Source organism: Cryptomeria japonica, chromosome 4, assembly GCF_030272615.1.
Source record: "Cryptomeria japonica chromosome 4, Sugi_1.0, whole genome shotgun sequence".
Lineage (NCBI taxonomy): Eukaryota > Viridiplantae > Streptophyta > Pinopsida > Cupressales > Cupressaceae > Cryptomeria > Cryptomeria japonica.
This window is the reverse complement of record NC_081408.1, coordinates 41569768-41713946: the sequence shown is the minus strand read 5'-3', so window position 1 is coordinate 41713946 and position 144179 is coordinate 41569768.

Genomic DNA, 144179 nt, shown 5'->3' with positions numbered 1-144179 from the left:
ACGATCCATAGTGCTCTATTTTCATCATTGAGCTTTAAAATGTTGGAAGAGAATACAAGCATCTTGACATAATGATTCAAGATGACCTGAGTATTCCTTTCATGGATTTTAATATAGCAAGTTAATACAAATGACTTGATATAAGGGTCAAGTTGACCAGAGTATTACTTGTGGAACAGACAAGGATTATCTCCGTTCATGCATGACTTGGATCATCCTCCTCGATCTTAGGCTGATCATATCCTGAGACAAGTGCATACCGTACTAAGAGATAAAAACCTTTATTCAGTTTGGATGAGGTAGGAGGAACCAAGGGAAGAGCATTGTACCTGAAAACAAACAGTATAGACATAAAGAATAAAGAATATGGATCCTTGGTAATGGTTCATGTTCATATGGTCGAGGTATACGCTGTAGTCAGCAAGCCGTAATGATCTATGACTGCATTTGGCATAAGATCACGTAGCTTGGTGAACTTCCCACGTAGACACCATTAGTACATGCCCCAGAACTTCATCAGAATAATGCACAAACGATACAAAATAATGCTGAAAGGTCCCAATACAGATAAACGAATGATTGTACTCACAAATCAACCAAGTATTTGATAGCTTAATATAATTTTCTTGTCAAAGAAAACATCATCTTGTCTTTATTTTTGGTAAGGAAGGATGCATCCTTGTTGAAGACAGTTTTCAGTGTTGATGTTGATTGTGTGGTTGATTGATAAGTGGTCATTTTGTGAGTATTTTGTCAATGTTTGTTTTGGTATCTACATGGATGAGTATGTACAAGGTGTTGCCATGTTTTTGTGTGATTTTTTGATGTTTTTGGATTTTGTATTGTTTTGAATGTTTTTGGTATTTTGTTGAGACATTTTCAAATGTTTTTGGTATTTTGATGATTGTTTGAATGAAGAACTTAATGAATCATAAGACAATGTAGAATCCACTTCCATCAATAGGTTAAGGGCATTGCCCCCAGTTTAGACATGACTATGAAAAAAGCGGGATGCAAGATGTATGGAGTACTATCATAATTGCAGATGAATAACAAGTCATGGTTTTGGATGGATGGATGTATGTATGAAGTAGATGTGACCGCAACAAGTCTGAAAGACAATGGATCCATAGCCTTTACGAGTGGCACCTGTTTTCTAGGTTTTCACCATCGTACTTACCCAAGGTGTCACCAGAGTGGTTGTTCACCATTTGGATGCATGATTTTTCTTTACTTTTTTGAATGTTTTTTGTATTTTCTTCAGGACATTTTTCTGAATGTTTTTGGTATTTTTTGGTATGCAAGGGAGCCTGATGCTCTGTACAGCTTAGGTATAAAACCGTTTTAGGTGCATGCTATTGATTGGATCTGCAAGCGGTTCTCCTTCTGATGTAGCCAACTGATATGCCCCGGACCCAAACACAGCAGTGACAACATATGGGCCCAGCCAGTTTGATTCAAACTTGCCCTGATGTTCTCTATTTGGTTGGTTGCGAGGATTCTCTCGTAGAACAAGATCACCTACCTCAAAGGTATGAGATCTAACTCGGTGATTATAGCTTCTGCTCATGCACTGTTGATAGGCTTTGACGTGATTCTATGCAGCTTGTCGCTTCTCATCAAGTAACTCTAAGTCCTAAAGGTGTGAGACTCTGTAAGCTTCATCATCTATCAGATTATGCAAGGAAACCCATAGTGATGGTATCTCGACCTCAATAGGTAGAATAGCTTTAGCACCATAGACCAATGAGTAGGGAGTTGTGCCTATAGGGGTTCAAATGCTGGTTTGATATGCCCATAGTGTTGGATTTAATTGAACATACCAATCACGACCGGCATCATTGACTGTCTTCTTGAGGATTCTTAATATGTTTTTATTTGATGCTTTGGCCTGACCATTGCCTTGTGGGTAATAGGGGGTGGAAAAGCGGTGTTGGATGTGAAATTTCTCACAAAGTTCACGAACATCCTGATTTTTGAAAGGAAGACCGTTATCTGTGATGATGGACATGGGTACACCATACTGGCAGATCATGTAGTTGAGGATGAATGAGGCGATCTGCTTGTCGATGACTTGGGTAAGTGGAACAACTTTGATCCACTTTGTGAAATACTCGGTGGCGGTAATAATGAATTTATGGCCGTTGGATGAAGATGGATGGATTTTACCCACAAGGTCAAGGCCCCATTGACAAAAAGGCCATGGTGTTGTGATTGGTTGCAGTTCCTAGGCTGGTGCATGTATTAGGTCGCCATGAACTTGACATTTCTTGCATTTTCTAACAAAGTAGTAGGAATCTTTTTCCATAGATGGCCAATAGTATCCATTGCGCAGGAGTTTCTTGGCTAGTGACGGACCATTCGAGTGAGTCCCGCAAATTCCTTCATGGACTTCTTCCAAAGCCTTTGTTATCTCACCTTGTTCCAGACATCGAAGGAGAGTACCATCAAGACTACGTCGGTATAGGGTTTCAGCAATAATGGTATATCGAGCAGTTTGGCAAATAAAGGTTTTACGTTGGTTATTTGATTGGTTGGGAGGAAGGGTGTGATCGCAGAGATAGGTGTAGAATTCACCGTACCATGGGGATTCAGGACTGACAAGGCAACATATCATTTCAAATTCAGGGATATCATAAGCGGGAATCCAAAGCTGTTCTACCAAGAACTCATAGCATGTTGAATTTTGTGGAAGATCTAGGAGAGATGCGATGGTAGCCATAGCGTCAGCAGCTCGATTCTGATCTCTTGGTATCTGCTCAAAAGTGATAGTAGTAAATGATGCCTTTAGAGTATCCACCATTTGCTTATATGGCATGAGTTTATCATCCTTGGTCTGATATTCATCTATTGCTTGTCGAATGACCAGTTGGGAGTCGCCATATACTTGCAATTCTTGTAATTTCCATTGTACGGCTAGCCTGAGTCCTGTGATCAAGGCCTCATACTCTGCTATGTCGTTAGTGCATGGAAATGTGAGCTTGTAAGACTTTGAGATGCTATCACCTTGAGGTGTGATAAACAGAATGCCTGCCCCCGAGCCATGCCTAGTGTACGAACCATCAAAGTATAGTTTCCATGGTTGTGTTGTTGTAATCATAAATATCTCTTCATCTAGAAAATTGGAAATGAGAGGATGATCGCCTATGAGAGGTGCATCAGCCAACTGATCTGCAATAACTTGACCTTTGATAGCTTTATGGTCCACGTACTCGATGTCAAATTCACTCAGAATCATCACCCATTTGGCCAAGCAACTTGTCAGTGCTGCTTTGCTAAGTAAATACTTGAGTGGATCAATCTTTGCAATGAGTTGTATTTTGTGTGTTAATAGATAGTGCCTCAGTTTAGTGGCTGCTAAGATTACTACTAGGCAAGCTCGCTCAATAAGTGTGTAATTGAGTTCATAGCCCACCAGTGTGCGAGAGATGTAGTAAACAGCACACTCTTTTCCTTTTGCATTATGTTGTGCCAGTAGTACACCCAATGCTGTACTTGTTGCTGAGATATAGAGTAACAACGGTCTACTTGGATCTGGTGGCATCAGCAATGGTGGATTCATGAGATAGTCTTTAAGCCTCTGAAATGCTTGTTGGCATCGGGCATCCCACTAAAAGCAGATGTTCTTGTGCAGCAGGTGTGTGAATGGGTGACACTTATCAGCCAATTGTGCAATGAATCTTCAGATGGATTGAAGTCACCCTTGTAATGTCCTTAGCTGACTGATATTCTTTGGTGGTGGCATGTCCATGATTGCTTTTACCTTTGCTGGGTCGACCTCAATACCTTTTCTTGAGATTATGTATCCTAGAAGCTTCCCAGAGGTTACTCCAAAGATAGATTTCTTTGGGTTGAGTTGAACATGGTATTGTTCTATTCTATCAAAGATATTATCTAAGATGTGGAGATGCCCTTCTCTGGTGAGTGATTTTGCTAGAGATGCCCTTCTCTAGTGAGTGATTTTGCTAGTAAGTCATCCACATAATCTTCCATCATAGTATGCATCATGTCATGGAAGATGGTGGTCATTGCTCTTTGATAGGTTGCTCCTGCATTCTTTAGACCAAAAGGCATTACATTCCAGCAATATGTGCCCCATGGACATGTGAAGGCTGTCTTATGTTGATCTTCTGGTGCGATCTTTATTTGATTATATCCTGAAAAGCCATCCATCAGTGAAAGCATGGCATGTCCTGCTGTCAGATCCACTATGATGTCGATATTTGGAAGGGGGAAGTCATCCTTAGGACAGGCCTTATTTAGATCTCTGAAGTCAGTACAAATGCGGATGCCCCCTTTTGGTTTGCCGACAGGCACAATATTGGAGATCTATTCTACATAATCAATTGGTCTAATGAAACCAACATCTAGGAGTTTCTTGAGTTCTGTTTTGACTAGCACTGCAATCTGAGGATGCATCTTACAAAGCTTCTGCTTGACAGGTTTGGCTCCTTCTGCTATGGTAAGGTGATGCATGACTAAATTAGGATCAAGCCTAGGCATGTCTACATATGACAATGCAAAGTTGATCTGACGCTTCTGGAAGAATTCTATAAACTTAGGCTATTCTTCTGGAGTGAGAAGAGATGCCAGATGTATGAGATGAGGATCTTTAGGAGTCCCCACATTGTACTCTTTGGTTTCTTCAAAGAGAATCGTTGATCGTTCCTGTTGTGCATTAGCAGGGAGAATGTCAAACCATTCATCCTTAGGCGCCTCAAAGAGGTTTTCATCGTTGGATATGCTCTTTCTCTTTACTTTTGTCGGATCAAACAGTGCCACAGTGTGGTTTTTACTGGAAGATCCATGTTTTATTGTTATATTTTTGCAACTGAAAGGTTTGGCATCCGCCCCGAAGTATGTTGCGCTATTAAGTTCGATGGCAAATCCAACTTTGTGATCTCTACTTGGTAGGTTATCCCTTAATTCCAAAAAGTCAATGATAGCCTCATTGTTTTGGAAGAAGTCAAGACATGGGGGATTTGGTTGGTTCCACTCGATGAGTTCAGGATGGATAATGGGCATTACTTCATCGATTAGGTTAAGTGTGTTAGATGTATCGGTGAGGGTTAAGACATTATGGTGAAGGTCGTTGATGGTACTCTCGCTGTCAAAATCAGGCATAGGATGAGAAGGAGGGTCTGTGGAAGATGTTTCCAGCTCAGGAACCCAAGAGGTCTTTATCTGTGCTTCTCCGTAAACAGGGATGTCTTTTCTTTATGGAGGTGGTGATGTGTCTTCCTCATCTGAAGTGTTAAGCTATACAGAATCAAATTCCCACTCATGTGAGTCGGTCTCTGAGTCACTTTCCAGCATCCGATTACTATACCATATTGGGATGTCTTTTGAGTTAAATACTGCAGGTGTGATTGGTTGATGTACCTTTGTAGTGGTCGATGTTGCAGGAAGGTTGATGGGGATTAAAGGATTTGGTACAGGGAGTATCGGTAATATTGACTCTGTGGCTTCTATTGGTACTACCGGTGCGATGGATGCTGTTGCAGGTTCTGATACAGTTGCTACTGCTAATGGTGCTGCTGATGGGATTACTAGTTCGATTGGTGGGATGATTGACATTGGTGATAGTTGTGTTGGGGTTTTGAGCCTCACTGGGGCAGTGGGGATGGTGCTTGATGCCGCTTTGATAATGAAAGGTGTCCTTTTTGTCGTAGGCAGACAAAATGGTTTGCTGGGTTTTCCTTCGAATTTGAGTTTAGGAAAGATCTCTTTTTCAAAGCCTAGGCCTGTATTACCTTTGGGCTTTAATTCTGGCAGTAGAGGTTCATGTCGTCCTTGTTTGCAATATCCTAAAGCACTCTAACCATCATACCCCATTCTTTGCATAATGAGGAGACCTTTTCCATACTGATCCATAGGAAGTTTAACTTGCGGTATATCAGTGGTGATGGGATCTTTATAGATCCAGTCCGCTAAGTCCTCATCTTGGGTTTCTTCTTCTTGACTCTTTCCAAGGATGAAAGGTGTCAAAGCACATGCTGGCATGATTAGTGGTTGCTGGAGTAGCTGCTATGGTTTACCATGTGTTCTAGGGGAAATGGGCATTTGTCCCACACAAAAGAGTTGACTCAAGTTGTATTCCCCAGGACCTTCCTCTGCTATTTTCATTTTAAGCTTTTCTTGCTTTGGTATAGTGGTGTTCAAACTGGCAAGAGAGGAAAGACTTATATATGATGTGGACGAAATGGCTTCTCTATTATTAGGAATGGTAATCTCTAGTTGATGGCTGATATTATGGCAATATGCAAAGGGATTTGCATCGCCCAGGATTGTGATCTCTACACCGTTATGTGGGAACTTGATACATTGATGGTAGGTAGATGGAATGGCTTGCATGGCATGTATCCAATGTCTTCCTAACAATAGATTGTATGGTAGAGGAAGGTCTAGAACCTAACAAATGATGTGCTTTACCACAGGGCCCACTCGGATTGGTAGTACCATAGCTCCTTTGGATGAACGCTTTGCATCATCATAGGCTTTGATTGTGATCTTCTTATGAGGATCCATTGATTCTATTGCATATCCCAATGTTGTGACCAACTGTAGTGTACAAATATTCAGGCCTGCTCCATTATTGATCAAGACTCGCTTGATCCTATGCTGGTTGATAAATCCTTCGATGTGGAGTGAGGTGTTATGAGGTTGCTGGAAGGAAGAGTTGTCACTTTCGGAAAAAGTGAGACAAGGTGATGACATTAAACTTCCAACCATGGCTTGAAATTGGTCTGTATTCAGATTTGCAGGGACTGACGCCTCTTGGAGTGCTTTATCCAAGATAGTTTTATGAGAGGGTGATAGGCGCAATAGCTCTAATATGGATATAAGCACAGGCATTTTATCTAATTGTTCCACAAGATTGTACTGCTTTGGGATGGAGGTGGTGCCTTGTGGAGCTGCCTTTATGGTGACCTTGCCACGTCATGTAACAACATTGCAATTTGAGTTGGGATTTTTGAAGGTTATGGTTGCAACTTGTTCACTGGCATCATATAGATGATTTATAGTGTAATTATATGTAGCCTACGTATAATCTATGGTATCAGTGCCTCACCTGGAAGTGGAAGGACCCCTTTGATCTTGTGATGGAAGTGGATTTTTGAACATTAGATGATCATTATTTGTTGTTTTTGGGTCATGTCCTTCAATTTCAATTTCTCCTCGGTCAATAAGATCCTGAATGAGATCTTTCAATTGGTGACAATTACTTGTCTTTTGTCCTCTCCCTTGATGGAATTCACAGTGTTTAGTATCTCTCCACCATGCCAGTTTGACCTGAGGCTCATAGTTTGATAGTTTAGGTAGAGTGACCAAATTTTGAGAAATGAGTTGTCGCAATACTGTTTCAATGGGTTCCCCTAAGGGAGTGTATGTTCATTTCTATTTTTGCTGACAAGGTCTTGGTTCATCATGAGATGTGATGCGACCTTGATTGGAAGGAACATTTGTGTTATTTTGAGGTGGAGGATTCTATCCTGCAAACCAAACTATAGGTTGTGCATTTTGGATAGTTCGGGCATCCACAGACGATATTCTTGTTTTTATTCCAGAAGTTTGGTTTATCGCTATTGAAACGTGGGAGAGGACCATCTTTTGGTTCATTAAAGATTTTGATGAGTACTTTCTTGATAAGTGCCCTTTCACATTTCAAACCCTTGGTGATCATATCATTAAAAGAGTCTATGTCTTTGACATCCAAGTGAAATTCCATTTCTTCATTTAAGTTGGAAATGAATATTTCCACTATTTCTCATTCAGGTAACTGAAGAGAATGTCTGCTAGACATTTGGTGCCATCGTTGTAGGAATACTGAGAATAGTTCACCTGGTTTTTGTTTGGTGTTGCACAGATCAGCCATGGTAATGTCGCATTCAATGTTATGAGAGTAATGAGCTAGAAACTTCTGGATGAGTTCCTCAAATGTTCTAATGCCACTTGGTACTCAAGAAAACTATGATGTGGTTGTTCCTCCCAAGCTTTAGGGAAAAAGGCGCATTAGATAGGTGTCTTCATATGCCACTTCGAGGCAAGCGGAATGAAATTCTCTGACATGATCACGGGGATCCCCCTTTCCTCTATATTTTTCAAATTTGGGTGTTTCAAATCCTCGGGGAAAGGGTGGCATATAAAGATTCCTATCAAAAGGATAGGGATAGATGTCATTGAGTGAGAATTGGTTAGTTTTGACACCACTATGAAGTTGGTGGGCGAGATTCTTGACTTGTTGCCGCAACATCTCCATTTCAGTTGGAGGAGGAGGTGGTGGGTTACCTCAAGGAATGTTATATCTGATGGGATCTCTACCTCTTTCCTCTTCATGGTGACTTTGTCTTTCTGATGCTTGTCTTAATTGGGCAAGATCGAAGTCAGAGGGGAGTTTGGCTCCTTCTTGAGCGAGTTTTAAGAAGTGAGCATCCGCATTGCTCCTGAGTATTTCATCAAACAGTCTGTTAAAGAGAGGGTTATGCTGAGCCCTTTCTATTGTTGCAGGAGTAGGAGTACTTGGGTTTTCGTCATTTGCATTTCCTCCAAGTGCTTCTTGAAATTCATTGAGATTTTCCTCTTCTTCTTCTATTTCTATTTCTCGTTGCCTTGATTGAGATCGGGTTTGAGCCATTTTGTTTATGAGTCTTTGTTGAAGTTGAGTAAAAATGATGATGAGTTTTTGATGAAATGAGAGATTGATGATTGATGAATTGTGTTGCATGTGGATCTCTAGCACTTTTAAGGTAGATGTAACCGAAATTCCTTTTTTTTGAATTGCTTGCTTGTTTGATAAGATTTGGATGTGATAAGGTGTAGAGAAATCTGAGATGTGTTATAGATTGAACTACCTAGTAATGAGAGGATTTACTCATGAACTAGTTTTAACCTGCGTAGATGTGTCTCTTAGGATGAGCTTATCCTAGATGTAGAAACAATCTAAAAAGTGATGCGAACTGTTTGATTCAAGCAATATCTAAAAAGAGAACTTGGAGCAAGAACCTCTTAATGTTTTGAGACTTGGAACGGATTGAGGATGAAGTGATGATGTATGAATAAGATGATGGATGAAAATGTTTTCAACTTGAATAAAAACTTTGTGTCACAAATGGGACAAACTCTACCTCTTCCCTTTAAGGTGTTGGTGGTATTTCTCGCGCTGTGTTATAGGTGATACCAATGTTTGGGAAAAAGTTGGGATTAATCTTACCTCCTTGGTTTTTGTGATAACTCAGAGCTCTATATTGCATAAAAGCTCTATGGTTTAATGATTCTGAATCAAATTCGTTTGTTTTGCCTTGAAGGTAGAGACGCATGTGACGCAGAAAAACTCTATGGGAGACAAAGATTTGTCTATTGATATAGAAGAATTTCCTCCTTTTGATCAAAGCCTTTGAGCTTAATGGTCTTCTTTTCAAGTTGATATTCTGATGACGCTTCTTCTTTCGCAGGATGTGAAGAATGGTCATAAAATTTTGACTTTTTGTTGTTTGCAGTTTTTTTGTTTTTGATGTGTTTGTTTGTTTTGAAAGATGTTGGATGAATACTTTGTTTTTGGGATTGATTTTCTGATTTAATTTTTCTTTGACAAGAAAACAAAGCAAGCACACAAACACAAGAATGTTGCCCTCAAAGGCACAAATGAGTATGGGTCTAGATCAACCCAATCCTTGGACTTGTATATGACCCTTGCTTTAGATGTATTTTAAGGTGTATTTCCAAAGCCTGAAGTCGGCTCAATTTGCACTTGGTCTTTAAAATGAACACACTTCAAACACTTTTTATCCCTAAGGTCAAATGGCCAGTTGTGATAAATTTAGCCCACATCTTGATATTTCTTCGACTTTGGTACTACATACCTTATGAATCCCGCCATGGTAGGTAAGGATGTGATATACTAAGTCTTGCACGAGCATAACAAATAGATGATCCCTATGATGGGGGAGTCACCACTTTTATCAAGCCACAAGTGACTTTTCAAAAAGCTATGTTTCTACTCGAGGAAATATGTATGGTGAGTATCTTGGGAGCAAAACCATCTATGCTCTTGCACTAAATTATATCGCAAATATTCTCAATCAATAGAATGGGTGGGATACTACTTAAAGGTGTTTAGTCATGTTCGATGTTTTTGGACATAAGTTCATTTTGCAGTGAATCACTTAAGAGCCTTGTAACTAGTGGTGGGGCCCATTTGTCCTTTCAGCCAGTTACACTGTAGGAACAGCTATACCCAAGGCTACAGCTTTCGCTCTCATCTGATTTCTATAGCGGCTCGAAGGATTTACCGCTCGAAGTCGTTCCCAAGAGTATCGATCCCTTGGCAGGCCTCTCTTAAAAAGATAAAATTTGAGTGTTACTAACACTTTTCTCTTGCACCTAGGACCACGAAAGCCAAGGGAGAGGATAGTGTGTGTTAGAGGTAGGACCACTCGACTCACTTTTTGCACAAGTGTGCCAAGCACGAAAGACAATTGTTCTTTTTAATCCACCATTGCAATGTGATCTAACTATTTGGAGATGTTGCTCCAACAGCCATGGTGTTCTTTTTAACTTCAAAGGCAATGTGTTTTGTAATCTAGAATTTGGAAATCCTGGTCAACTTAATGAAAAACACGTTTGCTTGAAGTAAAATTTGTTTGCAAAATCAAAACAAATGGATTGTGTATTTTATGTACACCAAAATTGGAAGTGTGGATTGTAAATCTTTTTAGTTTGATGCAAGGAAATCAAATTTGTTTGTTGATTTTAAGCACCAAAAGACAAGTTATCCTAACTAGAAAGCAATGAAATTTTGTTTTTTTCAAGTTTTTTTCAAGTTTTAATGCACCAAAAGACAAGTTTGTGATTTTTAATGGTGAGTTTTAACCTGCAAAAACAACAAATTGTTAGTAAAATTGATGTCCAATGGGGGGCTTCCACAAGCCTAAAATTTCCACTTTTTTGGTTACAAGGTGATTTTTATGACATTCTGTTACAATAACGCTAGTCTGTGTTTGAATAGAAGCGCTATTTAACACAAAAGCGCTGAAAGAATGGGAAAGCCAGAGAGGCAAAAGTGCTGAAAGATTGCAATAGCACCAAAATAATGACAAACATGCCAAAACAAGTCCAAAAGCGCTAAAATTTGGACAATAGCGCTATTGTAAGAATAATAGCGCTAACAACATAAGTGTCGATAGCGCTAGAACGTGTTCAATAGCACCAAAGCGCAACCTGTGTGACACTTTCAACATTCAGACATGTTAGTTTGCTTAAAAAAAATGATATTTTTGGTGTTTCGATTCACATCGGGTTCACCAAATGATGCCCTGCAAAGTGGACAAGGTTAGTCTAAGATAAACAAAACAAGACACACAAGAACATCGTTAGTGTTATTCAATCAAAAACTAATCTAAATAGGCATATCAAGAGAGACACTAAAATCATGCTAATAAATCTAACTAATGAAACAAAGATAATGAGGCATCTCCAAATGCCTCTTAGCATGCTCTTAGCTCCTTCTCCCTTGTTCCTCTCCTCTCCAAGTTCCAAAATAGTGTAGCTCTCAGCAGCTTTTTGCACTATGGATGCTTATGGAGGATTGAGATTGAAATATTGCTCTAAATGTTAATAAAGAAGCTAATATTAAGCTATTGATACTAAAATGATTGATTTTATCAAAAATGACAAGATATTAGTTAATTATGCTAAAATGCTCTCTTAAAATGCCTATAGGTTAAATGCATACAAGTTTTGAGGATCTGGATTATGAAGAAATGGGCTCTATTTATAGGAAAAATGGAGCAATGGATGGTTGAGATTGAGAAATCTCAACAAGGGTCAGGATTGAATGATTTCAAATCCATGTGAGGGCTTTCAACCCAATCCCAAGATGACAAGTGTCAATGTGAGATAGGTTGAGAGGGGAGGGAATAAGCATTAAATGTTTGATATGACTTTGGGATTTAGAGTCAAGGTTAGTTGAATGAATAAACTCTTTATTCAAAGAATAAAGCTTTTATCCAATGGATAAACTCTTGTGCAAATGTGAAATGGAGGAATATGGTCAAAACAATAAATGTTTGGGGGGACAAGTTTGAAATAACCATAAATGGTTATGTAAGAGCCATAAATGGTCATGTAAGAGCCATTAGTGGTCTTGAAAGACTTTGGGGGTTAATTTGTTGAACACACAAAGCATTAAATGCTTTTCAAAGACTTTGGAGTCTTTGAGAAGTGACTCCATTTTGCTTAGGAATGTGACAATAATTAGGAGATGGATTAGGCTAATTAGGAAGGGGTTAGAAGAATCTAGAAAGGGGATTAGATTTTGCAAGTGGATTTGGTGGGTGAGGGAAAATAGGATTTTATTTAAAATAAAAATTCATTTATTTCAATAAATGTGTGCAAGTTGCATTTGTAGGAAAATGCAAGTGGGGTGGGGATAATGATTTAAATAAATGTTTTATTTAATTTATTTAAAAGAGGAAAAAGGGATTTTAATTAAATAAATAGATTTTATTTATTTAATTGATTTGTATTTGGTTTAATGAATTAATTAAAATATATTGAATAATTTATTTAATTAATAGAAGAATATTTGGAGATGAATTAATTAAATATTAATTTAATTAACTGATGGCTAGTGGATTTTTAATCAAATAAATAGCGAATCTTTATTTAGTTAAGCTGGGCAGATTTGTGTGACTACAATTATCATTGATAATAACAAATTATATCTACTAAACATAAAATAAAATAAACACACATGTACTCGAGGCATCTCTTCTTCTTCCTCATCTTAAGGTATACTGGGTGTAGTCAACAAGGATGCGAAGCCAAGAATTCTCTTAACATATACACAACAAGTATATGAAACTATCAATCTATGTACAAATGTGTATAATCACTATAAGTTATTTAAACTATTCATTCAATCATATTTTCATTCAATTACCTTTCCCTTGTCTCCAACTGCACTACCAGTTCCTAAATCACACAACCCCACACTTGTGTTGCTTGTGCCCTACAAGAATAAAATAAGATATACATCAAAGTTACCACATAATCTAATTAATACCAATATAAATTATGAGCATGTATGTACAATAAAATACAAACAACTAGGTGCAATAATACATGTATCATCAAGCTATCAAGGCCAAATGAAATGGTCATCAAGGTAACCTCTTGGATCTATGTCAACTCCTCCTCGGTCATGAACTGTTAAATAGACCATGTAAATAAAAATTAGTCCTTAATATTATCTATATTATAAATATTCATTTAAAATATAGAATGAACTGTGAAAATACAAATCTTACCACTACATCATTAATGTATGATGAAGGTTCCTCCTTACCTCTAGCATGCGCGGACTCCCCAGGATATCCTCCAGTCTATGTCATAACATCTGGTGCATCGTGCATCTCATGCACTATTAGGATTAATGATAGTCCCAAAGAAACTATGGGGTGAATCAGTATCTAACCAGTTGATAGAATATTTGACCTTATTAAGTATTTTGCATTCCAAAACAGTGTACTAGTAAATAAGAATTAATGCAGTGAATAGGAACAATAAAGACAACATAGAAAGAACACCATAACACAAGATTTTTAAGGAGGAAACCCAGTGTGGGAAAAACCTCGGTAGGATTTGTGACCCACAATATTTACTCACTAGCCAATGAATGGATATTACTTGCAATGTGGTGTCTGCACATGCAGGAAGGCCAACTGCCTAGAGCCCACTGCTCAAATACAAAATGGAAGTCTCACTTACTTACAAAATGGATTATGAGAATCCAATAAAATGTACTACTACAATTCAGCATCTTCTATGTCAGGTTCAGTACTAGTTTAAGCTCATACTATAGCCATAACCTTATACAAAATTTCTCTTAATATTCGCTTATCACTTCTACTTTATCCATCATCTATCCATGTATGTATATTCAAATGATTTACAAGAACTCATACTTATATATGAGTCTAATACAATATGCCATATCGGCTTTACAAAAGATATTTATAATTAAATACAATAAACAAAAGTTTGTTCCTGTCGGCTGGGGTGTCAGTAAACATTATTGTCGATGTCGGTGAAGTGTCTATTAGTGCCTGAAGGTTTCCAAAAATTTGTCATCAATGACAACACCTTCAATTCTCATTAGTGTGTATAATTCCAACAATCTCTCCCTTTGGCATTGATGGCAACACTCATGAGAAAAATCCAAAAATCTGTTCCAAAATGAAGTCCAAAAATTTTACCAAAAATGTGTGCTCCCCCTGAGCAGATGATATCCTCTAATAGTCATTTTTCTCTACCCACTACTCCCCCTTTGACATCAATGACAAAGGTTGTCAAAAATTCCCAAATGAGTGCAAAATTTCAACTTGAACTTTGTAACCGGTTGGTTACAATATGGAAAATGTCAGCCAAAACCAAGTTTAAACTCTATATAAATCTCTTACTGTCCTTCATGGTTGCCTCAGTTCTCTGGATTGTACTGGTGAGATGATACATATGTTCCTCCAATGACTTTTATCCTTGAATCAATGCCTCAGAGATCTCTTTCCTCAGAGAGATAAGGCTGTCTAATTTTGGACTGAGTTTGTACTTAAGCTCTCTAGCATTTGTCTTGATCCTTGCTTTCTCTTTCTCTAGCTTCTCCAATTTTTCCTCAAATCCTGCTATCTCTTGTTCAATAACTGATATAGGTTCAAATGAACCAATGATATTATCAACTATATCATCTATCTCCTTTTGAACTTTGCTTATTTCCTTATCAATGTCCACTGTTAACAGATTTGTCTTGCATGTATCCCTGTAAAGTTCTTTATACTCCAAAATTGTTGTGTTCAGTGCCAATAAAAGTGTGTTAATGTGTTTCGTGCACTTGTTTATTGTTTCCTCAAAGAATTTTTCTTTTTCCTTTTCCATTTTCTCTTTGAATGTTTCCTCATTTATTTGATCAATTGTCAATATATTCCCAGCAATATATTTAGACAATGTGTCTAACCGACTTAAGTAATCCTTTACATTATCTAAATTAGATTTTGGTGCAATCATTTTAAGAATAAGAATAGTATCATCAATTGCCTTATAGGCCAATGCATTACAATTAGTTATTTTCTTTATTGAGTCCAGAAGTACTTCTATCACATTAGTAGGTCTGACTTCGCTCAATGAAGCAACAAATGTTTGACCAACTACCTTAACTATCTCAGTGCATGCAGTTTTAGCAACCAATTTGCTTGTATCGACCTCTGGTGGATCAGTTTGAGTTTTCATTTCTACTAGCAATGTTTTCCGTTTCCCAGTGATTGCCAGTTGCACTACCTCAATGTTTACCTATGAATCTGTCAGTTTCTATGTTTGTTTCTTTGTGATATCTACTACCAGTTTCTCTGTCACTATTTCTACAGATTTCTCAATGCTTGCATCAATATTACCAGTAACCATTTCACTGTCTAAAGGTTCCACTCAATTCTCTGCTTTCTCTTCTTTCTTTCTTTGTATCCCAACCTCAATATTATCTGATGGTTGCTCAGTAGCAATATCTTTCTCTACCTTTGTGCTATCCTTGTCCACTACAATGTTCACTTCCTGAGTATCAATGTTCATTGTGTATAGAATTTCTGACTCAGGGTTAGTTTCCTCATGTGTTGTCTTTGTATTTTTAGTAGCCGGTATATCCTTATCCTATACCGGTGGAGTAACCAAAGGTGGTGGTAGATTGTCAGTTACTTTTATGTTTGGTAAACCACCTACTTTACCTTTCCCCTTGTCTCTGTCCTTCTGATAAACTTTGAAAGTTTTCTTTGGTCTGTTTAATTCTTCATGTTTTTCTTTCTCTATACAGAAGTTATCCCACTTGTCTGTTGTTTCCTTTGCAATTTCATTTACTCTACCAGCCATTAGGCTTACATGTCGGTGTCCACTAGCAAAAATTGTTCTGTTAGCTTCACTAATTAGTTCATCAATTTCCTCTACAAAGTTAACCAGATGTACAACTAGGAGTTTTTCAATCTTGAGTTTCTTATCAAACTCCACAATTGCAATCCTCTTAGCATCAAACCTCCTATATAATTCACTTGGCAAATCATCTACAACTTGAATTAATACTTTCTTGTATGTGTCAAGATGTAGAATTATGCTATTCTCAATACTTTCCTTTTCTGCATTAGTGAATGTATTATACAGTTTTCTAATATTAGCCAAGTTGTCATCATCATTTATTTCACTTAATAAGTTATCCAATGGTGCTATAACCTATTTTTATTTCTTCTTAGGTGTCAATTTCTTTATTGGTGGTCTCACTGCCTGTTGCTTTTTCCTTGTCTTCTTGCATGTAGGAGAGGGTACCAGTGAGGGTTTTCTCTTCCTATCAACTCTCTTAAACTCAACAAGTATTTCACTCTTAGATGATGTACCAACCGGTGAGAGGTGTGCCTCCGGTTTTAATCCTTCTAAGTCACTTTCCTTAATTCCATTTATGTTCATAATACTTTCTTTTATTTCCTTTACTTGTTTGGTTGCACTTCTTATATATTTTTCGCTTTTCTTTCTTTGTTTCAATGTTTGTACACCACTTTCTATTATTTCTACATTTCAAAAAACCTTTTCTTCTAGTTCTATAGGTGCTTCTAATAGGGCTTTAGCATAAGTTTCAATTATATTTACATCTGCCTCATACCCCATTTCAGTTACCCATACAGTTCTAGGAAGAACTGCCTCCATCCAGATTTCATCCTTTTTTATCACAAAACATATTTCTTTTTCATATTTGTCTACAATACTTTGTGGTACTCTCTCTCTTGTTTTCATTTTTACTTGGAAGGTTTTTAAATACTCGGTGATATTGTTTTCCTTATTAGTGCCCATACCGGTGAATATTTCTAGCAATTGTTTGCCTATCGGTATATCATATCCAAAGTCTTTCTTTCCAATACCAGAAACTTCTTTTGTGAAATATAACATAAGACATACCAGAAGATTGCCAAAATGAAAGTTTCTTTCTTATCTCCTTTTATCTTTTTTAGATTATCTATCAGTTCATATTTTAGCCACTCACATACATCTATTTTTGCATCATTATTGACCATATAATAAGCACTTTTAATACAAAGATTGGAAACTGAGTTAAGTCGGTTTGCATGTGTGGTTTTTTAGCCTAAAATCATGCTTATGAATCTGACATTTACATTCCTTGACATCATTTACTCTCAAGGATCTGCTATCATAAGTTTCTCCTGTTAAGGTCATGACTGTGTTATTTGGTACCTTCTTAGTCTTATCTAGCCTGCTGCCAGTGGAGGGCAATCTTGTCACTACCCTAATTTCTTCCTTGGTGATTTTGCAAACAGAATCTAGCCAAAGGAATTCTCCATGAACCCTGCTAAGGACAATCCTCACTACCTCCATAGGAAATTCAAGGATGTCCAAGATCTCCACAAAACCTAAAGTTTCAATTACCTTGTGCTCAGGTTTTACATTTCCATTTTCATCACAGACAACAGTTTTAAACATTTTCAATACTACCTCAAAACCTAATTCTTCAATATTGCAGTGAATGTAAAATCTAGGGTCTTCAGCATAAGCAACACCTTTTGGAATTTTTGAAAAAGCACCTATGGAATCATCTTCTTTCCCTATCTTGGGAATGATCTTAAAAATGGGCCTAGGGTGTTTTACAACTTCTACAACAGTAGGGTTTGCAATAAATTTTGGAGTAGAGGAGGAAGCCATTGATAAATACCTTAAGTTGCCTGATATAGGTTTGAGTGCTTGAAATAAATTGCTTCACTTCTTCTCTTTGGATGCCTTCACTCAGATTTTTGCACTCTCTGAAAGTTTGAATGCTCAGTGAATTGAAAAAGAGGGAAAAATAATGATTTATAATGTATTTTCTTCCAACAACCACATTAAATGCTCGTCAGTTACGTGAAACTTAACACATCTTTTGGTAGAGAAGAATTCCATCTTCTCACCATTAACTGAGGGTAAACTTGCATGATTTTCAACTTGTTGCATTACCCCCAAAGGGTTACTTTTCAGTTGGATGAAGAATCTCCTGTCGGTGGAGCAATACTTTGTTCTAGCGGTGAAGGAATACTCTCATCAACATTTTGATCTCTCTTTTTAATCCACTATTTTGAAAATTCTTTCTTTACCTCATCTACCTTCTCTTTGCCTTTCATACTGGGTCCTTTATTATTTGTCGATGAAGTCTTACTTCTACAAAATTTTGCAATATGTCCAATCTTGTTACAAGCATAACAAGTCATATTGTTCTTTTGAATAGCCTTTCCATATCCTATGCCAATTTGTGTTCTGCATTGATTAGATAAGTGCCCAAATCTTCCACAAACATAACATCTCACATTCACTCTCCAGTTTTTTAAATTATGACCAATTTTGTTGCATTTGGAACATTGACTGGTGGGTGCATTAATGTTCTGATTGTTTCTAGATCTACATTGATTTTCTCTATGGCCATACTTGTTACAGTTAAAGCATTTCCCATTAAATTTGTAAGAATTAGGTTGTCTTACCGGTTTATTGTGATCATGATTGTTTGCAGTACCAAAAATTTCACCAACTTCAAATCCAAGTCCATTAGGATCTCCATTAGATTTCTGACTTTTCAGCATATCATCAAGTTCTTCTAAACTTTTCTTGAATTTCTCTTTATGTTGATTTGCAGTAGCCAACTCATTTTCTAAAATTCCCTTCTATCTCATAAGTTCAGTTTTATCATGTTGCATATGAATCAGATCTATCTTCAACATATCATTTTCATGACCGAGTCTTAGATTTTCATTTCCAGCATCATTGAGTCTCCTAGTCAAGTCATCTTCATTCTTCTTTATATCTTCAATGTCTTTACAAAACCTCATAGTCATGTCTTGCATTTAATTCCTCATAGTATTGTTTTCTTGCCTCAATTTGTTCACAAGATCATTAAGAGTTTCCTTTTTATCATCATCACTTTGCATCTTCTCATGAAGTTATTTTCTTTTATTTCTAGCAATAGTAAGATTCTCCTGAAGTCCTTGAATGAATTCATGTGCAATCCTCAGATCATCTTCAAGTTTGATATTCTTCAATTTCTCTACATCATAGTCCGCAAGAGCTCCTTCTAATTGTTTTCTTAAGTTCTCCATCTGTAGTGGTGTAAGAATCTTCCTCAAGTTGTTAGGCTTTTGAAAATAGAGGACCGGGCTCTGATGCCAATTATTAGGATTAATGATATCCCCAAAGATACTGAGAGGAGGGGGTGAATCAGTATCTAATCGGTTGACAGAATATTTGACCTTATTAAGTATTTTGCATTCCAAAATAGTGTACCGATAAATAAGAATTAATGCAGTGAATAGGAACAATAAAGACAACCTACAAAGCACACCATAACACAAGATTTTTAACGAGGAAACCCGGTGCAGGAAAAAACTCGGTGGGATTTGTGACCCACAATATTCACTCACTGGCCAATGAATGGATGTTACTTACAATGTGGTCCCTGCACATGCAGGAAGGCCAACTACCTAGAGCTCACTGCTCAAATAAAAAATGGAAGTTTCACTTACTTACAAAATGGATTATGAGAATCCAATAAAATGTACTTCTACAATTCAGCATCTGCTATGCTAGGTTCAGTACTAGTTTAAGCTCATACTATAACCATAACCCTATACAAAATATGCCTTAATATTCTCTTATCACTTCTACCTTATCCATCATCTATCCATGTATGTATATTCAAATGATTTACAAGAACTCATACTTATATACGAGTCTAATACAATATGCCATGTTGGCTTTACAAAAGATATTTACAATTAAGTACAATAAACAAAAGTTTTTTCCTATCGGCTGGGGTGCCAGTAAACATTATTGTCACTGCTAGTGAAGTGTCTACTAGTGCCAGTGCCTATGTCTTCCAGTGCTTGAAGGTTTCCAAAAAGTTACCATCAATGACAACACTTTGAATTCTCATTAGAGTGTATAATGCCAACATGAACCTCATAATCTGCACTGTGCGCAGGAGGATCAACATGTTGTCCAACTAGACCCAAGCATATGTGCCCACACATGACACAACTATGGGGCACACAAATGTGTGGAGCCGAGGAGGACGTGTCAGTGCCACTACATGCACTGCTACCATCAAAAGTAGGTTGAGCTACTGACCCAGCCTGAGAAACCAAAAGGATACTCAAAGAGTGAATAGCCGATATGGTATGTGATGTCACCCCACAAATGATATCTGGATGCTACACTCGAGGTGGGGGATCAATAGGAGGAGGGGGGCATATGGGCCCTAGACTACTCTGACTGCGCTAGGTCTATTTTGGAGCATACCTAAACCCACACCCTAGAAAGGTTGGATGTCAAAGTAGTTCACATGTTTTCCTAAAACAAACTTAGCATACAATTCTTTTATGATGTAGAAGGGGACATCAAGATTGTTGCTAGGTGGTTTGTTGAAAACCATCCACCAACGATCCCAAAAGTTTTTCACAATACCATCATTTGTGAACCATTTAATAGAAAGTTTTGTTTTTTGGGGGTCTACAGGTTGACCAGTGCGAGGATTCACAAACAATGTGGTGATAGCAGCTTTGGATATCTCAAGATCCTTGATCTCCTTATAGGACAAGCCATCTACATATTGTTCCCTCATAGAATCTCACCACAAAAGAGCGGCATTGTGCTCCTCTATGTTGGTTTCCATACTCTTTATGATCGACGTGAGGGGATCAAACATTGGGTTTAGGTGAGGGATCAAATGATAGACATCTGCAATCCCCCTCAATTGGTTCAAATTTTGTGCAATTAAATCCTGAATTGAAGGTGGTTTGGCAAAGGAGGGTTTGGTTGTTGCGGTTGTACTTGATCAATGTTTTCACTGTTATACCCCATTTTTAACCTAATTGAATGTAAACAATTGAATTTAGTTAACAAATTTGAACAATTTTGTATTTGATTTAGAAAAACCTAGTTTTCATGAAAAAAACACATATTTTCAATGAAAAAACAAATAAACATTTAAAAAAATACAAAAATTGAATGAAAATGATTGAAAACAATAAAAATCCTACCTTTTAATGTATTTTTTAGCAAATTTGGGTCCAATAACCGGATATTGGGTCCAACTGGATATTGGATTCCAAAAATATCACTCAACCCGTGGGTTAAAAATAACTCACGGGCTGTCACAATCTAATTATATTGTCTTAGAAAATCGAATATCTGATTTTTATACTTAAATTATTTTATTTTATTATATATAGTACATAATATTATATTATAATATAATAATATATTATATAATACGTATTATATAAAATATTATTATATTATAATATAATATTATGTACTATATATAATAAAAGATATTATTATATTATATAATATAATATAATATTCTATAATCTAATATTATACTATATATTATTATATTATATAATATAATATAATATAATCTAATATTATACTATATATTATTATATTATATAATATAATATAATATTCTATAATCTAATGTTATATTATATATTATATATTATATAATATACAATATATTATTATATTATATTATATTATATTATATTATATTATATTATATTATATTATATTATATTATATTATATTATATTATATTATATTATATTATATTATATTATATTATATTATATTATATTATATTATATTATATTATATTGTATATTATATAATATGTAATATATAATATATTATTATATTACATTATATATTATATAATTTAAAATTACCTATAAAAATCGGATATCCGATTTTATCCGATATCCGATTTTCTTAGGTGTTTACCATGTCAAGGTGTACTAACACCCAAGCCAAGCAAAAAGTTAACACGCATTTTCGCATTTTTAGACGAGTGGAGAAGGTTATTTTTTTCACATCGCCACTTTTTGGCCCCCCATGATCCTGCACTAACCCAATGCAAAAGGGTAATTGCATCAAAAATTTCATTTTTGAAATGGTCCCTTTTGAGAAATTAAGGGAGTCTAGACATGTCTTTCCTCTTAAATCTCAGCCAGCTACTTGTAATTTGACTCAAGCACCATTCTCTTCGGTCAAAAAAATAATCCCACTCAGATTCTATGGACATAATCACAAATTTTTCTCACATTTAGGAAGCTTGAGCACTTGGGACATAGCTTTGCCATCAATTTTGGCACATAATAAATCACTGGAAGCTCAAATTTAATGGGACTTAGGGTGGTAATGGTTTGGCATGAGAAACAATTGATTTAGGACAATCAATTAATTTTGATTTACAAATCAATGTTTTTTCAAAGAGCTCTCCAAAAGGCTATTGTTTTTTCAAACTGAAAAAGATGTAGTGAATAATTATAGCAAGGAATTTATTTTAGCATAGCATAGACTTCCTAGAACTTTACAACATGGAAACAATGGTAAAAGATAAGTGTAATGGCCTATGAACTTTTCAACCACCTCTTTAACACTAGAATAAGACTTGTGCTTTCTTGAATGTTGGAAGAGATCCTAAAGACATTGGAGGTAATGGGTGTTGAATTTCTATTTTCATCCCTATTTCTTGGATCCTATATCTACTCAAATCACAATTTCCACCCCCCTTTATACTTGCCAAGTTTTGAAACTTCTCATAACAATTCTAAAATTCTCTCTTTCTCATAAATTTCAATTACTCCTCCAAATAACTCTACATAACCTTAGTTGCATGATTATAGGACATTGCAAGAAGGCTTGAAGATAACAAAAATATCATAGAAGGCATATGAGAAGTTCTATGCTAGGAAATGATACATCTCATCATCATTAAGAGCACCTTTATGCTTGTATTTCAAGCATATTCAAACATCTTCACTCTCAATATCACTCTTTCACAAATCTCTCAAGTCTACTATGTGTGCTTATTTATAGGATTTCTATCCTCTTTGTACGAACTAAATCTATCCTTAACTGCCTTCTTTATCGAGAGCCTTTCATTCCATTCTATGACCTTATTTTGAAATCAGCGAGATGTCATGCATGTCCTTAGGGGACTATCATTTTATCATCCACATTGTTACTGATTCAAGATTGTCTAAACTATTGTTTGACACAAGAATATTCTATGAATTGGATATGCATATATCAAAGATCAAATAGTTTTAAAGTGTTTACTATATTTGTTTAATATAGGATCCAAGAAATAAGGATGAAAATATAAATTCAACCCTGACTCACTGTCATAGAGAGTCGCCAATGCTTCTGGTTGACTATCCATAATTTTACCATGACTCTTTCACTATCTCTATGGACTATCCATCCTCAACAAGAATCTTCACCTTTATTATTAAGCCAACTCTAATTATTATTAGCATGATGGGCATGTACTTATTCTTTTATTTTTAAGAGGCCTACCATTTATTATGGTGCTATCTTCTTAAGGTATATGATTTATGCTTGTTATGACTCTTTCTTTAGTTTGCCATCATAATTTACTATTCTTCAGTATTCTTCAATAATGCATCTCAGTCATTTCACAAAAGAATTGGATAATAATCTAAACAATGAAAGTATATTTTTCTTAACAAAACTAGTTCTAAAATTGCTCATGAAATAAATTGTATTTGTTTCTATTTTTTTGTCGCTATTGATTTATACCTTGTGTCATTTCTTGACTCCAAATAGTATTGTATACGATGGACAAAGTATTCACATGTGCTTTCTAAGGTGTAGAGTAATACAATATCCACTTTGCCATCCTTTTCTCAACATCAACATACAAACCAAATTTCTACGATGGATTCAACTTATTCAGAGGTACATATAATTTTTGAATCTTGAATATCTATTGGCATTTTAATTTATCCACATACCTGTGATCAGTTAATTTGCACCAAATTGTTAATTGTAGTTAAGGATATGTTTATCTAAAAATATAATTTGTATAAAAAGCTAATTGCACGTTTGCTTTTTTATTTTTATCTAGCATTCATGTTTCAAAGACCTCAATATAAAGAGGTAATTTGTAATGAAATCTTTGCCTTGGATCATTCGATCATTGATACTTGATCAAGTGATCAAGAAGTGTTTTTTATTGAGTTTTGAATGAATATAAAGTTTTATCTTCTTTTTGAAGTAAATTCAATTTGTGTCTATTGTTTATTTTCTTAATTTGGTATCAAAGCCATGTTCTAGAAATTATCTAGGTTAAATTGTTGAAGATGTGGAAAGATCCAAGGAGATCCAACTAGTAAGAAGGAAGGTCAATGAGATGAGAAGATTGTCATTTTCAAGATGAATATTTTCTACCATGATTGAAGTCATAGGAACGCTGGAAATAAAACAAGGATGATTTGTATGTTGAAGGTTATTGTAATGGGAGCGTTTTGCCACTAGTCTAAGTGTGCAATTTAAAGACAACCATAGGTGTTGAAGAATGAAACCAACACATCAAATGAAGATGAAAAGGTAATCCATATCTTCATAGGAGGAGATTGAAGTCAAAGGGATTTGCAGTCCAACAATAGAAGGAAGCAAGGTTTTGAATAACCTCATGTCTAAGAAGATCCAATGAGCATAGTAAAGTTTGGAATCACCTATGAATGGTGAAGCCCTCAATTTGTGAGGAAGCCCAATCATGGTCTTTGAAGAGGCTATAGTGTTTTTGGTCAAGAAAAGGAGAGAAGCCTTCTATGAGAGGAGAGAAGATCACAAGTTTTGTGAAAATTGGAGAAATTATTTTAAAAGCCACTGATATGCAATCGTGTGAAGAAGTCAGGTCAAAGTCTTAGAAAAGAAGAAGATAAAAGTCAAGAATGTGTAGTATAAATAGAGATATTTACATGATGGATCATGGTAGGACTTGAGCCCATTGAATCCGGATGAAGATACAAGTGTTCTTTGTGTTAAATCGATTAGCAGTTAAAACTAAAGGGTAGAATGTTGACATTTTAATTTCCCCAGATGCATGTTATCAACTATAGTTCATTGCATGAGATAAAAATAGAATATTCGTAATTTCTTCCACTTGCATTAGAAGAACTCTAGTTTTCAAGAGCTAAAATAAGAGTTCTAAAAATAAAATTTACACCAAATTGTTAACTGTGATTAAGGATAATTTTTAAAAAAGTATAATTTGCATAAAAAGTTAACTGCAGATTTGCTTTTTTATTTTTAATTGGCATTCATGTGCCAAAGACCTCTATATAGAGAAGTAAATTGTAGTGAAATCTTTGTCTTTGATCATTCGATAATTGATCCTTGATCACGTGATCAAGAAGTGTTTTGTATTCAATTTTGAATGAATATAAAGTTTTATCTTTTTTTTGAAACAATTCAACTTTGTGTCTATTTTTTATTTTCTTCAATATCTACTATGGATTTTTAGAGAAATAAATGATTCGAGTGTTTTTTGTGGTAAATTAAGGCTCAAAAATTAGTCAGAGATTTGGGTGATAAATGAGAAAAAATTATGGACTTATTCATCAACATGAAATTCAAATTCCTTTTCCTTTTTAATGGAAAATGCATGGAGATAGCATGTTAAAGGACTCTAAAATACACCACCAATCCTCTATTAATGGTAGCATAAAAAAAATGGCATTGCTAAAAACTTGTATTCAATAGAACATTGAGGATTCAACTAAGAATTTTGCAGAGGATGGGGTAACCCATGTAATGTAGCCAGTCTTTCTGCTTTCCTTGGGCTAGTGGACCCATAGATTTGAATAGAAATAGTGTTCAACACCCCTTACCTATTAAAATACAACTCTATAGTTGTCAATTAGTCTTCCTCTTTTCCCAAGAAAGGTGTCAAAGAGTTACAACTATGTCTTCTTGATTATAGACCAACCAATATACATTAGATTACAACAAAGGGGCAACCAGTCTTGATAAGCCCATGACTGCATACTACACAAAAAATTCATAATACTAGTTTATATAGATCTTCCCCACCACGGTCACCAAAAATCTATTGGTTAACAAATTTATCACCTAAATCTATATTCTCACACCCACAAAGGTGACAAATGTAACCACAATTGAACCAGTCTAAACAAACTATCTACTGACTGATTCTCTGCTTATTTTACAAGGTGGCAATTACCTTCAAATGATATTCAATGCATAAAGAGCTAACCAAAATGATTTTAACCAAAAGTAAAATAAGGAAAGATCTTTTAACTAGAAAGATTTGTAAAGACATGCATAAAATACAACACTTTTTAGATTTTTAGGATTTTGAATCAACTAGATCACCACAAAATATCATTCACAGATAATAGCTTGCAACAACTGAAAACTGAAATCATTCACCATCTCAAACATAAATTCATCCACTGATAACCATTCAAAAGAACAAAAATCATCCAGACATCATAATTCAAAGATTACAAATACCTAAAAGCCACCAACCACTTTTCTATATTCAAAATAGTAAACAAAAATATGCTTAAAGAAGTTTTTTTTCTCTTCCGAGTAAAACAAAGTTTGACCAAATGATTACAAATAAAACTAAGTATAGCTATTTAAAACATTTAGAGAAATGGTTTCTTGAAGAAAACCATAATTTTCAAATAATTATTTTAGGCTTCCAAGACAATAATCAAGAAAAGCAATAAAACAGTAAAAAATATGAAACTGCCCCCACCTATTCAACTTCTGATTCATTATCACCAATGATCTCCACCTCCTATTCAACATCTAGCACTTCTTGGGCCTTAAGACTTTATCTGTACTCCCGATACCTGTTCATGATCAGTTCCAAGCCTGAGTCCTCTGGTACTGTTGTGATGTGCAGTTTCATTCTCCATTTTGAAATTAACCCATCCGTAGTGGCTATGATTTTGTGCATTTCATCCATCTCAGTCTTAAAGGTAGTGGTATGCATTTGCAAGTGACACAATCCCTTAAAGTATTCCAAAGAAATATTTTAAGGGTCTATGATGTTCTTCTAATTATTACTCTTGAACTGGCCCATCATCTCACGAAGTTCTCGTATATTTTCCGTAATGTTGTCCATAAGGTCAACATCTAGAGCACCACGATTATTCTTTGTTTTCAACATGTCATTCGAGTAGAATTTTAGGGCATCATCAATGTAATTGATATAATCATAGTAGATCCTCTTTTACCATTCCAAAGCTTCCCACCAGGTAACATCAACTCCTTAGGAGGTTCTACCAATGTTTTTATCATTAGAATGGCAGGGTTCAATGATGTGTGCTTTGTAACCTCCTTTGAAAGAAGAAATATGCTCCCATGGTGTTTCTTGACCTATTGTATCTTAGCTAACAATTCTTTTCTTGTATTCCAAATGTTCACATACAACAATTTGAACTTAGTGATGTAAGTGACACCAATTCTACACATTTAATCTATCCATTCAATGACAACTTTAACATATCCTAAATTACCTTGGATCTTTTTCACAATATCTGGATTAAGTCCTTGCACATGTGAACTTTAAGCCTCTGTAGTAGTAGGATTTATAATAGATGAAATGAAATCCTTCAATGATTGCACTTGGGCTTGTAGCTCCAGTTCTTTTTCTTCTATTCTTGGACCCTTTTAATCAATGCATGGACTGAAAAGTTAGCATGGTAGACATCCCCTTCTAAAGTAGAAGACCTTCCATATCAACATGACTGATCTTATAATTCTTTTCCATTATGTCACTTGCATTCATATATTTAATAGGGTCAACAATTTATAGGAGTTGATGACCAGATACATAATCAAAAATCACCTGAGACATTCGCCTAGCCTTTTTAGGCTTGCGATAACTTTGCACCTGCAGTGAAACTGTATCTATATCACTGGAAATAGGGTTGTACACTTTTCTTTTCTTCTCTAACTTTGTCTTCAGGAATGATGGAGAGGTTTTTTCAAGTCTTGACTCTTTATTTTTAGTATGCAGGAAAAGTGGTGCAATGAAACAAAATTTACGAAATCATGACTAGTCCACACACCAATGGGACTCTTGGTGCAAGTTATGGAGCTATATGGAATAGCTCAACTTCCCAATGGATTTTCCATTATTCTCTATCTCACAAGACCCCTTAAGCCAATGCTTTTTCTCTCAAATCACTGAGCAAAGTGACTTAGGGATGACAATCATGAGAATGAGGGATATTTCGATCAATCTAACATGAATGCAATCCTAATGTGCATGATATTAATGAAAAGCTGAACTAAACTAGCATGCATATTATGATAAGATGAAAGGATTAGTAACAAGACTATCCTAGCATATCACACTAGTCTACCATGATTATAAATAAAGATTTTATGATTATTTCTATCAAAGAGAGGCTAAATGATAGATAAAGATGATTTAGATGCTTAGTAAAATGTCTATAAGTTTGATGATAAAGACTTGGATATGAAATGGAGGAATGAGGGCTATATTTATAGGAAAAACATGGCAATGAAGGGTCAATATTGGATGATCCTATCAAGGGTCAAGATTGAAAGTTATCAATCCATGTTTACCATTCTCATCAATGAAATGGTGACAATTGTCAACAAGAAACTACTTAAGAGGAGATGTAAGAAGCATGAAATGCTTGAGAAGACCTCATGGTTATCCTAGAAGGTAAGGGTTAAGGTTGGGTTAAGATTACCCATTAGACAAAGCTTTTACCCAAGGGGTAAACTCTTGTGCAAGGGTTAAGGAGATAACCAAGCGTAAAGCCATGAATGCTTGATGAGACCCTTGGGTTAGATGAAGGTTGAGTTAGGCAAAATGTCTCTAACCATGCTACAAGGGTTAGTTAACCATTAATGGTTTGGAAGACTTTGGAGACAAATTTGTAAGATTCCTTCCAAATTTGGGGGAACTCAGCAAGTTAGCTTGTTGAAGGCATAAAGGCTTTAATGCCTTTGAAAGACTTTCCTCCAAATTTGAGAAGTGACATCCTCAAATTTAGGGAAAGGGTATAATTGAAGGGTTTAGGCTAATTGATTAGGATTAGATGGATTCTAGAAGAATCTAGAAAGAGGGTTAGGAGGCAAGTGGGAGATGTAGGAGAATGCAAGTGGATGGAGGGTAATTTTAATTAAAATAAATTGCTTTATTTCAACAAAATAGATGCAAGTGGGGGATTTAAATAAATTATATTTATTTATTTGAAGTGAACAATTTAATTAAATGTAAATTTAATTAAAAGGAGAGAGAAGGGATTTAATTAAATAAAATGATTTATTTAATTGAATGACATGAAAGGCTTAGGTGAATTTAAATAGATAAATTGAATAATTTATTTAATAAAATAGAAGAATGTGGATGATTTAATTAAAATTTAGATTTAACTAAAATAGAGGAATGAGAATAAAATGAACATTAAATATTCATTTAGGAAAGTGGTCATTTTTATACATCTACATTAACAATACTCGGGGTATTTTGCACAAGAGAGGGGGGAATTTCAAGAAAATTAGAGAAAGAATGATCATCAATTATCTATTTATAAATACCTTTAGAATCAACAAAGGGTGATTTTCCTTTGGGTGGCACAATTTGATCATCCCGCTCATAGATTGATTTTGGTCTAGCAGTGGTTTCTTTAGGTTTCTCCCCATCACCACCTGACTGTGAACCTCGGTTTGGTAACCTATCTAAAGACTTGGCTATTGATGTTGGAACAGGGGGACAGGAAATTGTTCCTTGCTCGCTACAGGATGACAACCTTTGGTTTTGTGAGGAAATGAAATGTTATTTCTTTTTTCCATTTAACCAATCACATGTCCTTCTCAACACTGGAGAAGTACAAATCATTATACTTGAGACCTCTTCTTTAGACTAATCAACTTTATGGGGCCTGTGTTAACAAGAGTATGATATTTTGGGTCAATAATGACCTCATCTTCTACCACACCAACAAGAACATTAAAGGAAACACCAAGAGTATGAATTTTCTGCAAAGAAAGTCTCATGAAACCTCTTTTAAACACTTCAACATCATCTCAAAAATCATCTAAGAAGTCTTCAACATCAAGTCGATTCATTTAACCTTTGGCTCCATACAAATGGCATTTCATATATCCCTTGTTGTTGAAACTACTTCTAGCTAGTAGGGATAGTAGTTGAAATTTATCTAGGATTTTTCCCCCGACCTTAGTAGAACCATTTTTTTTGCAAGAGGAATGAGATGTGGACAATAAGAAGGAGTATCATTTCTTTTCCATGTTCAGGTATTTAACATTTACCACGGTGATCTAGAAACAAACTTCCAGGAACACAATAAAAGTAGATGGGAATCGAGATAATTTCATCAAAGCCTTCTCAAACCCCCCAATTCTAAGATATGTGAACCTATCGAATTGGGTGTAGAAACTTCTAAATTTCATCACAAAGGCAATAGAGTCATGGGAAATCCATAGGCCAAGGTTTCCTTCTAATTTTCTAAACATACCAATTGGAAATGCATCATTGATATGGGAAAAAGCTTGCATACCCTTATGCATTATGAGCTGAAGAAATTTTCGTACATGGATGCAAATGTAGGGAGAGTATGATGCAATTCCAACCTCGACCAAGTAGACTCTTGACTCTGGGTGAGCTCAATCCTTTATGATGAAAAAATTGTAATGGATCATTGATGTGGTGATAGATCCTACGGTTGACTATTGATTTGCAAATGTCATCTAGAACCTCTAAATAAAACAGTGGTAATTGTTTGATATTTTTTCACATCTTTGCTCATTGGACATAACATATTTTTTTATCAAATTTCAATGGAAAAAATCCTAAAACCCTAGGGAATATATGAAGGACCAATCATAAACATGAAAAAAATGATTTAAAATTGCATTTTAAAAATCTTCATGCTGCAAACATTATAAAAAGTGGTTTTTTTTTATGTTGTGGTTGCTTCCTGAATAGAAATTAATGAACAATGAGATAGGCAAAAACATAAATATTTGCCTATATATAGGCAAGGACTAAAAATGATAATTGAATACATCATTATAAACATAACACTTATCACCAAAATTAAAATTATATTATACGTTTTACATTTCTCAAAAAAAATCTTATAATATTCCATGTAACACTAGAGGACTCTCCCCTACTTATCACAATTATAATTTTATCTCTCACCCTCTATTTTTTTAAAAATTGATAATTGAACTATTATTATTGTGAACCATGCATGTATACATATGCGTATCTAGAGTTCAAGAAAATTTTAAAATCTAAGATCTACAACAAAATAGTAAATAATAACATGCAATGTCTATAGATGTAAACAAAATTATGAAAGTACATAGATAGAATGTGGGTTTCTGATAGAAGAATGATCTTATTTGGTACCAAACTAATGGGATATCTTTACTCAATATATGAAGATATAATAGTCCTTCATAGAGGAATACGACTTTGATACTAATTGTTGAACACATCCCAAGAGTGATGAGGGGTGAATTAGCCTTGAATTTTTAAAAAAATTTACATAAATTTCAAATTCAACTTTAAAATTTAAATCTAATCACCAGTAATGAAAGATAAAGAAATAGAAACACATACAAAATAGAACACCATATTTATGTAGAAAACCCAAGAAGGGAAAATCCATCATGGGAGTCAACTCACACTAATATGAATAATGTTACAATTTGTTTTAAGGCTTATCACCTAAGGAAGCTCACTACTCCCAAAAAGAACTTGCATGTTGAGGATCACTACCATAGAGAAAGATACAAAGGAACTCTTTAGAAGACTCACTATATCTGAGTAGTATACATAAAAAATTGAGTTAAAATGAATAATTCTCTAGCATTACTGTATCCAACAATCTTCGTAGAATGTAGCTACTCTTGAATCACTCCATTAAGCAACCATTTGGCAGTTAAACTCGAGTACTTCTACCACACACTCTTGTAATACCCTAAAAATGGTCACGTAAACCATGGGCCCCTAATCTCAAAAAAATCACCAAGGTCCTAACTAAAGGCAATTAAATCAATCTTGAGCACATGCTTAATTCTTTAATCATTAAGTGTCACATGGCAACTCAGTTACTCAATATTAACTAAATATTTATTTAATTAATTGAATCATTCCAAGACTATCATTTTGATCAATTGTCCTATTTAATTTATTAAATATCCTAGCATATTTAATTAATTAATAAATTTGCCATTTAATCATGCAAAAAAGAAATTAATTTATTACAAAAGAGGAATTAATTACAAAGCAAGAGTTGAATTGAAAATAAAATAAAAAGAATTGAATTGAGAGAGAAATCAAACTTGAGATATTATTTCTTTTTCTAAATTGAGAACTTGAAATCAGAAAAGCAATTAATTGAATTATTGATTACTTTCTAAAATTGGAACTCAAAGCTTTTCAGAAAAAGAAATTCAGTTGCATTGAAAACACTCTGTTCTTGAATAAATCGAAGAATTATCTATTTTTATCACAAATGCATGGACTTAATTAAATCTTATTTCCAATGCAACTTGAACTTCTTATTTGAATGCATTTCATTTAAACTATAATTGGAATCTATCTCAAGGTTAATTGAACCTGATTTCTCAATTATTTTCAATTAATCCTAAATTGAGAATTTTCATCATCTCTCTTGTAATTCTCTATAAATTCGGCCATCAACTCTCATTCCAAACACCCAAGAGATTTTTGAGAACATGCTTGGAGATTATTATCACGCTGATTTTGCTCTGGAGTCATTGACTATATCGTGCTTTTTTTTATTATTTGCATCCATATTTTAGTTTACTCATTATTGCTTGAATCCATATTGCTTGAATTCGTTAGTTTCTTGAATCTTTCATCCATCTTGCATCTATTTAGATTAATATCATGCTCATATAGATTAAATCCTTCATCTTGGTGTAGTCTAGTCACTGGTATTGCTTATAAAAATCTGAGAGCAATCTTATACTTGCATCTTTTAGAAGGCAATTGGTCGATTTGTTATGGTTTTATTATTCATTCTTATATCTATCTAACCAAACATGTAATGACTTAATTGAAGTGTTGTGTCTTGCAGATACAGATCCTTATTCCACTTTTCACACACATAACTCTTAATGCTTCACCTTTGCATCTTCCATAGTAGATTCTAATCCATACACTTGCAAATAATTTAATTTTTTATATATATCCTCCTCAATAAATTAAAAAAAAAATCAGGTCAGCCAAAACATGAGACAAGAAATAACTATAGCAAGTCATCCCAAAATGTAATTACAGTGAAAGTGGTCTAATGCATGAGATATATATGACCTAAAACAAATTAACAAATATCTTAATATAGTCCCAAACATTGCACATGTGGATGCACATCCTCCTAAGTTAGAAACTAAGTAAAATATAGATGAAACACATAGTACATAACAAGTCAGCCCAAAACACATCTTCCAAATGAATTCATTCAATGCAAATCACCACAAGTTATAGTAGGACCAAAATTTAACTCAACATAATCCCCAAAGCTAGAATAGACCCTTAAAAGTATGTCATAAGAAATAGAAAAATCTCTGTCATGTAGATAGCTACAAGTTACCTAATGTAAAGTATGAAAAATTAGGAATCGGGGTTTTACTAAGTAAATCCACTGAATAGACCAATTAAGCAAACTACATTGAAGGAGAGTTGAACCCAATAAATCTAGGCTCAATCCTAGTGGAAAGGATATTGAGATTTTGATTAGATTCAATTAACATTAATTGTCCTTTTTATTAATTGAATTTTAATGTAATTGTGAAACTAGGGAAAAACTATGAATTATTGAAGTAAACTAACAGAAATAGTAAGCTACAGATATCCTATTGAGCCAAAATCTTGGCTTTGGGTAAACAAAGATGTCTACGACCTATTATCTAAAGTTTAGCTTGATTTTTTGAGACTAGGTAGCACAGATCTACTTTGGTCCTCTCAATTTTTTGTCATTGAAAGTTGAACCTGTTTATCAGTATCAACTTTGTCAAAATTATTGAGTAAAACTTTGCACCCATTTCCTGTACATGGATAGAAAGAAAAAATATGTTGGGAATAGCGGTTTACCTTAGGTAAAACCCAAATTTTGGAATCAGTTTTGAAATTGAATAGATAAATGTAATGAAAGACTAAATAAAGTAATTTTCTTTTGAGGAAAAGGCTGAATCTGAAATGTAATTCTTGAAACCGCAATGTTTACCTGATGAATTTTTAATGTCTTCACATAAAGCTATTAGGGTTTCATGTAGGATGTAATCATTAAATATTGATAATGAATTCCATCTTCAATTCTTGAATACTTGTACGAGTTACTGTTTTGTCGTATAAAATATAGAGAGTTTTTGTTCAAGATTTTGCTTCAAATAAGGCTTGTGGAAGGTCAATATATATGGAATGTAACATTTAAGTATAAGAAAGAGAGAAGAGATTATACTTTAAGTTATACTCCATATATATTTTCAAGTTGTTTGAGAGGGGTTTCAGATCTCCAGGAGTTATAATGCAAAATCTAGTTTTTGGAGGATCTTCCAAATTTCAGACTTAGTCAAATTTCAGGGCATTTCAGCATTAGGAGTGAAAAATTTGTAACGGAGATTTGAAATTAGGCTTGTGTAAGTCCACCAAGAGATTTTATATTTCACTAACTTTTTCTTCTTGTAGGTTTCTAAAAGTTTCTTGCAGGTATGAGAGTATGCTCTTGCCTTTTTCTAGAGAATCAGAAATGTAGACCCTTGAGGCATTTTCTTTGTTTGAGATTTGTACATCTTTAGTAGGCCTGCCCTCCCGAGGAGCTTAAAAATTGTTAAAGCCATTACGGTCGGTGTGAGGGGAATGACCTAAGTGGGAATGGCTAAACACCAAGTACTCCAACCCACTATAAAATAAACGTGATTTGATAAAAATCAAGTCAACGATAGTGCTCGTGAATATCTCTCCTCAGTACCTTCGGGTATATTAAACCTTGGTTTTCAAGGCTAGGAGACCTCTTAATTGAGTTTATACATTGACACGCCAAACAAACTCCTTACTAGATCCAATTAAAAATTAGAAGCTACCCGGTTCACCTTCGAAAGGGGGATAATCTTTGTACAAGAGAGATAGTAACTCTCCCAAGATACTTGTCATTTTGTGCCCCATTAGCATTTAGAGTCGAATAATATGGCATTGAGAATCCATTGTGTGAGACTCAGCAGTCGTATTCTGATTATCTATTGGGTGCGTATCTGAGTCTACAAGCAAAGGTTTTCTTCTCTCACCAAATTATGTAGGGTTTGCATGTTGTGATTGGAGTTACTATTCATACTACATGTTTTTTGTGTTTTCATCCCTAAAACTAAAACTGAAATACCAAAAACTGGAGAAAATAAGAAACAACTCAGTGATCAAAAACTTTGTCTATGTCAGAACTAGTCCATCCAAAGTCAAAATTTTGTCCAAAACCAGTCTATCCTAGTCAAATTTCAGTCCATCTCAAAATTGATCATACTAAGTTGTCATACTCAACTATTGAAAAAATTAGAATTTAGCCTTTGTCCTATTAACAATCGTATGAATCTGATCATTTATCATCCTGCTCCATATCATGTGTCGTATGAGTCTAATTATTTATCATCTGAGCTCAATCTTTTGTCATACGAATCCTAATAGTCTGTCATCTGAAGCCGAATCCTGTTTCGTACGATATATCATTGCACTGAATAATTTGTTGTACTAGACATACCCATCTATCGTACAGTACTAGACAACAATCTGTACAAAATACTATTGTTGTCATCCTGAAGCTATTGAATTGTCATCTGGCTCATTAAAACCTATCGTACGAATCTTTGATTTTGTCAGTACAGAACAGTCAAACTTGCCTAAAATAGTCTACAGCGAGCATAATATTGGTTATCATCATCCTAAGCATAAACAAATCAAGATAGTGTACCTTTGCCATTTGTGTTGCACGATTTGGTTGATCATCTTTTAGCTAGTTCAATCAACTACTTATCAAACTTAAGTCAATTAGATAACATCTTACATAGGATAGATCTTTCCTGAAACCAAACTAAGTCTTAGTCACTTCTCTCGAATCAACTTAGATAAACATCTTATACATGATAGATCTTTCCTAAAACCAAACTAAATCTTAGTTGCTTCTCTCAAACAAATACGTTAACCGAACAACTAGCTCTAAATTTGATCTTGACCTCTACATCACAAACAACTTTAGGTCACACTAATCCATAAAAATATCTACTCAAACCATAAGCTCTTCCAAAAATTCTGACGAAAGTAAGAAACCCATGACTACCTTGGCTCAACAAATTCAAGTTCTCAAGAGAGAAATATATGATATTCAAGCTCAATGAAAAGATTCAATGACCCCTCTTGAGATAAAATTTCATGATATCAAGAACACTAGACTTCAAGAAATGCTAAAACAATTACGTAAGATGGAACAGAAAGTAATTGAAAATCAAAAGCCAAATCTCATACAAAATCACAAGACACCTTCACCAAGACAAAAAGACATCTATCCTCCAGATAGATAGTTTACACCTTTGGGGCAATCTATTGAGTTAGCTTTGGAAGAGCTTCTTAAGAACAATCTTATCATATTGCCTAAAAAAACCACATGGGAATGTGAAGTTTGGAGTAATTATTGTGCATACCATAGACATAACAAACATAAGACTTCACATTTCCTAGAATTAAAACATAAGATTCAAGATCTCATTGATAATGATGTCATTGAAATTGAAGATTCTAATGACTCACCTAAAGAAAAAGAAGGAACTATTTCCAAGCCTGATCAAAATTATGAACCTATGTCTAGAAAGGCTCCTTATGTGGCCTCCATCTCTTCCATGATGCTTTCATCTCCTGAAGCTTGTTAGCAACAATCCATACCATCTCCTTCAAACAATGAACCTAATGATGAAACTTTTCATGTTGACCTTTAGGGTTTATCTCCTATAGAAATCCAAGATAATCTCAATCTTGATATAAGTTCCTCACATGATTTAAAAATACCAGATCTTATACCATCATGCAAAAATATGGAGACCTTGCAAGAATCCCCTATGCCTATGCAAAATCCTATTCCTTCCTTAGAAGTGGTTCCGTGCCAGGAGGATAATTTGAAGAATGAAGAAACAAGTCCTATCATAAATCAAGATCAAGACACCAAAACTCCTTAATCCCATCCAATGGTTGAAAAGGATCTTGCCCCACTAGAATCCCATGAGGATCCCATTATACTTTTCCATTTCTTCCAAGATGATCCTATTTTATCTCAAGAGCAAAGCATCCTTCCTAAGCAAGATCATAATGCCTCTTCCACATTTTCAAATGATCCTATTCAAAATAAAGAGTCAAACACCCTTCCTATTCTATCAAATGGTCATCTTCCATGTCAAGATCAAAGTACACCTTCATCTCCTTGTCATAATCCTCCATGTTCACCTCATAGGTCTGTCATGCCTACAAAGCCCTCTCATTATCCTACAAGTCAAAATATTTATAAATGCAAAGGGTAGACCTTCACAAGAAAGAACCCCTCCATGTTAAAGAAAATATCAAGGGTCATGGGCTTAGTGGCATTCCTCAAGATGGTGGTACCCCTACTAAACCAAAATCTAGGTACACACCTTCCCCTTCATCTCTTCCATCCATTTTAGGACCCTATATTCTCCCATCCATTGTGCAAGATCAACAAAAGGTGTACATCTTCATGTAAAGACACAAAGGCTCACTGAGAAAAAGAAAGAAATATCAAAAGATATATGGGTTCCTAAGGCATTGGTAGAAGAAATGCATTCCAAGAAACTACAAAAGAATGAAAAATCAAAAACCATGTGGATCCCTAAGCATCTCCTTGAAGCACAACTGTCTAAAGAAAAATCCAAATCCACAGCCAAGATTATTGTTCCTCAATTCAAACCTTCCAAATCCATTTCTCCATCACCTCTTTCATCTATTTTGGATCCTCATGTTCCAAAATCCCTAGTTGTTCCTCCATCCAAATCTTAAAATCTGAGATCCACTTTTCATCCATCAATCCACCATCCCTCACAATGTGTGCCAATGGTGATCCCGCAAACATTTCCATTCACTCATGCACCAAAATTCCAATATTTGGTCCATTATCCAACACCTCTTTTTAATCATTCCATTCCCCTTATCCAATCCTTTCCATAAGACTTTACCCTAGTTTCATCACAAAATCCAAAAAACTAAGGAAATCAACATTAGAGATCTTGGACATGTACACTTAGCTGAGTCCTTCTTGGAAAGACCTCTTTATGTTGGACCAATGAACTACTTACACAAAACTCCTTGACTCTATTAACAACATGCACCTTAAATGATACTATATCTAAGGGTTGGGTTAGTTCAGGTTTTGCTTTTGCATTGCATATCATTTTATTCGAAGCACTGCATCACATATAGTTTTTAAATGCATCGCATTCATAAAGTTTTTGCATTTGCATACAACAACATCAATAAAACAAGGCAATTGTCCAAGTTTATCATTTGTTTGCATTCAAGACAAACAAGGGTTGTCTCCTTTCTTAGATATTGAGACATGAAGTCCTTGAGGTCATAAGGTCATTCATTTTCAACATTACTCTATGACGATGCTTTACTTATGGTTGGGTAGTGATTTCACTATTTGAGACTTGTTAACCCAAAATCTATCAATTTCTATATCTCAAACACATTAATAAAATCTATAATTAATTTTACACACCTAGTTGATCATATGACTAGTGAAAAATCTAAAATTCTACTTCAGTGCCGCTATAATTGTCACACCCAAGTGGGTTTCATTACTTACACGTCAAGGTAAGAAAAAAAATAAAAGAAAAAAGTGTTATGCCAAATATTCATCTCAAGGAAAAAGAGCAATGATATATAACTAAAATATCATGTATACAAAGTGCGATAAAAATCTTGACTATGGGAACATGCGAGTAACTCCATCAGGGCTATGGATGCCTACTGGTAATGGAGCAATATTTGAGAAATTATAGTCTATAACCTTGTCGGAGCTCTCAAGGCTTGCTAGCAGTGAGGCTCTATTCAGGATGCTTTTGAAGTTATAATAATCCACGTAGCTAGTCATATAGGATGCTAAAGACCTTTTGTGAAAAGAGCAGGAATTAACTCTTTTGCACTCACATGGGCAAAAGAAGATCAAAGTTTCAAGAACCAATGGGGAAGTTTTCTGCATCTCCATTTGTAAATCCTAGTAACTAAGTGTGTTAATTTGGATGTTCCAAGGGACCTTAAGGATTGATTGACTGCTTATCTATGAAATGTTTTGTACCTCCAATTCAATTGGTGTATTATGAAGTGCTAAACAAACATAGTCATCCTTGTTCAAATAGGAAATGCATCTTCATCATGCATATTGCATTAACATAGGTCATATCTAAAATTCATTGTCTCCACATGCATTCTACAGATCATCCTGTCATATAGGTCTGCATACTAGGGGCATAGCTGAGAAAATCCTTAAAAAAATCATAAAATGTTCTGAAGAAACTTCTAAAAATCATAAAATGTCTTGAACAAAATCCTAAAAATCAAAAACTCACAAAATAAAAATAAAAACTCAAAATCAAAGCGAGAAAGCATAGACTATCCTTCAAACCAAATCAACCATAGACAAACTCTCAAAGTCTGCAATCAAACTTATTGCATGTCTTTTTAATCAATCTATCAAACTCTATCAAACATCAACATGTCTTATACAAGGAAGGGTACACTCGAAACCAGACAAATCGGTCTTATACGGGGTACTTACTCTTTGAAACCAGACATTCCTATCAAAGAGAATCAAATTAAAACAATGACATCGATCAATATGGTTGCTGGATTTTATCCAAGTTCATCTTATCTCCTATACATAAGTGTTGCATCTTTGCTTTCCCTTGTACATATTTTATAGTCACTTTTGTGACATCCTGGTTCGGTGGAACCATCATGACTTGAAACTGATCAACATCCTAGTCTTAGATTAATCGACAGAGCACATTGCATGTCCTAAGCAATTTCAACCAAGTCATCTCTCCGTCAGTGAAACCTAGTCATCCACTCTGAGTCAGTCACCTATCTCCTGACTACTGGAGAGTTTTTATCACTGAGTTAATAAGAAAAACAACATAACAGAAAACAATCATTAAACAGTTTGAGCTATGCATGAAAATTTTCTTTATATGTTGTCTTTATATATTGGTTTTTGATTATTATCCCTCCGAGTAACTCGAGGAAGTCTATCTTGACTAAGAGGAGCAAGGATTGGGGGCATAATATTTTCTTATTTTCTGCTAGTAGGAATGAATCCCAATAATCTAGAAACATCTAAATTAGCTGGGTGTCTGTGATAAGAGTCTTCACATCAAGGTGAAATCGCCACACATACCTTGACTCTGCTTATTTGTATGCTACAGGGAGGTCCATATCATTTCTTTGCTTATTTTAAGGGAATTTCTTTATGATGCAATTCAGGTCCCTGTGAAATCTATCCAAGGATATGAACGAAAAAAGGGCCATTGCGGACAAGATAATTAAAATTGCACATTGAAAAGAAAGGAACTCTAATCTGCCTACTATGTTCATTATGCTTGGTGATGAAACTTAAGCATTTTAAATCCAGTGAATAGGTTTAGGTTGCATCTCATTTTGCATCTTGTTTTGCATTTCATTTTGTATTTTGTGAATTTAGAGTGATTTAGGTGTGATAGTAATGATCTCTTTATTTTATGAGAGCTTAAAGCATCATCATTTCTTAGCTAAGTGGTCTCTTTTTCATCATTTCTTCGATCAAGTACTTGTGTTTTGAGATGTTAGCTACATACATAAACATCTTATATAGGTTCATACATTCCATCATTACTCATTCATATTCATCTTATTGCATAGAAAAATAAAAAATTTGCATTATTCATTACTCATTTTTCATCATTTATTTGCATATGAGAAGAAACAAAAATAGACATCCATATTCATTTGCATTACATACATCCATACTGAAAACAAATACATATATAGAATAAAGCATATAGAAAGCATCTCATAAACAAATCAACACAAGTATGATGAAGTCAAATCGGATCTCATGTATATATATATATATATATATATATATATATATATATATATGTATATATATATATATCGTATAAAGTTTCAGAGTACAAAATAATGTCAAATGACATATACAAACTCCCATCGAAGAAAGAATCGTATAGGCTACCAAAAATGGGTGTGTCTACAAAAAAATCTCAAAGCTACAAAAAGAATATCTAGCTCTCTACCTCTCCCTCATCACCGAGTGGAGGAGGAGGAGCCTGTTGACCAGGATCCTAACGAGGTGCTCGATCTCCCTCCGACTGTGCCATGTACTATGAGTAGGGGACAACCTGCTGCGCAACTAGAACTACTACACTGTAAGCCACAACATAGTAATCTGCCCTACTCATTTGGTGAAGATCCTCCCACTACAAGGCATCTCTCTCTGCCCTCATAGCTGTGACCTGACGGTCTCTCTCATCTCTAAGCTCTGCTAGCTATTGGTCTCACTCTGCCAGTTGAGTCTGTGCCACTGTCAATAGTGACTGCAACTCTGCTAAACGTGCTCTCATCGATTGTGTCGCATCGGCCCCCTGCTCTCTTACAGGCTCTCCACCCCCATCTCCACCTTCAGCTCCACCCTGCTCCTCCCATCTCTGTCGGACCTATCTCCAAGCTACTCACTCCTCCTTAGCTCCACCCAGCCTCACACCTACACTCCCAAGGGATCCACCCTCACCCCTCTATTGTCCAACCCCATCTAGGACCCTACTGCTACTAGCACTAGGATCACCACCTGCCTACCTCGAAGCCTCAGCTCTATATCCCTATCCCTATCTCTGGCCCTGTCCCTATCCCTATGCGGGGGCATCATCCTCAATCTCCTCAATAAAAGGTTTTTGCTCAGTCGGATCTGTAATTCTGGGGAAAGGGTGCTACTAGAACCAATCCCTGTACTGGGGCAATACCCCCACATCTGCAACATCATCCATGTAGTCCCACTGGAGTCTCTGCAATCTAGTCAACTCCTGCATACCCAAGGCATAAGATAACCTCAGTGTCCATCCCTACCTCTCCTCATCAACATATCTTGTGTATGTTGTGAACTCCTGTGATATCCCCTGAGGCCTACCATACTGCCTCATCACTTGAGATACCACGAATCACTCCACCACAGTCTATGATCCGCCAATGCATGGGCGCATAACAAATAGATCTCTGCATATGATCCTCTAGTCATCCCATGGCTCTAAGCCCTTGTAAGGTCTCCATACAATAGCTATCAAGTAATCTAGCTATCATCTCCAAAAATCAGTCTTGCCCAGATGGGGCTGTGTAACATAACCTGCATATCTATATACAATCGGCTGACTAGGCTCTCTAGCGTCATACACAATCGACCTGCAAACTGGGAGGTACTCCCAAGCCCATACCTATAAGATCAATACACCTGCAGCCATGCTCTTACCCTCCCTGTAAACAATCTCATGCATCTCGTGATACATGTGGGCCAATATACATGAACCCCAACCTAGTCTCTGAGGGGTCTCAATCAGCCTCTCCAGCATCCTGGCCCATCCATATTGGAATCCCTGTTGTCCTCTATCTGATATGAGAAATCAATTGATAAAACCTGCTAGGACGCAAACCAGAGGAAACTCCTCACTGTACCTACTCATCATCACATCCCAACTGATAGAACATGTCAAGATATCAGGATCTTTGAATACATGTCTGACCGCATGTAATCCAAGTAGTTGCATTGCATCGTAATCCACCTTATCCCTAGCAAAAGGGATACGGAGAATCCTATAAACATCCTCAGGAGTGATCATCATCTCCCCAACTAAAAAATGAAGCATGTTATTCTCAAAATAAAATCTCTCAACTAATGTCGTGAGGATCTCGTGATTCACACAGATATCGAGTAAATCAAGAAGGTGGGTGAATCCACGCAAATCAATATGTGCCTGGTCCACATCTGACAACTGATGCACTAATGTCATGGTCAGTGGATAGATGCATCTAAAAAGAATATGAGGCAATCGATCCTACAAAAGTCAAACAACGAAGCATCAAGAAATATTTCAAATAAGCTTATAAGAGAAGTAAAACATCATGCAAATTCAACTACATCAATTGCAAAATCAAAATTTCAAGTTTACACCTTCAAAAATGCTCACTATTTTCCAAATGATAAAACACACAGGGGAAGAAACTCATACGAGTCAGGAATAGGATTCATATGACAAAAGACTCCCATACGATACAAGACTAGACCTAGGATGACAAAAGGGACTCTTTTGAATGTTTTCGTACAATACAAGGGTGGCCTAGTATGACAAAACTAATGACCTTAAATGAAAAAACCAAACTTAATCAGTTTGTCATACGAGATAGGATCCTGTCTCGCACGACAAAACAAAAACGGCCAACTTTAAACATGCTAAAAATTCAAAAATTCAACAAAAAAATTCAAAAATGAAATGAATAAGAGGCTTAAGATCAATCACTTACCGCTGGCTCATAGTTTCGAGGTTGATTATGTCATCTTTGTTGCTCGAATTGATGCTCATGAGTGGGGACCATTTTTTTTGTAGAAGGCTTTTTGAATTTTCAAACTTGGGAGGGTTAAAATGAATTGAAAATGACACTTTTACCCCATATATAGCCAAAATTCTAATTTTTCAAATTGCTCTGATGGACATGAAAATTGTACCCTTAGCTAATTCGCCCGTTCTAATTCCATTTTTGGGATCGAAATCAAAATCTGAGATCACTTTCCTAGTCAAATTCACATAATTTGGACCACTTAGCACTTTTCATCAATTGCTCATTCGTTCTTCAAATTGCACTCAATTTCTCATCAATCAGTGTTGAATCTAAATTTTAATTCTACAAATCAACTTTGCGCTCAACTTCAATGCCAAATCTTTAATAATTCCTCTGATTTATTCTTTGTGCTCAAATCATTATCATCACTGAAAATTTCTTATAATCAAGCACCCTTGCTATCTTTCGATTTCGCTCCCGAGGAGGCATACTCGTGACCTTATGACCTCACATCTTCAAAAGTTGAGAAAGTCAAGCAAAAATCTTTTCAACTAAAGAAAATTAAACAAATTATTATTGCTAAAGGGCATCTCATCTTCATCACTTCATATCAATATGAGATCTCTTGATTATCTGAATCGAATCAATCGCTAGGGGCATATCAATTTCATCACTTCATATCAAGTTGATATTTGTCTTCATCTGAATTAATCTCTTAACGCTAATCAGTTTCATCACTTTTCATCAAGCTGATTATTTGTTTAAACTCAATCAAAAAATTTAAGAGCATCTTTTATCACATGCTCAATCTAAGCAGGTGTTCAGTTTCATCGCATCAAATCAAGATGGATAGTTTATCTTCACTCATTGTGTCTTGATCCATCAAGTTCAAGATCGATTTTATTTTTGCTCACTGTGTCTAGTTCAATCAAGTTCTAGATTAGTAAGATCCGCTTCTTGATCAATCAAGTTCAAGTTTGGTATCTTTTCTCTCCATTGTTCCCTAGTTCAATCAAGTTCAAGATCGGTATCGCTTTAATCAGACTTTGTTCAGCTTCATCGCTTCAAATCAAGCTAAACACCTTGCTCTTTATCTAGTTTGTGACCAATCAAGTTCAGAACTAGTATCTCCTAGACATCACATATTCTTTGAACCAAAGCGTTGCTCACATATTAATTCAAAGAGGGAAAAATATAATACCCTAAAAATGGTCATCTAAACCATGGGCCCCTAATCTTGACAACATTACCAAGGTCCTAACCAAAGGCAATTAAATCAATCTTGAGCACATTAATTAATTCTCCAATTATTAAAAGTCACATGGCAAGTGAATTACTCTATATTAATTAAATTTTTATTTAATTAATTGAATCATTCCAAGAATATCATTTTGGTCAATTTTCCTATTTTAATTTATTAAATATCCTAGAATATTTAATTAATTAATAAATTTGCCATTTAATTATGCAAAAAATTCCCATACGACACAAGCCTAGACTTCAAATGACAAAATGGTCTCTTATGAATGTTGTCGTATGATATAAGGGTGGGTGTCTCGTGACAAAACTAATGGCCTTAAATGACAAAAGAAACTTTAACAGTTTGTCGTACAAGACAGGATGCTATCTCGCACGACAAAACAAGAAACCCCGACTTCAACGGGCCAAAAATTCAAAATTGAAATGAATAAAAGGCTTAAGATAGATCACTTACCATTGGCTCATAGTTATGAGGTCGATTATGTCATCTCTGTCACTCAAATCGATGCTCACGAGTGGGCACCACCACTTTCTTCACATAAGGCTTTTTGAATTTTCAAACTCGGGAGGGTTAAAATGAATTGAAAATGACACTTTTACCCCATATATAACCAAAACCCTAATTTTTCAACTTGCTCCGATGGACATGAAAATTGTACCCTTAGCTAATTCGCCTGTTTTGATTCCATTTTTGGGATCGAAATCGAAATCCAAGATCATTTTCCTAGTCAATTTCATAGAATTTGGACCACTTAGTGCTTTTCATCAATTGCTCATTATTTCTTCAAATTGTGCTCAATTTCTCATCAATCAGTGCTGAATCTTAATTTTAATTCTACAAATCAACCTTGCACTCAACTTAAATACCAAATCTTCAATAATTCCTCATAATTATTCTTTGTGCTTAAATAATTATCATCGCTAAAAATTGCTTATAATCAAGTACCCTCGCTATCTTTCAATTTCACTCCCGAGGGGGCATACTCATGACCTTATGACCTCACATCTTCAAAAGTTGAGAAAGTCAAGTAAAAATCTTTTCAACTAAAGAAAATCAAACAAATTCTTATTGCTAAGGGGCATCTCATCTTTATCACTTCATATCAAGTTGAGATCTCTTGATTATCTGAATCAAATCAATCACTAGGGGCATATCAATTTCATCGCTTCATATCAAGCTGATATTTGTCTTCATCTGACTTAATCTCTTAACACTAATCAGTTTCATCGCTTTTCATCAAGCTGATTATTCATTTAAATTCAATCAAAAGTTTAAAGAGTATCTTTGATCACACACTCAATCAAAGCAGGTGTCCAGTTTCATCACATCGAATCAAGCTGGATAGTTTAGCTTCGCTCATCATGTCTTGATGCATCAAGTTCAAGATCAATTTTATATTCGCTCACTATGTCTAGTTCAATCAAGTTCTAGATTAGTAAGATCCACTTCTTGATCAATCAAATTCAAGTTTGGTATCTTTTCTCTCTATTGTTCCTCAGTTCAATCAAGTTCGGGATCAGTATCGCTTTAATCAGACTTTGTTCAGCTTCACCACTTCAAATCAAGCTAAACACCTTGCTCTTTATCTGGTTCGTGATCAATCAAATTCAGAACTAGTATCTCCTAGACATCACATATTCTTTGAACCAACGCGTTACTCGCACATTAATTCAAGGAGGGGCAAATGTTATACCCTAAAAATGGTCACTTAAACCATGGGCCCCTAATCTCGACATCACCAAGGTCCTAACCAAAGCCAATTAAATCAATCTTGAGCACATAATCAATTCTTTAATCATTAAATGTCACACGGCTAGTCAGTTACTTAATATTAATTAAATATTTATTTAATTAATTAAATCATTCCAAGAATATCATTTTGATCAATTATCCTATTTAATTTATTAAATATCCTAGCATATTTAATTAATTAATAAATTTTCCATTTAATCATGCAAAAAAGGAATTAATTTATTACAAAAGAGGAATTAATTACAAAGCAAGAGTTGAATTGAAAATAAAATAAAAAGAATTGAATTGAGAGATAAATCAAACTTGAGGTATTATTTCTTTTTCTAAATTGAGAACTTGAAATCAAAAAAACAATTAATTGAATTATTGATTATTTTCTAAAATTGGAACTCAAAGCTTTTTAGAAAAAGAAGTTCAATTGCATTGAAAAGACTCTTTTCTTGAATAAATCAAAGAATTATCTATTTTTATCACAAAAGCATGGAATTAATTAAATCTTATTTCCAATGCAACTTGAACTTCTTATTTGAATGCATTTCAATTAACGTATAATTGGAATCTATCTCAAGGTTAACTGAACTTGATTTCTCAATTATTTTCAATTAATCCTAAATTGAGCTTTTTCATCATCTCTCTTGTAATTCTCTATAAATTTAGCCTTCAGCTCTCATTCCAAACACCCTAGAGATTTTTGAGAACACGCTCAGAGATTATTATCACGTTGATTTTTCTCTGGAGTCATTGAATATATCGTGCTATTTTTTATTATTTGCATCCATATTTTAGTTTACTCATTATTGCTTAAATCCATATTGCTTGAATTTGTTATTTGCTTGAATCTTTCATCCATCTTGCATCCATTTAGCTTAATATCATGCTCATATAGATTAAATCATTCATCTTGGTGTAGTCTAGTCACTCGTTTTGCTTATAAAAATCTTATTCTCGCATCTTTTAGAAGGCAATTGGTCGATTTGTTATGGTTTTATTATTCATTCTTATATCTGTCTAACCATACATGTAATGACTTAACTGAAGTGTTGTGTCTTGCAAATACAGATCCTTACTCCACTTTTCACACACACAACTCTTAATGCTTCACCTTTGCATCTTCCATAGTAGATTTTAATCCATACATTTGCAAATAATTTAATTTTTTAAATATATCCTCCTCAATAAATTTAAAAAAAAATTAGGTTAGCCAAAACATGAGACAAGAAATAACTATAGCAAGTCATCCTAAAACATAATTACAGTGACAATGGTCTCAGACATGAGATATAAAGGACCTGAAACAAATTAACCAATATCTTAATATAGTCCCAAACATCACACATGTGGATGCACATCCTCCTAAGTTAGAAACTAAGTAAAATATAGATGAAACATATAGTACATAACAAGTTAGCCCCAAACACACCTTCCAAATGATTTCATTCAATGCAGATCACCACAAGTTATATTAGGACAAAAATTTAACTCAACATAAACCCCAATGCTAGAATAGACCCTTAAAAGTATGTCATAAGAAATAGAAAAATCTTTGTCATCTAGATAGCTACAAGTTACCCAAGTTAGAAACTAAGTAAAATATAGATGAAACATATAGTACATAACAAGTCAGCCCAAAACACACCTTCCAAATGAATACATTCAATGCAGATCACCACAAGTTATAGTAGGACTGAAATTTAACTCAACATTATACTTAGTTTCTAACTTATGGATTATGGAAGCCTAATGTTTGTTATTGAATGATTGATTACTTGCTCACTTGAATTTTCTGTAGTATAATTGAAATCTTGATTTAAGTCAAAATAAAATGAGAGGGGTAGATGTTTATTTTATAATTGTCTACCCAAAAATTAAATTAAATTTCTAGAGTAGGCATTCAAGGTATCCAAAGGACCTAAATTTCTAGAGTAGTGTATTATGGAAGCAACTGATTACTATCTCATGGATTATGGAAGCCTAATGTTTGTTAGTGAATGATTGATTACTTGCTCACTTTAATTTTCTTTAGTATAATTGAAATCTTGATTTAAGTCAAAATAAAATGAGAGGGGTAGACCTTTATTTTATAATTGTCTACCCAAAAATTAAATTAAATTAAATTTTCTAATACATGATATATAAAGGACCTAAAACAAATTAACAAATATCTTAATATAGTCCCAAACATCACACATGTGGATGCACATCCTCCTAAGTTAGAAACTAAGTAAAATATAGATGAAACATATAGTACATAACAAGTCAGCCCAAAACACACCTTCCAAATGAATTCATTCAATGCAGATCACCACAAGTTATAGTAGGACTGAAATTTAACTCAACATAATCCCCAATGCTAGAATAGACCCTTAAAAGTATGTCATAAGAAATAGAAAAATCTTTGTCATCTAGATAGCTACAAGTTACCTAATGTAAAGTATGAAAAATTAGGAATCGGGGTTTTACTAAGAAAATCAACTGAATAGACCAATTAACCAAATTGCATTGAAGGAGGGTTGAACCCAATAAATATAGGCTCAATTCTAGTGGAAAGGAGATTGAGATTTTGATTAGATTCAATTAACATTAAATATTCCTTTTATTAATTGAATTTATAATGTAATTGTGAAACTAGGTAAAAACTATGAATTATTGAAGTAAACTAGCAGAAATAGTAAGCTACAGATATCCTATTGAGCCAAAATCTTGTCTTTGGGAAAACAAAGATGTCTACGACCTATTATCTGAAGTTAAGCTTGATTATTTGAGACTAGGTAGCACAGATCTACCTTGGTCCTCTTAAGTTTTTGTCATTGAAAGCTGAATCTATTTGTCAGTATCGACTTTGTCGAACTTATTTAGTACAACTTTGCACCCATTTCCTGTACATAGATAGAAAGAAAAAATATGTTGGGAATAGGGGTTTACCTTAGGTAAAACCCAATCTTTGGAATCAATTTTGAAATTGAATAGATAAATGTAATGAAAAACTAAATAAAGTAATTTTCTTTTGAGGAAAAGACTGAATTTGAAATGTAATTCTTGAAACCGCAATGTTTACCTTGATGAAGTTTTAATGTCTTGACATAAAGATATTAGGGTTTCATGTAGGATGTAATCATTAAATATTGATCATGAATTTCATCTTCAATGCTTGAACTTGACTTCACTTCTACTTCAAGACTTGATTAATGATCGATTGAAATTAGTCGCTTGTAGAATAGACTGTGTAATTTTTTGCATCAATATTTCAGATCACACTCTTTGATCCATCATCAAGATGTAGTAGCTAGAGAGAATGCAGAGTGAATGATAGTCTATTATGAAAGCAACTGATTTCTATCTCATAGATTATGGAAGCCTAATGTTTGTTAGTGAATGATTGATTACTTGCTCACTTGAATTTTCTTTAGTATAATTGAAATCTTGATTTAAGTCAAAATAAAATGAGAGGGGTAAACCTTTATTTTATAATTGTCTACCCAAAAATTAAATTAAATTTCTAGAGTAGGCTTTCAAGGTATCCAAAGGACCTAAATTTCTAGAGTAGTCTATTATGGAAGCAACTGTTTTCTACTTCATGGATTATGGCGGCCTAATGTTTGTTAGTGAATGATTGATTACTTGCTCAATTTAATTTTCTTTAGTATGATTGAAATATTGATTTAAGTCAGAATAAAATGAGAGGGGTAGACCTTTATTTTATAATTGTCTACCCAAAAATTAAATTAAATTAAATTTTCTACTACATGAGATATAAAGGACCTAAAACAAATTAACAAATATCTTAATATAGTCCCAAACATCAGACATGTGGATGCACATCCTCTTAAGTTAGAAACTAAGTAAAATATAGATGAAACATCTAGTACATAACAAGTCGGCCCAAAACACACCTTCCAAATTATTTCATTCAATGCATATCACCACAAGTTATAGTAAGACTGAAATTTAACTCAACATAATCCCTTAAAAGTATGTCATAAGAAATAGAAAATTCTTTGTCATCTAGATAGATACAAGTTACCTAAGTTAGAAACTAAGTAAAATATAGATGAAACATAGAGTACATAACAAGTCAGCCCAAAACACACCTTCCAAATAAATTCATTCAATGTAGATCACCACAAGTTATAGTAGGATTGAAATTTAACTCAACATTATACTTAGTTTCTAACTTATGGATTATGGAAGCCTAATGTTTGTTAGTGAATGATTGATTACTTGCTTACCTGAATTTTCTTTAGTATAATTGAAATCTTGATTTAAGTCAAAATAAAATGAGAGGGGTAGACCTTTATTTAATAATTGTCTACCCAAAAATTAAATTAAATTTCTAGAGTCGGCTTTCAAGGTATCCACAGGACCTAAATTTCTAGAGTAGTGTATTATGGAAGCAAATGATTTCTATCTCATGGATTATGGAAGCCTAATATTTGTTAGTGAATGATTGATTACTTGCTCACTTGAATTTTCTCTAGTATAATTGAAATCTTGATTTAAGTTAAAATAAAATGAGAGGGGTAGACCTTTATTTAATAATTGTCTACCCAAAAATTAAATTAAATTAAATTTTCTAATACATGAGATATAAAGGACCTAAAACAAATTAACAAATATCTTAATATAGTCCCAAACATCACACATGTGTATGCACGTCCTCCTAAGTTAGAAACTAAGTAAAAGATAGATGAAGCATATAGTACATAACAAGTCAGCCCAAAACACACCTTCCAAATGAATTCATTTAATGCAGATCACCACGAGTTATAGTAGGACTAAAATTTAACTCAACATAATCCCTAATGCTAGAATAGACCCTTAAAAGTATGTCATAAGAAATAGAAAAATCTTTGTCATCTAGATAGCTACAAGTTACCTAATGTAAAGTATGAAAAATTAGGAATCGGGGTTTTACTAAGAAAATCAACTGAATAGACCAATTAACCAAATTGCATTGAAGGGGGGTTGAACCCAATAAATATAGGCTCAATTCTAGTGGAAAGGAGATTGAGATTTTGATTAGATTCAATTAACATTAAATATTCCTTTTATTAATTGAATTTATAATGTAATTGTGAAACTAGGTAAAAACTATGAATTATTGAAGTAAACTAGCAGAAATAGTAAGCTACAGATATCCTATTGAGCCAAAATCTTGTCTTTGGGAAAACAAAGATGTCTACGACCTATTATCTGAAGTTTAGCTTGATTATTTGAGACTAGGTAGCATAGATCTACCTTGGTCCTCTTAAGTTCTTGTCATTGAAAGCTGAATCTATTTGTCAGTATCGACTTTGTCGAACTTATTTAGTACAACTTTGCACCCATTTCCTGTACATAGATAGAAAGAAAAAATATGTTGGGAATAGGGGTTTACCTTAGGTAAAACCCAATCTTTGGAATCAATTTTGAAATTGAATAGATAAATGTAATGAAAAACTAAATAAAGTAATTTTCTTTTGAGGAAAAGACTGAATCTGAAATGTAATTCTTGAAACCGCAATGTTTACCTTGATGAAGTTTTAATGTCTTGACATAAAGATATTAGGGTTTCATGTAGGATGTAATCATTAAATATTGATCATGAATTTCATCTACAATGCTTGAACTTGACTTCACTTCTACTTCAAGACTTGATTAATGATCGATTGAAATTAGTCGCTTGTAGAATAGACTGTGTAATTTTTTGCATCAATATTTCAGATCACACTCTTTGATCCATCATCAAGATGTAGTAGCTAGAGAGAATGCAGAGTTAATGATAGTCTATTATGAAAGCAACTGATTTCTATCTCATAGATTATGGAAGCCTAATGTTTGTTAGTGAATGATTGATTACTTGCTCACTTGAATTTTCTTTAGTATAATTGAAATCTTGATTTAAGTCAAAATAAAATGAGAGGGGTAAACCTTTATTTTATAATTGTCTACCCAAAAATTAAATTAAATTTCTAGAGTAGGCTTTCAAGGTATCCAAAGGACCTAAATTTCTAGAGTAGTCTATTATGGAAGCAACTGTTTTCTACTTCATGGATTATGGCGGCCTAATGTTTGTTAGTGAATGATTGATTACTTGCTCACTTTAATTTTCTTTAGTATCATTGAAATATTGATTTAAGTCAAAATAAAATGAGAGGGGTAGACCTTTATTTTATAATTGTCTACCCAAAAATTAAATTAAATTAAATTTTCTACTACATGAGATATAAAGGACCTAAAACAAATTAACAAATATCTTAATATAGTCCCAAACATCACACATGTGGATGCACATCCTCTTAAGTTAGAAACTAAGTAAAATATAGATGAAACATATAGTACATAACAAGTCGGCCCAAAACACACCTTCCAAATGAATTCATTCAATGCAGATCACCACAAGTTATAGTAAGACTGAAATTTAACTCAACATAATCCCTTAAAAGTATGTCATAAGAAATAGAAAATTCTTTGTCATCTAGATAGATACAAGTTACCTAAGTTAGAAACTAAGTAAAATATAGATGAAACATAGAGTACATAACAAGTCAGCCCAAAACACACCTTCCAAATAAATTCATTCAATGTAGATCACCACAAGTTATAGTAGGATTGAAATTTAACTCAACATTATACTTAGTTTCTAACTTATGGATTATGGAAGCCTAATGTTTGTTAGTGAATGATTGATTACTTGCTTACCTGAATTTTCTTTAGTATAATTGAAATCTTGATTTAAGTCAAAATAAAATGAGAGGGTTAGACCTTTATTTTATAATTGTCTACCCAAAAATTAAATTAAATTTCTAGAGTCGGCTTTCAAGGTATCCAAAGGACCTAAATTTCTAGAGTAGTGTATTATGGAAGCAACTGATTTCTATCTCATGGATTATGGAAGCCTAATATTTGTTAGTGAATGATTGATTACTTGCTCACTTGAATTTTCTCTAGTATAATTGAAATCTTGATTTAAGTTAAAATAAAATGAGAGGTGTAGACCTTTATTTAATAATTGTCTACCCAAAAATTAAATTAAATTAAATTTTCTAATACAAGAGATATAAAGGACCTAAAACAAATTAACAAATATCTTAATATAGTCCCAAACATCACACATGTGGATGCACGTCCTCCTAAGTTAGAAACTAAGTAAAAGATAGATGAAGCATATAGTACATAACAAGTCAGCCCAAAACACACCTTCCAAATGAATTCATTTAATGCAGATCACCACGAGTTATAGTAGGACTAAAATTTAACTCAACATAATCCCGAATGCTAGAATAGACCCTTAAAAGTATGTCATAAGAAATAGAAAAATATTTGTCATCTAGATAGCTACAAGTTACCTAATGTAAAGTATGAAAAATTAGGAATCGGGGTTTTACTAAGAAAATCAATTGAATAGACCAATTAACCAAATTGCATTGAAGGGGGGTTGAACCCAATAAATATAGGCTCAATTCTAGTGGAAAGGAGATTGAGATTTTGATTAGATTCAATTAACATTAAATATTCCTTTTATTAATTGAATTTATAATGTAATTGTGAAACTAGGTAAAAACTATGAATTATTGAAGTAAACTAGCAGAAATAGTAAGCTACAGATATCCTATTGAGCCAAAATCTTGTCTTTGGGAAAACAAAGATGTCTACGACCTATTATCTGAAGTTTAGCTTGATTATTTGAGACTAGGTAGCACAAATCTACCTTCGTCCTCTTAAGTTCTTGTCATTGAAAGCTGAATCTATTTGTCAGTATCGACTTTGTCGAACTTATTTAGTACAACTTTGCACCCATTTCCTGTACATAGATAGAAAGAAAAAATATGTTGGGAATAGGGGTTTACCTTAGGTAAAACCCAATCTTTGGAATCAATTTTGAAATTGAATAGATAAATGTAATGAAAAACTAAATAAAGTAATTTTCTTTTGAGGAAAAGACTGAATCTGAAATGTAATTCTTGAAACCGCAATGTTTACCTTGATGAAGTTTTAATGTCTTGACATAAAGATATTAGGGTTTCATGTAGGATGTAATCATTAAATATTGATCATGAATTTCATCTTCAATGCTTGAACTTGACTTCACTTCTACTTCAAGACTTGATTAATGATCGATTGAAATTAGTCGCTTGTAGAATAGACTGTGTAATTTTTTGCATCAATATTTCAGATCACACTCTTTGATCCATCATCAAGATGTAGTAGCTAGAGAGAATGCAGAGTGAATGATAGTCTATTATGAAAGCAACCGATTTCTATCTCATAGATTATGGAAGCCTAATGTTTGTTAGTGAATGATTGATTACTTGCTCACTTGAATTTTCTTTAGTATAATTGAAATCTTGATTTAAGTCAAAATAAAATGAGAGGGGTAAACCTTTATTTTATAATTGTCTACCCAAAAATTAAATTAAATTTCTAGAGTGGGCTTTCAAGGTATCCAAAGGACCTAAATTTCTAGAGTAGTCTATTATGGAAGCAACTGTTTTCTACTTCATGGATTATGGCGGCCTAATGTTTGTTAGTGAATGATTGATTACTTGCTCACTTTAATTTTCTTTAGTATCATTGAAATATTGATTTAAGTCAGAATAAAATGAGAGGGGTAGACCTTTATTTTATAATTGTCTACCCAAAAATTAAATTAAATTAAATTTTCTACTACATGAGATTTAAAGGACCTAAAACAAATTAACAAATATCTTAATATAGTCCCAAACATCACACATGTGGATGCACATCCTCTTAAGTTAGAAACTAAGTAAAATATAGATGAAACATCTAGTACATAACAAGTCGGCCCAAAACACACCTTCCAAATTATTTCATTCAATGCATATCACCACAAGTTATAGTAAGACTGAAATTTAACTCAACATAATCCGTTAAAAGTATGTCATAAGAAATAGAAAATTCTTTGTCATCTAGATAGATACAAGTTACCTAAGTTAGAAACTAAGTAAAATATAGATGAAACATAGAGTACATAACAAGTCAGCCCAAAACACACCTTCCAAATAAATTCATTCAATGTAGATCACCACAAGTTATAGTAGGATTGAAATTTAACTCAACATTATACTTAGTTTCTAACTTATGGATTATGGAAGCCTAATGTTTGTTAGTGAATGATTGATTACTTGCTTACCTGAATTTTCTTTAGTATAATTGAAATCTTGATTTAAGTCAAAATAAAATGAGAGGGGTAGACCTTTATTTAATAATTGTCTACCCAAAAATTAAATTAAATTTCTAGAGTAGGCTTTCAAGGTATCCAAAGGACCTAAATTTCTAGAGTAGTGTATTATGGAAGCAACTGATTTCTATCTCATGGATTATGGAAGCCTAATATTTGTTAGTGAATGATTGATTACTTGCTCACTTGAATTTTCTCTAGTATAATTGAAATCTTGATTTAAGTTAAAATAAAATGAGAGGGGTAGACCTTTATTTAATAATTGTCTACCCAAAAATTAAATTAAATTAAATTTTCTAATACATGAGATATAAAGGACCTAAAACAAATTAACAAATATCTTAATATAGTCCCAAACATCACACATGTGGATGCACGTCCTCCTAAGTTAGAAACTAAGTAAAAGATAGATGAAGCATATAGTACATAACAAGTCAGCCCAAAACACACCTTCCAAATGAATTCATTTAATGCAGATCACCACGAGTTATAGTAGGACTAAAATTTAACTCAACATAATCCTGAATGCTAGAATAGACCCTTAAAAGTATGTCATAAGAAATAGAAAAATCTTTGTCATCTAGATAGCTACAAGTTACCTAATGTAAAGTATGAAAAATTAGGAATCGGGGTTTTACTAAGAAAATCAATTGAATAGACCAATTAACCAAATTGCATTGAAGGGGGGTTGAACCCAATAAATATAGGCTCAATTCTAATGGAAAGGAGATTGAGATTTTGATTAGATTCAATTAACATTAAATATTCTTTTTATTAATTGAATTTATAATGTAATTGTGAAACTAGGTAAAAACTATGAATTATTGAAGTAAACTAGCAGAAATAGTAAGCTACAGATATCCTATTGAGCCAAAATCTTGTCTTTGGGAAAACAAATATGTCTACGACCTATTATCTGAAGTTTAGCTTGATTATTTGAGACTAGGTAGCACAGATCTACCTTGGTCCTCTTAAGTTCTTGTCATTGAAAGCTGAATCTATTTGTCAGTATCGACTTTGTCGAACTTATTTAGTACAACTTTGCACCCATTTCCTGTACATAGATAGAAAGAAAAAATATGTTGGGAATAGGGGTTTACCTTAGGTAAAACCCAATCTTTGGAATCAATTTTGAAATTGAATAGATAAATGTAATGAAAAACTAAATAAAGTAATTTTCTTTTGAGGAAAAGACTGAATTTGAAATGTAATTCTTGAAACCGCAATGTTTACCTTGATGAAGTTTTAATGTCTTGACATAAAGATATTAGGGTTTCATGTAGGATGTAATCATTAAATATTGATCATGAATTTCATCTTCAATGCTTGAACTTGACTTCACTTCTACTTCAAGACTTGATTAATGATCGATTGAAATTAGTCGCTTGTAGAATAGACTGTGTAATTTTTTGCATCAATATTTCAGATCACACTCTTTGATCCATCATCAAGATGTAGTAGCTAGAGAGAATGCAGAGTGAATGATAGTCTATTATGAAAGCAACTGATTTCTATCTCATAGATTATGGAAGCCTAATGTTTGTTAGTGAATGATTGATTACTTGCTCACTTGAATTTTCTTTAGTATAATTGAAATCTTGATTTAAGTCAAAATAAAATGAGAGGGGTAAACCTTTATTTTATAATTGTCTACCCAAAAATTAAATTAAATTTCTAGAGTAGGCTTTCAAGGTATCCAAAGGACCTAAATTTCTAGAGTAGTCTATTATGGAAGCAACTGTTTTCTACTTCATGGATTATGGCGGCCTAATGTTTGTTAGTGAATGATTGATTACTTGCTCACTTTAATTTTCTTTAGTATCATTGAAATATTGATTTAAGTCAAAATAAAATGAGAGGGGTAGACCTTTATTTTATAATTGTCTACCCAAAAATTAAATTAAATTAAATTTTCTACTACATGAGATATAAAGGACCTAAAACAAATTAACAAATATCTTAATATAGTCCCAAACATCACACATGTGGATGCACATCCTCTTAAGTTAGAAACTAAGTAAAATATAGATGAAACATATAGTACATAACAAGTCGGCCCAAAACACACCTTCCAAATGAATTCATTCAATGCAAATCACCACAAGTTATAGTAAGACTGAAATTTAACTCAACATAATCCCTTAAAAGTATGTCATAAGAAATAGAAAATTCTTTGTCATCTAGATAGATGCAAGTTACCTAAGTTAGAAACTAAGTAAAATATAGATGAAACATAAAGTACATAACAAGTCAGCCCAAAACACACCTTCCAAATAAATTCATTCAATGTAGATCACCACAAGTTATAGTAGGATTGAAATTTAACTCAACATTATACTTAGTTTCTAACTTATGGGTTATGGAAGCCTAATGTTTGTTAGTGAATGATTGATTACTTGCTTACCTAAATTTTCTTTAGTATAATTGAAATCTTGATTTAAGTCAAAATAAAATGAGAGGGGTAGACCTTTATTTTATAATTGTCTACCCAAAAATTAAATTAAATTTCTAGAGTCGGCTTTCAAGGTATCCAAAGGACCTAAATTTCTAGAGTAGTGTATTATGGAAGCAACTGATTTCTATCTCATGGATTATGGAAGCCTAATATTTGTTAGTGAATGATTGATTACTTGCTCACTTGAATTTTCTCTAGTATAATTGAAATCTTGATTTAAGTTAAAATAAAATGAGAGGGGTAGACCTTTATTTAATAATTGTCTACCCAAAAATTAAATTAAATTAAATTTTCTAATACATGAGATATAAAGGACCTAAAACAAATTAACAAATATCTTAATATAGTCCCAAACATCACACATGTGGATGCACGTCCTCCTAAGTTAGAAACTAAGTAAAAGATAGATGAAGCATATAGTACATAACAAGTCAGCCCAAAACACACCTTCCAAATGAATTCATTTAATGCAGATCACCTCGAGTTATAGTAGGACTAAAATTTAACTCAACATAATCCCTAATGCTAGAATAGACCCTTAAAAGTATGTCATAAGAAATAGAAAAATCTTTGTCATCTAGATAGCTACAAGTTACCTAATGTAAAGTATGAAAAATTAGGAATCGGGGTTTTACTAAGAAAATCAATTGAATAGACCAATTAACCAAATTGCATTGAAGGGGGGTTGAACCCAATAAATATAGGCTCAATTCTAGTGGAAAGGAGATTGAGATTTTCATTAGATTTAATTAACATTAATTATTCCTTTTATTAATTGAATTTATAATGTAATTGTGAAACTAGGTAAAAACTATGAATTATTGAAGTAAACTAGCAGAAATAGTAAGCTACAGATATCCTATTGAGCCAAAATCTTGTCTTTGGGAAAACAAAGATGTCTACGACCTATTATCTGAAGTTTAGCTTGATTATTTGAGACTAGGTAGCACAGATCTACCTTGGTCCTCTTAAGTTTTTTTCATTGAAAGCTAAATCTATTTGTCAGTATCGACTTTGTTGAACTTATTTAGTACAACTTTGCACCCATTTCCTGTACATAGATAGAAAGAAAAAATATGTTGGGAATAGGGGTTTACCTTAGGTAAAACCCAATCTTTGGAATCAATTTTTGAAATTGAATAGATAAATGTAATGAAAAACTAAATAAAGTAATTTTCTTTTGAGGAAAAGACTGAATCTGAAATGTAATTCTTGAAACCGCAATGTTTACCTTGATGAAGTTTTAATGTCTTGACATAAAGATATTAGGGTTTCATGTAGGATGTAATCATTAAATATTGATCATGAATTCCATCTTCAATGCTTGAACTTGACTTAACTTCTACTTCAAGACTTGATTAATGATCGATTGAAATTAGTCGCTTCTAGAATAGACTATGTGTAATTTTTTGCATCAATATTTCAGATCACACTCTGTGATCCATCATCAAGATGTAGTAGCTAGAGAGAATGCAGAGTGAATGATAGTCTATTATGAAAGTAACTGATTTCTATCTCATGGATTATGGAAGCCTAATGTTTGTTAGTGAATGATTGATTACTTGCTCACTTGAATTTTCTTTAGTATAATTGAAATCTTGATTTAAGTCAAAATAAAATGAGAGGGGTAGACCTTTATTTTATAATTGTCTACCCAAAAATTAAATTAAATTTCTAGAGTGGGCTTTCAAGGTATTCAAAGGACCTAAATTTCTAGAGTAGTCTATTATGGAAGCAACTGATTTCTATCTCATGGATTATGTCAGCCTAATGTTTGTTAGTGAATGATTGATTACTTGCTCACTTTAATTTTCTTTAGTATAATTGAAATCTTGATTTAAGTCAAAATAAAATGAGAGGGGTAGACCTTTATTTTATAATTGTCTTCCCAAAAATTAAATTAAATTAAATTTTCTAATACATGAGATATAAAGGACCTAAAACAAATTAACAAATATCTTAATATAGTCCCAAACATCACACATGTGGATGCACATCCTCCTAAGTTAGAAACTAAGTAAAATATAGATGAAACATATAGTACATAACAATTCAGCCCAAAACACACCTTCCAAATGAATTCATTCAATGCAGATCACCACAATTATAGTAGAACTGAAATTTAACTCAACATAATCCCCAATGCTAGAATAGACCCTTAAAAGTATGTCATAAGAAATAGAAAAATCTTTGTCATCTAGATAGCTACAAGTTACCTAAGTTAGAAACTAAGTAAAATATAGATGAAACATATAGTACATAACAAGTCAGCCCAAAACACACCTTCCAAATGAATTCATTTAATGCAGATCACCACAAGTTATAGTAGGACTGAAATTTAACTCAACATTATACTTAGTTTCTAACTTATGGATTATGGAAGCCTAATGTTTGTTAGTGAATGATTGATTACTTGCTCACTTGAATTTTCTTTAGTATAATTGAAATCTTGATTTAAGTCAAAATAAAATGAGAGGGGTAGACCTTTATTTTATAATTTTCTACCCAAAAATTAAATTAAATTTCTAGAGTAGGCTTTCAAGATATCCAAATTCCTTCTTATTTTTTTATGACTATTATAAGGCTTTAATTTGGGGCCTACTTAAGAGGCCCATGGTATGGAATGCCCTAGTATTGATTTATGACCAGGGAGTACCACACCCTGGTCCTAAAAATTAGGTCTCCAAAATGGGGGGGGTAATTGAGAAGATGATGAAAATGTAGGGTATCGAGGTGGTGTGAGAATAATTATCATTGCAATTAGGCCTTGGAAACTGAAACGCCAAAGTGACGCCTAGGTGAGGAGAAATTTGTAGGCGGATACAATTTAGCATGCTACAGTTAGAAAATAACTCTACACAACATGTGGCACCAAAGAGATCAATCCCTATCATGTGGAACATATAGAGACATTCCTTAAACATCTAATCACCTCTGAATATACTTTTGTCTCATTGTCAAGTGAAAACAAACTGGCACAAACCAAATGGATGCAAAGTTCTTCATACCCAAAAGGAAAGAAATCATAGTAATGAAACAAAATGTCATTATATATACTTGCGGTAGACTGCATCACCTAAATTATAGAATTAAGAAATTTCAAAAATATTATAAGGATGTCCATTAAGCTACAACAGTAGAAAAATCTATGTGGAGAAATATTGAGCGTTTTACTGGAAAGCCTTGAAATTTCTTCACACTACCAACATTGAAAACATTAGTTGAAACACCATTGACCTAAAAATATAAGAGTGAAACATCCATATAGCATACACAATGAATCCCAAACCACAATTACAAAAGTGGAGGAATACAAAGTATTATTCTAAATAATCTTCAATAACTTTTCTTTCATATTCACACTTCATCAATCTATAATGACCATCCTTGCAACATCATTTTCTCACATAGGAGAAATAATAAAGACACCATAATTTCTTATTGTATACACAATACCATCACATCCATTCCATTACTATTCTTCTAATCCTCATCATAATGCTTCTAATTAATGATGAGGGGCTTGCCCTAGCTATGACAGATTCTAGCCTGTGGTTTGGGCTATGGACAAACACCTGTGTGCCACAAGCATGGATTTTTTTTTAGGTCTTGTTCCTTTGATGTTTTTTGGTGTGTATGGCTAGGTTGGGTTTTTAATAGTTACAAGCTATATTGGGTTGGTGGTTGGGCCTATTTCCTGAGGCATCAAGTGCTCATAGGTCTAACTTTTCTTTTGTGGGTTGTGTGTGGTTGTTGATTGCTTTCTGGCCTCCTACTCAACAATTTGTGGTTCCCTTCATGTGATTCTTTGTGGGGTGATCTATTTTTTTTATGTGGAGGGGAGTAGGGTTTCCGATAGTAGGAGAGAGTGGTCTTTTATTGGTTGTGCCCTCTTTCGGTGTTGTGGCATTTTCTTTCTGGTGGTTGTTGGTTGCATCCTTTTCCTCTTTGCTAGCCTTTGGTGTACCTCATCCCAACATTTCTCTAGGCCTTTGTTTCTATACTCCACTTACTTTCATTGGTGGAGTATCTTTGCTTAGGGATGGAGCTTGGTGGAGGATTTGTTGTTGCATTGGGCTCCTCTGCTCTATATCTATGGTCCTATGAGGTGGGCATTTATGTAGATTTAGGTGGCTTCCTCAAGTGTTGTGGGTCTCTAGAGTTGGGTAGCCTTCCTTTCCCCTCCATGGGACTATCTTTCAGTACTCTTTTCTTATCTAGAAATGGTAATGGGGGTGATTTATACTTAGCTTACTCTGGTGACCTTATGGAGGTGAGCCTTGAAGGTTATTTCATCTTTAAATATTCTTTTGTTGATGGATCTTTGTCAAAGTTGGAGTTGGTCTATATTCAGGGTTACAATGTATTTTTTGAAGATATTTTCCCTTGTATTGTGGTTAAAGTGTTGAGGGCTAGTTACCCTATAGGAATTTAACCAAAGAAGGCTTTGTTTCCTTTATTCTTAGCACCTTGTTGGATTATTACTTCTAATAGAGCATGTTGTCTTTTCTTAGGGTCTTCACTTCTACCCCTTACCCTCTCATCATTTCATGTGCCTATTTGGAATGATTCTATTAGGACATTCCATTCGAAGTGAGTTGAGATCTTATTGTCTCTAGGTTGATGAATAGGGTCTCTCCCCTTGTGTCCTTACCTTCTAGGGATCGGATTCCTAATGTTTTTGTTGATAGCTAGCCTATTGAGGTGGCCTATGATGGGTTGTTTGTAGATTTTTCATCTAGGAAAAGGCTAGGGGTGCCTTTCAAAACCCCTTGAGTTTGTTTGTGCTAGTGTACTCTATGAGCTCTTTATTTATTGTTATTACAGAATGGCTAGGTGCTCCTTCTATTTCTAGGTCCCTAGGTGTCTTAAAAGTCTTATTTGTGTTCTTTGGTAACCCTATTGGTAAAAGGTTGCAAAAATCCTTCCAAAATGTGTTATTGGTTGTTTGTTTCCTTGACTGGTTTGATCCTAGTTTAAGGGGGGTCACTAAAAGGATGGTTTAGGGTGTGTTCCTAAACCCCTCCTTTTTTATTAGGTGATTTTATGTGTGAGGGACTTTGGTTCCCACTAATTGTGGTTCTAGTCAAAAGACTCTCTTTAGAAAAGGATTTGTCTTTTTGGGTTTTTTTAGTCTTGTTGGTCTCATTGTTTATGAGCTCCTCACATTTGTTCGCCTTCATGGTGTTTATTTAAAGGGTCAAGCATTTCTTTATTTAATCTAATAAAGTTATATTGATGCTCTTTTCCTTTATGGTTTACGCTCACAACAACTAGTGTACAAGGTGTGAGACACTTTTATGCAAAATGTAGCAAATTACCTATCTATAACCTATGTTGTCTCAACACATCTAGTAAAATTAGATCTCTTTCTCTATTCTATCATTGACCACCTTGGTTCATAAATGCAAGTGTAGAAATGAATGAGGTCATTCCTTTATGTGTGAATTTAAACTTTGATTAGTTAACTAAAAAAATCAAGGTTAAATCGTTACAACCATTTTTCACTAGCCATTATGGATATATTATAGTTTAAATTATTTAAATTACATAATAGGGTGGTGTCTTTAAGGAATACAAGGAAAAAGAACAAATATGTGCCACCTTTTGGGCTAATTGGTGCAGTCTGGCTAAACTTAGTTTGGTCGAATTGAGTTCACCTAAGCTAAGTTCAGTCAAGCTATTTTCTTGCCGCGTGGCGCCCATTGGCACTATCATGGCACCTATATGGTGCCAAGAGTTTTACCGAACTTTTTTTAGTATAAACCTAGTTTGACCGAACTAAGTTTGGCCAAACTATCCTATGTGTCATGTGATGTGGCAGCAAAATCAACATTTTGTTTGCATTTTTTAAACTTTTCACTTCTGCTGTAATTTTCTTGAGGCAAAATATTTGAAAACATAACTTTTTTAATGTTTTAATTATTTTTAATTATTTTTTTAATTTTTTAAACATTACAAGTAGTTTTTTTAAGTTAAAAAAGAGGTTGATTTGAAATTAAAACAAAATATTAAATGATATTAAAAATATTTTTCACTACATGAGAGAATCTTCTCCAAAAGGGTATAATTTGTTTTTTGATAATACTAAATTAATTAGACAAAAGGTGATGCCCAATGAAAACTGCAAAATTTAGCTATGTTAGACTTCAAAATATTATTACGAGAAAAATATACATCAAAATTTATTTTAATTTTTTTAGCACTGCATATATATATCCTTTATTTGAAAAATTAAAATCAAGAAAAAACAAGTTTGTTTTCATTATTTTTTGTGACGTCGACTAAAAGCCTTGATTTTCAACATTTTCCAGCAATAAAAATTTTATCTTTGAGTATATTAAAAAAATATCAAATATAATTTTTAAAATTTTAAAACTTAACAGACATAAATTTCATTAATATTTTTACATTTGATCAATTTACATTATTTTGAATTTCAATTTAGAAATGTCACTTTTATGCAGTTGAAGTTAAACAGTTTTAGTTGTGTTGGCCATTTCATTTATAAAAGGGTGACACAACATTGTGCTTTTACCTTACACCTTATTCATTTAGAGGATACAAGATTGAGCAAGATAAAAAAATTAAAATAGTAATAAAAGAGAATCAAAACCAATGCATGAACTTTCTATCTTCCTACATCATTTTAGAAATATCACTAGTACATTTGGGGCTGATTTCCGACGGCCTATCGTAGAAATTTCACCTATTTTTCGTCGGACTGCTGACAAATGAAGTCATCAAACTACCGACAAATGAAGTCGTCAAAAATCTTCATCAGTAATTCCGATGGTGCCATCTAACATCAGAATTATGACAACATCCTGAACTCTTCCGACGATGGCCATGTTCGCTCAGCTGGCCAAAGAATATCATCGAGCATAAAGCATCCTCATTAGATGGATGTCAGAATTCTGACACCTACCAGGAACTTATAGTGATGACGATTATGATGATTTTTTGACAATAAAGTGTCGTCAAACATACAGCATCCTCGTCGGATGTTTCTTCAATTGGCGTCAAAATTTTGACGCCTGCCAGGAACTATGCACCAACAAGGATGTTGTTTGTTCGAAGGTCTTGTCATCGGTACAAAGTTGGGACGATGTCGAAATTATGACAGTGATTTATTTAAAAATAATAATAATATGTGTGACAATTACAATGGTGCTTGTTGGTTCCCTTTTAGCATGTCCTACTAGATGGACCCAAGTAGTTCAATTTCAAGTATACTAGGATGAATGCCAATGCCATTTGGAATCCCACATGAACCCACATTTATATTTTATCAATAAGACTTCCTATGCACTACTTCATACAATACAAAATTGACTCGATTCTCAAATCTCTTATTCCAAATATATCTTTAACACATCATTTTAGGAGAACAAAATCAACACAAAGTCCAAAAATTAGTAAATTCAAGAAGTATCAGTCAAGTTCATCCTTGTGATAGTTTGATTATGCTTGTTAGAGTAATTGGGTCTTTACTTGATTAATTAAACAATATTTTTTTAATTCTTTAAGTTCCCTATTATCTTTTTACAATTAAGCTAACATTAGGTGCATAATAATTAATTCTTTTATTAATTATTATGTGCAAGCCTAGGGTTTCCCTTTTTAGGGTTTCTTGACCTATTAGAGGTTAATTTGCTTTTCATTGTATGATTATCACAATACATTTTTGGTGAATATTGAGCTCTCATCTTTTGAGCATATTTTCCAGTGTTTTTTGTTCTTCAGATTATTTTGCTTCCTTGCTTCTCCCTGTAACAGATTATTCAGCTTGCAGAAAATCTTCAGGCTCCTATGGGGTTGTATTTCTCAACTGTCACATGGTATCAGAGCTCAGATCTACAGCTACCTGTTCTTATTTTTGAGAATTTTTGCATTTGAAGCAAATCTGGGGTTTCAGGAATTTTTTTTTGGTACTTAGGGATAGGTTTTTTTTTGAGCACTTTGGGCCTAAACAGACCTTACCATCATGCTCAGAAAGCCCAAAAAACCCTACAGTCATATAAAAATTGCCTAGTTTTGACTCCTAAGCATCTAGGATTAATTTTTTCTCCAAAACCAGGTCGTACGGCCTTGGCACGCAAATCGAGAAAAAATTCAAAAAAAATATTTTGCCTTTTTACGACATGCAGGCCGAATTTTTTATTTTTAAAAAAAATCAACAAAAAATCAAAAATAAAAAAAGGGCAATCAAAAAAACAAAAAAAAATTTGCGAATTTTGGGGTTGCGTTTTTCCGCAGGGTACCACAATGCTGACAGTCCAACTGCCATACGGTGACCAGACTTGTCACTCTGGCCCCCTGCCGGCTTGGCCCTGCCTTCTGGCTCCCGCTGGCCTGGCCCCCGCTAGCCCCGTCGGCCCTCTGGCCTCCTGTCAGCCGTCAGACACCCCAGCCAGCAACGCCGCCAACAGTCGCGCCACCCCGCCCTCACCAGCAACGCCACCACCACCTATATCCACCACCACCCCCACCCAACCTCCTCCTCAACTGCCCACTGCTCCTCCTTGGAGCACCACCGCAACACCGCTTGTGTGCCACATCCACCTGGCTCCTCCACCAAACCACCACCCTCTTTCTTTTTTGAGGGGGGGTTCATTTTTTGGCCATATCTTGAGCATCTGAAGTCCTTTTTTGGAAAATGAATAGGCGTCGGAAAGCTAGTTCTGAGCCGGACCTTGTGGTGTTGGATTTTTTTCCAAATCTTCTATTTGACTATACATTTTCAGTAAAGTCAGGCCTTTTCTCTTCACTTTCGGGGCCGTAGATTGGGCAAACGGACTCCATTTTTTGAAAATGAATAGGTGTTCGAAAGCTTTCGGCATGCTCTATTCAGATATGTGATATTTTTACTCAGAATTTTCATCAAGAATATGAGATATCAGTTTGAAGTTTTTTTTTCTTATGCACTAGTTCCTTCTCATCAGTATGTACTAGGGTTTGGGTTTATCTATTGTGGGGGGTGTTTTTTCTCGCTTTCTGTCATTTATATCAGAAATCAAGAACATAATAACTCTCAAAACAAACAAACCCTTTTTTATCTTCTGTCTACTCTGAAAGATCACATAATAAAAAAAACCAACAAGTAGGTGCAGGTGTAGGTGCAGAGTTTTGTTCTCATGGAAGATCCTTCAGTTGAGTTGTTGACTTCACACAACTATCACACCTGGAAGCCCCGCATCATGAGGCTTCTTTGGGCACGGGGGTTGTGGTCTTGTTTGGTGTTACTACTTAGTAGATTGCCATTAGTTTTATGTCAAAGTTATACTATATACTCTAGTCAGTTATCTATTACCGAAATATTATGTTAGTATGTACAGTCTAGTCAGTTACAAAAGAAAGCAGTCATAGAATGCAGTATACACCGAGCTGTCTACCGAGTATCTTTACATGTCTACCGAGTAGAAAAGATGACACACCGAGTTGATTTCACCAAGTGAAACGTGTTACTAGATTCATTGAACCTAGACATGCATATGAAAATGTGTTACAAGATCGAGGCACATCTAACCGTTATCACATTGGAAATTGCACTTAAAGATTATGTATGATTTTGAGGTTATCTAACCAATGAAATATTTTGCATGGTTATTCATTCAATAAATCATGTTTGTAAGATCAAAGCGATGAATTGGATCACTGTCATAAGAGATCTATTTATACAGCATGAGTTAAGAGTTAAAGGTGTGTGCATGAGTGTAAGAAGATTGTTACAGAGACACAGAGGTCACTGAGAAGGTTTTCAGAGAACAGTCAAAGAATAGAGTAAATAGAAGGGTTTACCAAGTTACTATATGGGTTACCAAGGTATGCTATAAGCAAGGTAATCTATTCTGAGCACATAGAATCTGCTATAACATTCTAGATGTAAAGTTGCAGATATTTGTAATGATTTTATTGTAATATTGTGAAGTTGTAAGAGAAACCTTTAATAGGGTAAAAGACTCTAGTCAAGTCTATAAATTGTAAAGCCTCTAACCAGGTGCAGCATTTAGATGAAGTGTTGTAAAATCCTTTATCAAGGTAGATCTAACAGATCTTGTTACTCCTAACAGGGTAAGCTATCAGAAATAGCTAAGCATGTAGCTCTAACCGAGCACTCTTTATTATTGTAGTAGTGAAGTTGTGTGTGCCATCCCCACCACATTTTTTCTCTCTAACCAAGAGTTTCTACGTAATCAAAATATATGTGTTATGGAGTGAATCATGTATGATTTTTATCTATTTGTTTTAGTTTTATATTATGTTACTGCACTATTCAGTTTATGCATAACAATAAAGATATTGTTGAAGAAAAGTTTTGAAGTACTGATTCACCCCTCCCCTCTCGGTACATTAGCTTTCCATATTCGGCCTAACAATTGGTATCAGAGCTTGAATCTTGGAAAAGGGTTTAACTGCCTAAAGAGAAAGATCTTATCAATGGAAAGCTATAAATAATCTCAAAGGATTGTGTATCTACAAGAAGAGTTGGATCATGCTAATCAAGTGATTGTAGACATGCAAAGGCAAATGCAAAAATCTCTGAAAGTGAGAAGAAGATTATCTGATGATTTGCAGGACTCTCAAGAGTTAGTGGAACAAATTGAGACATCATCTGAGAACAGTATATCTGAAGAGACTAAAGAAATGATTGGAGTATTGAAAGAAAAGAACAAAGCACTCGCTGATCAACTAAAAGCAATGAAAAGAGAACATGAACATTTCAGCACACAAATGACTAAAAATCTAGATGCATTGAGAACAGCTGAGGATAAAGTAAGAGATCTAGAAAGAGAGAAACAACAACTTGAAGTCTTAGTATCTGATAAGAATGATGAAATCACAAGGTTAACTGGAATTCAAAAAAACCTATCAGATCAACTAGGTTATGCACATCATGAAGGAATTCTAAAAAATGATGAGAATAAAGCATTGAAACTTGAAGTATCAAAGTTGACCAATGAACTTGAAACAAAGAAGAAATACAAAGAAACACTGAAGAAGAGTTATGAAGCATCAAAGATGTTGGATGAGCAACTGAATACAAGAAGACCCAACAAAGATGCAAGACTCGGTTACAAAGGAAAAGACTCTATCGAGAAAGGAATTCATACTACCAAGAGAGGAGAACCATCAAAGAAAGTTGGAAACAAGAATAACATCAAAAGAAAGAAGCCTATTTGCAACTACTATGGAAATCAAGGTCACACTGTTGACATATGGCAAATCAAAAAAGGTAAGCAACCGAATGCCACTAAGTCCAATGGTTATTGTTACAATTGCAATAAATATGGTCACACATCTAATCAATCTAGGACAAAGTCTATTAACAATTATCAGAAGGCAAAATTCAAAGGGTTTTGTAAAAATTGCAATAGATATGGACATAGTACCGAGAAGTGCTGGTTTAAGCAAAAGAACTATATGTGGTATGCACACCGAGCAAATGCTAGAGGTTACCAAACTCACACAGATCCTTACCGACAGTATTCTACAGTACCATGGGATTAGAATACAAGGATATGTTGTGAATGTTGTGGAAGATATGGACATATAAGTGCCAACTGTTTTATAAGGTTTGGGATGTACAACTGAAGATCATGGAGAAATCCTGGTATGGCATGCTTTCATTGTCACAAAGCTAGACACTTAACTGGAGATTGCAGAGATCAACCTAGAAAAGACACTGAAGAGATAAAATAAAAATTAAAGATGATTTGGAAAAAGAAGGAAATTGTGTCAAATGAAGAAAGCATCTTACCTACCAAGTTAGGTGCACCTATTCCAAATTAATCGGTAAAGGTATGAAGGGACTGCATTCTCTAAAGGATAAAATCTTAACAGTTCCTATTCTTTTATGTACTTAATTCAAAATCTGCATAGTTAAGATGTAATAGTAAGCTTGAAATTCTATCAAAGTCTTTTGAAGCACTTTACAGGAAACTTGTCAAGTCAGTACATGAAAGAATTTTGGTTACTCAGTTAAAATGAAAAAGGAGAGTAAATCGTTTAAAGAGGAACCGCGTGCATTTAATGTTTTGACCTAATCCGCATGAAGCCTGATAAGGTATTTTGTGTACTTAAAAGAATTTTCATGGTCATTTACACTTACCAAGTTTTCAAGAAAGTAGAGCAAGTGATTCAAAGGTGATCAAAACCTCCGACAAAGCAAATTCAAGGTATTTACATCAAATCTCAACACATTGTTAAGCTGGCTTACCGATCTTATCTAGTTGCCATTATCTGCTAAGTATAAAGAGTTTGTCATTTGAAATCCTAAAACCCTAAGGACTCTTTGCTAGTTTTTATCTGAAATCTTCAAATGGCACCCAAGATCCAAGATCCCATAGTTGTCAAGAATGTAGAGAAGCCCTCACTGAAATACTCTTTGACCCCCAAAGTCACTTCTGAACCAGATGACAAAACCGCCTTTTCACTCATCTCGGACAAAGTGTTGTTAGTCAAAGATGTGAGATTCTTCACCAAATGTCATGTCAAAGAACTTAGTCATGTTGAAATCAAAGACACCTATGATGAGCTGTGTACTAATGGTATATTGAACAGCAAGTATGAGCACATCAAGATCAAGGGATTAATTGAAGCCCTAACCTATCCTCGTGTGTTCAAACCCCAGTGGTTCAAGTTTTTTCTAAGTAGAGTTCATGATGATTTCATGTGGCTAGAAGAGAAACCATTTAAGGTTACCAAGGAAATCATTCATCTGATTACCGGTTACCCTATCTATGATCATGCTCGAGCCCAGAAGATGATATCACAGAAGGAATTGATCAGTTTAACTGGAATAGAATCTGATTGCAGAGGATTGAAACTGAATAATGTCACTGATGAAGAATTAAAATTTTCCATTAGAGTAATAGGCTACTGTTTCTTCCAATCGGCAAGGGAAAATAGTGTTCCCTGTATAGCAGTAGACTTGGCTTACAAAATTATGAAAAAGGGAATGAAAATTGACCTATGCAAGGTATTGTTGAAGAACCTATTTGAAAATCTGAACACCATCAAGAAGCCGAAGAAGAACAACTCGGCTAATACTCTAAAGTTTGGATCACTACTAGTATGCATGTTTTTCTACTTTGAAAAATTCTTTCCATCAGTCGGTAAAGTTGTTTGGGAGCTACACCGACCTATCACCCATCAGATTAATGACTTCATTAAGAAGTTAGGTGATAATTTCAATGATATCATGGATGATTACTTCAATAAATTTCAAGAGAAAATGCATAACAGATATAGGATTCCACCCCAGCTAGTAGAGAAATACAAAAATGATATATGTTTTGAAGTTGACACTGATTACTGTTATGTGAATGTTGTGGAATCGAGGACTCAATCTTTGTCACCAATGGGTTACAAGATTGATTTTGACATCACAAAATAGAAAATTGATGCATTTCTTACATTGCCCAGACATGCTACCGAGCTGAGGTATGGTACCTATGAGGAAGTAAAGGAAAAGGTAAAGATGAATATTGTAGTACCCAAAGCTACAAGAAAGGCAACAAAGATGATTAAAGCATTGTCTGAGAAATTCAGAGAAGACTCTTCCTCTACACCTATCAAAGGCACCATTGCTATTACCGAAGAGGAATCTGAAGCCCAAGAGGCAACTATAACACTGAGCACTGAATTGCCTAAGGGTAAAGTGTTAAAGAGAAAGAAACAAGACACATCAAAACTCTCACCGACTCCACCTCCAGTAAAATGACCTAACACTAGAGCATCTGCAGCTTCACCGAGTAAGAAGACAAAGAGTGTTACTATTCCCAAGGTAACAAAGACATACAAGAAATCTACTTGGAGATTCATTTTGGCAAAAGAGTCTAGTGATACTTGTTTATGGTGAAAATGGATAACAATAATAACGATATTGAAAGGCTAAATGAATTCAACCACAAAACCCTAGCCTAACAACAACAAAGATCCACCATAACATATGAAGATTACCTAAGACAATGCAAATCAAATGAAATCACAAAGATTATACCATCACATGTCCAATAGGGTTTGGATCTCCATTCTTCCTATCTCCATTGATCTTGCTTGATATATTTGCTCTCAGATTTTATGTGTGCACAAGAGCTCAACAAAGAACAGAAATGTGGTTGCAAGTAGGATCGCCTATGTTCAAAAGCATACTGTAGTCAAGTAGTCAACGAGGGGGGTGAATGCATAGATTGATTAGAATGATTGATTAGGGTTGATAATGAAGGAAGTATCCTCTTATATAGAAGACACTATATGAAATGGAGGGATAAGATTGAGAGGTGTAAAAGAGGTCGGCTATGATTAGAGGGTAGGTAAAGGAAATAAGAAAATAATGAAAGGAGTAGGTAGTGTATGAATTAAGAGATGAATGACATGTGTCATGGGTAGAAAAGGTTAATGAATTAATTAAATAAATAAATATTTATTTAATTAATAGAAGGAGTGAGATCAATTAAATAAATAAGATATTTATTTAATTTAGGAAAAGAATAATTTAAATAAATAAATGTATTTATTTAAATGAGAAATAAGGCTAGAAGAGGATAAAAGAATTAATTAAATAAATAAAGATTTATTTAATTAATAGAAGAATTAAGCTTAGATAATTAAATAAATAAAATATTTATTTAATTAGACATGACAATTTTAGGTGTCTACAATACCGAATCAGAATATGCAAGCAAATTTTAGATTGTCAAGAGCAAGAAGGTAAATATACATAGTGTTGAAAACTTCTATGCTAATCTGAAAGAATATGGTGGATTTGGAGGATTTAGATATGTCAAGTATGAAACCAGGAACAATGATGAAAATAGATAAATTGAAGAAGTTGTCATCTGCACACTTCTAAAGTTTCGGCTAGCTCCATTGGAACTAGCTAAGTTACTTCCAAATGAATTGTATCTGCATATTGATAATAGGTGGAAGTATGCAATGGACTCAGAGAAACAAATCAGAGAAAGAAGTCTAGTCCATCTCTTTCTTGATATGTCAGTAGCTGAAATAAAGGAACATCTGACAACCTACAATTCAAAGTTTCTTATCAAACAAAGAGCCTTAAAACTGATGAATGGGCTATATATTGAAGTAGAAAATGAGACAAAAGCAAAGTGGTAGGAAATCTTCAAAATCAAGGATGTCGGTGAGCAAGCTACAATTGAAATCATTGATGTCACCGAGCAAGGTCATGATGCTACCGAACAAGATCCTGCTAACACCATTCAAATAGATGAAAATGTCATGGATACAGAGGCCCCGAAACAGGAAATGATAGAAAGCACTGCATATGCAAAACTTGTATCTAGTGAATCCATTTTGGAACAAGTTCAGCCTTATCCACTGGTCAAGCAACCTGTCTCAACCGAAACCCCTCAGGATACAGATCAAGGCACCGAAAGTTACAAGTCTACAACAAGAGAAGGTACTACTCAAGAACAGACATCTTAAGCACCTTCTGGCACTAAGAATGTTGCAACTAAGACACCAAGTACCGAGACACCAAAGGACTCTACGGAGGCTAAAGGAACTAATCAAAGTATTGCCTCTACCAAGCAACCTACCAAGGGTCATCAAGCCTCACAAGCCATTGTCTTAGTTCCATCGATGAAAGGTAAAGAAAAGAAAGTGAGGAAGCATAGTTTTAAAATTGATTTGTCAAAACCCATAGTGTTGCCCAATGTAGACATAGCAAAATTAAAGGGGCAAGCACTCATTGATTTCGGTGAACTATGCAAAGCAAAGGCTGAACAAGAGAAGCAAATGGCCATTCAAAAGAAAAATAAAGTACTTCATAAGGTAAAAGCACTCCTAATAGATATGCTACCTGAAGCTATAGTATCAATAGATGCAGCAATCCACATTCAACTGGATGAACTCCTAACAAAGATAGAGACATCTGGAGTAGATGCATCGGAGTATTTGAGAAAGCTAAAATACAAAGAGCTCACTAGCAAGATGATAGAAGAGGTACAAAAAGCTATAGCTATTGGCAAAGTTAAACTTGTCAAATTTATTGCTGAGTTGACTCCTCAACTCAAGCACATTCATTATTTATTTTAGAAACTTTGCATGTTTTCTTTATTCATTAAAGACATTAAGAATAAAATAGAGGCAATTGAGAAAGAGATCACCGATCTCTCAAATAAGTTGACCACTGAGCCAAATTCAGTTCAGAATTTTTATACAAAGTTACAACAGCTCATGGCTCAACAATCGGACTTAGGAAATGAAGAACACAAGATCAGGATGGACATCATGACACTTCAAACATTATTCCTTCCTCATCTTTCATCAATCCAAGAACAGATCAACCAAGCCACATACTTATCTACTACTCAAGAGGGAAGCACACTAGATGGCTTAATATCACTATTGGCTGATATTCAAGGATAGAATTCTTTAATGGATAGTGTAAAGGATGCACTCTTCGTTGCTCTCACTGACGCCCGGACCAAGTACAAATCCATTTTTGACCAATTACCGCCCCCGAATGGAAATTAAGTTTTTGATGTTTGTCAAAAAGGGGGAGTGATACTATATTTGGGAAGTAATATGTTACAGTACTAGGGGAGTCATACAGTATTAATACAATTTTGAGAGAATGATATAGTTTTCAGAGTATAGTATACAGGGGGAGTATACCGAGCAGAATAAGTAGAGTATCCAAGAGTAGTGAACCAACCAGTATATAGGATAGTAAGCACAAAACAAGGACAAATCACCAAGCATGCAAAATCAGAGTTTTGTACAGTATATCGATAAGGGGACTATATCTGATATATTATTTTATTGACTATTGTATATACTGTCAGCATAGTCAAATTTTGCAAAGTATATAGATTATTGTGTTATAACTTTGAAAGTAGTTTTTGTCAAACATCTCAACTAATGTCAAAAGGGGAGATTGTTACTACTTATCAGATTGCCATTAGTTTTATGTCAAAGTTATACTATATACTCTAGTCGGTTATCTATTACCAAAATATTCAGTCAGTATGTACAGTCTAGTCGGTTATAAAAGAAAGCAGTCATAGAACATAGTATACACCAAGTTATCTACCAAGTATCTTTACATGTCTACCGAGCAGCAAAGATGACACATCAAGTTGATTTACACCGAGTGAAACGTGTTACCAGATTCATTGAACCTAGACATGCATATGAAAACGTGTTACAAGATCAAGGCACATCTAACCGTTATCACATTGGTAATTGCACTTAAAGATTATATATGATTTTGAGGTTATCTAGCCAATGAAATATTTTGCATGGTTATTCATTCAATAAATCATGTTTGTAAGATTGAAGCAATAAATTGGATCACCATCATAAGAGATATATTTACACAGCATGAGTTAAGAGTTAAAGGTGTGTGCATGAGTGTAAGAAGATTGTTACAGAGACACAGAGGTCACCGAGAAGGTTTTTAGAGAACAGTCAAAGAACAGAGTAAACAGAAGGGTTTACCGAGTTACTATATGGGTTACCGAGGTATGCTATAAGCAAGGTAATCTATTGTGAGCACATAGAATCTGCTATAACATTCTAGATGTAAAGTTGCAAATATTTGTAATGATTTTATTGTAATATTGTGAAGTTGTAAGAGAAACCTTTAATAGGGTAAAAGACTCTAATCAAGTCTATAAATTGTAAAGCCTCTAACCAGGTGCAGCATTTAGATGAAGTGTTGTAAAATCCTTTATCAAGGTAGATCTAATAGATCTTGTTACTCCTAATAGGGTAAGCTATCAGAAATAGTTAAACATGTAGCTCTAACCAAGCACTCTTTATTATTGCAGTAGTGAAGTTGTGGGTGCCATCCCCACCGCAGTTTTTCTCTCTAACCAAGAGTTTCTGCGTAATCAAAATATATGTGTTATGGAGTGAATCATGTATGATTGTTATCTATTTGTTTTAGTTTTATATTATGTTACTGCACTATTCAATTTATGCATAATAGTAAAGATATTGTTGAAGAAAAGTTTTGAAGTACTGATTCACCCCTCCCCTCTCAGTACATTAGCTTTCCATATTGGGCCTAATAGTTTAGATGAGGTTCAACCTGTATTGCAGCATCCTTATGAGCTTCTTCAACACAGGAACAAGATGGATGAGGCCATGGGTTTTCTCTCTTTGCATGTCTCTGATAACCTTTTGTTTCACCTTGATGAGTTTCTCACTCCTCGGGCTATGTGGTTGAAGTTTGAGTCTCTCTTTGGGAGGGCCAATGACATTCAAGCATTGCAGATTGAGGCAGAGTCGGTTTCCTTGTCACCTGATTCCTTTCCCACCATTGAGGATTTTTTGAACAAGTTCAAGACTACTAGATCTATTCTTCAGGGATGTGGCAAGATAATGATAGACACAAAGTGCATTAATTTGTTTCTTTCCAAGCTTTGGGGTCATTTTTTAGTTTTTTGCCTTTGCTTTCTACTCCACCATAGATGCCTTGGGTGCTCGCTTCAACATTCCTACATTTGATATCTTTTGTGAGCATTTGTCTCGTGAGAAGTCTCATCTTTCTTAACTGGATATGCTTTCAGGATCCAAGACCAAAGCATTGGTTGTTTAGTCCTCTAAGGAGAAACAAAAGTAGAAACCAAAGCCAAAGAAGCCTTCTGCAGGTAGTGAGAATCCCTCCAAGCCTACTCCTAAGTCTAAGTCTAAACCACCATTTCCTCCCAAACATAGGAAACCTTCACAGTCTAGTGAGTCTTCCTCCAAGACTAAGAAGAAATCAGGTGCCACTTGTAGTTTTTGTGGCAAGGGAGGACATCCAGTTTCCAGGTGTTCGAAAGGTTTAGAGGCCTTAGAGGAAGCCATGTAGCAGCATCATATCTCCTCACCTCAGGCATCTTCTCCGTCCACAGGGAAAGGTCATGCTCTCACTGATCGAGCTTCAACCTATGGGTCCACATGCATACTAGAATTTGGTGCTTCTCATCATATGACTCACACTCAGTAGTTGGTTACTTCTCTTGCCTCTTGTGGTACTTCATAGATTACAGTGGGTGACTGAGTTTAACTTTTAGTCTTGGGTTCAGGTTCTATCTCTTTGGATGGGGGTACTCTGTAGGATTTTTTGGTTGTCCCTGACATCTCGATAAACCTCCTATCGATTTATCAGATTTTTCATTCTGGCTCTGGTAAGATAGTTAATTTCTCACCCAAGGATGTGGTTATTCAGGACCTCCATGACTCTGATTTGGTTGTGGCTACTGGGAGTGTTGATATTGAATCTCATCTATACAGATTTGATGGATTTGAACCCTCTATAGCTACAGGTTCATCTCTTGTAGCACATGCAGATTTAGTGAGTAAGCTTTGGCATGAGCACTTGGGCAATGTCCATTACAGATATCTTTAGCAGATGAGTACACAAGCACTTGTTCTTGGGCTCCCACAAATTTCCTGCACTAATGGTGTTTGTCATGGTTGTGTGCTTGGCAAGCATCACAGAGATCCCTTTCTGAAGGGAAGAGCCCCTCATGCTTTGGCACCCTTGGAGTTGATTCACAGTGATCTCATGTCATTTCCCACTCCTTTTTCTGGGGCCAAGTATGTACTCACTTTCATTGATAACTTCTCCAGATGCACATGGGTGTACTTTCTTAAGTACAAGTCTAATGTCTTTGATTCCTTTCGAGTCTTCAAGATATTTGTTGAGAAGCAGTCAGGTTGTTCTATTCAGTGAATATGTATAGATAATGAGGGGGGAGTATGTGAATCAGGCTTTCAGAGATTTTTGCACTGAGCATGGTTTGCAACATTAGTTTACTATTCCCTACACCCCTCAGCAGAATGGTGTCGCTGAATGCAAGAACAGAACTTTACGAGAGATGGTGAATTGTATGATTCAGTTCAGGTCCATGGATTCATCTTTTTGGGTTGATGCAGTCAATTGTGCCAACTATATTCAAAATTGGATGCCTCACAAGGCTATTCAACATATGACTCCTGAGGAGGCTTGGTCTCATGACAAGCTTGATTTTTCTTTTTTCTGAGTATTTGGTAGTGAGGCATGGGCTTTTATCCCTGATGCACAGAGGAAAGCCATGGAGCGGATGATTTGACCTCTCATTTTTGTTGGCTATTGTTAGGATGTTAAGGCATACACATTGTTTGATCCTAATTCCAGAGAGGTCCTATTTCGATGTGATGTTTAGATTGATGAGCATCTTCCCATAGTGGATACCCTGACTGCAGTGTCTACTCCTCTGCCTACTCCTCCCACTGCACCTCTTCTAGATTATTTTGAGGATGATTATGATGATGGTGTTGATGATCCACCATCCCCACCTCCACCTGCTCCACCTCAGAGACCCAAGTGGGCTCACCTTACTATTGAGGCAATAGGTTCTCTGGTTGGTGATCCTTCAGATACTCATCATACCCGTTCTCACTCTGTGGGTTCTATTCTTTTGATTCATGTCATTTCAAATGATCCTCAGAAGTTTTTAGAGGCTATAGGACACTCTGATTGGGATTGTGCTATGGAGGAGGAGTATTCTTCTTTAATGAGGAATCATACTTGGGATCTTTGTCCTCTTCCTAAGGATAGAAAGATGGTTCGGTGCCATTGGTTGTATCACACTAAATATGATGTTGATGGTTCCATTGATAAGTACAAATCACATCTTGTTGTGAAGTGTTTTTCACAGGTTGAGGGTATTGATTACTCTGAGACATTTTCCCCTGTCGCCAAGATGAACTCCATTCGCTTTGTACTATCTCTTGTAGCTTCTCGGGGATGGCCTGTTTTTCAAATGGATGTGAAGAGTGCCTTCTTGCATGGGGACCTACAGGAGGAAATCTAGATGGAGTAGCCTTAGGGATTTGTGCAGGATAGTTTTTTGGTTTACAGAGTTCGACGTTCATTGTATGGTCTCAAACAAGCCCCTCGGGCTTGGTATGAGAAGATGGATTCTTTCTTGCTCTCCATTGGGTTCACTCACAATCATTCTAATCACATAGTGTACATTCAGCTTCTTAAGGGTGAGATCTTGATTCTTGTGCTATATATTGATGATCTCCTCATCATAGGTAGCTCATCTTCTATGATTCAGCATACCAAATGAGCCTTGATGGACCAGCTTGAGATGATAGATCTTGGTCTTTTGCACTATTTCCTTGGTCTTTAGGTGATTCAGTCTTCTAATGGGATCTACATTTATCAGCAGAAGTATGTTGTTGATATGCTTTGGTGCTTCAACATGCTTGATTGGTAGCCTTCTCCCACTCCATTTTAGTCAGGGGTTGTTTTGATCACTACTTGTCCCATTCCTTCAGTAGATTCTACACTTTACAGGCAATTGGTTGGCAGTTTGTTGTACCTGACTCACACCTATCCCGATATTTCCTTTGTGGTTGGCCTTGTCTCTTGATTCTCCCATGATCCTCATGAGAGTCATTGGCAAGCAACCAAACATATTTTGCGGTACATTCAGGGCTCTAGTTCTCATGGCATTCACTATACATCAGGGGAACCTCACATTCTTGGCTTCAATGACTCAAATTGGGTTGGTGATGTCACTAATTGGAAGTCTACTTCTAGCTTTGTTTTTTGTCTTGGCTCTGGTCCTATCATATGGTCCTGCAAGAAGCAGATTGCTCATACATTATCATCTACAGAGGCCGAGTACCACGCTACTATGCTTGCCAGTCGGGAGATCTTATGGCTTCGACAGTTGATGATTGAGTTTGGTTTTCCTCGTGATAGTCCCACTATTCCTTGGTGTGACAATTAGAGTGCTATTCATATTTCTTGCAACCCGGTAGAGCATCAGCAAACGAAGCACATTGAGCTTCACATGCATTTTATCTGCCAGCTGATTCAAGATGGTTCTCTCATTCTGGAGTACATTCCCACTGTCAAGTAGGTTGCAGACATCTTCACAAAACCTTTTGCATCACCACGCTATCTTCAGTTGCACTCTATGCTTGGGGTGAAGGAAGTTGTCCTCGGGGGGTCTTTATGAGGCCTTCCTTCCTTCTTCTTCTTTCAGCATGTTCTTTTTTCTCTTTTTGGAGAGGAATTTTTTCCCACTGGGTTTTCTCCTTTTTCTCCATTTCATAGAGATTTCATTGTATTTGGGTACTTGATCAGGCCTTGTTGTCGGGACCCATCTTTCCCTCTTTTAGTAGTTGTTCTAGGTTTTAGCTTCTCCCTAAGTCTAGCTTAAGGGAGGGTGTTAGAGTAATTGGGTCTTTACTTGATTAATTAAACAATATTTGTTTAATTATTTAAGTTCCCTATTATCTTTTTACACTTAAGCTAACATTAGGTGCATAATAATTTATTTTTTTATTAATTATTATGTGCAAGCCTAGGGTTTCCCTTTTTAGGGTTTCTTCACCTATTAGAGGTTAATTTTCTTTTCATTGTATGATTATCACAATACATTTTTGGTGAATATTGAGCTCTCATCTTTTGAGCATATTTTCCTGTGTTTTTTGTTCTTCAGATTATTTTGCTTTCTTGCTTCTCCTTGTAACAGATTATTCAGCTTGTAGAAGATCTTTAGGCTCCTTTGGGGTTGTATTTCTCAACTCTCACAATGCTTGCACCCAAGAAAGATGACATATGGTGACTTTATATTGACTCTTATGTCTCAACATGATCTCAATGAAGAGCATGTATTTCTTTCTACACATCAACAATCACTTGGGTCATATCTAGGCACACTAAACCAAATCAACATATCATCAAGTTTTGATCCAATAAAAAAAAAATTGGAAAACTATATTCAAAATGTGAGGACTCTATGAATGGATGGTTATGCCTTTTGATAGTTTCTAATGCTCTTATGACACTCGTGCTTGATAAAAAATGTTATCATTATCTACATGAATGACATCCTAGTCTTTAACAAGATCTTAAAATAATACATGCTACATGTTGCACAAGTACTAAGTACACTACATCAACACAAGTTGCAAGCTAACCTTGATAAATGCATTTTGGCACCACACAAAATTAACACCTTGGTTACATAATCAACAAAAGTTACATTCATGTTGCTCCATAGAAAATCAAGGTGATTAAATACTAGCCTATCTCATACAATATTGGAATAATATATGTTCCACATTGCACATGTACCACATATGTTATGCCAACACAAGTTGCAAACCAGCCTCACCAAATGAAATTTTGGCACCATACAAATTTAGTTACATTATCAACCACTCTCTCATTCAAGTTGATCTTGAAAAAATCAAGGTGACATGATACTATCATACCCATGCAAACTCAAATAATTGCACAACTTTCTCAAACTTGAGAGCTTCTATAAAAGGTTAGTCCTTGGATTTTCACATGTTCTTTGATTACTCAACAAGGTTATATGCAGCAAGGCAACATTGCTATGGACTCCACAAAAAACATGCCTTTAATGGCCTCAAACAACACCTCTACTTTGTGCTAGCATTTACTCTAGTGAATATTGCAAAATCATTTGATAAATTTAGATTGATGCATTTGATTATGTACTACGCATCATGCGAATTTAGCATGGCCAACCTATTTTCCATCACTAAAACTCCATTAATGATACCTTGTGGCACTATTAAAATTATGAAAAGAAGCCTTTCTTACAATAAACAAAAGTTCATCCCATGTCGGCTAGAGTGCTGGTGTGCTTTGTTCTCGATGTAATCTAAATGCTGATGTATGCTGGTGTATAATATATGTGATGTCGGGTATGTATAAATCTATTGTCGGTGGTATAGTTACCATCAATGACAACATCAACTATTCTCATAAGAGTGTATAATGCCAACACAACATCAATTCACTCCTCATCCACTCACATAAATCATACTTCACATCGTTCCTTAGCATCTGATATGCAGCATGAATGCATGAACTAGCAACACAATTCAATTGATTAGATTGAATTACCTTGTAACCTATTATCATGCTTGAAAATTTTACATCAGTGTTGGTGATTGTGTTGATCCTCATTGACCTACTATCAGGAGTTGCACCGGTGAATTTGTCGACCTTTGTGTTGGAAATTTTCAGTCCAGGTTCTTGTCCAACTTTGGGTAAGTCATTGACTGCTTGAATAGCCTCCTTCGTGATCATGTAAGGCCTATCTAGCCAAATAAATTTGTTGTGAACCCTACTCAAAACGTATCTAATAACCTCATCTTTGAATTCTGGTTTGTATAGAATACTGGTTAACCCTAGATCCTCAAATTCTTTGTATTTTGATTTGATGGTTCTGGAGTCTCCCAGTATCATGGATTGATACATCATTTTGATTCCTCTATGCCCAATTCCTCTAGGGTGCAGTGAATGTATGCCCTCACATCTTCAACATACATTACATCATCAAGAACCCTAGAAAATGCTCCCACAGAGTCTTCCTTTTTAGCAATTTTGGGAGGCTCCTTAAATATTGTCCTTAACCTATCCTTGAATTCGACAATGGTGGGATTTGCAATGAAATTAGGAGCTCAAGATCCACATGCCATTTCAAAAAATACCTGAAAGTGAGTGTTGGTGGAAGATTGAGTTCTTTAGATAACTGCTCAAAATCCTTTCATAATGTTTTTGCTCACTCTTAACTCGCCTTTTCTTCGCTCTGAATGCTTGAATGCTTGCTGAGTGAAAATGAATTCACTTGCCTCTTTTTATCAGTGAATAAAACCCTAATCTTTCTCTGTAATAAATGCTTTTGCAACAACCCTACAATTGTTGATTTCACAGTCATGTGATGGGTGAACCTTCATCGATGATAAACACGACTCTCCAAATCTCCTTAGATCTCTTGCAGTGTAATATACAAACTTTAGCAATGACTTTGCCAACCCCTAAGGCTTACGCCTCAATTATCGGTGGAATTTCCTGTTGGTGGACAAATACCCTATTCTACCGGTGTAGATCCATCTCCACTTGGTTCTTAAAATTTTCTAACCCATCTCTTGGTGTGATCTTGTTGTATTTCATCTACCTTCTGCTTTCCTTTCTCATTATCTTTATCATTATTAACCAGTTGAGTCTTTCTTCTGCAATACTTAGCAATATGACCTACTTTTTTGCATGCATAACATGTAACATTGTTCTTCTGAATTATTTTGACATATCTGGTATCATTTCTTGACCTACAATGATTAGCAAAATGTCCAAAATTTCTAGATGCATGACATTTAACATTCATTATGCAATCTTCTTATCTATAACCATATTTCTTGCAATTTGTGCATTGACCAGGAACAAAATTGTAGTTTTGATTTGCTTTATTTCTACATTGTTTAGCCATATGCCCAAATTTGTTGCAAACAAAACATCTACCATTGAATTTATAAGCATTAGATTTCCTTACCGGTTTCGTCTGTTCTGATGAGTTTTGCATACCGATCAAGTCTAATCTTCATTTACAGTACCGAAGCTTTCACCTTGTACAAATCCAAGTCCTCTAGAATCATCAATCTATCTTTGTCTTTTCAATAAGTCATCCATTTGTGTAGCATTGATCCTAAACTTTTCTTTATACTCACTTGCAATAGTCAGATCATCTCTTGGAGTAGTTATTTGTCTTTCAAGTTCTTGTTCATTGTTCTAGGAGTGTGCCAAATCAGTTCTCAATAAATTATTCTCATGAGTCAATCTACCACATTCATCAAATTTGTTCTTCAAAGATATAACAAGATTATCTTCCTTCTTCTTTATGTCCTCACTATCTTTTGATAACCTCATAGTCAGATCTTATATTTCATTCTTCATGAGCATGTTTGCTTGACTTAATTTCTGAAATTGTTCCTTAAGAGCATTCTTCTCCTCATCATCTGGTTTTTGCAAAAGTTATTTTCTCTTGGCTTGAGCAGATGATAACCTTTCTTGTAAGATAAGAATGAATTCATTTGCAGAATTCAATTCTTCTTGCAATTTCAAGTTCTTCATCCTTTCAACATCATAATCCTCAAGAGCCATCTCAAGTTGCTTCTCCATAGCCAAGTTCAAAGATTTTGGTTTCAGGATCTTCCTCAAGCTATTAAACTTCTTCCGAGGTACAAGGATCTGATACCAATTCTTGGGATCCAAGAACACTAGGAGGGGGGGTGAATCAATGTTCTGCCGGTATGAACAGATTTTGTCCTTTAATACCATACACATATAAACTGGTAAACAAATGAATATATAACAAGAAGCAAATAAACCATCCACATAAATTAATATCATAACACATAGAATTGATATGTGGAAAACCTCCAAGAGAAAAAACCATTGTGGGATTTGTGACCCACAATATCAGTTCACTGGCCATGTGAATAGATATTACATATAATAGGGGTATGTACATGTAGGAAGGCACACTTCCTAGAGCATATTTATCATCACTAAAGAGCCTCACTCACTACAAGCTTTTTGCTAAAGTAAATTATTGAAAATGAACTCAAGAATGCATTTACTATGCCAAATAGAGTTCCAGTTCTAGCTCTTCTCTATATTGGTTCATAAACCCTGAACTACTACCAGTATCTCTTCTCCTCCAAGAATACTTATCCAAGCTATCTACGGATCATTGCATGATGTAACATTCACATAAAAAATGATCTTCATCCATATATTTCGCATTATATAGTTCTACTATATTCTCCTATATCTATACATTTCATCTCTCTCAAAATAACCTAGCAAACTAACCTATATACCCATTACAAACAATATGCCTTATGTCGGCTTACAATACATTTACAAAAGATATTCAATGTCGGCCTTGACAATAATTATAAAATGATTTACTAAGTAAATCCTCCTTGATGTTGGCTTCCAATGAAGTATTGAGGTCGGTGTCGATGTCGGTGTTTCTATATCCCTGAACGCTCCAAATTCAGTATCTATCGATATATGCCTCCTAGTACCGATATATGACTTTCATATGATCTTGTTTCCATGAATGACAACAAAATAAATCCAATGAGTGTCAATTGCCAACACAAATATCTTAAAGTAACTGACATTAGGTGATCTACCATACCAGTATTCATAAGGAGTCTTATCCTTACCTCTCTTTACCAAAATTTGGTTCATAGTGTAGACAGTTGTGTTGGCAGCTTCTCTCCAGAAATTTTTTGCTACACCTCCTTTAATCAACAACATTCTAGCAGCTTCAACAACTGATCAGTTGTTCCTCTCTACAATACCATTTTGTTGAGGTGTCATCGGTCCAGAAAGCTACCTCTTTATACCATTTTCTTCACAATATCGAGTGAATTCCACATAAGTGAATTCACCACCTTGATCAGTCCTCAAACACTTTATCTTATTACCACTTTCCTTTTCAGCTAAGGCCCTGAATGCCTTGAACTTACTAAATACTTTTTTTTTATCCTTCAAGAATGCGACCCACATCATTCTTGAGCAATCATCAGTGAAGATCATGAAATATCTATCACCTTGAATACTTTTGGTCCTTATGCGTCCACAAAGATCTGTATGAACCAGATCTAATAGATGTTCCGTTGATTTTCTCTTAAAAGTTGAGGATGTCAACTTTCCCAATTGACATTCCTTACATAGAGCATTAACCAAATTTTCCAACTGAGGCAAACCTCACTATCTTGGACTTACTTACTTTAACAATGTTATCAAAATTTATATGACAAAATATCCTATGCCACAACCAACTATCATCTACTTTAGCAATTAAACAGTTGTTGACTTTAGGATTCAGGTGAAATGGGTTACCTTTAGTCTGCTTGTCGATCGCAATCAGTTTACCTTTGCTCCCATATATTTTGCACATTCCATTCTTAAAATCCAATGGATATCCTCTGTCACTGAGTTGAGCAACACTTAAAAGATTGTGCTTTAGTCCTTCAACCTAGTAGACATCATCTACACTGCTCTTTCCATTAATATAAATAGTTCCCTTACCTTTTACCATGCAGGGTGAGACATTACCGAATCTCACAACTCCTCCATCAAATTCCTTCAAGGTAAGAAATTTGCTCCAGTCATCAGTCATGTGGTGTGAATACTCACTATCAATAATCCAATCATCAGAATTATCCATGCGAGAAACTAATGCCTTCTAATCAGATATCTCCTCTTTAATGGCTACAAAGACAATGTCTTCATTAGCACCACCCTCAAATTCCTCATCAGTGACACCATCATCACCAGCAATTAGACAATCTCTTTTTCCTTTTTCTTTGTACTTCTTGAACTTCTCACGCTTATGCTCATTGTCACCATTCAAACAGTTAGTTGCAATGTGTCCAATCTTGTTGCATGCAAAATATTTCAAGGGTAATTTACCTTTGTACTTACCGGTACCTCTAAGCAACCGCTTGGCCAACAATGCTTCAAGATCAACCAAACTCTCTTCATCATCAACTTCTCTGCTAGATCTAGATCCATAAATGTGACTGACATCTCTACTTTTCCTCATAGATAGGTTAGAAACTAAAGCTCTAAATGTAGATTCAAATTTCTGAACACTACCATCATAACCACTTAATTCAACAGTAGTAAGCTTACCAATGATGGAATCAAGCGTTACCTTAGTTTTGTCAATTGACTTTAGCTCCTGAATGGTTGCAACTCGGATAGAGTAGACCGGTAGAAGGGTTCTCAACACCTTACTAATTACTATGGAATATTCCACTTTACCACCAACACTTTTGATCTCACCAACTATCTATTTCATCCTCTGACCATACTATTGGATATTCTCACCTTCAATCATCTACATGTCATCAAATTTTCCTCTTAGACTCTCTTCTTTGGAAATATTTACATGCTCATTACCATTATAGATATCTTCAATTTTCTTCTATACCTCATATGCAGTCTCTAGACTATAGACATCTACATACTTTGCATCAAACAAAGAACTGATAATAGCCTCCAATGCTTGATTGTTTTCTTGTTGCTCTTTCTTCTGATCATCAGTCATAATCCCACTAGGTGCAACATATTGGTTACCAACATGTTCCCAGTATTGACTTCCTAGACTCTTGATATAAATTTTCATTATATCACTCCATATCCTATATTTCTCTCTATTAAACTTTGGACCTTCCTTCTTCATCGTGCTCTACAAGATCTTTACCTCAAGTTGTTAGGCTTAGACCTAGAGGACCTGAAATGCTCTGATACCAATTGATGGTATGATGAAAGAATAAGGATCTGGTCAACTATTAAGAGGGGGGGAGTGAATCAGTAGATAGAAAATTGTATAGACTTTCACCAATCTCTAAAACAACCTCTCAAAGCAAACTCTAAACTGACAAGTTAAACTGGTTCAGTGTTATAACAGACTAACAATAAAACAACTCTGAAACTTTCAAAACCTTTTAACCAAAACATTCAAATACTTTACTAACATAAGTAAAACATATTTCAGATTGTTGTTGGTTAACATAACATATTAAAGTGGATTTAGCAGTTAAGCAATTCAACCATAGTAAACATAACCACAAAAACATTCACCACTTGACACAATATTTTTGACATGGAAACCCAAATGGGAAAAACCACGGTGCGGATGAATACCCCCAGGTATTTTGAACTCTTATGAAGTTTGCCCTATTAGGAGCCTATCCTATTAAAGCTTTACAATAAGTCTTGTTAAGAACACATCTTGTTAGGGACCACCCATATAAGGGATTGATTGTAATGCCATATTAGAAGAAATACCTTGTTAGGAGTAACCTCAGTAGAGGATTTGAAATCCAAGATAATGGGTCACCTGGTTAGAGGATATGAATAACACTAAGCTTGTTAGAGCTTACCTGGTTAGGGGATTTGACTTCTATAATTGTTAGAAAACAATAGGAGTTTGTTGATCTGTTTGAATAGCACTACACTTGCTTGTTCAGATCTTTTTCATGCTCCTATCTGCCTTTACACAAACTGTAGATACAACATTTGGTCTTCAAAAAAACAACTCATCGACCTTATAAACAAAACAATAGGTTGATAACACATCATAAACCTAATTCTCTCATAGAGATTACAAACAAATCAGTTCAAGTATGACAGTTGGATTACATAACAATCACTACACATCATTCAAGGTATTCTTGACCGCTCCTTGATCAACGCTTCATCGAACACTGTAACTCATCATGCGGTTGCCATTATATGTAATGAACTTGCTCATTCCCAAGATAAAAAATTGTTATCTCTACATGCCAAAAACTATTTGAAACTCTTCTCATACAACGTGCATACGTTTCATAATCATTACCACTCATTATTAGATCATCAACCAATACAATGGATTCACCAAACTTCATCGGTTAGGGTTTATCATATCAACAAGTAGGGTTTACCGGTTGATCTCACTTCTTCTCTAGTAATACCAGTTTCCTTCACAAGCTCACATACCGGTTGCAAAACAACATTATAACAACATCATTATCAGTTAATTAACATCAATGACAACGTAAAATATCATTAATGAAATCTTCATGCAAATGCCAACATATAAAAGGTTCTTGCACACACATTTTTAGTACATTATCGGCCATTCATGGAGGTGGAAATCACCAACACGGGGGTTTGACTAAGGCAAAACCCTATATATACCCCAAACCTTCCCTTTTTAGTTGCAGGTGCAAAAATAGGAATATGGAAGCAGTTACAAGTCTGGAACAGACATCTACACTACCCAGAAACCTCAGAAGTGCATAAACATGTCAATGACAGGGGCGTGGCACCCTGTTCCTACCCTCTATCAGTGGGACTTGGTAGAAAAGCAACTTACATATCTCATAATCCCTCCTATCATTTGTAGCTCCAGGATTGCAGAATCAGGAGAGTGGCGTGGCACCCTAGTCCTGGACATTTCTATTCAAATTTTTGACATAGGTGCACCTTTGATTTTTGCCTTCTAATCTATACTTTTCAACAGTGTATCAATTGTTCTTTGATCTGCATTCTCAAATTAGGATTTTCTTTCTTATTTGCTTTCTACGTTAGATTGCATTTTGCATCATTCCTCTCTCTCATTTATAGCAAAGGAATAGAAAACCTAAGAGTTAATCCATGGCTCTCTCTTTCTCATAAGAAGTAGTCAATGCGCATTACCTCCCTAGGCTCTTTCGTATTCCATTAGTGTGTATGAGAGTGGGATTAGGGTTTCCATACTTAGTCTCACTTTTTCCCCTACACATCTTTGGTGAACCCAACGTGAATCCAATTTCATTTGCATTGCATTGCATTGTTAGATCTAGATCTAATTTATTTTGTTTGCTTTCAAAACATAAGAAAAAAAAACTGAAAAAGGAGAAAAGAAAAAATATAATATAGGTTTCTTTCATTTTCCTTGTAGCGTGTTTTTAAGTTTCATGCAAGTTTCATTTCAAAATGTCAGATTTCTATTTGCAAGAAGTTCATGCTTTTGATGATGTATTCAATTTTGTTGATTATGAGTTTAGTAAGGATTAATTATATGAAGCTCTAGATGATTTTTTGAACCCTGAGCCTTCTAACCTTCATTTTGTCAAAAGTTAATCAACCTTGTTACTATGCCATTTTTTGGTGATAAGAAAGATAAGTTGAATAATTCCTCCCATGGGTACATTCCTATCAACTCCTCCACTAGATCTAGCAATATAGTTGATTCCCCTAATTCTCTATATGATGTCATGTCTCCTTTTGAGTACAAAGATAAGCCTTTCAATCACTATGACCATGCTTTATTGGATGATGCCCTTGATGACTTTATGTCTTTGCCTACACTTTCAAATAAGAGTAATACATCTAAAAGGTTAATCAACATGATCAATGTGAATGAACATAACAAACATCTTTTTGTTGTCCAAGGTGCTTGTCCTTCTCCTACTTCACATCTTCCTAGTCAACTGATTTTCACGGTTCAAGGTGGATATGGTCATGATTCCTTTAGCACTCCAAACAAACCCATCATTACGGTTCAAGGAAGGAATCCCACTAAGAGTCCTTATAGCTATGCTAGACAAATTACTAAGGAGAGTTATAACACAGTTTCCCATACCTATAACACAAGAAACAATAGGCAACCTAACCTTCCACAATTTGTTCGGACTCCTCTACCTGATCCCCAACTCATTCTTCCTCAAGCGCCTCATATTTCACAAACCCTTGGTAAAGAATATGATCTTGTCAAACAACATAAAGCTACTCCTGCCAAGATATCCCTTTGAGATTTGCTTCAAACTTCCTCAACTCATCATGGAATGTTACAAGCCTTGAAAACATTGAATGTCCCACCCACAGTGACATCTAATAATATGGCTTCCTTGATTCACTCTATTACATCACCTAAGGCTCAAATTATGTTTACACAAGATGAGTTGCCTTTTAGTCAGATTCAACAACAATATGATCCCTTAATGATTGTGATCATTATAAATGATAGTGTGATAAGATGAACAGTAGTGTACAATGGTTATGTCCTTAATGTTTATAGCGTTAACTTGTTGCATAAGATCAATGTTGATACATCTCTTATCAAGCTTGATTCTCTCACTATCTATGTCTTTGATAATGTTGCTAAATACTCACTAGGTGTCATCACCTTTCTTGTTAAGGTAGGTCCTATTACTTTACCTACTCCTATCCATGTCATGTCTGGAGAGTCGACATACAACTTGTTGCTAGGAAGACCTTGGATTCATATCATGCAAGTTATTCCCTCTATATTTCATAGGCAAATCAAATTCATTCACAACAATACTGTTGGCATTATGTGAACTGGTATGTGGACTTACTGATATTGTATGCTGTCATTGATGTCAATATGTTGAAGAAGTGAGAACCGGCATATGAGAGAACTGGTAGAACACTGTGAACCGGAATCAGTGCCAAAGTGAAGCGGTGTGGTTGTTCAAGGTCAACCGGCATATGGTTATGGGAACTGGCACATGGAAGTGTTGTATGACTACCGATTGGTAGTCTCAACTTCAAAGTTTCTCGCTTAAGTGCTTCAAGCCTATGTGGCTCAACCGGTGACATTGTGTGATGAGTTAGCATTGTAATGAAGAACAGATCATGTTGCCACATCATCCTTGTGCGCATGAAGGATCTTGCATGAAGGAGATTGTTCCTATCTACCTCAGGAATGTGTGAAGTCTATAAAATAGTGATAACATGTGATGGGTTATCAGCCGCCATAAAATCGGTGAAAATGGATGATGGAGAATGTCTTGAGATTAGATCAAGACTATTGAAATTAATGGAGTGTTCTCAATGGTCAGGATTGAACCATTTGAATTCCTTAGCCTAACAAGTTTAAGGTTTAGGGTTTATGCTACCAACCTATCTATTTTCCTATAAGATCGATGTTGTGTCTCTTTCTGAGGTTATTGGCAAAAGTTGTGTGTGTGTATTCGAGAGAAGGGATACATAATTCTTGCTAGACCAAAAGGAGAGAAGTGATACCTACAGAGTGTAAGTGCAGAAGGTGAAGAGGAGCTTAAGAAGATCTGCATTAGCATTGAGTGTTGTTACCAGATCATTGTAATACCTGTTGATCTCTAACCACCTCAACAGTTGGAAAATCCCTTAACAGGGTAGCCTTAACTGGCTTGTTGTAAATCCTTTAACAGTTTAATTCAAAGCTATTGAGTTTGAAATCCTTTAGCTATTGAGTTCTTGAAATCCTCTAACAAGGTAACCTTTAACAGGGTTTAACCCTTAACCAGGTATTATAGCCATCCCTTAACCGGGTGATCTTTAATAGGATCGGTTCCTAGCAGAACCCATTGTAATGTCTCTAACCGAACAAGGCTCCTAAAAAAGTGGACTTCTAAAGAGTTCAAAATATCTTGTGGGTATTCATCCCCACCGTGGTTTTTCCCAGTTGGGTTTCCACGTGAAAAATATGTGTGTCATGTGTGATGCTTTTATCTTGTGATGCTTTCCTATTATCTGTCAAGCTTATGATGGTTCTGTGTTTTATGCCTGTCAATAAAACATGTTGAACTAGTTGTTATTATGATCTGATGATAGATTACATGTTTATGCATAAGGGTGAAATGGTAGTGTAGTCTTGAGTTGAGTGAAAAGCTAAGTGAGTAACCAGTTAATGCTTGTCATAGTCATTCCTAGCTTTACCAGTTGCACTCTGTTTCAAACTAGTGTCACTGCTTTCCAGTAATTTGAAGTATCTACTATCAAACCAGTTTAGGACTATATTTTTGTCTGTACTGATTCACCCCCCCCCTCTCAATACCGGGTTTGTACTGTTTGTTCATCATTGAGTTATCAATTGGTATCAAAGCATCCTCTAGGTCCTCTGTGCTATAAGCTTAACCGCTTGAGGTAAAGATCCCAGTCTAATGATGAAGAGGGAAGGTCCAAAGTTTAATAGAGAAAATTTTAGTAAATGGAAAGACAGAATGAAGATATTCATCAGAAGCATGGGTGCTCAACACTGGAGCTATGTTGAGACTGTCTATGTTGCTCCTACCAGTACCCTTACCGATGACCAAAAGAGAGAGTTGCAGGAGAATGGGCAAGTCATGGAAGCCCTAATTAGTAGTTTATCTGACATTGAGTTTATTGATGTTCAGGATAAGGTAAATCCCAAAGAGGTATGGTATACTCTTGAAAATATCTATGGCGGTGATGAACATGTAAAATAGGCTAAGAAAGAAAGCCTTAGAGGGAAGTTTGAAGATATGCAAATGGTTGAAGGTGAGACCATTCAACAGTATGGAATAAGAATCAAAACTGTTGTTGGAGATATCAAGAGTGCAGGTGGTAAAATAGAAGATGCCACTGTGGTAAGCAAAGTCCTGAGATCCCTATTGTCGGTCTATGCAATAAGGGTTGTTGCTATTCAAGAGCTAAGATCAATAGACAAGATTGAGGTATCCCTAGACTCCATCATTGCAAAGTTGACAGCCTATGAGCTAAATATTTTTGATGGCAGTGTTCAAAACACTGAATCAGCTTTTAAAGCTTCTGTAGTACCATCCAGAAAAGGAAAAGAATCTAGCACTAGTGGTGAACCAAGAAAGGGTAGATAAATGGATGATGAGGAGATTCTGATGGCATTTGAAGCTCTCCTTTCCAGGAAACTTCCAAAAGGAATCGGCAAATACAAAGGTAAGCTACCTTTGAAATGCTTCTCTTGTAATTGGATAGGACATATTGCTATAAAATATCCTCATAGCGACAAGGACAAATCGGAAAGGTTCAATAAATTCAAAGGAGGAAACCGGAGAAACTATTTTGTGGCAGTTGATGAAGGTGTCACAAATAAAGAATCAGAGGATGAAGAAAATGAAGATATTGTGTTTGTTGTTGTCAAGGAAGATGTGTTAGACAAGAAGGCCCTTGTCTCCTGGTTTGATAATTCCAATGAGTGGATCATTAACAGTGGTTGTTCTCACCATATGACTAGTGATCGGAGCAAGTTTCTATCATTGGAGGAGTATGATGGTGATGTGGTTCGCTTTGGAAATGATGCACCATGCATGGTCAAAGGTAGAGGGTCCATCTCTCTAAATGGAAAGAGTAGTGTTGAAAATGTGTATTGGGTTGATGGTCTTAGACACAACCTTCTGAGTGTTGCCCAGCTGAATGACAGTGGCCTCACTCTAGAATTCAAGAATGGAGCTTGCAGAATCAAAGAAAAGAATGGTGAATTGGTGGCCACCAACATGTAGACCAAAGGTAACCTATTTCAGCTGAATGCAAATATAAGTACATGTCTTATGGCTAAATTTGATGATAGCTGGATATGGCATAGGAGACCCTACCATGTAAACATTGATAACATTGTGAAGGCTAGTAAGATCAAGGCAGTTAGAGGGTTGTCGATGCTAAGAAAATTGGATAATACCTTATGTAGAGAGTGTCAATTGGGTAAAATATCTTTCTCAACCTTTAAAGGTAAATCTTTCACTGCTGACAACTTGCTTGATCTTGTGCATACTGGTTTGTGTGGACCTATGAAGACTAGAAGTGTGCAGGGTGATAGGTACTTCATGATTCTCATTGATGACTGCTCAAGGATTATGTGGATCACATTCTTGAAAGATAATTCTAAAGCCTTGGTAAAGTTCAAAGCTTTTAGAGCATTAGTGGAGAAGGAAAGCGATAAAAGGATCAAGTGCTTGAGAACTGATCAAGGAGGGGAATTCACTTCTGGTGAATTCAACAAGTACTGTGAAGAACATGGCATCAAGAGGCAATTTTCTGCCCCTCGAACTCCACAGTAGAATGACCTAGCAGAGAGGAATAACTGGACTGTGGTTGAAGTAGCTAGAACCATGTTGATTCAAGGAAAGGTAGCTCACACCTTTTGGAGAGAAGCGGTGAGCACTGCAGTCTACACAATGAACCAGGTACTCATAAAGAAAGGTAAGGATAAAACTCCTTATGAGTATTGGACTGGTAAGACACCTATGGTCAACTACTTTAGAGTGTTTGGTAGCTAATGTTACATCAAGAGGAGTGAACACCAGAGCAAATTTGATGCGAAATGGGATGAGGGAATATTCCTAAGATATTCCACCAAGAGCAAAACTCTCAAGTGTTTCAACAATAGGACTCAGAGAATTATGGAAAGCATCAATGTAAGAGTTGATGAAACCTCTGAGAAAACTAAGGAAACCTGCAGTGAGCAAGTGGTGAACGAACTAGTTGCAACCTTCTGGGAACTAGTTGATAGCCAACCAAGTACCATAACAATGTTCCTACACCAGAAAATGTAGATGCTGATACTGATGGAGATGAGGATGAAGAAGAAAAGCAAGAGGAATCCATCAAGACCATTCCTTGGTATGTCAAGCTGAATCATGATCCTAATTAGATCATAGGAGATAAGGATGCAGGAATCCCTACAAGAAGAAAGGTCAGAGAAAAATCATGTATGATCTCTGAATTTGAGCCTAAATGATTCAAAGAGGCACATAAGGATGAAGAGTGGATCAAGGCAATGGAAGAGAAACTTGACCAGATAGAGAAAAATGGTACATGGTCTTTGCTACCCAGACCGGAGCACAAAAATGTCATTGGTACTAAATGGGTGTTTAGAAATAAGCTGAATGAGGATGGCATAGTGCTTAGGAATAAAGCTAGATTAGTGTGCAAAGGATGTGCTCAAGAAGAAGGAGAAGACTATGGAGAAACCTTTGCTCCTATAGCCAGATTGGAAGGAGTCGGTATGCTTCTTGCATATGCAACTTTTAAAGGTTTCAAAGTATATCAAATGGATGTGAAATCTGCATTCTTAAATGGTGTACTTGAAGAGGAGGTGTATATTGAGTAACCAGATGGGTTTACCCTATCTGAAGACAGTGACATGGTATGTAGGCTGCATAAAGCCTTATATGGACTAAAGTAGGCACCTAGGGCATGGAATGAATGTCTACATTCTCATCTTGTGAAGATTGGATTTGAGAGAACAAGTGAAGATAGTAATATCTACTTGAAGTCTAAAGGAGATCAGATCTTGATCTGTGAGGTATTTGTTGATGACATTATCTTTGGTGGAGATGACAAGATAAGTCATGAGTTTGCAGATGAGATGAAGAAAGAGTTTGAAATGTCACTCATAGGGGAGATTAAATTCTTCATTGGACTACAGATCCAGTAGATGAAGGATGGAATCTTTATCACTCAGTCCAAGTATGTCAAAGAGGTGTTGAAGACCTTTGGCATGGAAGATAGCAAACCGGTTGGTACACCGATGGTGACCAGTTGTAAACTATCCAAAGTGGATGACTCGGCATTGGTTGATGAGAAGGAATACCAATCAATGATTGGTAAACTGCATTATGTAGTGCATAGCAGACCGGATATTGCACATGCAGGTGGCATTACTATAAGGCTCCAAAAAAGCCCAAGAGAATCCCACCTGGTTGCAATCAAGCGGATTCTTAGGTATCTAAAGGGAACTGTTGACTATGGATTGTGGTATTCATATAGCAAGGATTTCAACTTGAAAGTGTTCATAGATGTTGATTGGGTTGGTAATATAGATGACCGAAAGAGCACAACCGATGGTAGACTAGTCTCATGGATGAGTAAGAAGTAGAGTTGTATCTCTCAGTCTACAGTGGAAGCAGAGTATGTTGCAGATTTCATGAACTGCACTCAGACAATTTGGATGAAACATGTATTAAATGGCTTCAAAGTTCCTGTATCTGAACTGGTAAGTATATTTTGTGACAATACTAGTGCAATTAACATCTCCAAGAATCCGATTTTACATTCTAGGACCAAGCACTTTGAGCTTAAGTATCATTTCTTAAGGGAAAAGGTTCAGAACAAAGAGATTGCACTGGAACATATTTCCAGTAAGGAGCAGTTAGCAGACATATTCACCAAGCCTCTCCCAAAGACTACATTTATGTACTTAAGAGGTGAATTAGGGGTGTTGCCCCTTCAAGAGGTAAACTAAAAGCATATGCTCCACATCAGTCAAGTAGTGCATAGTCAAATTTATTTTGGATTGATGTGTTGAAGGACGCTACTCCTCAGGGGGAGTAGCATAATGGAACAGGGAAGCTTGTGCCTCCACTTTGGCATTGTTGTCAAAGGGGGAGAAGATGTGAAGTGGAGAAGATATCTGCAGAAAATGGGGAGAAGATGTGAAGTGAAGAAGATATATTTGTTTATTTCCATCAATGCCAAAGGGGGAGATTGTTGGCATTATGTGAACCGGTATGTGGACTTAATGATATTGTATGTTGTCATTGATGTCAATATGTTGAAGAAGTGAGAACTAGCATATGAGAGAACTGGTAGAACACTGTGAACTAGCATTAGTGCCAAAGTGAAGCGGTGTGGTTGTTCAAGGTGAACTAGCATATGGTTATGAGAACCGGTACATGGAAGCATTGTATGACTACCGATTGGTAGTCTCAACTTCAGGGTTTCTGGTTTAAGTGCTTCAAGCCTGTCTGGCTCAACTGGTGACATTGTGTGATGAGTTAGCATTGTAATGAAGAACAGATCATGTTGCCATGTCAGCCTTATTCACGTGAAGGAGATTGTTCCTATCTACCTCAGGAATGTGCGAAGTCTATAAAATGGTGATAATGTGTGATGGGTTATCAGCCCATGAAATCAGTGAAAATGGACGATGGAGAATGTCTTGAGATTGGATCAAGACTGTTGTAATTAATGGAGTGTTCTCAATGGTCAGGATTGAACCATTTGAATTCCTTAACCTAATAGGTTTAAGGTTTAGGGTTTATGCTACCGACCTATCTATTTTCCTATAAGATCGATGTTGTGTCTCTTTCCGAGGTTATTGGCAAAAGTTGTGTGTGTGTATCCGAGAGAAGGGATACGGATTCTTGCCACACCAAAAGGAGAGAAGCGATACCTATAGAGTGTAAGTGCAGAAGGTGAAGAGGAGCTTAAGCAGATTTGCATTGGCATTGAGTGTTGTTACCAGATCATTGTAATACCTGTTGATCTCTAACCACCTCAACAGTTGGAAAATCCCTTATCAGGGTAGCCTTAACTGGCTTGTTGTAAATCCTTTAACAGGGTAATTCAAAGCTATTGAGTTTGAAATTCTTTAGCTATTGATTTCTTGAAATCCTCTAACAAGGTAACCTTTAACAGGGTTTAACGCTTAACCGGGTATTGTAGCCATCCCTTAATCAGATGATCTTTAACAGGATTCGTTCCTAGCAGAACCTATTGTAATGTCTCTAACCGGACAAGGCTCCTAACAAAGCAGACTTCTAAAGAGTTCAAAATAGCTTTTGGGTATTCATCCCCACCATGGTTTTTCCTAGTTGGCTTTCCACTTGAAAAATATGTGTGTCATGTGTGATGCTTTTATCTTGTGATGTTTTCCTATTATCTGTCAAGCTTATGATGGTTCTGTGTTTTATGCCTGTCAATAAAACATGTTGAACTAGCTGTTATTATGATCTGATGATAGATTATTTGTTTATGCATAAGGGTGAAATGGTAGTGTAGTCTTGAGTTGAGTGAAAAGTTAAGTGAGTAACCGGTTAATACTTGTCACAGTCATTCCTAGCTTTACCGTTTGCACTATGTTTCAAATTGGTGTCACTACTTGCCAGTCATTAGAAGTATCTACTGTCAAACCAGTTTAGGACTGTACTTTTGTCTGTACTGATTCACCCCCCCCCTCTCAGTAATGGGTTTGTACTATCCGTTCATCATTGAGTTATCAGATACAACATACACCTTGTTAGGAGACACAAGATTTCAGGCTTGTTTACAAACACCAAGTTCTAAATCCTCTTCAATCAATTCTTCCCCAACTTTCTTAGATGATTCCTCTAAAGATTCTACTCTGATTAGTGTGGCTAGTTCATCAAAATTGTCTCCTATATCTGGATCCATCCCTGATACTTCCTCAAGTGCACCTAACGTTCCTGAGGAAGTGTCTTCTCAACCTGACCCTACGATTGAGAATACTTTCTCTCCTGAATAGATTCTTGTAGAAGATGATTTGGGATCCCTTGATTTCAATCCTACTTTTATAGGGGAATGTACAATTCCCCCTAGAGAACCTAAGGTCGAAAAGAAGAAAGAAGAAGAAGAACCTAAATAGCAATCTATTTTGTCTGGGCCATTGAGTAATAATTTTTTTGTGGCTTCTCATATTTCATCTCCCTTAGTTTCTGGTTTAGAGGAATTTGATCCTTCACTTTTTGAAAATCCTCCTTCTTCTTTAGAAATGACTAACCTTTATGGTCTCGGTTTTCACATCCTAGCTAAGAGTGGATATAATGGAAATGGATGTGGTTCTCAAGAACAAGGGATCAAAGTTCCCTTGGAAAACAACTTTCATGATATGACATTCAGGCTTCGTTATGATCCTTTTAAGCATACTAAAGCCTCTAAGAGATCATCTATTAGTTTTAATGTCATTTATGCTTCTCTCTTGCTAAAATATCTAGAATATATTGACTTTGACCCTTCTTGTGTATTTTCTTTTGATGTCTTTTCTACCAATGATTCCCTAGCTGAATTCTTGGGAGCTTATGACAACCTTCCTTGTTATCACCATAATCATAGTTTTCCCTATTGTTTAAATGTGGAAGCTTACTTTGGGAAGGAAAGAAATAACAATGAGATAAATAAAGAATTTCCTCAATTGAGAGATGCTCCTCAACAAAGCAATCTCCTAATAAATGACACCATTGATATCAAGATGAATCCTTGTGTTGAAGATAAGATCATCAAGATAGGGAAATGTCTTGACAAAGAAGAGCAAAAATAATATGTTGAGTTGTTACATGAGTTTCCTGAGATCTTTGCTTGGATATATTCTAACATGCCTGGCGTAGATCCTAAGATTGTCACTCATAACATTGTCCTAATTCCTGATGCTAGACCTGTGAAGCAGAACATTTGAAAGATTCACCCTAAAGTGGCATTACTTGTTAAAGCTAAGATTGAAAAATTGTTGGATGTTGGATTCATCCATCCTATTGATTATTCCCCATGAATTTCTAACATTATGGCGGTAGCTAAAGTTGAAAACAAGATTAGGATGTGTACTAGTTTTCATTATTTGAACAAGGCCTCTTTAAAGGATGATTTTCCCCTCCCGAATATTAATATGATAGTGGATTTAGTAGCAAGGCATGCTTTACTATCCTTTATGGATGGTTTCTAATGATATAATCAAATCTTCATCAATCCCCAAGATCAATATAAAATTGTTTTCACAACCCCTTGGGGTACGTTTTGTTGGATTGTGATACCTTTTGGATTAAAAAATGCAGGCGCAACCTATTAGCATGCTATGACTCTCATTTTCTATGATTATATGCATAAGACCTTAGAAGATTACATTAATGATATCATAGCCAAATTTTTCCTTTGTATAGATCATGTTAAGATCCTTCGTCAAATCTTTGAGAGAATCCATAAGTACAACATGCGTTTGAATCCCTGAAAATGTGTTTTTGGTGTGGATAGTGGAAAACTATAAGGATTCATAGTTTCACATCATGGTGTTGAGATGGATACAAAGAAGACAGATGCTATTGTTAATATGCCACCTCCTAAGAATTTTTCTCAACTAAAAAGTTTGCAAGGAAAGATCCAAGCTATTTGTAGGTTCATTTTTTAACTTGCAGGTCGTACCTTTCCTTTCACACAATTTCTTAAAAATAATATCACTTTCCAATGGAATGAGGATTATCATCAAGCATTTGAAGACTTAAAAACTTATTTAGCCAATCCTCCTATTCTTCAACCTATTGATCCTACTAAGTCTTTTCTTCTATACACTGATGCTTCCCCTCAAGCTCTTGTAGCCTTATTGGTACAATGTGATAAGGATGGTAGAGAATTCTTGGTTTCTTACATAAGCTATACTCTACTCGATTACGAAGTCCGATATTCTGCGATAGAGAGACAGTGCCTTAATTTAGTCTTTGCAACTCAAAAGTTGAGGCATTATCTCTTGAATGTTGAGATTCATGTTATTGTTAAATTTGATCCTCTTAAACATATTTTCTCCAAAACTGATCTTTTCAAACGCTTAGCTGAGTGGGTTATGATGTTGACCGAGTTTGACCTTAAGTTTGTCTCACAAAAGGCAATAAAGGGTCAAGCATTGACTGATCATTTAGTTGATATTCCTTCACCCTTCTCCCTACCTAATCCAAAGTCTTTTCCCAATGAATACATTCTTTCCATTGAGGTTGATGAGGCTTGGGAATTGTACTTCGATGGCTCTAAGTGTCGTACAGGATCAGGGGTAGGGGTGGTTTCAATTTCTCCTAAAAAAAACCTATTCCTTTAGCATATCATCTCAATTTCTTATGTACCAACAACATTGCTGAATATGAAGCTCTTATAGCTAGAATTAAAGAAGCCTTGGCATTGAGTGTGAAAAATCTACATATTTATGGAGATTCTCAGTTAATCATAAGACAAGTGGCAGGAGTTTATCAAGATAAACAAGACAAATTATCACAATATAAATATCTAGCTTTATCCTTGTTACAAAAATTGATTGTTATACCATGGAGCCCATGCCTCGAAAGGATAATAGATATGTCGATGCGATGGCATGTGTTTCCTCTCTTGTGTCTCTAGAAGACCCCATGGTAGATCTTCAATTCACTATTCATAACCTTACTTCCCTGGCTATTGTTGATAACCCTGGTGATGTGGCATATTATTGCATTATAGATTCTGACGAATGGTACTCACATGTCATGAGATATTTGAGTGATGGTACCTTTCCTGACTCTTGAAATAAGAATACTAGGGCTAGGGTTTGTAAATTGGCCGCTAGATACATTATCCTTTCTATTGTTCTCTATAGGAGGGGCTATAATGGTCTTCTTCTTGTTAGGATTCCCAAAGATACTGAGAGGGGGGGTGAATCAGTATCTAATTGGTAAATGGATTTTATGAACTTATTAGGTAAATTGCATTCCAAAATAGTGTACCAGTAAACAAGAATTAATGTAGTTAAAAAGAATAGTAAACACAACATAGAAAGCACACCATAACATAATATTTTTGGTGAGGAAACCCGGTGTGGGAAAAACCTCGGTGGGATTTGTGACCCACAATATTCGCTCATTGGCCAATAAGTGAGTATTACTTACAATATGTGGTTCCTCCACATGCAGGAAGGCTCACTACTTAGAGCTCACTGCTGAAATACAAAAGGAATTCTCACTGACTTACAAAAGTGGATTATAGAAAACAAAAGTGATGTACTGCTACAAAATGAATCTGCTATGCCAGATTTAGTACCGGTTTAATCTCTCGCAATAATCATAAACCTTACATCAATATTCACTCCTCATATCCATGTCCTTATCCTTTTTCATACATCTTACAAAATGATCCTACAAGATCTCATACTTATATGAGTCTTATTTACAATATGCCATAGTGGCTTACAAAAAGATATTACAATTAAATACATTATGCAATAAACAAAATTATGTCGGCTTAGGGTGTCAGTAATCATCTTGGTCACTGTCGGTGAACTATTTGTCGATGTAGAGTATGTCGGTGTCAGTGCATGCCAGTGTCATAGGATTATAAGGTTTCCATCAATGACAATACCTTAAATCACCTACAATTTCTCATTGGAGTGTGCATTTGCCAACAATCTCCCCCTTTGGCATTGATGGCAACACTCATGAGAAAAAGCCAAAAGTGTATCCAAAAAGTGTTGTCCAAAAATCTTACCAAAACTATCTTACCAAAGTTGTGTGCTCCCCCTGAGCAGATAATCTCTTCTATCCTTTTTCTCATCCTACTACTCCCCCTTTGGCATCAATGACAAAGGTTGTCAATTAATGTCAATTGAGTGTAGTTCCTGTCTAGATCCTTGTAACCAGTGGGTTACAATCTGATAAAGATCTGCTAATGCAAAATTTAGGTTGTTATAGAACCTCTCACTATCCTGTAGTGTTGCTTATGTCCTTTGGATGGTACTGGTGAGTATGTGCATTTTCTCTTTCGGTGTCTTAAGTTCGTGAACAAGAGCCTCAGAAATCTCTTTTCTCAAAGAGAGGAGGATGTATAGTTTTGGACCTAGTCTGCATTTGAGTTCCTTAGCCTTAAACTTTATTCTCTCCTTATCTTTTTCAAGTTTTTCTATTTTCTCTTCAAAGCCTGCAATTTCATGTTCTATTACTGATATGGGTTCTGATGAACCTATTAGACTATCAGCAATATCATTTATTTCCTTTTGTGCTCTACTGATCTCTTTATCTATATCCTCTGTCAAAATGTTAGTTTTGCATGAATCTTTGTACAATTTCTTGAAGTCCATTATTGTCTTGCCTAGTGTCAGTAATAATGTATCAACATGCTCCTTGCACTTCTTTGTTGTCTCCTCAAAGAATTTTTCTTTCTCTTTATTTATTTTCTCACTAAAAGTCTCCTCATTGATCTGATCAATTATTTAGTAGATTGTTGGTTATGTACTTAGACAATGTGTCTAATTGGCTTAAAGAATATTTATTTTCTATATTACACTTGGGTGCAATCATCTTCAAAATTGGAATGGTATCATCAATTGCCTTGTATGCAAGTGTATTGCAATCAATTATTTTCTAAATGGAATCCAGCAATACCTCTGTTATATTTATCGGCCTAAATTTTGTTAAAGAGGAACCAGGTGATTGTCCAACTACCTTAACAATTTGCAATCCACTAGTGTGAGTAACCTCTTTGCTTGTAGTGACCTCTGGTAGGTCAGTTTGAGTATGCATCTCTACTAGCAAGGTTTTTGGTTTCTCAGCTGATGTCGGTGGCATAATCTCTATCTCAACCTTTTCCTCAACATTTTTATCTTTAGGTTTTGCAATGTGTACCTCTGTCTGTTTCTCAAAGCTTTCCACTGCCAGTTTTTCTGATTGTGACTCTGTGTTTTCTACCAGTTTCTCTTTGTTTACCTCTGAACTGTCTACTATCGGTATCTTAATAGATTTATCATTGTTATCAGTTACTGGTTCCTCAATAGGTTTTCCAGTAGGTACATTAGTGGTATCTGCCTTTCCAGTATTTAGGGGATCATTTGATTGTTCAGTGTGAGTATCAATCCCAATCTCAATGTTTCCAACTATATCCTCAACATTTGTCTCAATTGCAATGTTTTCTGTTGGTGGCTCAGTTGCCACATGTCTCTTCTCAGTTGTTTCCTTATCAACCACAATGTTGACTTCTTGTGTGTCAATATTCATTATATACAACACCTCTGAATCAGGATTGGTGTCTTCATGTGTTGTCTCCATACTCTCCACATTTTCTATTGCCAGTGGTGTATCAATATTTACAAGATTTACAACTAGTGGAGTATCAGAAGGAGGTGGGATCAAGTTATCTGTTACTTTTATGCTTGAAGGACCACCTACCTTGCTTTTACCTTTATCCTTGTCCTTTTGATAGACTTTGAAAGTCTTTGGTCATTTAAGTTCTTCTTGTTTTTCCTTCTTAACAAAGAAGATATCCCATTTGTCTGATGTTTCTTCAAATATCTCATTTACTCTACCATCCATTAATGCTACATGTCGGTGATCGGTGGAAAATATTGTCTGGTTAGCCTCACTTATCAATTCATCAATCTCTTCAACTGATCTTACAAGGTGAACTGCAAGTAATTTCTCTACCTTCATCTTCTTATCCAGTTCAACAATTGCTACCCTTTTTGCTTCTAACCTTCTATACAAGTCATTAGGTAAATCATCTACAACCTCTATCAAAAATTTCTTGTAGATATCTAAGTGTAGGATAACATTGTTTTCTATACTTTCCTTTTCCTCATTTGAAAATGTATTATACAACTTGTTGATATTTGACAAGTTACCATCTTCAGTTATCTCATTCAAAAGGTTGTCAAGTGGAGGGACAACTTGTTTTTCTTTCTTCTTTCTTGGTTTCATTTTCTTTGCTAGAGGCCTTACTATTTATTGTTTTTGTCTTGTTCTTTTGGGTGCAGGAGAGGGTATGGATGAGGGTTTTCTTTTTATTTCTACCCTTTTAAACTCTCTTAGTATTTCACTGTCAGAGGATGTAGCAACCGGTGAAAGATGTTCTTCCAATTGTAATCCTTCCAAGTCGCTCTCCTTAATACTAGTTTTATTCAATATATCTTCCTTAAGTACTTTTTCCTGCCTTGTAGCCTTTTTAATTGTCTGTTCAGTTTTCTTTATTCTTTTATGTGATTGAACTTTGCTTTCAATGGTTTCTGCATTTTCAAATACTTCTTTTGTTGGTTCTTTAGGGGCTTCTAGAAGGGCTTTAGCATAAGTTTCAATTATGTTCTCATCTACCTCATAACCCATCTCTGTAACCCAAACTATCGTTGGAACCACTGCCTCCATCCAGATTTCATCTTTCTTTATGACAAAGCATATCTCCTTTTGATATTTATCAACTATAGCTTGAGATAGTCTTATCCTAGTCTTCATTCTAGCCTTCAGTGCCTGAAAATGGTCAATTATTTTCTTCTCTCTATCATCTCCCATGTTATTTAGAATGTTAAAAAGTTGTTTTCCTACCAGTATGTCAAATCCAAAATCCTTTCTACCAATATTGAGAACTTCCTTGGTGATATATAGCAATAGACATACAAGTAAGTTGCCAAATCTGAATGTGTCTTTCTTATCACCTTTGATTTTCTTTAGATTGTCTATTAGTTCATCCTTTAACCATTCACATATGTCAATCTTTTCATTACTATTTACAATGTCATAAGCACTTTTGATACATAAGCTAGAAATAGAGTTTAATATGTTGGCATGTGTAGCCTTGTATCCAAGAATCATGCTAATGAATCTTACATTGATATCATTTACATCATTTACTCTCAAGGATATCTTGTGTAATGTCCTCTTACTAGTTTTTACATCAGATTTGATATTCCTTTTTATTTTTAATGCAATACAACAAAATTTCCACCAAATAAAGATTTCTTCGAAAACCGCCAAATCGGGTATACCCAAAACAATGCCAAAAGTAACACAACTTTAGATATTCTTCATAAATCTGAGAATAAACATTTCCAGAAAAATTTTGGTAGCATAATGGCCTATAAAATGACACTTCTAGATCTGCAAAAGAGTTTTACAAAATATCTCCAAAAATGGAGTTCAATACAAAGCTCAATGAGCTCCAAAACAACACAAAAATAGCCCGGAAACACCAAAATCACTATCAAACTCACATAGAAAAAGAATCATGACACAACACACTTATTCCACTCTATTTTAATAGCAAAGTGGCTGCAATACAGCAGCAAACCAAACTGATACATAAAACTTAACTAAAAACACAAACCCTTGCTGAAACACACTTGCGAACACACCCAAAACACACACAAATCTGCACTATTTGGCACAAAGGCAAACTCTGCATGAGCTTGCACATGGAAGAGCCTAAAACTCCCATCCTTAGCCTTCCTAGAAACCTACAAACTCCCATCTTTGGGTCTCCTTCTCCACAGGTTTAGCAGCCTCTGAAGAACAACAAAGCAATGAGCAAAAATCAAGTCCAAGAATGAGCCCAAAATGTTTCCAAACCCTCTAAAAAGAGTGCATAACCCTAACTCATGACCAAGAGGGTAGAATAATTATATTTTCAATGATATTTAATTCCTCTCATCCCATTGGTTACCAAAAATTAGACACTTTTTCCCAAAAATTTATTTAAAACACCTCACCGCCATAGGAAAAGTTATTAATTTGAATTGTTTTGAAAAGGGGACATGACAAGTTCTCCCTCCCAAATATTTCTTGTCCTCAAGCAATGAAGGTTGGGATGTTCAAGAATCTCTACTCCTTCCCAAGTTGCATCCTCTAATGGTAATCTCTTCCATTTGACTAGATGCTCTGTGATGTTTCTATTTCTCAATCTTCTTTCCCTTGTATCCAACACCTCCTCTGGTATTAAAACTAATTTCCCTTTATCATCAAGAGGTGGTAACTCTGTAGATACCATGACCTGCTATCCAATAACCTTCTTTAAGTAAGAAACATGAAAAACATTATGTATTTTGCTATTAGGTGGAAGCTCCAATTCATAAGCTACCTCTCCTATCTTTCTGATGATCTTATAGGGCCCATAAAACCTTGGCTTGAACTTCTCTACCCCACTCCTCTTCAAGGTACTTTTCTTATATGGCTGCAACCTAACAAATACCAATTCTCCTACCTCAAAAACTCTTTCTGTTCTCTTTCTATCTGCATACAATTTTTGCTGATTTTGTGCATGTTGTAGATTATCCTTGAGAAACCAATAGACATATGATAAGAGGTATTGTAACAAACTCCCCTAGATGCAACCATTTTACCCAAGCATGCTGCTGATTTGAAACATAGTTCCTCAAGTATCCCTCTATCCATTTATTAACTATTTCTGTTTGTCCATCTGTTTGAGGATGATAGTTGGTACTAGGAGTGAGTTTTGTCCCTGTCAAATGAAAGAGTTCCTTCCAAAAAGAGCTAAGAAATCTACTATCTCTATCAGTGACAATATTCTTAGGCAAGCCATGTAATCTAAAAATTTCTTTGAAGAACAATTCTGCCACTTGTGATGCCTTGAAATCAGATGCAATAGGAAAGAAATATGCATACTTGGTTAGCCTATCTACTACCACATATATCCAATCCTTACCTTGAGCCTTAGGCAAACCAGTAATGAAGTCCATGGAAATACTTTCCCATTTTTGTTCAGGAATGGGAAGTGGTTGCAATAATCCAGCTGGAAAAATCTACTCACTCTTGTTTTGTTGGCATACCATGCATTCCTTAATGTGTTTGAGAACATCCTCCTTCATACCCTTCCACACAAAATGCTCTCGGATCTACCTATATGTTTTGAAATATCCTTGATGACCAGCCAATGGTGTGTCATGAAAGGCGCTCAATATCTTTTCCTTAATCTTTGATCCTAGCACCAAAAATATCGTATTCTTGTAATAGATCAGCTCATCAATAACTTTGTATCTATTATCATCCACTAACTCATGCAATATATTAGTGGCAAAGGAATCTTTAGCATACTCTGAAATTATGGAAACCTTCCATTCAGCAGAAATAGATGTTAAAGAACATAGAGTGGGCTTCCTTGAAAGAGCATCAGCAACTACATTTTTCTTTCCTTTTACATACTCAATCTCAAAACCATAGGCTTGCAATTTACTCACCCATTTTTGTTGAAGGTCATTCAAATCCCTTTGGTTTAAAAAGAACTTGAGGCTATTATGATCTGTCTTCACAACAAATCTTCCACATACAAATATTGTCTGAATTTGTCAAGTGCATGCATGATAGTTAGCATTTCCTTGTCATAGATGGAATACCCTCTTTCTAGTTGATTCAATTTTCTGCTCTCAAATGCTATTGGATGTCCTTTTTGAGTTAGGACATCTCCTATACCTTCTCCAACAGCATCACATTCAACAACAAAAGATAAGGAGAAATCTAGAATTGCAAGTACGGGGCATGAACTCATCACCTCCTTAAGTTTATCAAATGTTTTCTATGCCATTTATGTCCATACAAAGGCTCCTTTCTTAGTCAAATCTGTCAAAGGGGCAGCAAGATGAGAAAATCCTTTGACAAACCTTCTATAGTAGCTACACAACCCAAAGAACCCCCTCAACTATGTAAGATTGGTGGGTGGTGGCCAATCCAAAATTGCTTGAATCTTTTGTTGATCAACCTGTACTCCCTTGCAGCTTATAACGTGTCCCAAGTATAGAATCTCAGTCAAACCTGTAGACACCTAAAAGTGGCACAATGAATTAAGTGAATTTTATTCATTTAATTATTCTTAATTCTTCCTATTAATTAAATTAAGATTTAATTAATATACCCTTTTTCTATCTAAGCCATTTAACTAAATGCCCTCCCTCTAGCCATTTTAATTAAATTTACATTTAATTAAAGATATCAATTTATCCCCTTTCCCATTTTAATTAAATCTACATTTAATTAAAATCTCATTTGCATTTAAATAAATCTAAATTTATTTATAAATCCCCCCACTTGCAAAATCCTACAAATGCAAGTTGCAACCAAATTAAAATAAAGCAATTTATTTTAATTAATTCTATTATCCCTCCACCCACTTGCAAAATCCTACATCTCCCACTTGCCTTCCTAAATCCTATTCCTAATTTCTTCTAGACCCTTCTAATCACTTCTAAATTAGCCTAACCCATCTTCTAAACTTTGTCACATCCCTAAACAAAGGGAAGTCACTTCTCAAACCCTTAAAGTCTTTGATAACCATTAAAGGCTTCAAATCTTCAACCACTTAATATCCCCAAAGTCTCCCAAACCATTAATGGTTAATTCAACCCTCTTACATGGTTAGAGACTTTTTGCCTAACCTAACCTTCATCCAACCCAAGAGTCTCATCAAGCCTTTAATGATTTGACCATGATTATCTCTTAATCATTTGCACAAGAGTTTATCCTTGGATTAACTCTTAATCCAATGGGTAATCTTAACTTAAGCTTGACCCTTACCCTCTAGATAACCATGAGGTCTTCTCGGGCATTTAATGTCTCCAACCCCTTTTCTCAACCAATCTTATGTTGACATTTGTCACCATTTCATTGGTGCCAAATGCAAACATGGATTCCCAACTTTCAATCTTGGCCCTTGTTAAGATTATCCAATCTTGACCATCCATTGCCCTATTTTCCCTATAAATAGAGCCCATTCCTTCTTCAAAAAAATCAAGTCTTTGTGCATCAAACTTATAGTCTCATAATATTAAGCATATTATCTCTCTTTGATAGAATAGCATGTTAGATCATTTTGATAGCATTCCAATCTTAGATATATCACGTTAGCTTCATCTTAGTATCATTTTCATACTAGTTCAAGCTTCATATCAATATCTTGCATCCTATCATCATCTAGTTTCATATCTAAATCATCACTAGGATCTTGGTTGCATTCCATTTAGATCTTAGAATCATTTTAATCTCGTTCTTTAGGTTGTCATCTTAAAGAATCAAGTGCTCTTCCAAGCTGAGAGCCACCTTGAATCTTGAAGATCCTTGGAGATAGAGGAGCATGGAACGATATTAAAGAGTTTAGATTCTTTTTAACTTGCTTTGTTTGGATTTCTAACCTCTAATGCAATGTTTCATGTGTGTGTTTGAATTGTTTTCTCCTCTTGCAGGTTGATACCACATTTTTGACATACAAAACCAAACTCACATTTGGATAATTTAGCATAGAAGGATTGCTGCTCCAAGATGCCCAAAATAGTATCTATATGCTCTAAATGCTCTTTCCATGTTTTACTATAAATCAAAATATCATCAAAGAACACCAAAACAAATTTTTGAAGATGCTTGTTGAATACCTTATTCATACAAGATTGGAATGTTTCTGGTGCATTAGCAAGACCAACGGGCATAACAAGAAATTCAAAGTGCCCATAGTGACATCTAAAAGCAGTCTTTTCCACATCTTCCTTCCTCATGCGAATCTAATGGTAACCTGATCTCAAGTCAATTTTTGAAAAGTATAATGCACCATGTAACTCATCAATGAGCTCATCTATACGAGGTATGGGATACCTATTTTTTATGGTCTTCTTGTTTAGGGCCCTGTAATCTATGCACATTCTCATTGTACCATCCTTTTTTTTCACAAGTACCACAAAAGATGCAAATGGGCTAGAGCTAGGCCTTATGAATCCCATGTCCAAGAGTTCCTTAATAGTCTTTTCTATTTCCTCTTTATAACCCCTTGGATGGCGGTATGGAGTAGTTATAACAGGTTTTGCATCTTGTTCTAATTCTATAACATGCTCAAATCCCCTATCTGGTGGTAATCCTGGGGGCAAATCATTGAAAACTAGACTATGCTTATCAAGAATTTTCTGAATTTCAAAATTGAAATTACCTTGTCCCTTGGAAGAGCTCGTGGGATGGATTATGATTCCTGTTGCCCATGCTACTTGTCCTCTTTGAAAGGTCCTCTCCATCCTCTTTGTAGTGACCACCCTGGGTGCTCCATTTGATAAGCCCCTTAATAGGACTTCTTTCCCATTGGACTAGAACTTGAACTCCATTGTTTGATGATTCATGTAATAGCCCCCAATAGAGTGTAACCATTGAACACCCAATACAATATCTATTTCCCCAATTCCAACAACATAGAAGTCATCACAAAGCTCATAGTCTCCCAAAGTCATCTTGAGTTGCTTTACCACACGTGTGCAAGGCATAGTGAATCCATCAGCTACAGTGACATTGAACCCTTCAAAATCTTCTACTTTAAGTCCTCTTTTTATGACAAACCCCTCATCTATAAAATTGTGAGTTGCCCCAATATCTAGAAGGACTGTCATCCTCTGCCCTTCTAATACCCCTCGGATGCGGAAAGGATGATATCTCAGGACTCCTGATAATGCTGCCAAAGTGCCACCCTTGCTGATTTCTTTGTCTTTCTCTTCTTCTTCTTCTTCCTTAGTGTCATGAAATTCCTCATGCTCATCTAAATTAGATTTTGAAGCAACCTCAATATAGTGCACTTGACCTTTTCCCAAACACCTATGTCCTGGAACCCATGGCTCCCTACAGGTGAAACAAAGCTTTTTCCTTCGAAGTTCACTCTTAGTCTCTTAATCTACCTTCTTGTTTGTTGTATTTGTCACATTCTTTGATGGTGGTGGTGGAAAAGTCTTTTTCTGAAAATTTCCCTTATGTTGCCAAAGATTTGGAGGCTTTTGATTTGTCACTGGTTTCTTAGGCATAGAAGTTTCAAGCTGCAAACTTCTTTTGATAGCTTCCTGTAAAGTTGAGGGTGAGAAAGCCTCAACCAAGCCCTTAATTGGATCTTCAAGACCATCAAGGAAAAGATAAATGATTCTCTTTTTAGATATATCAAGTACCATAAGAGCCACCTTTTGAAATTCTTCTACATACTCATTAACTGATTTGGTTTGTCTCAACTTTGACAATTCTTTAAAATACTCTTCCTCATCCTTGAGATCAAATCTATCTATCACTTTTTGACTAAATTCATCAAAAGTAGTTACCTGACCATGGTCTTGAGTAGTCATTCCATGATACCACCAATCATAAGCTGCATCTTCCAAGTGTAGTGTTGCAAACTGAACAGCATCATGCTCCTTCATAGGATTAAGAGTGAAGAAGGTTTGTAACTTTTGTAACCATGCTCTAGCAGAAATTTTGCTTGTTCCATCAAAGGTAGGGGTTGCGAATTTGCTTATTTTATTTTTGAGTTCTCTTCCACTTATGTCTTTCTCTCTCCTATACTCTTTCTTGGGCAGCAAAGTATTCATCATGTCCACATATTCTCTGAAAGGAATTGAACCCTTAAAGTCATCATCCAAGCCATTATAAGTGGCCCTCTATGCAACTAGATTTCCGGTAACCTCTTCCATAGGATTAATAGTTGCATTTGATACCGGTGTCTCATCTACAGGTAAGAATATATTTTTTTCTGATTTAGAGGCTGTAGGTTTCAAAACTTTTGGCCCCTCTAAAGTGCTTCCTCTCTCATTAGTAGACCCTACTTCTAGAAGTTTTTCTATCAAAAACCGCAGGGCTTCTCTAGTCTCAGCCAAACTATCTGCACTTTTCTTTTGGTTATTCTAGAGTTCTAAGAAAAATTGTTTATGCATCTCCTCTGGGTTAGCCATTATTACCTTTTCTTTAGATTTTATATTTTTATCCTCAACCAAATATTTGTACAAAATCTCCTTGTTCTTCTATCGCTACAAATACCTTTTTTCTCGTTCACTTGGTTGCATGCAAAATGGTATTAACCCTCAGGCTAGCAAGATATTGGCTCTGATACCACTGTAATGTCCTCTTACTATTTTTTACATCAGATTTGATATTCCTTTTTATTTTTAATTTAATACAACAAAATTTCCACCAAATAAAAATTTCTTCGAAAACCGCCAAATCGGGTATACTCGAAACAATGCCAAAAGTAACACAACTTTAGATATTCTTCATAAATCTGAGAATAAAAATTTCTAGAAAAATTTTGGTAGCATAACGGCCTATAAAATGACACTTCCAGATCTGCAAAAGGGTTTTACAAAATATCTCCAAAAATGGAGTTCAATACAAAGCTCAACGGGCTCCAAAACAACACAAAATAGCCCGAAAACACCAAAATCACTATCAAAATCACACAGAAAAAGAATCACGACCCAACACACTTATTCCACTCTATTTTAATAGAAAAATAGCTGCAATACAGTAGAAAACCAAACTGATGCATAAAACTTAACTGAAAACACAAACCCTTGTTGAAACACACTTGCGAACACACCCAAAACACACACAAATCTGCACTGTTTGGCACAAAGGCAAACTCTGCATGAGCTTGCACATGGAAGAGCCTCAAAATACCATCCTTATCCTTCTTGGAAACCTACAAACTCCTATCTTTGGGTCTCCTTCTCCACAGGTTTAGTAGCCTCTGAAGAACAACAAAGCAATGAGCAAAAATCAAGTCCAAGAATGAGCCCAAAATGTTTCCAAAACCTCTAAAAAGAGTGCATAACCCTAACTCACGACCAAGAGAGTAGAATAATTATATTTTCAATGATATTTAATTCCTCTCATCCCATTGGTTGCCAAAAATTAGACACTTTTCCCAAAAATTTATTTAAAACACCTCACCGCCATAGGAAAAGTTATTAATTTGAATTATTTTGAAAAGGGGACATGACATCTTGTCATAGGTTGCACTGGTTAGGGTCATTACAGTGTCATTTGGAACCTTTTTATTCTTTTTAGGCCTGCTACTGATGGAAGGTAAGCCTGTCACTACCCTAACTCCTTCTTTTGTTATCTTATGAATGGAATCCAACCAAAAGAACTCCTCATTTACTCTGCTCAATACAATGTTTATAACATCTTTGGGAAAATCAGGGATGCTAAGTATCTCCACAAAACCTAGGGTTTCAACTATCTTGCGTTCTGGTTTTACATTACCATTAACATCACATATAATTGTCCTATACATGTTCATAATCTCATCAACACCTAGTTCTTCAATATGACAATGTATGTAAATTCTAGGATCCTCAGCATATACAACTCCTTTGGGTATTTTTGAAAATGCTCCTAGGGTATCATTTTTCTTTGCAATTTTGGGAATGATTTTAAATATGGGCCTAGGGAATTTAATCACTTCAATTACTATAGGGTTTGCAATGAATTCAGGTGCAGAGGGGGAAGCCACTGTATAAATACCTTAATCTTCCTTTAGGTATGAGTGCTTGAATGATTTGCTTCACTTCTCGATGTGGATGCCTTCGCTCAGGATTTTTGCACTCTAAGGAAGTTTGAATGCTCGGTGAATAGAAAAGAGCCAAAAAAACTTGCTTTATAATGTTTCCTTCAACTACCACATTTAATGCATGTCGGTTAAGTGAAACTTAACACATCTATCAGTAAAGAAGTAATTCAACTTCTTACCATCAATCGAGGGTAAATTAGCATATTTTTCAATTTGTTACCCCCAAAAGATTTCTTTTCAGTTAGATGAAGAATCTCTTATTGGTTGAGTAATACTTTGTTCTACCAATGAAGGAATAGCTTCATTAACATTCTGAACTGACTTTCTAATCCATTGTTTTGATAATTATTGATTTACTTCTTCAACCTTCTCTTTACCTTTCAAATTGGGTCCTTTGTTATTTGCCGATGATGCCATATTCCTACAAAATTTTGCAATATGTCCAATCTTGTTACAAGCATAAGAAGTCACATTGTTTTTCTCAATAGTTTTTCCATATCCTATGTCGGTATGTGTTCTGCATTGATTAGATAAGTGTCCAAATTTTCCACAAACATAACATCTTACATTCATTCTACAATTTTCTAAGTTATGACAAATTCATTTAGAACATTGACCGGTGGGTGTATTGTTGTTCTGATAGTTTCTAGATCTACACTAATTTTCTCTATGACCATACTTGTTACAGTTAAAGCATTTCGTATTGAATTTGGAAGCATTAGGTTGTCTTACCGATTTACTATGATCATGATTATTTGCAGTACCGGAGCATTCACCAACTTCAAAGCCAAGGCCATTTGTATCTCCATCAGGTTTCTAATTTTTCAGCATGTTATCAAGTTCCTCTGAACATTTCTTGAATTTCTCTTTGTGTTGATTTGCAGCAGCCAACTCATTTTCCAAGATTCCCTTCTGTCTCATAGTTCAATTCTATCATTTTGTGTATGCATCAAATCTGTCTTCAACATATCATTTTCATGATTGAGTCTTGTGTTTTCATTTCCAGCATCATTTAGTCTTCTAACCAAGTCATCTTCATTCATCTTTTTGTCTTCAATGTCTTTACAAAACCTCATAGTCATATCTTGCATCTCATTCCTCATATTACTATTTTTCTATCTCAATTTGTTCACAAGGTCATTAAGAGTTTATTTTTCACCATCATCACTCTGCTTCTTCTCAAAAAATTATCTTCTTTTGTTCCTAGCAATAGTGAGATTTTCTTGAAGTCCTTGAATAATTTCCTTTGTAGTCTTCAGATCATCTTCAAGTTTCATATTCTTCAACTTTTCTGCATCATAATCTGAAAGAGTTGTTTCCAATTGCTTTCTCAAGTTTTCCCTCTCTACCGGTGTCAAAATCTTCCTCAAGCTATTAGGATTCTAAAAATAGAGGACTAGGCTCTGATACCAATTCTTAGGATTCCCAAAGATACTGAGAGGGGGGGTGAATCAGTATCTAACTAGTAAATGGATTTTCTGAACTTATTAAGTAAATTGCATTCCAAAATAGTGTACCGGTAAACAAGAATTAATGCAGTAAATAAGAACAGTAAACACAACATAGAAAGCATACCATAACACAATATTTTTGGCGAGGAAACCCGGTGTGGGAAAAACCTCAGTGGGATTTGTGACCCACAATATTCGCTCACTAGCCAATAAGTGAATATTACTTACAATATGTGGTGCATGCACATGCAAGAAGGCTCACTGCTCAAATACAAAAGGAAGTCTCACTGACTTACAAAAGTGGATTATAGAAATCCAAAGTGATGTACTGCTACAAAAAGAATTTGCTATGTCAGATTTAGTACTAGTTTAAGCTCTCACAATAATCATAAACCTTACATCAATATTTGCTCTGCATATCCATGTCCTTATCTTTTTTCATACATCTTACAAAATGATCCTACAAGATCTCATACTTATATGACTCTTATTTACAATATGTCATGTCGGCTTACAAAAAGATATTACAATTAAATAGATTATGCAATAAATAAAATCATGTCGGCTTAGGGTGTCGGTAATCATCTTGGTTGTTGTCGGTGAACTATTTGTCGATGTAGAGTTTGTCAACGTCGGTGTCTGCCGGTGTCATACGATTGTAAGGTTGCCATCAATGGAAATACCTTCAATCACCTACAATTTCTCATTGGAGTGTGCATTTTCCAACACTCCTTCAATGCCTAAGCAAGGTTGAAGTGCCTATTGCGCTCGAAGAAGCGCATTTAGGTGCTTGTGGGGGGCATTTTGGGGGTAGGTATTTGGTTCGGAGATTGCTCTGAATGGGATATTATTGTCAAACCATGGAAAATAATTCTTTTGCATTTGTTAAATGATGTCATTAGTGTCAGCAACATAGCAATTTGATCCATGCCCCTACCCAAGAGCTTCGATCACAGGTAGAGTCTTGGCCCTTTTTTACATGGGGTTTGGATCTTGTTGGTAAAATATCTCCTCCTTCATCTCAAGGACATACTTTCATCATAACTGCCACTAATTACTTTACAAAGTGGGTGGAAGTCATTCCTCTTCGATCCACTACCACTGAAGTAATTTGTCAATTCATTTTGGAAAACATCATTTCTCGATTTGGGATACCTTTCGCCTTAGTTTCAGATAATGGAATGTCATTCAAAAATAAGGATGTGAAGAAGTTTCTCGAGAAGTATCATATTCAACATACATTTTGTACACCTTATTATCCTCAATAAAATGGTAAAGTTGAGTCTTCTAATAGGATAATTGACCAAATTCTTTAAAAAACTATAAACAAGCATGGTAAGGATTGGCATACTCAATTAAACTATGCTTTGTGGGCTTATCACATGAGTATACATGTTGCTATGGGTTGTACCCCTTACAATATTGTTTATGGTGTTGACGCCATTATGCCTTTGGAGTTAGAATTTTTTTCTTTGAGAGTTTCTCTTAAGGGTATAGTGGACGATAATTCCTATAGAGAGACAAGACTTCAACAACTTGAGATGCTCGATGAACGGCATATCAATACCCTCGAACATATTTAAGTGTATCATAAAACTTTTCAATGAAGCTACAATGATAACATTATTCAACGTTCCTTCTTGGTAGTGGATTTAGTCTTTTATGAGAATCAGCACAATGTGAATGCCTTACCTGAAGAGAAAGGAAAGTTCAGTCCTAATTGCCTTGGACCATACATCCTTATGGAGGTCTATGGATCAGGTGCTTACAAGATAGCAGATGTGGAAGGTACGCCTCTCAAGGAACCCATAAATGCTATGCACCTTCATAGATATTATGCCTAGTTCTCTCTCTCTCTCTCTCTCTCTCTCTCTCTCTCTCTATCTCTCTCTCTCTCTCTCTCTCTCTCTCTCTCTCTCTCTCTCTCTCTCTCTCTCTCTCTCTCTCTTTTTGTTCTCTCTTTATGTCTTTTTCTTCAAAATTGAGTAATATGTTAGTGTAGTCACACAAATCTGTCCAGCTTAATTAAATAAATATTCGCTATTTATTTGATTAAAAATCCACTAGCCATCAGTTAATTAGATTAATATTTAATTAATTCATCCCCAAACATTCTTCTATTAATTAAATAAATTATTCAATTTATTTTAATTCATTCATTAAATCAAATTCAAATCAATTAAATAAATAAAATCTATTTATTTAATTAAAATCCCCCTTTTCCTCTTTTAAATAAATTAACATTTATTTAAATCATTTTAAAACCCCCTCACTTGCATTTTCCTACAAATGCAACTTGCACACATTTATTGAAATAAATGAATTTTTATTTTATTAAAATCCTATTTTCCCTCACCCACCAAATCCACTTGCAAAATCTAATCCCCTTCTAGTTTCTTCTAACCCCTTCCTAATTAGCCTAATCCATCCCCTAATTATTGTCACATTCCTAAGCAAAATGGAGTCACTTCTCAAAGACTCCAAAGTCTTTGAAAAGCATTTAATGCTTTGTGTGTTCAACAAATTAACCCCCAAAGTCTTCCAAGACCACTAATGGCTCTTACATGACCATTTATGGCTCTTACATAACCATTTATGGTTTTTTCAAACTTGTCTCCTCAAACATTTATTATTTTGACCATATTCATCCATTTCACATTTGCACAAGAGTTTATCCATTGGATAAAAGCTTTATTCTTTGAATAAAGAGTTTATTCATTCAACCAACCTTGACTTTAACTCCCAAGGTCATGTCAAGCATTAAATGCTTATTCCCTCTCCTCTCAACCTATCTCACATTGACACTTGTCATCCTGGGATTGGGTTGAAAGCCCTCACATGGATTTGAAATCATTCAATCCTGACCCCTTTGTTGAGATTACTCAATCTCAACCATCCATTGCTCCATTTTTCCCATAAATAGAGCTCATTTTTTCATAATTCAGATCCTGAAAACTTGTATGCATTTAACCTATAGGCATTTTAAGAGAGCATTTAGCATAGAAAACTCATGTATTGTCATTTTGGTTAAAATAAATCATTTTAACATCAATAGCTTAATATTAGCTTTTCATTTTACATTTAGAGCAATATTACAATCTCAATCCTCCATAAGCATCCATAGTGCAAAAAGTTGTTGAGAGCTACACTATTTTGGAACTTGGAGAGGAGAGGAACAAGGGAGAAGGAGCTAAGACCATGCTAAGAGGCATTTGGAGATGCCTCATTATATTTGTTTCATTTGTTAGATATATTAGCATGATTTTAGTGTCTCTCTTGATATGCCTGTTTAGATTAGTTTTTGATTAACTAACACTAACGGTTTCTTGTCTTGTGTGTTGTTTATCATTGACTAACCTTGTCCATTTTGCAGGGCATCAGTTAGCATATCTTTATTAAAGTGTGTAAGATTAAATTATGTTATATTGTTTGGTCTACATTACTTCATTCTTGACAAGCATGTTTTATTACTATATTGTTTGTCTTGGATTCTTTTTATGTAAATTATAATGGATTTACATTTCATATGTGCTAGCATATTATACAATTTTGTATGTGTTAAGTAGAATTATATCATGTTGTATTTAATTAAAGTTAATTAAATCACATTATTTATATGGTTCTCATGCTTAATACATTCTTCTTTTACATCATCACAGTAGCATTTCATTAAATACTTAGTTATTTAATTAAATCGCATATGTATCAATTTAATCATGAAGCATTGAGAAATCAATCATATGGAAATTAAATCAGATATACATACTCAATACTCAATATGTTACATATAATTTATGCAATGCGTACATTATTTAAGAATTAAAAATAACATAATCAAGAGTGTCATCATATATACATCAATATCATCTCCTGTCTCTAGAACTAGTAGTAGGAGGATGGTGGCTAAATGTCCCCTCCTGATCTAGCCATGTGGGTGGCCCCATGGGGGTGTATTGTGATACAAACCATGAGTGACTTCATGAGGAGCTCCTGCGATCTCTCTCCATCATGATCCCTCGGTATCTAGCTGCCTCTGTCTACGTTATTGCTAAGTCACACTTTGTCTGTCGTAATGTGTCTCATAGGACCTCCACCTTTGTCCGAATAGGGGAGAAAAGGTCCTTGTGTCATCCTACACTCCTCTGGGATCTATGTGGTAGCTGTGTAGAACTCAGAACATGTGCAGTCACAATAAGGTCTGTCACTGCATTCTTAATCAGAGAACGCCCTCCTAGATGGTAGCTGCAGGATAGAGAGAATTTTTTTATTAGTAACATTCTATATCATCAAATCTAAAGCAATTAGGATGCATATGTTAATCAATAACAGAGCACATTACCTAGATCTCCCTCTTGCCAGTGAGGATCATGGATAGAGAATGCCTAAGACTAAGACCCTCTAGGCTCTCCCTTCTCAAACTGTCTCTGTATAGTCGATGTGGGCTGATGAGGATCAGGATCAGGACCTATTATGGGACTCCTCTCTTCCCATCATGGGAGACTTGGTGGATCTAGGGCTCTGGTATCCTCTCTAGAGTGATGAACTATACCTAACTCATCATCCTCCTCCTCCTCCTCATCCTCCCCATCCTCCTCATCATCATCATCATCATCATCATCTCCATCTTGATCTCCCTCTCTGGTATCAGGATCCCCTTCGTCTCTACCTACCTCCTACTCCTTTGTATCGTCAATCTGATCATCTAAATCCTCCTCGCATTCATCGGATCCCTCTCTGTCACCTGACTGTCTCCATGGTCTGGGGTTCCCTCCAGGGAAATCTACTAGGAAAATGGCTTCAGGGTATGTTCTCCTCTACCATGTGATGTATCATCGGTGCATGCCTAAATCATCTCTCTAATCTATCGCTATATCCTAATTTGACCCATCTGAATCTATCATGCCAATCTCATCACTTGTAGGCCTAGGAATGGCTCCTAGCCTCGGCATCACTCATGAGTGTCATATGTATACAGCCATGTCAATAGGAACACACTGCTCGAACCCAAACTATCATTGAACTCGGTCAAAGTAGAAGGGAATGACTATGTGGCTATACTGTCCCTCTAGTAGATAGTTCCTTTGCATGTTGAACATTTATTTGCATTGCCCTACCCACATGGACATCCCAAGGTAGGGTCTCCATATGATCTCGCCCACTATCAATATATCCATGCTCAATCTCCAATACAAGAGATTGCCAAATCGCCACTCACGGGTAAGAGGATAAGCATATACCCTAGGCTGCTCTGGGACTATCTCTATATGGGCTCAACCAGGTCTAGTGCATGTGATATGCTCAAAAATCCACACATGTAGTAGTGTGCATGTCATAAGGTTGTATCCTTGTCCGAATACATATTCTCCAAGGTCGTGTTGGAGATGTGCAAACATGCTCCGACCTCAAGAGTATACTCTCTTGTGTCTCTCCATGGCTCGTATAGTGTAGATGAGTCCTTTGTACATATGTGTGTCACACCCATTTGGGCATAGAGCTAATGCAAGGTTCCCATTCATGAGTTGCCTCACCAATGGAATCTCATTTGTAGGGTGTAGGAGCTAGCTGACTATAATGCAACCCCTCATCTCGTTGCATATCACTCTCCCTATGGCATATTCTCACTCTCTCCTGTAATACTCCTCTATGCAGTCAAATCGATATCTGATGATCTCTCCTCTAATGGGTAGGTGCAGAATGCGGTATACATCCTCTAGGGTGACCATCATCTCTCCCACAGGTAGTGAGAATGTTGAGGTATCTACATCCCACCTCTCCATCAGTGCCATCAGCATAGCAGAATGGAATCAAATGATCGACATGGTCATCACATCCCACAAACCCACTGCATGAAGCAAATCCCTCTCTCTTGTTGTCAGTCTCGAGATCTACTCTCAAAGGCTCCAAAAAGTAAGATCGGCGATATGGTCACGTATGTACGGTAAAGTCTACAAAACATAAAGCAATCTCTAATCAGTAATTGATCAATAATCTATCATTATCTACTCAAAGCAATCATTTTATGATTCCTAGCATTCATTGTATGATCTTGTGTCATCGTTGGTCACCCTGAACAGGGACCAGGGGACCTTGAGTGGACCTGGGTGCCCTACTAGGACCATGGTACCCTACTGGGACCATGGTGCTTAGAGGGGACCATGGTGCCCTAGGAGGACCAGGGTTACCTAGGACCCTGGGCATCCAAAGGGTGGGCCCCGACCCAAACTAGGAGATGGCATTATCACTTCTGAAAACTATAAAAACATGACAAATTAAAATTCAATCAACAAAGAGTCAACTCACCTCATCGAGCGGACGGCTGGCGAGTATGAACTAGCGCAGGATCTCCATCCGCGTAGGTCGCTCGAGTCAGCATCGAGGCATGATGGCTTGTATGTGGGCTCCTCTGCAGTGAATAGTGAAAAAAGTTAGAAAGTGACAAATGAAAGTGTCACTTTCATATTTATGTATTATGCACTTTTTGACTTTGTTTTTAAGTTAAAACCCTAATTTTTGCACTTTTTCTTCAATCTATGATATCTTGAGCTAGAAATCTTTGATTCTCACACTGTCGATGGCATTGGAATTGTGAGTTTTCCCTCTTGCTCCATGTTAGTTCCATAATGTGCTTGGATGATTAATCAATCCTTATTGTGAACTAGCTTCATCGAAATCTTCATCATAATTCGACATGGAAAACATGATACCCTGTTTCACCTAACAAATAAGCAAGTCGAAATAGGGGGGTCATATAGCTACCTGCAAATTTCATCACCCTCCTTAGTAAGCATTAGGTGATTTTGTGATCTAACATGTGGTTTTGTAGGGTGTGGTTCCTAACTATGTACTGTAGATACCACTGAGGGCTTCGTTCGACAACTTATGGATATCCCTTTTCAAATGATGTTTACTTTTTTGTACTTTATCTTGCATATGCACGTAGTGTCATATGACCGTTAAAGTGGGGGATAAATGTAGTATCATAAATTGTACACCCTTGCTAGGGTGGCACAATTTAACACTTAGGTTAGCACCCACCTTAGTGTGTCTTGCATCTTGCATTTCTCATTCATCTTTAAGCATTTAATTAATTAATTTAATTAAATATAAGGTCATGTATCATCACTTTACACATTACAAAGTTTTGCCCTTTACCCTAAGTGTGCCCCTTTTCATTTTATTCCTCCAGTAAATCATTTAATCATAAAACCTAATTATATCTTATTTCAAACGTTTAGGCCCGATTTCGCATATCAAAACACCTCAATATCAGCTGTAACTTTGGGATGCTCTCTAAAATCATCATATCTAATGGCCCTGAAAATTCAATCAAAAGTTGGTCAGACCATGGCGGTAATGCACATGGTCCACGGCTTTTTTCCCAAAACTTCAGGAGCACAATTCTATGATATGATTCTAAACCCCAAAATATCAGCAGGAAATTCTAATCCTAGGTCGGCCTAAACAAGAAATTAAGATCTAGGGTTTCATACTTAAGAGCGCTCTTTCTTCATTTGAAGGGGTCTTCTTCTGAGAATCTAAGGGTAGGTTTTCGGAGTATTAGAGCCTTCTTTGTAGTAAAAGAGTAGATCTTTGAAGTCTTCAAAAACATTCATCATTCATCCATCAAACATTCATCAAGCATCATTTTATCAATAGGGGGATTTTGAAGATGTAGAAGAACAATAGGAGATCACCGACTAACGATTGGCTTGTACCTGTCCCTTGGGGTTGGGTATGGTTTCGTGTTGTTTTCATGTCTTTACATAAGATTCATTTTGATTTATATTAATTCTTTAGATCACTTTGCATTGTGGATTTAGAGAATTTACTTTGTCAATTATAAGCAATTAGGGTTTACTCTTTAGGGTTGCTCTAGGTTGTTTACTTTCATTCTTAGGATTTTTCATATACACAAGGTTCTTGCACACACATTTTCAGTACATTATCAGCTATTCATGGAGGTGGAAATCATCAACATGAGTATTTTACTAAGGAAAAACCCTATATAGCCACCCCAAACCTTCCCTTTTTAGTTGCAGGTGCGGAAACAAGAATTTGGAAGCAATTACAAGTCTAGAGCAGGCATCTACACTACCCAGAAACCACATAAGTGCAAAAACCTATCAAGGATAGGGATGTGGTGCCCTGGTTTTTCCTAGGATTGGAGTATGGCATCTTGGTCCTTCCCTCTGTTAGTAGGACTTGGCAGAACAGCAACTAACAGATCTCAGAATCCCTCCTGTTAGTTACAACTCCAAAATTGCAGAATTAGGATAGTGCTGTGGCACCCTGGTCTCGGGCATTTCTGTTCAGATTTTAGACATAGGTGCACCTCTGATTTTTTCCTTTTGATCTATAGTTTTCATAAGTGTATCAGTTGTTCTTTAATCTGCATTCTCAGATTAGGACTTGCTTGCTTATTTGCTTTCTAGGTTAAATTGCATTTTGCATCATTCCTCTCTCTCTCATTTATATAAAAGGAATAGAAAACCTAAGAGGTAATCCACAGCTCTCTCTTTCTCATAAGAAGTAGTCGATGTGCGTTACCTCCCTAGGCTCTTTTGTATACCATGAGTGTGTATGAGAGTGGGATTAGGGTTTCCATTCTTAGTCTCACTTTTTCCCCTACACAGTGCACTAGCAATTGCACTGAACATGCAGGTCAATAGCACTAATCAAATCATTTGCGACATGCAATTTCAACTCTTTCTTTTTTGCATCTTCCATTAGATGAGTAAAATGATCCATTCTAGTTTCAACATTTTTTTAATAGTCCAGAACTTACTGCCAAAATCATCTCTCTATCTTTTCACCAAAGATAATTCCAACTATAATGAATTAATTTTGTTCCTTACTGCACCATCTTTATCTTCAAAGATATTGAAGGCATCTGCAATTTTTTTCATCTCAGACTCCAGAGAGTCAATCTTTTCTTTGTGATTTGTTGTGTTAATAGGCCATCTAACAGAATATTTGTAAATACTAGCAACAATACTCATACATTTCCTTTATGCATTCAGTCAATTTCTTTTGTGCAGCAACACATTTTCTACTCATAGCTCTTTTCACTTCATCTTCAAGATCTGGTTATCCTTCCTCATTGGCTTTCAAAACTAATTGCTCACCCAATTATTCAAACAATTCTTCTGGGAGAAAATTTTCAATAGAACCAAGAACAACATTGCTCTAGGGCAAGTAAACAAACAAAGCTTCTTCAATCATGTCCTTGTCATACGATGGTTGTGATAACCATGTGTCTCCAATTTTCTTTATTCCGTCAAGTTCCTCAAGCATCTTCAACACTTTAACAACTTAAAAGGGATCTTCATCACAAGAACCCAAAGGTTTTTTCTGCACTTCTTCCACTACAACTATCTCCTTCTGCTTCACATCAGCTTTAATGGTCTCAACATAATCAATGCTAATGATCTCAGTCTTTTCTTTTTTGTCTGACTTTCTCTTCTGTGAAACCAGAGGTAGGATCTCAGTTGATTTTTTTCTTATCTTCTTGCTAGAGGGGGATCCTTCTAAAGCCACCTATTTAGTAATATATGATCTAATAAGTTCTTCATAAGTACCAAACTTATCTAAAATGATATCTACTTAAAACTTAAGAAGCTCATCTGCATACAACACACATTTTGTTGGCATTATGTGAACCGGCATGAAGACATAATGATATTGTATGTTGTCATTGATGTCAATATGAGACATGGTGAGAACCGACACATGTGATAGGTGAAGAGAGAGGAACCGGCATATGTATGAACCGGTTTATATGCCAAAGTGAAGCGGCACATTTGTTCAAGGTGAATTTGCATGTAGTTATGTGAACCGGCACATGGAAGCATTATATGGTTACAAGTTGGTAGGTAGCTTCCACTTCAGGGTTTCTGGTTGGAGCAACTCAAGTGACTCAATTGGTAATCTTTGTGTGATGAGTTAGCAGTATGATGGAGGATAGATCATGTTGCCACGTAAGCTCTATGCACGTGAAGGATCTTGCATGAAGAAGACTATTCCTATCCACCTCGGGAAAGTGCGAAGTCTATCAAACGGTGATAATGCGTGATGGGTTATCAACCGCCATGAAAACGGTGGATAATGGACGATGGAGAATGTCTTGAGATTGATTCAAGATTATTTCATTTAATGCAGTATGATTCAATGGTCAGGATCGAACCATTTAAATTGCTTAACCTAACAAGTTTAGGGTTTAGGGTTTTTGCTACCGACCTGTATGTTTCCTATAAGGTCGATGTTGTGTTTCTTTCTGAGTTTGTTGGCAAAATTTGTGAGTGTGTATCCAAGGGAAGTGATACGTGATTCTTGCCAGACCAAAGGAGAGAAGAGATATCTACAAAGTGAATGTGCAGAAGGTGAAGAGGAGCCAAAACGGATCTGCATTAGCATTGAGTGTTGTTAATAGTTCATTGTAATACCTGCTGATCTCTAACCACTTCAACAGTTGTAAAATCCCCTAACAGGGTAGCCTTAACTAGCTTGATTCAAAATCCCTTAAATCGAGTGGTCTTAACCAGCTTGTTTCAAATCCCTTAACCGGGTAACTCAAGGCTAATGAGTTCTAAGAAGCTTGAGAAGCTTAGGAGATCCTTTCAGCTATTGAGTTCTTGAAATCCTCTAACAAGGTGACCCTATTGGGTTTAACCCTTAACCGGGTGATCCCTAACAGGATCGGTTCCTACCAAAACCTATTGTAATGTTTTTAACCGGACAAGGCTCCTAACAGAGCAGACTTCTAAAGAGTTCAAAAAGTAGCTTGTGGGTATTCATCCCCACCGTGGTTTTTCCCAGTTGGGTTTCCACGTGAAAAATATGTGTGTCATGTGAAATGCTTTTGTCTTGTGATGCTTTGTGTTACTTGTTAAGCACATGAAGGTTCTATGTTTTATGCTTGTCTATAAAACATATTGAACTCACTGTTGTGAAGATCTGATGGTTAAGTTTACTTGTTTATGCATGAGAATATAATGATATTGTGGTATTGAGCCAAAAGGAAAGCTTATTGAGTGACCGGTTCATGGCTAGTTGAGCTATACTGGATGTTGCCAGTTGCACTCTGTTTTATCGATATCCCTGTTTGTTAGTCTTTCGAAGTATTTGTTGTCAAACTAGTTTTGGACTGTATTGGTGTTTGTACTGATTCACCCCCCCCTTCTCAGTATTGTTTTGGTACTAGTGGTTCATAATTGAGTTATCAATTGGTATCAGAGCTCCTCCAGGTCCTCTGTGCTATAAGCCTAACCTCTTGAGGAAAAGATCCTAGACAAATGATGAAGAGGGAAGGTCCAAAGTTTAACAGGGAAAATTTTGGTATATGGAAAGACAGGATGAAGATATTCATCAAAAGCATGGGTGTTCAACACTGGAGTTATGTTGAAAATGCATATGTTGTTCCTACCGATACTCTCACTGATGACCAAAAGAGAGAGATACAAGAAAATGGGCAAGTCATGGAAGCCCTCATCAGTAGTTTATCTAACATTGAGTTTATTGATGTTCAGGACAAGGCAAACCCTAAAGAGGTATGGGATGCTCTTGAAAATATCTATGGTGGTGATGAGCATGTAAAACAGGCTAAGGAAGAAAGCCTAAGAGGGAAATTTGAAGACATGTGGATGGTTGAAGGGAAGACCATTCAGTAGTATGGAATAAGAATCAAAACAGTTGTTGGAGAAATAAAGAGTGCAGGTGGTAAAATAGAAGATTCCACTGTGGTAAGTAAAGTCCTGAGATCCCTGTTGTCAGTCTATGCAATAAGGGTTGCTACTATTCAGGAGCTGAGATCAATAGACAAATCTAAGGCATCCTTGGACTCCATCATAGCCAAGTTGATAGCCTATGAGCTGAATAGTTTTGATGGTAGTGTTCAAAAGTTAGAATCATCTTTTAAAGCTTCTGCCATACCATCCAGAAAAGGAAAAGAGGCTAGCACTAGTGGGGAACCCAGTCAGAACAGAGAAATGAAGGATGAAGAGTTTCTGATGGAATTCGAAGCTCTTCTAGCCAGGAGATTCCCAGCAGGGACTGGTAAATACAAAGGTAACCTTCCTTTGAAATGTTTCTCCTATAACCAGATAGGACATATTGCTATGAACTATCCTAATAGTGACAACAAGGATAAACTGGAAAGGTCCAAGAAATTCAAAGGAGGAAACTGGAGAAATTGTTTTGTGGCAGTTGATGAAGGTGTCACAGATGAGGAATCAGAAGATGAAGAGAATGAAGACATTGTGTTTGTTGTTGTAAAGGAAGATGTGGTAGACAAGAAGGCTCTTGTCTCTCAGTTTGATGATTCCAATGAGTGGATCATTGACAGCGATTGTTCTCACCATATGACCGGTGATCGGAGCAAGTTTCTATCCTTAGAGGAGTATGATGGTGGTGTGCTTCCCTTTGGCAATGATGCACTATGTATGGTCAAAGGTAGAGGGTCCATCTCTTTGAATGGAAAGAGTAGTGCTAACAATGTGTACTGGGTTGATGGTCTCAGACACAACCTTCTAAGTGTTGCCCAGCTAAATGATAGTGGTCTCACTCTGCAATTCAAGAATGGAGTTTGCAGAATCAAAGGTAAAGATGGTAAATTGGTAGCCATCGGCATGCAAACTAAAGGTAACCTATTTCATCTAAATGCTAATATAAGTACATGTCTTATGGCTAAGCTTGATGATAGCTGGATATGGCATAGGAGATTCTGTCATGTGAACTTTGACAACATTGTGAAGGCTAGTAAGATCAAGGCAGTTAGAGGGTTGCTGGTGCTGAGCAAACCGGATAATACCTTGTGTAGAGAATGTCAATTGGGGAAAATGTCTTCCTCAACCTTTAAAGGTAAATCTTTCATTGCTGACAACTTGCTTTATCTTGTGCATATTGATCTATGTGGTCCTATTAAAACTAGAAGTGTGTAGGGTGATAGGTACTTCATGATTCTCACTAATGACTGCTCAAGAATGATGTGGGTCACATTCTTGAAAGACAAGTCTGAAGCTTTTGGGAAATTCAAAGCATTCAGAGCATTAGTGGAGAAGGAAAGTGATAAAAGGATCAAATATCTCAGAACTGATCAAGGAGGGGAATTCACTTCCAGTGAATTCAACAAGTATTGTGAAGAATTTGGCATCAAGAGATAGTTGTCTGCCCCCTGGACTCCACAGCAGAATGGCCTACCAGAGAGGAATAACCAGACTGTGGTTGAAGTAGCTAGAACCATGTTGATCCAAGGAAAGGTTGCTCACACCTTCTGGAGAGAAGCGGTGAGCACTGCAGTCTACACTATGAACCGGGTACTCATCAAAAAGAGTAAGGACAAAACTCCTTATGAGTATTGGACCGGTAAGACACCTGTGGTTAACTACTTTAAGGAATTTGGTAGCAAATGTTACATCAAGAGGAGTGATCATCAGGGTAAATTTGAAGCTAAATGTGATGAGGGAATATTTCTAGGATATTCCACCAAGAGTAAAGCTTACAAGCGCTATAACAATAGGACTCAGAGAATTATGGAAAGTATCAATGTAAAAGTTGATGAATCCTCTAAGAAGACTAAGGAAACCGGTAGTGAGCAAGTTGTAAATGAATCGGTTGCAACCTTCTGGGAACTGGTTGTTAGTCAACCTAGTACCAGTAATAGTGTTCCTAAACCGGTGAATGTTGATACTAATGAAGATGAGGATGAAGAAGAAAAGCAAGAAGAACCAATTAAGACCATTCCTCGGTATGTCAATTTGAATCATGATCTCAAGTAGATCATAGGTGATAAGGATGTAGGAATCCTTACTAGAAGAAATATCAGAGAAAACTTATGTATGATCTCTGAACTTGAGCCTAAGTCATTCAAAGAGGCTCATAAAGATGAAGACTGGATCAAGGCAATGGAAGAAGAACTTGACCAGCTAGAGAAAAATGGTACATGGTCCTTGGTACCCAGACCAGAGCATAAAAATGTCATTGGCACCAAATGGGTGTTCAGAAATAAGTTGAATGAGGATGGCACAGTGATTAGGAATAAAGCGAGACTGGTATGCAAAGGATATGCTCAAGAAGAAGGTGAAGACTATGGAGAAACCTTTGCTCCTGTAGCCAGACTGGAAGGAGTTCGTATGCTTCTTACATATGCAGCTTTTAAGAGATTCAAGGTATATCAAATGGATGTAAAATCTGCATTTCTAAATGGTGTACTTGAAGAAGAGATGTATATTGAGCAACCAGATGGGTTCGCCCTATCTGAAGACAGTGACATGGTATGTAGGCTATATAAAGCATTATATGGTCTAAAGCAAGCACCTAGGGCATGGTATGAGCGCCTACATTCCCAACTTGTGAAGATTGGATTTGAGAGAACAAGTGAAGACAGCAGCATCTACTTGAAATCTAAAGGAGATCAGATCCTGATCTGTGAAGTTTTTGTTGATGACATCATCTTTGGTGGAGATGATAAGATGAGTCATGAGTTTGCTAATGAGATGAAGAAAGAGTTTGAGATGTCACTCATAGGGGAGATTAAGTTCTTCATTGGACTGCAGATCCAGCAGATGGAAGATGGAATCTTCATCACTCAGTCCAAATATGTCAAAGAGGTGTTGAAGACTTTTGGCATGGAAGATAGCAAACTAGTTGGTACACCGATGGTGACCGGTTGCAAATTGACAAAGGAAGATGACTCCACACTGGTTGATGAGAAGGAATATCGATCAATGATTGGTAAGTTGTATTATGTAGTGCATAGTAGACCGGATATTTCCCATGCAGTTGGCATCACTGCAAGGTTCTAGAAGAGTCCAAGAGAGTCTCACTTAAGTGAAGTCAAGCTGATTCTTAGGTATCTGAAGGGAACAGTTGACTATGGATTGTGGTACCCATACAACAATAATTTCAATCTGAAAGTATTCATAGATGCTGATTGGGCCGGTAATGTGGATGATTGAAAGAGCACAACCGGTGGTCCATTCTTTCTCAGTGGTAGACTAGTCTCATGGATGAGTAAACAACAGAGTTCCATCTCTCAGTCTACAGTGGAAGCGGAGTATGTTGCAGCTTTCATGAACTGTACTCAGACAATCTGGATGAAGCATGTACTGGAAGGCTTCAAGATCCATGTATTTGAACTGGTAAGTATATTCTGTGATAACACAAGTGCTATCAATATATCAAAGAATCCAGTTTTACATTCTAGAACCAAGCATTTTGAGCTTAAGTATCATTTCTTGAGGGAAAAGGTTCAGAATAAAGATATTGCACTGGAGCATGTGTCCAGTAAGGAGCAGTTAGCAGATATATTCACCAAGCCTCACCCAAAAACAACATTTGTGCATTTGAGAGGTGAATTAGGGGTATTGCCCCTTCAGGAGGTGAACTAAAAGTGATTGTTCCACATCAGTCAGGTACTGGAAAGACAAAGTTTTGGTTGATTGGTGTGTTGAAGGATGCTACTCCTCAAGGGGAGCAGCATGATGAAACAAAAATGTTTGTACCTCCACTTTGGTATTGTTGTCAAAGGGGGAGAAGGAGTGAAGCAAAAAGATATCTGCAGCAAATGGGGAGAAGATGTGAAGTAGAGAAGATATCTTTTGTATATTGCCATCAATGCCAAAGGGGGAGATTGTTGGCATTATGTGAACTAGCATGAAGACATAATGATATTGTATGTTGTCATTGATGTCAATATGAGACATGGTGAGAACCAGCACATGTGATAGGTGAAGAGAGAGGAACCGGCATATGTATGAACTGGTTTATATGCCAAAGTGAAGTGGCACATTTGTTCAAGGTGAATCGGCATGTAGTTATGTGAACCAGCACATGGAAGCATTGTATGGTTACCGGTTGGTAGGTAGCTTCCACTTCAGGGTTTCCAGTTGGAGCAACTCAAGTGACTCAATCAGTAATCTTCGTGTGATGAGTTAGCAGTATGATGGAGGATAGATTGTGTTGCCATGTAAGCTCTATGTGCGTGAAGGATCTTGCATGAACAAGACTATTCCTATCCACCTCGAGAAAGTGCAAAGTCTATCAAACGGTGATAATGCATGATGGGTTATCAGCGGCCATGAAAATGGTGGATAATGGACGATGGAGAATGTCTTGAGATCGATTCAAGATTGTTGCATTTAATGTAGTATGATTCAACGGTTAGGATCAAACCGTTTGAATTGCTTAACCGAATAGGTTTAGCATTTAGGGTTTTTGCTACTGACCTATATGTTTCCAATAAGGTCGATGTTGTGTTTCTTTCTGAGTTTGTTAGCAAAATTTGTGAGTGTGTATCCAAGGGAAGTGATACGTGATTCTTGCCAGACCAAATGAGAGAAGAGATATCTGCAAAGTGAATGTGCAGAAGGTGAAGAGGAGCCAAAATGGATCTGCATTAGCATTGAGTGTTGTTAACAGATCATTGTAATACCTGTTGATCTCTAACCACTTCAACAGTTGTAAATTCCCCTAACAGGGTAGCCTTAACTGGCTTGATTCAAAATCCCTTAAATCGGGTGGTCTTAACCGGCTTGTTTCAAATCCCTTAATTGGGTAACTTGAGGCTAATGAGTTTTGAGAAGCTTGAGAAGCTTAGGAGATCCTTTGAGCTATTGAGTTCTTGAAATCCTCTAACAAGGTGACCTTACTGGGTTTAACCCTTAACCGAGTATCCCTTAACCAGGTGATCCCTAACAGGATCGATTCCTACCAGAACCTATTGTAATGTCTTTAACCGAACAAGGCTCCTAATAGAGAAGACTTCTAAAGAGTTCAAAAAGTAGCTTGTGGGTATTCATCCCCACCGTGGTTTTTCCCAGTTGGGTTTCCACATGAAAAATATGTGTGTCATGTGAAATGCTTTTGTCTTGTGATGCTTTGTGTTACCTGTTAAGCACATGAAGGTTCTATGTTTTATGCCTATCTATAAAACATATTGAACTCACTATTGTGAAGATCTGATGGTTAAGTTTACTTGTTTATGCATGAGAATATAATGATACTGTGGTATTGAGCCAAGAGGAAAGCTTATTGAGTGACCGGTTCATGACTAGTTGAGTTATACTGGATGTTGCCGGTTGCACTCTATTTTACCAGTATCCCTGTTTGTTAGTCTTTCGGAGTATTTGTTGTCAAACCGATTTTGGACTGTATTGGTGTTTGTACTAATTCACCACCCCCCTCTCAGTACCATTTTGGTACTAGTGGTTCATCATTGAGTTATCACATTCTTCATTAGTGATTTCATATCCAAATTCTATTAATCAGAGCAACACATCTTCCATGAAACAATGATCACTATCAACCAAGAAAGTAATAATATCTTTGTACATCTCAACACATCTTTGCAAGATCCTAAATCTTAAAATCAAGTTATTTCAGAGTTCATAGAAATATTATTTGCACACTCTATCCCTATCATTCTGATTATCCAAATGTCTTTTGATTTTATTTCCTACGAGCAAGTTATCATCCCAAACAACATTCTCCTTCATTGGTAATCAATTTAAAAAGTAGAAAGATAAGAATACAATCAATGATCCAAAATAAAAAGGATAATCATCATCCTTAGTTAATTCAATATTTCTCAACACTTGTTGTCTCAATAACCCACACAAATTGTAGTTCATTCATGTCTTAACCATATGATAAGCAACATATACCGCAATAGCATATGTAGAACCTTCTCTATTCTAAAAGTAAATCCTATAAGTAAAACCCATAGCAACATATCTTACCAAAGGGTTGTAATAGTGTCAATTTATAGAGCTCTTTGACTTCTAGTTACACCTACCAGAGCTTCAACTTCTTTGTTTCTTACTGACTTCCTCGTAGGTACGGTTCCATCTGAACAAAGACCTATGACAACCTTTAAATATTCCTTTGTAATCTAATATGATTTATCCAACCAAATTCAATCATCATGAATTCTTCTTAATACAATTTTAACCAATTCTTCATCAATTATCATCGAAATTTCACTCCAAATATCCAAACCCTTGTGTCCTAACTTGGCGATCGACTGTAAATTTTCCCTAGAAAGGGAATCTTCAAAATTCTTTATTTTCACATTGTCATATTCATCAATATTTACATCAATAAACTTTTATATATCTTCAAGACATACCACCCTGGCCAGTAGTGACAAAAAATGCACCAACTGAAACATCTCTTATTGGCTCTTTCATAAATTTTTGAACTCAAGTTGGGATTCATCTTCATGTAAGGAAGTTAAGTAGCAGAACAACTTCCTGCACTAACCTTGAGAGGAGAGTAATGCAAAAACTTTTACAAATATTCACAATAGTTACATAAAATAGAAATAGATATAATAACATTCAAACCATAACATAGTGATTTACGTGGGAAAACCCTTTCGGGAGAAAAAATTGCACACTCCAAAAGCCACCCAATATATTATTTAGCAATCAAAACAAATTACAATATACTTTCAGAGTAATCTCTTTGTAGGAGTACCACTAATCCAAGATTCAAAGGTAACTCAATAGCCATAAGACTCTTACACACAACCTCTATCTCACGCACCTCATATATAAGAGATACAATACAAGAAATCGTCAAACGGTATTATAAAACCATGGGCTAAAACCACCCAATAAGGTGTAGCCAACCTTATCTCCCTTCTAGATTCCCTATGATTTTTTACAACACACATCAACACGTGTCCCTCCCTTTTACAACTCATTTATGTGTCTGATACAAATTATATTTCCTATTTCAAGAGTACAAATTTTTGGAAGCCTTAACTTGTGAACCGTGTGTCTGATTGATGAATCGTTCAAAGCGTCAGAAAGCTTGTGAAGTGATCTATTGCCTCGTAAGCCACTATGCCAATTACACCCACTTTTTAGGGCATTTTAGGGCCTCTAAAGTCCTCAAAATCAAATTTAAACCTTTCATTACACCCCTCCAAAATGGAAAATTTAATATCTTCAAAACTAGTTGTGATCTGGCAATGTAACTTTACCGCAATGTTTATCTATCCAACTAGAAGCTTCGGGGAGAATTTTGCACCATTTAGTGCTCAAATGAAAACTTACTATAAATAGTAACCTTATGTAAATGCAAGGTTGAGACACCATTTTACCAACAAAACTCCTTGTCAAACACCTTGCAAGAGCAAAGGGGGTATCAACACAATGAATCAATTGCGAGGGGCCATGAGGCCCATAGACTCTGAACACCATCTGAACTTTTTTATGCTAATAGATTTAGTTAAAGAATCTACAACATTCATCAAAGTTTCTACCTTAGCGAGCTTCACCCTATCATCTTTGACCATATCTCTGACAAAATGATACTGAACATCAATGTGCTTGGTCCGGGCATGAAATGTCAAGTTCTTAGCTAGGAAGATCGCACTCTGACTGTCACAATAAATTGTCATTGCTCTTTATTTTATTCCAATATTTGAACATAGTCTCTTAAGCAAAATGGCTTCTTTACAAGCATGAGTAGATTTCATATACTTTTCTTCAATAGCGGACAAAGCAACCACATCCTATCGCTTACTCATCTAACTAATTGCACCACCAAATAAAGTAAATACATAAGCACCGGTGGATCTTCTGCTATCAATATCACCTGCCCAATCTAAATCCACATAACCATGGATATCAAGGGAAATCACATCTCTAAATAAATTGCCATGATAAAACAAAGAATACTCTGAGGTACCCTTCAACTATTTGAAGACTCTTTTGACTATATCCCAATGAACTCTACCAAGATTAGACATATATCTATATAGAACTCCCACTTCCTAGGCAATGTTTGGTCTAGTACATACCATAGCATACATCAAACTTCCAACTGCACTTTGGTAAGGCACTTTTCTCATGTCTTCCATCTCCTATGGGGATGTAGGACAATCTACAGCAGATAATTTCGTTCCAACTATAAAAGGAACACACAATGGTCTACAATATTGTATGTTGAACCTCTGTAATACTAAATTCACATACTTACTATCACCTAGCCATATCTTTTTTATCACTCTATCTCTTTTAATTTCCATCCCAACAATGTGTTTCACTGCACCAAGATCTTTCATTTCAAATTTAGCAGTGAGCTGAGAATTTAGTTCTAAAATCATACCTTTTTCTTTACCAATGAAAAACATATCATCAACAAACAATGCAATGTATGGGAAATGATCATCATTAGTTTTATTATAAACACAATGATTTGATTTAGAACACTCAAATCCCAAACTCAACACATATGTATCAAATTTATGGTACCACATCCTAGGACTCTATTTGAGGCCATATAGGGATTTCTTTAATTTATAGACCAAATTACTTTTACCTTTCACCACATAGTGCTCTGGTTGTGTCATATAAATATCCTCCTCCAAATCACCATGAAGGAAAGAAGTTTTCACATCCATTTTCTCAACTTATAAATCATAAGCAGCAGCAATAGAAAGCAAAAATCTAATGGATGTTATTTTGGCAATAGGAGAAAATATCTCACCATAATCAACACCCTCAACTTGAGAGTATCCTTTTGCAACCAACCTTGTTTTATACTTCTCAACGCTTCCATCTAAACTAATCTTTTTCTTGAACTCCCATTTGCAACCAACAGACTTCCGTCCTTCAGGCAATGGTAGAAGATCTGATGTATCATTCTTTTTCAAAGCTGCCATTTCTTCTTCCATAGCAATGTTCCAGGATTCTACAGCATTCATACCTAATGCGTCTTCTATAGATTAGTTTGTCCACATTAGTATTCAAATCAAAAATACATCTCCAATCATCAGGTGAATACCTTTCAAGCGGTTATCTATGTCTTGTAGACCTTCGACCAAGCTGAGTTGGAGGTTCTTCCTCCTCTTCTAAAGATTCAAAGCTAGACAAGCTCTCCTCAACTTCTTGCCTATATAGGGGTCTATTGAAATGTGGTGACTGGTCAGCAAAGTACTGTACACTCAGCACGTATCCTTTTTGGGGTCCTGATCAGCAAGTATTGTACACTCAGCAAAGTACTATACACTTTTTATTGATGAAAACCGACATTGTAATAAAACCCTAAAAAGGCCGACTTTGTTTTTGTAAGGAAGTTAAGTAGCGGAAACAACTTCCTACACTAACCTTGAGAGGAGGGTAATGCAAAAATTTTTCAGATCATTACAACAGTTACAGAAAATAGAAATAGATATAATAGCATTCATACCACAACACAGTGATTTACGTGGGGAAAACCCTTTCGGGAGAAAAACCCCACCCTCCAAAAGCAGCTCAATATTTTATTCAGCAATCAAAAACAGATTACAAAATACTTGCAGAGCAAGCTCTTCGCAGGAGTACCATTAATCAGAGATTCAGAGGCAACTCAATAGCCATAAGACTCTTACACACAACCTCTATCTCACACACCTCATAAATAGGAGATACAATACAGGAAACCGTCAAACGGTATTACAAAACCATGGGCTAAAACCACCCAATAAGGTGTAGCCGACCTTATCTCCCTTCTAGATGCCCTATGACATGTTAAAGCACACATCAACACGTGTTGCTCCCTTTTACAGCTCATTTATGTATCCGATACAAATTATTTTTCCTATTTCAGGAGTACAAACTTCCGGAGGCCATAACTTGAGAACCGGGTGTCCGATTGACGAACCGTTTGAAGCGCCGGAAAGCTCGCGAAGTGCTCTATCACCTCGATACCCACTTCGCCAGTTACGGCCACTTTTTAGGGCATTTCAGAGCCTCTAAAGTCCCCAAAATTAAGTTTAAATATTTTATTGCACCCCTCCAAGACGAAAACATTAATATCTTCAAAACTAGCTGTGACCTTGCAACGCAACTTTACCGGAATGCTTATCTAGCCAACCAGAAGCTTCAGGGAGAGTTTCGCACCATTTCGTGCTCAAATGAAAACTTACTATAAATAGTAACCTCGCATAAATGCAAGGTTGAGACACCATTTTTCCCAATAGTTTTTACCTTTAAAATGCATGTTATAAGCGGCTGGTATACTTAAGGCATTGTAAGGTTGATATACTATTTTCTTTTGGATAATAAAAAAGATTGGATGGTTGTGTATGGTGGACGTAACCCATTCTGGGTGAACCACGTTAAATCTTTGTGTTATCTGTGTCCTATTTTATTTCTTTATATTTTGTATTTAAATCTACATATAATTATTAGTTCATATTTGCTTCAGATCTGCTTGAAACACTAACAATTGGTATCAGAGCGAGGTTTTTTGTAAATTGGCAAGACTTTCAGATTTGAGTGGGAGCAAATGGAGGATTCCAAATTCAAGGTCGAAAAGTTTAACGGCCAGAATTATCAATTATCGAAAATGCAGATGGAGGATTACCTGTATCAAAAGAATTTGTGGCGGTCATTGGAAGGAAAGGCAAAGAAAGCGACCACAATGTCAGATGAAGAGTGGGACATTTTAGATAGAAAGGCACTAGGATCCATTCGATTGTGCCTTGCACCGTCTGTACCATTCAATATAACAGAAGCAAAAATGACTGTAGATTTGATGGTGACATTGGCTAAGTTGTATGAGAAACCCTCAGCTCCGAATAAGGTATTTCTTATGAAGGGTTTGTTTAATTTAAAAATAAGTGAGGGAGGATCTGTAGCGAAGCACTTAAATGAATTAATACTGTAGTTAGGAATCTGGAAATCATCAAAGCAAGTAGATATTTAAGCTAGCTCAATCACAAAAACTCAATTGCAATGATAAGAAAACCTACAAACATTCAATAGAGATATGAAAATAAAACATTCAATTCAAATGCAAACTATCACAAATGTGAATGTCTCCTCCATGATTCTCCATTGTCCTTCTTTCTCCTTCAAATTGCTTTGTTTTGTGGATCTCACCTATAAGTGCATAAGCATGATATTATGAAAGCAAGATTGACAAGACAACAGCGTAAGGATACTAGAAGCGTGATTGATTCGGGGATGAAGAAACTCATCCAATTTATAGATAAATTGGACAAAAGACAAGATTAGCATGAAATTTATTCGAATGGAAATTCAAATCTAGAATAGCAAAATTATGACAAGTGTATGACAAATTGCTATGCAAGGATTTATGACAATTTATGACAAATTGCTATGCAAGGATTATGACAAGAATTTGAAATAGAAATAGACATTTAGGAATTTTAGGAGAAATTAGAAAATTAGGTTAGAAATAATGACTTGGAAATTAGGAAATTGATGCAAATTAGGTAAATTAATTAATAATTTTTCATTCATTAATTAATTTACAAAAAGAGGAGGAATTAATTAGCCAATTAAATAAACATTTAATTGTGACAAGAAGACTTAGGATAGATAAATAAATCATTTAACCTAGAGAGAAAATGACAAACAAGATTAAATGAATAAATCATAAAACCCTAGAAGATGAATTAGAAATGCAAGGATGACAATTAGGTCTTGATGTAGGATCGATTTGATCATGATTCTGACTTGATAAAAGACCAATGCTGATAAATGATTTGATTGTTAAATGCGCCAATTGACGAGGAACAATAACTAATTGATCCAAATTGACATGATTGAGAAGGACGATGATCGATGACAAATCAATCGCAAAACTGACGAGATTGACAAGAGGACAAGGATCGATATCGAATCAATTGCAAGATGACAAGATTGAAAAGGACAACGATCAATGAGAAATCGATCGCAAAATGACAAGATTGAAAAGGACAACAATCAATGAGAAATCGATCACAAAATGACAAGATTGATGACAAATTGATCACAAAATGACAAGATTGACTAGAGGACAAAACCCTAATTCTATCATCAATTAGGATTGATGATGTCCAAAATGAAATCGAATTGATGATGTCAAAATATGACAAATGAGCACGCACATTGATGCGACAGGATAAAAACAACCAAAAATCATGACTGAAGATTGTTATCAACAAGACCAAATTCGAAAGCGAGATAAATGAAGAATGTAGAAGAAGAACTTGATGTTCGCAAATGATAAACACCAAGTGCGCAACATAGAAGAAATGTTAATGCGATGCAAAAACCCTAAAATAAGGCAATGCGCAAATGTTAAAGTATGACTTCACAAGCGTTGACCATTTTTAGACGTCTACAAATACAATTATCAGTCAATTGTCTTCAGTAAAAATTACTTTTGCAGAAGAGGTTAGGGCTCTCTTGGTTTTATGTTCTTTGCCAGAAAGCTAAAATAGCTTGGTTATGGCTGTAAGTAACTCTGTCTCTGGTAAAAATACTTTGGTATTTGATGATATTGTTGGTGTTATCCTAAGCAAGGAAATGCGAACGAAATGCACAGGTGAGACTTCAACATCTTTAAGTAGTGTTTTGAAAGTGGAGAATAGAGGAAGATCAAAGGAAAGAGGAAAAGGCCCTTGGAATGAGAAGCCACAAGGGAAGTCAAAGAAAGGACGCTCTCAATCTAGAGGAAAGAAAGATTGATGGTAATGCGGAAAGCCTGGTCATCTAAAGAAAGACTGTTGGTCTCGACAAAACAAAGAAGGAGAGAAAAATGAAAATGACAGTAAGGAAGCTAATATTGTAAGTAATACTTTACAAGATGCTTTAATCTTATGTTTGGATAATGTTAATGATTCCTGGGTAATAGATTATGGGGCTTCATTTCATGCTACACCCCATAGAAAATATTTTCTACATTATGTTCAAGGTGATTTTGGACAGGTATATTTGGGTGATGATGAGCCCTGTCAAATTGTTGGAAAAGGAAAGATAAAGATCAAGTTGCAGAATGGAAATGACTGTTTTCTGCAGGTGGTAAGACATGTTCCTAATTTAAGAAGAAATTTAATTTTTGCAGGGCAACTAGGTAGTGAAGGTTGCATAGTTACTTTCTCAGACAGTATCTGGAAGGTCACTAAAGGATCATTAGTAGTAGCTAAAGGTGAGAAGGTAGGCACATTATATCTGTGTACTGGTAACACTTACTCTACCTTAGCTACTATAGATAAAGTTACTGCAAGGACAACAACAATAGATGTTGCAAGAACAAATTTGATAATGTGGCACCATAGGCTTGGGCACATGAGTGAGAAAGGGATGAAAACCCTTCACTCCAAAAATCTATTGCCAGGACTAAAGAAGATTGATTTAGAGTTCTGTGAAAACTGTGTTTATGGCAAACAGAAAAGAGTCAGATTTCTCAAGGTTGGGAAAGAGAAGAAGAGTGAGAAGTTAGAGCCTGTGCATTCAGATGTATGGGGACATCTGAATGTAGCTCAGGTACCACTTCATCCGAACTGTTTTGGAGGAGCGTCAGTTATGGCTTGACAAGATTCACACAAGTGAGAATCCTGTTGATATGTTCACGAAGGCAGTTCCACAGGAGAAGCTGATTTCTTCATCAGTTTTTTGTTGGTCTTCTTGATTGATAATTATGGAATTTATACCAGTCAATTCCTAGTGTTTTATCCAGCAGATGTTGCATGTACAGTGGTGTCGTGTAGTATCAGTCTCCAAGTGGGAGATTGTTGAAATGTGGCGACTGATCAACAAAGTATTGTACACTTAGCACGTATCCTTGTCAGGGTTCGAGGTTGGGCCGAGCCCTGGGCAGGAGTTCAGGGGTGGCACCCCCCAAGGAAAGCGGGAGTTCGAGGACGGGAGCCCCCGAGAAAAAAAAAATTGGGTTTTTTTTTTTTGTTGTTGATGAAAACCGACATTGTAATAAAACCCTAAAAAGGCTAACTTTTTTTTTGCCCTAAAAATGCATTTTATAAGTAGTTGGGATGCTTAAGGCATTGTAAGGTTGATGTACTATTTTTTGCTGGATAATAAAAAAGATTGGACGGCTGTGTATGGTGGACATAACCCATTCTGGGTGAACCATGTTAAATCTTTGTGTTATCTGTGTCCTATTTTATTTCTTTATCTTTTGTATTTAAATCTACATATAATTGTTAGTTCATATTTGCTTTGAATCTACTTGAAACCCTAACAGGGTCTTGTTTCAACTCTTTCAGGTGTAGAAGTAAATTGAATCACATCTTCCTTTTTAGCTTGTTCTGGCTGCAATGTAACAGAAGGAGACTTAATTTCTTTAAAAATAACACTTCTACTATGAATTAGCTTATGTGCAATAGGGTCCCAAAGTTTGTATCCTTTCAAACCATAAATGTACTCGATGAAGATGCATTTCACAGCCTTGTTTTCCAACTTTGTTTGCTTCTCCTTTGGCACATGTGCATATGCCTTGAAAACTCTAAGATGTCTCAATGAAGGCTTGTGACTCGACCATGCTTCCATAGGTATTGTATCAACAAGATTTGATGTAGGAGACCTGTTAATTAGGTAGCAAGCAGTGGCAACAACTTCAGCCCAAAACTTTTGTTCTAGAACAACACCACTCAGCATACTCCTAGCCTTCTCCATCAGCTTGTGCATTCTTTCTACAACTCCATTCTGTTGTTGAGAATACTGAGTTGTCTCATCTTTATTTTTTAGTAAGTAAAAACGAGTTTTAAAAGGGCTCCTGCAACCCACAACTTGAGATATTCAATAAGGTTCACAAAACGAAATAGGACCAAGACAAAACAAAACAACACAAGGAAATGGTAGAGGCAGCAAAAAGAAAATTTGCTTGGAAGTGTAGCGTCGTAAATTGTACGCACTTGCTAGGGTGGTACAATTTCACACCTAGTTTAGCACCCGCCTTGGCGCATTTTGCATTTTGCATTGCATTTCCCCTTTAGCACTTAATTAATTAAATTAATTAGGTCTAGGGTTCTATTTTATCATCTCCCATATCATAAAGTTGGGCCCTTTTCATTAAAGTGTGCCCCTTTCATTTTATTCTTCCAATACATCATTTAATCAAAAACCCTAATTAGGTCCTATTTTGAACTTGGGGGCTTGATTTCGGGGGTCAAAACATCTCGAAATCACCTGTAACTTCGGGATTCTCTCTAAAATCATCATATCTGACGGCCCTGAAAATTTGGTGAAAAGTTGTCGGGACCATGGCGCCCGTGCAACATGGTCCCAGACATTTTTCCTGAAATTTTGGGAGCACGATCCAATCATAAAATAAAGCTTAACCCCAAGAAATTGGCGGGGTATTCAATCTCTAGGTCGGCCAAAATACGAATTTACGACCTAGGGTTTCATACATAAGAGCTCTCTTTCTTCATTTGGAAGGATCGGATTTTTGTTTCCAGGAACTTCATATGCAGCGAAAGAGTAGATCTTTGAGGACTTCAACATCTTACAACATCTTTCTATCAAGCCTCTATCAAATTCATTCATTCACTTAGGGCTTGGAAGACATTGAAGAACAATAGGAGATTACCGACTGAAGATTGGCTTGTACTCCTCCCTTGAGGGTTGGGTATGATCTTGTATTGTTTTCATGTCTTTGCATAAGCTTTGATACATCATTTATTCATGCTTTAGATCACATTGCATCTTGATTTAGAGCATTTACATTATCATTTACAAGCAATTAGGGTTTACTTTCTAGGTTGCTCTAGTTTGCTTTCTTGCATTTTGGACCTTGCACACACACTAGGTCTGCACACACAATACATTTTACAAAACAACTTGGCTATTCATGGAGGTGGAAATCACCGAAGTGGGGGTTTGACTAAGGCAAAACCCTATATAGCCGCCCAAACACCTTTTCAGATATAAGTGCAGGTTTCGGGACTCGGACGACACCGCAGGTTGCAGATCCGGGAGAAGCAGACTGAGACCGACCTTCCCACCAAATCTCAGAGAAAAAGACCAGGACAGGGGCGTGGGGCGCCCTGGTCCTGCCAGGACAGGGGCGCTGGGCGCCCTGGTCCCTGGGACAGGGGCGCTGGGCGCCCTGGTCCGACAGCATTTTCAGCATTTTTGACAGCTTTTTCCAAAGTGCAAAAACAGCAGTTTCCGGAGCAGTTTCAGGGGCAGAATCAGGACAGTGGCGCCCGCGCCCCCATCCTGAACATTTTCAGTCAGATTTTAACTCCGGGTACGCATTTGCATTCTTATTTCATCCTTGTATTTACAGCTTTCCATCATTTAAGTTCAATTATGTAATCTTGTTATTAGTTCATACTTGCACTTTGAGGTTAGGGATTGAACTTGCATCATTTCATCTTTCAATTTCAACAAAGGAATAGAAATCCTAATAGATATCCCGTGTCTCTCTCTTTCACAAAAAGAAGTAGCCAATTGTGCGATATCTCTAGGCTCTTTCGTATTCCATAATGTGTGTCAAAAGGTAGGATTAGGGCATGTTAACCTAGTCTCGCTTTTTCCCCTACACAGGAAGTAAAACCAAACCATGAGCCAACTACAGGGAAACCAGCACCAAAGACAAAAAGGCAACAAAATTTCCAGCTGCCCATAGGGGTAAAGACAACCCCTTAACTTAGGATTTCCCTTTAGAACCCATCTTGTGGGATCGAAGGGTCATATCAAAAGAAGGCGATGACCGCTTAGAATGTTTTCCTTTAATCTTAATCCAATCATCTTCAACTTTAGTAGCCTCATCTTGCCACTCCAATGAATCTAACACTAGAAACCTAGCAACCATGGAGTGACCCAAATACAATGTAGCTCTAGCAAGACTAGCAAGGCAAGGGCTAGAATCAGCCCTGATAACAAGACCAAGAAAAGAGACCACTCTAGAAACCTCCCCATAAATAGGAATAGCCCTATCAGACCTGTCAAAATCAAAGATAGTAGGGGAATAAACAGCAACAGTGCCAGAGATATTCCCCAACCCCATCACAGGAATAGTAGGAAGGATAGGAGTAAGCAAACCA